Source organism: Nilaparvata lugens, chromosome 8 (assembly GCF_014356525.2).
Source record: "Nilaparvata lugens isolate BPH chromosome 8, ASM1435652v1, whole genome shotgun sequence".
Classification (NCBI taxonomy): domain Eukaryota; kingdom Metazoa; phylum Arthropoda; class Insecta; order Hemiptera; family Delphacidae; genus Nilaparvata; species Nilaparvata lugens.
The window spans coordinates 12,503,994-12,609,181 of NC_052511.1; the positions used below are offsets into that span (position 1 = coordinate 12,503,994).

Sequence of the window (105,188 nt, forward strand, 5' to 3'; positions counted from 1 at the left end):
TTCCATCATAACTTGAAAGTTTGAAGTAGGCTATACTCTTCCCTCTTGTAGTCTTAAGAGTTGAATCGGTTCTCTCTAGAATAGTTTTCAATTTTGGTCTTATTCAAAGCTCCGATTGAACTCATATCCACGTGTTCCAAAAACATAGGATTTCTAAAATAAGTGCTTCAGATGTTTCCAATTGATGAGCTACGGTATCTTATCACTACATAGAGAAAATGAGATATGTAAAATGTAAATAGATGAATAGTTCAGAATAGATGATTAGGCTTTTAACAAACACTTTAGATTGTTTACGGATATTCTTATTATTCTTCAACAAACATAATTTAGATGATAATTATCATTCAATTGGGGTTTATTATGAGAAAAAATAAAGCCTCAGAATTCATTTCTTAACTTTGTTCCAACTTCCTCTATTGACTTCTCAGGGGCCGGATAGGCATCTCTCAACAAATATTGTAACTCATCCTATACAGCCTTCTAAAATAAATACTATTCATTTAAAAAGTTATTTATGAACAAATTTTATGATTTCAGAGAAACTCGTATTCCTTATTAGAAAACTCCATAGTGTAAATATTTTCTAAATTCAACGTTTTGTGAGTGGGACTAGTGTAACTTTTGGACAATAAGAATTCAGCTCTATAAAGCAATGCCATCAATTGAGTGCCTCAAGTAGGATTTCTCTTCAATAGAATATTAAAAACTATTGATAAGGATCATCTCCAGCTCCATAATAAATTTTAAACTTCTTACAAGTCTTATCTCTCGTATTTAATTTGACATGCTGCTTTAAGGGCCGTAAACACCGTCCAAATTTAACGCTACCCAATCTAAAAAGCTATCTAACAACAGTAATTTAAAGCTAAAGCTATGTTAGAGTTTTTCATCATGATTATGATAATATCCTCTATTAACCACAAGCTCATCTAACTCAGTTTAAACTTAAACTTTTCAATTTAACCATATTCAATATCATTAAAGGCTACTGTTATTGCAATAAGCTCATCTCTCAGTTATACAATTCCATATAGTTTTCTTTGTGCCATGTCCTTTTTACCGATTGCAGTCTTAATCTCAACTTGAAGTCTGCTACAAGTGAGTTGGACTCTCACCCACACAACTCTTGATTTCACGTTTTTTTGGAAACTTTACTACGATATCAAAATTGACAAGCGCGCCTGATTAGTGCTGCCATCTGGCGGATTCAGCGCGAACTACGAGATCGATACCGGAGTAGACTTTCCGTGGAAAACGGCAAGACTTGCCCAGATAACAATTTCGTGTTGTTCGGATATTTTTTAGTAGAACCGTCGTTTCTACTGTTCTTATCGGCATCAGTAAATAGTGTACTTATCTGCTGCATACTTTTGGATAAGCGACTCCCCATGTAAGTACAGCTGACGCTGAAATAAGTTGCAAAAATGTTGTGATGTGAATCTTCCCCAGACAGCCTGGGAAAATCTCCAGTTTCGGAAGTGGTATTTGGGGATGATTTATCTCCTAGATTTCCAAAAAATTACTTGTACTCTCCTATCATTTTTCTCAAGTCACTGAATTCGATAGATTAAATATATATACTGCTATGATCCTCTCCATAGTGGACTGTAAATATTTTTATTATGAATGGAAATGGTTGTATGTTTTTATTAGTGGAGGGGGCATGTGTTATCATTCATTAAAACCATGACAACACCTGTACTACACGTCTGTCTTGTAGTAGTTTGATAGTAATTGATTGTATTTGGCTGATATTTGTTAAACTCTTTGAAAAACATGTTAAACAGTTTGGATTGTTGAGAATTATCTCACAAAATATGTGGCAGTTTGTTTCCTAGACTAACTTTTCATGTGTACTAACTTATGGTATCTGGACCTACAACTGCTTTTTCTATAATAAATATCATTCTAAAGGGTATTTTTTGAAAAATTGAGGTATCTTCGAAATGATGTAATTTATTGATGATCCCAGTTTTCATTTGGAAATTGTTTTTGGGAATCATATAGCTTTTAGTTGATCCAAAATCCAAGAATTTTTGGCTTCCAAAACAAAATATTTCAGCTTCACTAAATCTATTTGAATCAATAAATAAATGTATCAACTTTCAGTTTTACTGAGGAGATTAGAACAATACGCTCTCGTTCCAGATGCTATTAATTTTGACTTGAATGTTGTCAACGCTGATATTTGATTATCCTCCCGCCCTGAAATCGGAAAAAATATATTGAATTGGAAACCCAAAAAAGTCGTCGTTGGTCATTCGTTTTTTACACTGATAACCCTCCCAAGATTTGATTTTCAGTTCCCCCCCCCACCAGAATTTCAAGGACACAGTCTGCGTTCAAGCCCACCTTCTGTGTGGCATCCCTGGTAGAGTAGACATTGTCAAATGAATCAACTATCATAAATAAGTATTTTTTTTCTGGATTCAAAAAAAAAGATGGAAATTGTTGAGTTTGAAAAAAGATTAATTTCCTTCAATTACTCATTTGGATGATGATAATAAGATCATGATTCATTGAACGTGGAAAGAGTGATTTTGAATTAAAAAATAGAGGTCAAACTATCAAGACTTGAGAGAATATTCTTGGATTATTAAGCCAATAAATGATTTTTCCCTCAAATTTTTCATGTATTTCCCATATTATACATGATTTGTTATCAGATTTATTCCAACGTTCTCGTAACATTTCTCATTGGGAAAATCTGATAACTTTCTGATTCATTTGATAGAATTTGTGTTTTTTCTGAATGACTATTCAAATTTGTGAATTTAAGAATGATAAATGTGGGGAAGTCCATCTGTGATAGGAATATTTTCTCTTCTTGAGAAACCATTTCTGAATGCATTTTTATACACAGTTCTTATCTTCTAAAGCTGTTATATTTTCCATTGGAAACAACTTCATATCTGAGACTGCTGCAAATGAAGAGTTTAGGTGTTTGCAATAAACTATCACCAATCCAACATTTTCTCCAATAAAATTCACTTCATACTGTCAGCATTGGTTGAATGAGAAGCAGTGTGATGTTTTATATAATGTATGCTGACAGAGTGAATCTCACTACAGGATCTTATTCATCAACGTAACAAAATCCCTAACTTTTTAAATTACATGCGAATTTACTACAAGACTTGAAGCTAGGTACATCGATTTCTAAGGCATTCCCTGAGTTGTAGGAACAGACAGAGCACAGAAGCACATACTCTTCCATCCTTCTCCAGCTCTTTTTGCGATCATGAAGGCACCTCGCATCTAGGGGCTGGAAATTCTATTTTGTCACGTGAGATTGCGTGTATGAATTTTGGCAGAGGGTAATTTAAGAGCAGGGAGAAGGAAAAATTATGAAAGTTGATGGCATCAGAATACAGACCATCAAGAAGGTTGGGGTGAATATGAATTTAAAAATTTGATTACTTTCTTCGTTAACCCATAGGCCTATTCTTCAAATTAATATGATTAAGTATATTGTTTGTAGATGAAATGAATTTTGTGAAATAAGTGGAAAACAAAATCAATTCTTCTGAAGAAGAAAAATTCTTCTTTCTTCTTCTTCTTCTTCTCTATTCCTATTTCCTTCATCTTCATCTTCTCCCTCATCCTATTACGGAAGTAAGAAGGCCTACATGGGGTATTGAAAAAGAAACAAATCAAATGTTAATACTTCTCATTCAATTTTCATGAAATTACACATTTGCATTCGGAAGTTTAAATGGGTTTAAGACTAAGCAGTTCAGACTACTTACATAAACATATTATTCCTGAGTGATTTTCACTAAAGTCAGTCTACTCGTGAAATTTGACGTGAATTTTCTCCGCCCGGGAAACCTTTGCATCGTTTTGCTTCGTATATCAAGAATGCTTGACGTGACCTATCTCAGGTCAGGGGATTAGAAATGTCAAGCAGTGCCCTTCTGCCCTTCACTGCTGCACTGCTCTGAAACTCTACTACCGTAGGCTACTCAGAACAAAGCTCTAATTGAGTCCCACACTCATACCATACCATACCAAACGTAATCTGTGAATTCCATGCACATTGTTCTAGTCAAGTCAAAATACTTTAAATATTCAATTATCTTCTAATCTAGGATAATTGTGTTCAATGCCTTCTCATGAGTTTCGAATGTGAATTAGGATTAGCATTGAATTAGATTACATTTTTCAATTTATCTCGTGCATTACAATATCAATTTGGTTTTGAATCATCGATTGAGAGATTATTGAAGAAGTATGAGAGATATACTATCAGACATCTTTGAGAAATAAGTTAATCTATTTTGTTTCAGATAAGAGTCGCCATGGAAGCAAGAAACGAAACAGGATGCCAAGAATATGGATAAACCAACCAAGGTACGAGAACATCATTATTAATTAATATTATGATTCAGGTTTGAATAACTTTTGACAGAACCCATCTTCAATTTTTTTTCTTCAAGATAACAGAATGACTGATCTAATAACTACATTTTGAATTTAAGAAATCTCCTTACATAAATTCATAGAATACGTAGAGTTCAAAGCAAATGAGTATTAATAGTATTACATAGTTACATAGTATTAATCTTGTTATAATAATAATTATAAGCCTTCTTGGAATAATAATAATTTATAATTTCGGAAATAATATGAAGTTCATTCATTCATTTATCGTATAAAACACTATAAAGCAAAGAACAATCTTCTCAATTCTTTCAATAATTCTATCAAAAGTATTAATACCCTATTCGAATCCCTTTTCTCCATTCATTCTTTTACGATGATTCAGGTACATTCAAATATAGATGCATGATTTATTAATAGGGAAATCGTGATGAAGAAATGTGTTTATTCAAACAAATATTGTCCAGAAATTATATTATTTGAATAAGGGAATATAATATCATCAATATATCATTATCATCACACTTCTAAAACAAACTCTCGATTGGAAAATCCACAGATCTTAACTTTTAGTTGAAAGAGATGCGGCAAAAAAACTTTCTGAAAAGTAATTTGTTCTTCCATAACAGGTACAAAATCATTGAAATATTACTATAATGTATATTTTTCTATAATTTCAGATTGCCACCATGGCCGAGTTAGTCAACAGGAAACCAATGCTCCGAGGTAGGAACAATATTTCAATTTATTGTATTCATAATAATAAATTATATTCCCAATTTCATCTATTTTTCCAATCAATCAGAGACCTTTGAGATACAGTAGTTTGATAGACCTAGTTTGAATCAATTTTATCAAATATTCCAGTAAATAGAAGCACTCAATGATATGGAAGAATGAATCATAATAAATGGTGCAAATCTGAATAATATACGATATGCGGATGATACCATCACGTTTGCAGATAGTCTTGAAGGATTACAACAGTTGATGGACAGTGTAACAAGAATAAGCTCATAGTATGGTTTAGAAATAAACACAAAGAAAACAAAACTTCTGATAGTGAGTAAAGAGAACATTGCTGGAGCCAGCCTTTACATCGATCAAGTTAGGGTAGAAAGAATGAAGCAGTACAATTATTATCTAGGAACGATTATTGATGAGAAGTGGGATAACTCTCAAGAAATCTGGTGTCGCATCGAGAAAGCCCGTTCAGTTTTTATTAAAATGAGCTCACTCTTCAAATCTTACAATCTATCTTCAGAAATGAAGCTCCGACTCATGCGTTGCTACATTTTCTCTGTTTTGCTGTATGGTGTGGACACCTGGACTCTGAACAAAGAAATTACCAGGAGACTTGAAGCATTTGAACTATGGCTTTACAGAAGAATTATAAGGATATATTGGACACAAAAAGTCATAAACGCAGAAGTACTGCAGAGCATGAGGAAGGGAGCAGAAGTTGATGAACACCATAAAATGCCGGAAACTCCAATAATGAGGAACACAGAAAGGTACGGGCTACTCCAAGAGATCCTTCAGGGCAAGATAAACAGCAAGAGAAAACTGAGTCGAAGAAGACTAGTTGGAAGACTAGTTGAAGACTAGTAGAAGATTAGTTGGAAAATCTGAGGAAGTGGTTCGGTAAAACATCAGTAGAACTCTTCCGAATCGCAACCAACAAAATCAAGATAGCCAACATCCGGAACGGATAGGTACTTAGAGAAGAAGATTCCAGTGAATATTTTCTGGCATTTTCCAACCAATATTATCAATTTTGAATTTCACTATTATTTTTTCAATATTTCCCTGGATGTTTCATTCAATTATTCTACTCAAGACATTCTATTCGTCTCTTCCAGAAACGTGATGTTTCCGTTCAATCTAGAGGTCCCAGAATTTTTATTTTCCAGTACTAACTCACGGTGTACCTTCACCTTTCATTTGGATCATGCTTTTTCTCCTCCCACTCGAGAATCGTGTCTCGTTGTTTATGTATGGCGTTCACCAGTATCCGCAATAGGGTGGGCCGAAAAAAATAAGTTTTTTATTTTGAAGTTGTAATAGCTCGCAAAAGTGTCTATTTTGGAAGGGGAACACAATGAAATAAAAAAAATTGAAATTGGTTGACATCTTCCGGTCGCGCATGGGCACTAAAGTTTGTTAAAAATGTAAAAAAAACGAAATTTTTCAGAATTTTTTTTTCAACTTAAATTTTATTTTTTTGTGTTGTAATAGGTGAAAAATACTTAAAGTATAGCTTAAAATCATTGTGTTTTTTTTTTCATTTAGGTTAGGCAATATCTACCGGTGGCGCACGGAGCCTAAAATTCGCCAAAATATAGAAAAAATCACATTTTTCACAGAACATAACTTGAGCATTTTCAATCAATGTGGGCTACTTAAAGACAAGTTTGAAGAGCCTGATACAATATGATGGGTGAGTATAGAAAAACGAGCTTGGTACATTGTTTTTTATTTCACAAATTGTAGAATACAAGAAACTGTTGAATGTTATTGGACAATAAAAACTGAAATAGAAAATGCAGCAAAACTAAATTTCAAAACTGTCCAATTCTATGTCAAGAATCAAATTCATATGTTTATAAACTACATGTTTCCTTCAAATGGAACTCTGAAATCTGTTTTGCTTGTGTAATTGGCCATAGACGATCTTGACAGAAGATTTGCTCTTATGAAGCCATTTTGGTTGTGAAATTCACAAAGCGTTCTTGAAGCTTCGGTGACAAGTTTAATGCACCATTCTACTGCCTGTGTGTGAACTTGAAACTTTTTAAAAGTAGAGTTCCAGTCAGGGATGGATTCACTGTTGAAGTCAATGTGCGCTTTTAATGCTTTGTCTGTAAAGCCCCTTAACAACGGAGGTGATGGAAGTGTGAGATTGGAGTCCATCCAGTTGATTAATTCAAAGTAGTCTTGTGCACAAAAGTTGATTTTTGGAGGGGTAAATGTTCTTATGGCTTTCCTTCTTTCATCGACCTGCCTTGACTATGGAATTCTCCGGAATCCGAGCTCTCTTATATGTTTCCTGTTATCCTGAGTCATTGCCAATAATATGTGTTCAGGGTGTGCAAAAAAACCGTTTCTCTCGATTACAGGATCAACAATGTCAAGCAGGTCTTTTGGTAAATACCTTGTTGATTTTATGGTTTGGTACACACGTTTTGGACCGTCAGTGAATAGTCTACTTTTCCTATTGCAAACCACATTGGCATATATGAGCGGTAGCACAAATAGAACGAGTTTTTTTAGTTCAGGTGAGGGGCTTACTTCACTTACCTAGAGTCTGAGGGTCCTGTAGGCTTTTGTCAACCACCTAGAATGAGATAAGTGTCCTGGATCTCAAGCAGCCAAATCTTCTTCACAAATATCTGATTTAATTGCACTAGAAACATCGAGTAAATATTGCTGATCCTTACTGAGTACCTAATTGTCTGTCTTTTTCATGGATTTCACAGTCAATGTTCTGGAAGGCAACTACTGGGAACTTTTCACAGTTAGATAACTTTTCACCGATTGGCCCTTTAGAGGAAGTAGGCCCCATTGTTACGCCATCAAAGTGTTCAAATAAATGCTGAAACGGCAACTCATTCAACTGTATGAGACAAATTTCCCATTGTAGAGGTCTTCTCAAAAATAGCTCTATTTGGCGTATCAAACCAGATTTCAAACCTGTATTGACTGCAGTACCATCGCAGGCAATCACAATCAAGTTTTCAAGAGATATTTCATGTTAAGATAGATGAGAAATAACAGATTTAACGATTTCTTCTGAGCTTCCAGAGTTTGGAGTAACATGACCAATGTAGAGTGAGCTGAGTTCTTGAATAAGGGAGTAGTGCTCTTCTTTTATAACTCTACGATACTGTTTCAAGTGGGCCTGCTCTATCACCAAAGTATCGTCTTTTCTTCCATTTGAAGGAAATATGTAGTTTCTAAACATATGAATTTGATTCTTGACATAAAATTGGACAGTTTTGAAGATTTAGTTTTGCTTCATTTTCTATTTCAGTTTTTATTGTCCAATAACATTCAACAGTTTCTTGTATTCTACAATTTGTGAAATAAAAAACAATGTACCAAGCTCGTTTTTCTATACTCACCCATCATATTGTATCAGGCTCTTCAAACTTGTCTTTAAGTAGCCCACATTAATTGAAAATGCTCAAGTTATGTTCTGTGAAAAATGTGATTTTTTCTATATTTTGGCAAATTTTAGGCTCCGTGCGCCACCGGTAGATATTGCCTAACCTAAATGAAAAAAAAACACAATGATTTCAAGCTATACTTTAAGTATTTTTCACCTATTACAACACAAAAAAATAAAATTTAAGTTGAAAAAAAAATTCTGAAAAATTTCGTTTTTTTTAGATTTTTAACAAACTTTAGTGCCCATGCGCGACCGGAAGATGTCAACCAATTTCAATTTTTTTTATTTCATTGTGTTCCCCTTCCAAAAGAGACACTTTTGCGAGCTATTACAACTTCGAAAAAAAAAACTTATTTTTTTCGGCCCACCCTAATCCGCAATTCAGGAATAGCTGAGTGTACTGCCGGTGCACAACACACTGCTGGCGTTGAATTTCAATGCGGCAAACAACAAAAAGATGAGCGACTTTCGTGTTGACTAGTTTGCAATTCACTTCAAACTGTCAGCATTGGGTGAATAGGAGCATTGATATAACTCGAATGCTGACAGTGGATAGATAGCGTCTCTCAGTCTGGTATTTCGGTCACATACATGCCAAAATTGCACATGACGACAAATGTTGTTTCCGACTTTATTGTTATCTTGGTAGTATTGACAGATATCCTGCATTATTATTACAGTAAAATATTATTCTTGCAATATTCCATTTGATTTTTATATATTTGAAGACCTAAGACCCCATTTTTCATTATTTCATTGGATAACTAAAAATAATATGAAAAATAGTATGTTACTCTGACATGGTATGAATGTTCCATGTACAATTATTGTACCTTGCAGTAAAGTTTTCATTCGGTACTTTTATTCAGTTCAATTCATTTTATTCAAAAACTTTATGCATTACATAGTATGTAAAAACAAACAAAAGGCGATATATTAGTTTGTAATATTAATATGAAAAACAAGTAGAAAGTAAATGAATAACTCCATGCTTGGACGTCAAGTCCGTGTGCATGGAGGAAAGTGCAACTGAATAGTACAGTTCCATAATTATATCCAGGCTGTATGAAGTTTTTCCTCTCTTGAGTTAAAAAGAAATATTTTTTAATAATTTTCAAGAATTTTTATCAATAATTGAATATCATCTATTAGGGAAAAAAACATTTTTAAGAATACTCGTCAATCAACACAACACAATATTTCAAATTCTATTCTAAAGTATATCCCTTTTAGATCTGTAAACGATTGAGCTCTATACTATAATAGTTTTTTAGAAAAATTTATTGATAAATAAAGTGATGAAATAATAACGTCCTAGCTCCTGGGGTATGAGCGAGTGAACTTCAGTTAAAATATAAATATGAGTGAGAAGCTTTCTATAGAAATATATTTAAATTTTGCCATCCATAAAGCATCGACAATTAAATCCTGTTTATGTTGAGGTTTCATTGAGACACCTCATTTATTGAAACGTTAACATGAACACGTCTTAAAGATTCAATAAATCATCGATACTTTCATGGATGGTGAGATTGGAATATGTTTCTAAAGAAAACTTCTCACTCATATTCATTATTTTTACTGAAGTCTACTTCATACTCCACGACTTCCATTATCAAAATTACTTATGAATCTTCTTGACTATATTCCACTCATAATCATTCTATAGAATCTTTAAAATAGAATTTTAAAGATAGATCTTCTCTATAGAATTTTAAAATAGTTTCAATTTTCCACACGTGCGATTTCATGTTTAGAAATCAAATTACTGATTCCTCTCTTACATTCACATCATAAAAACGATATTCACGAAGGAATCTAAATTAAATACAACTTATTCCAGGTTCCTTGATATACACGATTTGTTGACTTCTTTGTAATTGTTGAGTATCGCATTTTAAGTGATAAGTGACCATTTCATGGGTAATGTAATAATTTTCGGCGAAAATTTCGGTTGAAAACCCCTCAATATTCTTCATAATGTATGGTATTACAACTTTTTTCCAAAACCACGTTTGCATAGGCCTAACTGAATTCCGCTTGTCACATGACGGTATCGTCATCAGAGACAGTTTTATTCCCCAAGGATTGATCCCCTCTTTCTGACTGTGAAATAGTATTCTACCTACCCACACAAAATGGAGTGGTTTCTCATGTTCATACAGCCGTATAAACTATTTGTAAGTGTTATTAATGAAAGGATTGGAATAATATTTAGCATAACATAAGAAATAATTCAAATTCAATCCAACCCTTAACATATTGGTTCATAATACTTGTTGGATAATTTATTTGAACGAAGCTAATCAGAAACAACTCTAACTACACTGAAGTCTCTAATCTGCATCGAAAATAAAGTGATATTAACCAGATAGTTTGTCACAGCTCAAGGGACTTCAAAGCTACTTGAAGTTGAAACGAGTATGTGAATAATACCATTTCATTTATTTTCCATATAGGCTACTACGACAGATTTGAAATTTGTCATTCCTGCAAGCTACTACACTCTACCGGCCATTGCTAGAACTAGATAAGCATCGACATGCATAGTAGCCGAAAATGTTCAAGACTATCAAGTTCAATGTACTTACAACTCACGCTTGCGCGTTGAAACTGTTCAATCGTGCTTAAATTCAGTAGCCAGTTGAAATAATTATTAGTTGCACGAAGTAATTATTAAAACTAAATAAATTCCCTATTGAATTATCGTTGCCCATTTACATTATTCAATCGACTCAAAATCCGACAGGCTTTCAAACGAACAACGTTGTTTTTATTACAACCTAGTTGAATCTTTCAATTTCTGTAATATTTCAATCGACCATTATTGATATTTGAGAAATCTGAAATCAATGTGGAGAACTTGAGAGGTTTATGTTCTTCTACTTTGATTTGCGTAGGTGATAACATGACAAAACTATACTCACTTCCTTTCATAAATTAAGGTTCCAAACGGGTTTTTGGTAGCTTTTTACTGGTGGCAATATTCATAGGTTTTTATGAGGATACTATCAGGCTATCAAAATGAAACCCTCTGAGTAATTTTTCCAATTATTACTGTTTAAGATAATATGACCACCTGAAGTTGAAATTTTTGCGACAGATCGTTTCGAATTCGGTTCGGTAAGAGATTTTATCTATGAAATTTTGAGGGTACATTTCTTCACCGTATTGTTTATTGTGAATCTAAATAAGTTTATTGTTTTCCAAATAATAAATAAAAAAGACTGAGAAGAACTCAAAATAAGTTTTCCTGACAAGTGTGTTGATAAAAATTCTAAATAATTTGAATTCTGTCAAATAATATTATTGTAGTATTCGAACAGTTTTTCACGATTTAAAATAGTTAAGGTACAGCAACAGTTTCCTATCCCAAGGTTTCCTTCCTCATATCATGCAAGTATCGTATTTTGTACCAATATGTAGAACTTTATCATGTCATCCCGTATCCGTGACAAGAATATGGAAAACTCACTGAACAGTGAACAGATCTCAACTTGTGAGTTCGGATGGAGGAAATATGAGCTGCTGTATGAACCAGCCAGCCACACCTCTCTCTGCTCCTGAGTCCTGAGCCAGGTAGGGTTTCATTACATGCTGTGAAAATCAATGCTCTCATAATGCACGTATGAGTGCACCCACATACCCAGACCCACTTACATACGTGCACATCCAGAGATGCTACAGAATTCTCAATTGTAGGTTGAAAAAACTTATTTTTCACTATAGAATTCTCACTTTTTTTGGTAGGTGAGTAAAATAATACATGTAGTAACTTATTGGTGGCATTATCAATGTGATTGATACGCTTCACATATAATCAGTGAATTTTTATATTTAAGAATGTTTTTCGGACTCAAAAATGTTGATTCTTTTATCCCGAGGTTTCTAAGGCTAAGGTCAATTCTGAGTTTCACAATTAGTATATTCTTATCCAATCATGACCAATCTACTAAACTTGTCTATGTATAACCAGTACTGTAGAGTAGCCTAATTTTATCAATACCGAACTTGACTATGATGTCAATTCAGTATTATAGTTCACAGAAGGATAGTTATTCGTATTTTATTATCTCCAAACTTGACCATTCATTTTTTTATTTATGTGGATATTCATCTGGGAAGCGAAACTGTAATATTAGCTTTTCCAAACTACTAGAATTGACACTACTTCAAACCAAATAGTTTTTGTGAATTGATTCAAGATTGGACGACTGTTTACCCCTGACTGTAGAGCAGTTTTCTCAGTAGAGAAGAAGTGACATTTCGGTAGCCTATCCATATTAGATGTAATGACTAGCAATTGCCAACTGCTCAAATTTTCAATATATCTGTGATTTTAGCAACTTCAAGTCCATTTATTCAGTAATCCCACTATAAAACGAACGTTCTATAAATTCTAAAAGTACAGTAACGTAGAATGTCAACAACTACTTCATTCCTTGAGACCTTCCAAAAGCAACGCATTTCCCTTCGCCAAACAACCACTAACAAAAAGAACTAATCAATAAGTTGACATTTGTAATTGGATTTGGGCCGAAAGGTCGTCCTAGGACAACACTTGAGATAAATGGGGCAACGATAATAAGGGTTGGAAGAACAACAAATTAAGCAGAAAGGCAATTGATTGCGAGAAATAATGGGGAAGGAGTTGTGCCTACAGTGAAATTCATATTATACTGTCAGTAATTCTCTTGAATAACACGAATGCTTCCCATAAAACAAATGCTGACAATGTGATTTGATACGTGAATTAATTGGGTTTTGTCAATTGAATATCAAAGAACTCTAATTATAAATATCAATCTTCTATTTGATTATTGATTCTCAATTGGATTTCAATTCTCTTAATTTGAATTCTCATTTCATGTCCTCAAATCTCTTATCATATTCACACATAATCCTCAACATAACGAGCATTTTTCTCGATTTTCGTAGATACTGGATATACTGCTAGTCTCATTCAAAGAAACGTATACTGGATATACTGCTAATCTCATTCAAATACTGAATACTCGAGATACTGGATATACTGCTAGTCTCATTCAAAGAAACGTATACTGGATATACTGCTAATCTCATTCAAATACTGAATACTCCAGATTCTGGATATACTGCTAGTCTCATTCAAATAAACGTATACTGGATTTTCGTACAATGGATATATTGCTAGTCTCATTCAAAGAAACGTTTGGTTAGGGTAGAGAGCAAAGTATGATATTTGTATTCTATTTAGTTAGATTTTCCGGAGCTCTGTAGGCTACTCCAGTCACAGAGACTGTGTTGAGCGAGTGACAATTTGGTTACCATGACAACCCCCCACGAGCTACATAAACAATAGGGGATTTCTTTCCCCCGAAATACTGTGAGTTTTATTCCAAGCTTTCCCCTCAGTTCATTATGGCTCGCTCACTCGAGACTGTGTCTACAAACTCTTAATAACATATTCTTGATCCCCCATTCTTCGAGTGCATGAGTTCAATTGAGTCACCGCAATTAGGCATCCATTACTATTGTTCACCTCAGTTCATAATGTTTCAAGAGATTTACCTCCTAATAAATGTAGTTTTCCCAGTTCAATTATTTTTACTCCCCAATGAAGCATCTCTCTTGTAAATCCTTTGACATTGAAGTACCTTCTCAAAGCTTACTCAACCAACATCGATTTCAAAAGTACCAGCTTGTTCAATCAATTCAAGGAGTACGCCTAACGTAGCTCACGAGATCAAGAAAGACTTTGTTGTGTCTAGGCTATCTTTGAAACTCGATATGACTTTTTACGTAAGTTGAGTTTTAACTGAAACTCTGGTAAGAAACTTATCATAACTTTTCAGAGAAGTTCCAATTCATAAATTGAGTTATATCAGTGGATTAAATTATTCCATATTCATTGTACAGCATTATTGGGAATGCTCTATTGCACTGGATCATGAAGCTAAATACAGAATACTTTGTGATATATTTCCATCAAAACTGTTTCGAATGAACACGTTCATTCGTCGTTCCCGGCTGCCTCAAAAACAGTCGTCAGGTTATGTCAGAGGTCCTGAAATCGATCTGATGCGACATGAAAACTCTGACACCAGACCTGAGCCAGCCAGGTCACTCGATATTATTATATAATAATTATTATCAAAATGTAAACCTAATAGACATTTTTTGCTTATACTTGTGTTTGCGGTGAAAATTTATGACATCTTATAAAGATTGATGTAACTTTGTAATGGATTCATAATTCTGCACTAAATCACCAATCTTCATAGTTATTATACATTCTTGAAAATCTCCAGTCACTGATTCAAAATATTAACTGTGTATGAAAATACGACAATATTCCATTTACTGCAACCCAGAGAGAGAGAATATGATTAATATTTTCACGCCAAATGATAGACTTATGAAAATTCACTTCAAGAACTATCAAGGGTTTGTAGTTCGAGGGATATTCTTGAAGTGCTAGCGTATTCTTGAAGTACTGGAAAGTTTGTTGGCTCCATGGGGCGATTTAAATATGCTCAGCCAGCCTCTCTATTGGTCTGAAACGAAATGATCTTGAAAACGATCGTCGCTACAAGAAGTGAACCCAAACAATGGCTCAGAGTGGGCGCCTTCATAAATTTCAAGCTTTTTCCCTTCTTCTCCATCTCACTTTTTTCGATACTTTTCTCCTCATTTTGGTCCTTCTCCCTTGCTCTCAGTCATTTTCCACATCCTCCTCCACCTTCACGTCCTCCACCACCCCAATCTCATCCTCCTCCTCCTTCTTCTTCATCTCTTCCTCCTCCTCATCATTCTTACTCTTCACTCTCACCACCACCGCCTCATCGATTTCCCATTCTTTGTTCACTCCTTCTAATCCTTTCCCTGATAATTCCCCTTTCTCCAACGTTTTTTCTTCTAACTCTTCTGACTTCCCTTTTGCCCGAGGTCACCATCGACAAAATACTCTGTCAGTCACCTGCAGAGGAGAGCTGGAAATAGACTTTTCGAACGATCTGAAGACATTCAGGTTCTCCACAATCAAATATTCTACTGAGACTGGCGCCTATCGGAATGCTTGACCGGTAAACGATACCATAAATTCTTATTTCCTTTTCCATTAAAACCTGAACGTGAATTGATGATTTGTCATATGGAATAATTGGATAGGATCGTTGATAAAGCTATTGGGAAGAATCACTCTCATCGATTATGATGCTCTTACCATATATTATTATCGTTGCGCTTCCTAGATGAACGTAAATGGAAAGTAAAAAAGTAAGAGGAACGTAAATTCACAAGTCTTATGTGAATGGAAATATGATTGAGGTGATATAAGAAGCATATCGTGCACATAGTATAAATCCAATTGAATTTATTTTTCCAGAGAGAATAATTATTTTTTGTTCATCAATATGAAGTAACTACTCCATGGAAAAAATATTATAATAGGCTATAACATTGTCTCTTGAATCCGGTCCTTTGTTGAACAACTTCTTTGAAAAAGTAAAGCGATATGAACTTTCGTACAAAGTATATCTCCTAACATGTTTTAATGTATCATTTTTTAATGAGCATAGATTCAACTACAACCGAGGTTTTCTACTTTTGTAACTGTACTAGAATTTCTGAACTAATTAATTTTGAAATTCATGAAATGTCTTCAGTATTTACCTCAGGTTGTTCCGATCATGACGATATTACTCTCTTCTCAAGTTATTTTAGTAACAAGCACCGAAGTACATGTACAAGTATTATGAAAAAAATAATGGAAGAGAAAGAGTTGTTTGTCTCCAATTTTAGTTAAGAAGAACGTAACCAATTGTGATCTACAGCCTGTAGAAAACTCACAAGACGCCACTAAAAACACCCCTGGTGTGATCTTGAAATAACAATGACTAATGCCATTAGAACGAGTGCCTCAATGAAAAAGTCTCAACAGAACTTGGTTTGTCTGTCGATAGGCTGCTTACTGAGATTTTCTTCAAACTGTCAGCATTCCTAATAGATAGCATCATTTATTCTCATATAATCAATGCTGACAGTTCAAAGTGATTGTCACTGTAGAACTAGACAAGTCATCCCAAATATATTTGGGGAAATAAATAGAAAACATCAAAGACTGAGAAGGTTCCCTTTTTAGTTATTTGGAGTGGTATAAATCAAGAGACTTTGTGTTTTGTTCAAATTAGACACTGTGAAATTGAGATGAACGTCTAGAGTATAGGAGAATAGAATTGATTGAGGAATTTACTGAAAAACTGGATCAATAACTTTTTATTCATATTGGGGTATTTATCGAGTATTAAATCATTGTACATCTTGAATCATGCAATTTTTTCGTAAATGATCCACTTATCATTTACTTCTGATCAGTACAGCTTTCACCCTATCACTTGTTGGGACTGTTCAAATATAATAATCGTATTCTTCAAAATTGTATAATTTCAAGTTGGTTTATCCACACTCATATCTAGCACTCACTTTTAATATTTTAGATGATCTTTGAGTCGGTATGATTAGCATAGAATGAAATTTTATTACTCGATAATCATGATATTATAAAATACAAAGTATGTAATATGTCAATTTATAGGATAGTAGTAGCTCAAACTTCATCAGAGCTTTTCAATAAAAAAACTCGTGATAACGTCTCCCGCATTATGCACTCTAAACTCAATTTTCTTCCCTCTCAATTATATGATCACATAAATTACAATACTATTCGACTTCTCTTCTTCATTCCCTTTTTTTCTCTCTCTCTCTCTCACTTCAAGATCACACACACACACACCACACACACACACACACACACACACACACACCACAACACACACACACACACACCACACACACCACACACACACACACCACACACCCACACACACACCACACACACACACACACACACACACACACCACACACCCACACACACAACACACACACACACACACACACACCACACCACACACACCACACACACACACACACACACCACACACACACCACAACACACACACACACACACACACACCACCACACACACACACACAACACACACACACACACACACAACACACACACACACACACACACACACAACACACACACACACCACACACCACACACACACACACAACACACCACACACACACCACACACACACCACACACACACACACCACACACACACACACACACACACACAACACACACACACACACACACACACACACACACACACACCACACACACACACCACACCACACACACACACACACACACACACCACACACACACACACACACACACACACAATCTCCCTCCCCCCCCCTGGTAGAGAGTTAGTGGGGAGGATATTTTTAATATTCTTTCCGAAGAATGGACATTGATATGTCCAAAGCTCCGCCAATTTATGTAGATGCATAACAATATAATTATTATCTATAGTTATTATATTGCAAATTGCTTTTTCATATCATATACAGTTCAATAATTATTTTCTTAGTCTATAATATGTAAAATCATCTATAATTTTGCTGTATTGTAAGCTATTGTATATAAGTGTATAAGCCAGTATATATTGTAATCTACATAAATAAAGTACTCAATCAATCAATCTCTTTTTCTTCTTCTTCTCTTTCTTTTTCTTCTTCTTTTTCTTCTTCTTCTTCATCATCTTCTTCTTCTTCTTCTTCTTCTCTCTCACTCTATCTCTCCCCTCCTCCTTCTTCTCTCTATTTTAATTTCTTCAACTTCAACCCAATCTTTCCAACTCTATCTTTCTATCTCACTTTATGATAACATGAGTATTTTTGTGAATTCATGTAGACTGATTTAATTAATACTACATTATCTTGAATGAACCCCTACTTCACAATATTAAACTTATTCAAGACTCTATTTCCCTTTCTCTTTCTCTTTTCTAACTATTGTTTCTTGTCATTTATCCCTTATTCCATTATTAATACTGCTTCTGTTCTTCTCGTTTTATTTTATTCCATAGATGCGTCTCTACCGTCACACATTTTCCAACCGTTTCTTCACTTCTCCCACCAAATACCTCAAATTACTCTTTTCATTCCTATCACTCCACTACCTCCAACCTCTCCACTACCGTTCCGCTCATTATTTTCTTTCCTTCTACACATCTCTCACATCTGCTTTTCTTTTTCCGTACTTCTCCCATCAAATATCCCAATTTCTCTTCTCATTCCTACCGCCTGAGAACCCTCTTTATCACCTCTCCGATTTTTCTCTCAACTTCCTTCACACAGCTCTCTCATCTCTTCCTCTTCAATTAATCTCCAATCACTCTTCTCTCTTCCTCTAAGCCACTATCGCATCTGATTTTTTCTCTTTTCCTCTCTCAATTATTTCATTCCCAACTTCTTCCACTCCTCATTAAATCATGAGCTTTATACTCCACACACTGTACCTCCTCGCATCTTTTCTCATAACATGTTTGTTTCCTCCACCCTTTTCGAATTATAGATGCACTTTCATTTCACAGTGGCATCACTTCATACTGTCAGCATCCCTTATGGATAATATCAACCCCTGCTGGCTATTTAACGTGAATCTCACTATAGAATGTATGTTCCCGCGCTGGCTTAACTCCAACCCCGGAACCAAAATAAAACCAGCAGCCTCCGGCACTCATCGAGAGAGAAAGAGACTTTCTCATATTCTTCGACTCTTTCCAATCGCTATTTATTTCCCACTTTATTACTGAACTTTGTCTCCAGCTTTGTTTTGCTTCCTGTTCCAGTTGAGTTGCCCCTACCATCAACCTCATGCCAAGAGCCAAGCCCTCAAAATAATTTCACTGGAGAGCAGGTGAATCAAAATCTCTCTCGAGCTCGATCTGGAATGTTCTCCAAGCTTGAATATCAAAATATTCTTCTTGCCCTGACTTAATCTCATATAAAACAAAAAAAATTATGAGGTTTAAAAACTTTAGAGCAATCTGATATTGTGGTCAGATAAATTGAATTTTCCAAGATGATCTGAATTTGGAGCTTAGATGAAAAATAGTGGTCAATTTCACATCATCGTTCAATAAAGTTACTGATTTTGATAATCAATATAATATTTTAATATATAATTATATAAAATAATAGAATAATTTTTATAATATTCCATTGTGAATAAATAGATATCATAAATATTTCCAATTCCATTATTACGATTGTACATTATTCTGATTAATGGTCCAGGTTTCAAGTCATATCATGCCATTAAGTAAACGCTCCGTAATAGTCCACTAATACTCGTAGTACTCGTGATGGTCCACTGGTTTATTAATCATCAATTTTTATAATAATTGTAAGCAAAGGTTAAGAATAAATTAGGACAGCACTCTTCCAGGATTAGAATGATATACGCAATAAATTTGAGTACTCCAACAGAATAGAACAAATACGTTTTTCTATTCCATACTCTTTCGAATTTCAGAGCTTTCATCGCGATTTTTCAGTCTTTGATGAGAATCAGGTGGCTTCCAAACCATAAGAAAATTATTTGAACTCAACTAAAGGATGTTTCTGATCAACATGCTGGGATATTTCAGAATCTGAAGTAGAAAGGTTTCTACTCACAACCCGAGATTCATCTTTAAAACTTTTTTAATAGTCTAGTAATAGAAATTTTGAACTCTTCAAAGCTTTTACTCTCTTTTAGAAGAAGAATTATATTTTTTACATCAAAATACACTTGAATATTTGTAATCCAGTGACACACTGTCAAATGTCATCAATCTAACTACTATTATTTAACTGTCAGCTGGCTATCTCAAATCTTACTTCCTTTTCGGCTTATCTCTCAGCGAGCAAACATGAATGATATCTTTCTCATTTTATATTCTTCACATTGTCGTCTCCTAGCGCGTTGCTGCCGAGATATCGCTCGCTTCAAGATACGAAGAATCGTCTCTGAGTGTGTTTTTCTGATGGGGTTTGGATCTATTTCTGTAGCGACCAATTGAGAGAGGGAGTTGGTGGTCATGCTCCGAGGGAAGCAGCGATGCTCTCTCTCCCCCACGACAGAGAGAAACAATAAATTAGATATCTAAAACCTCAAGTGCGAACGAGATAGTAAACCATGCTTCCATAGTGCACTTCATCCTCTCTGTCTGTTCCAATTTATTACACGTTTTCCTTCTCTGTCACTCACCTCAAGCCTGGTCCAAGTTTTAATCTAGAGCTAGACTGTAGGCTAATTCAGCTGCCAACTGCTAGTGTATCTTCTAACGTCATATATGTGACTTCTCAGATCGCGCTTAGCTGCTTCGTGAATTTTTATTTAAACAGAATCTAGGCGGCCATCTTGTTCTAATTGTAATAAATGTGACGCGCCCCTTTTTCATGTGCAAATTTTATGTATTCACGCGTGATTGATCTATAAATTCCAGTGCGAATAAATCTCGGTGATCTAGAAACTGTGGATTATACGTGTGAATGAACATTATTGGATTACTCTCGTGAAGGAGAATTGTTTTTGTGCGTCTAGCGCCATTTTTCTTTTCGGACAACGTTTGAGTCATGTGGGTGTAATTTGACAAGTATTTGATAAGTTTTATCAACTTATTAGGATGTTCAAACAATTTAGTGATATCTTAATTATATCCCAGGCCACAATGTTTTAGGCCTATTTGAAAACAATTTTGTGATGGAATTCACAAAGGAAGTTATCTATTATTATGATTGACTCACCGGTCCCAAGAATATTTGAGAGAGCAGCAATTAAATATTTGAATGAAGTTATCATTCCAACGAATTTATTCCATTACTTTTGACGCAACAGTCTTAACTTATTTAATGTCCAACAAATAAACATTTTAAAAATATTTCTTCTCAATTCCAATCATTAAGTACCGTAGTATGATTGGATGATAGTTGATAATTACGATAAGTAATTGTCTACTTCATTATACTCCTACAGGTACCTCTAAAATAGCTTCTAACTATCACCTGATACAAAAATCAACCCTATCGTGGTTAGAATTTGTTACTTTTACCAACATGACTTATATAGTTTGTTTAATGATTGTTGACACATATCTTATATTTTTATCAATTTATAAGGATGTTCAAACAATTTCGTATATTATCAACTTAGATGATTATATAACTTATGTACCCGTATGTAGAAAACTGGCGGATGATGGCCATGTCATGTAGGAGAAGTTAAGAATTACAGCCAGTCCAGGCACCTTTCAATAATCATTATGCTCCATGCTTTAAGCTATGGTGTTTACCAATGAGTAAATGGATTATTTACGAGTACATACGTAGTTCAACCTCTTGCTGAGTTGCAAATGTACATCTATTATATTTTTATCATGAACAACCCTCACTTTAGTCATTTTTGTTAGCTTATGCTTCGATTTTCCACTTTCACAAAATATAATAATTACAACTTAGTGAAATGATTGTTTGGTCATAATAATATGAAATAATTAAGTAATAATGTCATTGAGTTAATTAATCAATTGTTTTTCTACCCTCAGTTATTGACCTCCGATTTGGTTTTTTCATCAATTTCAATTCAATTTATTTCCATCAAAAAAAAAAATACATCAATAAAACATTTACATCTCAATTCAATAACAAATATTTTCTGGAAATAAATATTCCCCCACATAGACTATTGGTCCGTGTGTGGGGGAAAATATTTGAGTATTTTGTGTATCTCCACAAATACATTCAGGATGTAGTATTGCTATTGAACAATGCATTCTTAAAATTACATCCTCGAATACTCTTTAAAATATTTTTCTAATATTAAGTTATGAAAAATGAAATTGAAATTGACAGTAGTTCCACAAACATTGAGACTATTTCCATAAGAATAGCGCCATTAACATTCCACGAAATTTAAATTTCTAGAAAGTTTTTAACTCCAATCTCAAATAGGAGGTTTGGCCCACGAGAAAATAACAGAATCTCATTTACAGCTCATGTATAAAGAATGTCTTATTATTGCTCATATTTTCATTACCATCGTCATTGTTATTGTTTTCAGGCTTCAGCAATGCCAAATCCAAACTCCCACTCAGAGAGTTATTCTGGCATTATGCATACTTTCAGCAATACAGTAGTTTAATCGAGTAGAATGCTTCTTTCTTGACATAAAATGTATTTTTATTGTTGATTTTATTGACATTCGCTAATCAATCTTCATGTCTTGAAAGATTCAATTCGCCAAATACTATCATTAAATACATAGATTCTCATTGCGAATATGAGCTTATTCATAAAAGATCTGATTATTGATGTTTTATAGTCAATAAAATGAAATATCATGATTACTTTGTTCCAATATTGTCTTCATTGCATTTTTCTTTCAAATATTGATCGCTTATGAAAACTTGAAAGAGGCTAATGCTTGACTTGAACAGGCTCCCAACTAGGTTTGAAGAAAAATGTAAGCTTTAAATGGATATTTAAAACGACCCAGTAAGTAGACACACGTACCTTCCGTCTACTAGTACTACTTTCATCAAGCTACAGATTTCAGGGCCACTTTTGATCCACGAAAAGTACGCGATTGGAAATATCCCAAAATATTTTCTTTCGAGTCACAACTTCCTCCTTCAATTTAGGTTAAGATGAATTTACTTTTACTTTTACTTATTTCCGAAAAAATCACGCTCTAAATAAAAGATCATGTGGGTATTATGTGAGAAAATAACCGAACATTGATCTGAACAGAACCATTTAACCCAACGTTCTCCTTGTAGATCTATTGTTTTCCTCTTTAGAGATGTTCTAATCTACTATTTGACCCTAAAAACCATACTTCCAATATTATTTTACTCTTCATCCAAAGATGTTTGTTCAATGTAGCTCCTCACTTCCTTGCTTCTCCCTTGCTCGTTTTTTTACTCAAGTACAGTTTTATTCGTTATTTTCAGTTTTCCCCTTCAAAATTTTTAACTACCACGATATTGGATGGGATCCATAGTGGAGGAAAGGACTAATTCCGTAATAGGGAACAAACCTTACGGCGGAACGTCCAAAGGATTCAGAAAATCGCCAGCGTTTTTCCTGAACGCGGACAAGAACAAAGACAATTTCATTGATTTGTTCAACAACGTCAACAGTATTATAAACAAGACTGAGGCGGATAGAAAACGCGGCGGAAACATGTTGCTTGTAATATTGTGCGTTGTCATGAGATTGCTAGAGGTTTCCGGAAAATATGTCGGTGGTTTTCCCGCTAAAGAAAAGCCGGACAATCTGGTGCAAAAGCAACTGATGAGACAGAAGATACGGAAAAGGAAACGCTTGAAAACAGGTCAGTAAGTAAAATACTATTATTCAATATCGCTGCATTGCATTCTCCCTTTAAAATGATCCTCTCACTTGTTGAAATTGAAAACCATAAGTAGTGAATGATAATTCATAATTATTGATATAACAAAACTAACATTCTTCTGTTTTTAGTACAAGCAGAGTGGATATGTGCATAGATTCTATTTCACATCGATACAAGTATTCGAGTACCTTTCATATTTTTTGATATCTTTATGATAATTATGTGATATTTTATATCATAAATTTAAATTTCTCTCCCATCACCCTCATCTTGATTGACGTTTTCAATTTAATAATAATTTGAATCTTGAATCATGTTGAGGCTTTATAATATTATGATCACTGTTTCTTGGGGTGAATTTCTCTGGTTTACTCACAAGCAATAGGCTACTAAGTAGTCAACCACACAATGGCACAACCCAAGCAATCACAATTATAATTGTACGTTGAGTATCGCGTATAGATCAGAATCAAAAATCAACTTCTTCCTGTATGATTCACACATCAATTTTGTTTCATCACTCTCTATTCAACACGTGTTGATTGATATTCAAAGTTTACTAATAATAGATGTATTTGAATTATAAGAGTTTTACTAAAATTGGTAGTTCTTCATGAGTATGATCATGGATGAATGATTAATTCATAAATTTATAAAAGGTTCTGCATATTTTTGCATTCATTACAAACATATAAAATGTTATTGTATGGATATGATTAAATCAGTGTCTAGCTGGCAGTGCTGTGAAAAGTTGGTAAATCAACATAAAGTACTTAGGAGGTAGAATGTACCTAGGATACATTTTGTACATTGTATACATTCAGGAGTAAGCTCTCGAGCGAACCAATGAAGAAGCAGTGATTTAGTAGTCATGTCAACTCAACACCCAATGGAAGTTGAGTAAGAGAGAATTCAGCCTATCAAGAGCTAACCAATAATGAGACTAGCAAATTCGTCATAATCATAACAGCCATAAGGTGTGACAGGAAATTCTATCTATCTTCATGTGTTCGATGCTTTCTACATAAATATAATATGGAGAACATCATTATTACTTTCACTATTTTAACTTGTTTTTAATCAATTATCATCACCAAAACAGTGCTTCACTTGCTCCATCTGAATACACTCCAGTTGTTGGAATTAAATGTTCAGTTTCAGTGAGTTAATTCATACAGTTCGATAGTTACAATAACGAAACTAGTACACCATGTTTATAACATGTTTATAACTAGTTCATGTTTATAACAGATGAGATTGTGACAACATTTATTCCTTTTCCTGTAAAATCACTATAACCAACAGAGATGATTCATCAGTAACCCACTTTTAAAAGATTTGACAAGTTTATGAATGAATGGCCTGTCAACACGCGAATATAGCATGAACCTCAGTCGCTTCAGATTCATGCAATGATAAAATTGAAGGTATTGTCACATCATGAGTTGGGGGGAAACGTGAATTTTCTTGATGAGGAACGATTCAACTTTAGATCATGCGCTTTTATCATTGGAAATATTCCAAGGGAAAGGAAGTTGTTACTTATAAGGTCAGATTTCTTTCTATAAAGTCATTTTTAACTATAAAGGCAGATAGAGAAGACCTCTTCGAGACAGATAACACCGTTGATGATCTGATATTGATTGTCTATATTACAGTTAGCCCAGTCAATGAAGGCAAAAAATAGGCATTTGTCGGAACTAATTAGTGAAAAGCTGAAACTTTGCCCAATGTTACATTAGTATAAGAGAAGTTCCCCTACAAAAGTCCCCGACCCTACCCCTCTTGCTTCCCCCCCCCCACCCCCTTTTTAAGTTAAAATGTCGATGTTTACTAGAAGCTCGATATCTCAGTAACCAATCATCAAAATAGAGTTGAATTTTTTTTAGAAAGGTTGCTAATATAATGGTCTACAATAATGGGTCTATGCTTTTTCACGATAAAAATGATAGTTATCCTGATATAAACAAAAACATCTAAAAAAATGAACTTTTTTCAACTAGACTCATTTTTGTTTCCCAAATTTACTTATTTGTAAGCAATTTTATCGAAAAAAACTTTAAATGAAAGTTTAAGATCTATTCTTTCTCAATCCAACGATATAAATCTTGCTTACAAAAAATCGGAAATGTCGCTCTGGGAGGGGGAAATAGCAACGCGCTACACTTTTACGCTACGAGCTACGCGGTCCCCTCACATCAAGCTCGCACAAGCCATGCGTCTATTTGAAAAACGAGAGATTCTCAGTTATATTTTATTCTTCAATACTCATAGTTCAGATTGATAGAATAGTTTTTATGTTCAATAGAAAAGTAGCTTGTTTTTGTGGCTTTAAGTTCATAAAATTATATTGTTAGATTTTAAGAGAACCATTGTGACTAGATGTTGTATAGAATGCATAATATGGATATTTTTGAAGATACAAATGCAGAGTGAGGCTCATAGCATAACTATATAACATATAACCATATTATATACAAAAGACTAAGTATTTTGTATGCTACATTTTGACAATACAGTGGTGAGCTGGGCCCATAGAAATAGATGACATCTATTATTATGGCTGGGCCGGGCAGTAGGGGTGCGGCGCTAACGTTGCTCCTCTCAATATTGTTTTTGTTGCTAAATAAAGAAAAGAAACTCGTTCTTTGCATTCTCGTATGAGTGGCATTCTCATCCCTCATGTCAGTTTCAGAGGGAAGTTTGCCAAGTTCGGACGTGCGTGGTAGACTTTTCGTAGTGAAGCACGTGGTAGATTTTTCGTAATTTTTCGTTGTGAAGCACGTGGTAGATTTTTCGTAATTTTTCGTAGTGAAGCACGTGGTAGATTTTTCGTAATTTTTCGTAGTGAAACACGTGGTAGATTTTTCGTAATTTTTCGTAGTGAAGCACATGGTAGATTTTTCGTAATTTTTCATAGTGAAACACGTGGTAAATTTTTCATAGTGAAACACGTGGTAGATTTTTCGTAGTTAGTGCATTGATGGTGACAATTTTTTCACACAGTTCGATTATGAATTTATTTATTTGTGATCCCTTCTGAGTGATTACACACAAAAATATAGTTTTGTAGAAATATCAGTTCGGCGTGATGTGCTCCTGTTACTCCAAACAAGTTTGAAACAATTAGTGATGGATGAATCGGACTTAAATTGTTTAATTTGTGGTAACAAACTAGATGACAATATTGTAGTTGTAAAGAATGGAATCAATGCTATTTCTGAAGCCAGCAAAAAAGAAGAGACAGTTTACATGAAAAACTACGAGGAAAGAGTACTATTAAATTACACAAGTTATGTAGGCAACAATACACAAGACCTTCGAGTATTCAAGCAGCTATAAAGACACTAGATGAACAAAATGAACCCAGTACATCAACCACTGGAGTTACTCGTAGAACCCATCAGAACAATTTTGATTTTAAGTTGTGTTGTTTTATTTGTGGAAAATCAGCAAATTACAGCTCTAAAATTCCAACTCAATATAGAAAACCATTTCACGAAGTAACGACGATCGAGTTCAAAGAAAGTTTTTTACAAAAGTGCAACGTAAGGAGTGACATATGGGGTGAAAATGTAAAAGCCCGACTTCTAAGTGCAATAGACTTAGTAGCAGCAGAAGCGCGCTATCACAAACATTGCTACACAGAATTTACTAAATCTAAACCGATTGAAACACAAAAAGGTAGACCTCAAACCAAATTAGCTTCTACATTAACCAAAGTATGTAACTATATAGAAAACAATGATGAGTGCCAATATACTATAAAAGAAGTTCAGGATATTTTTAAATCTTTAGCTGATGATGATGCTGCTTATTCTGACAAACACTTAGGAAAGCTTCTCCAAGAGCATTTCAAAGATAGACTAGCATTAACAAATGTTTCTGGTAAAAAGAATGTTTTATGCCTTACTGACAATGTGCATAAAATGGAAGTGGTCTAGAAGATCTCTGGGGCACAGTGTATGGAAAAGCTACAGTAAGTCATATGATGAATGGGCATGCTTATGACAGATGTCTTCGAGCATTTACACTAGCAGTAGCAGCTCTAATGAACATTGCTAGAGAGCAGTTTCCTGATATCCAACACTGTTTTGATGAAGTTGATGAAGTATGTAGAAAAATTATTTCAGGAGAAATGTCAACAAAACATGCATTAGAGAACCCCTTGCTATTAGAAAAATTCAATCAATTGGATGAATGTATGAAAACCATTGAAAAGACAAGCAGGACAGCTAAGTTGTGGCTGCAGCTTTTTCACACTATAGATTTAGCTCTTAATTTTGTGTATGCTGAGAGGACAGGAGATTGGATTATGCATTTAAAATGCACAACAGATATGCTTCCATATTTCCATGCATCAGGCCACTTGCCTTATGCAAAGTCTGCACATATTTATGCCCAAGAAATGACCAAAATAACTGAAAAACTCTCTGAAAAAGAATTAGATCTTTTCATCAACAAGGGATATTTTACTGTGAAAAGAACAACAAGATACTGGTCAGGAACATGGACAGACATGTGCATAGAGCAATGTCTGATGAGGCCAATGAAATCTGTAGGAGGACTCACTCATGGAAGGGGAATGAATGAAAGTACTGTGAATAAATGGATTCTTGGGACACCATACTTCATAAATATTAATGAAGCATTAGAGGAGTTGTTAGACATTTCTATTACCTACAGTGAACAACATGTTGAGCTGAGAAAGTCAAGAAAACTCAGAGACCAAGCTGATATTGATAAGTTCACCACATGGTTCAGACAACACAATCCATTAAATAAGGAATCTGGAGAGCTAGTTTCATTATCATCTGGTTTCATCAGTGATGAGTCAGTCAACTGTGACCAAGCCTATGACATAGATTGTGCTGCTATGAAGACAATGATAGCTCTCAAAAATTGAAATTGTATCTTGAATATGAACTGTCTTCACATCCACCATCTCTCTTCGACAATGTTTCACTAAGAAAAGGAACTAAATCATCTATCCTGAAAGTGTTTCAAGATGCTGTAATAGAGGAAGAAGAAATTGATCAAACAAATTTATGTGTGATTATTGATGGAGGATTTCTCCTTCATTATGTTCCCTGGCCACAAGACTCCACTTATGGAAATATCATACACATTTATCGAAAATATGTTGTAGAAAACTTTGGAGAAAATGTAACGTTTGTATTTGATGGCTATCCAGAAGACTGTACAACTAAACAAGAAGAGCAGAATAGAAGAGCAGCAAAAAAATCCTCAAATGACATAGATTTTGATAGGAACACAAAATGCTTAACATCAAAGGAAGAATTTTTAGGCAACAGAAGAAACAAGAAGAAGCTTATATTTTCAGTTTCTGAAGAGCTTATAAGTTCAAATATCAATACAATTGTTGCAAAAGACGATGCTGATATTTCCATTGTGACGACTGGAATAGAGGAGCTGAAGAGACACAAAACTGTTATGTTGTATGGTAGACACTGATTTGTTGATACTGTTGATAGCTCTTGCCCCTGAGAATCAAGAAATCTACTTCTGCAAACAGATAACAGGAAGATTGCATGGAAAAGTGTTCTACAGCATTTCAAAGATAATAGATAAGGTGAAAAATACAAGGAAGCTTTTACTGTTTGCTTATGCAATAACAGGCTGTGATACAACTTCTTCTTTTTTCGGCCTTGGAAAAATAAAATCTTTAGAAATTGTTCAAAAATCAGAAGAAGCTCAAAGACAAGCATCAGTGTTCATTTGTGAAAATTCATCTAAAGAAGAACTGAAAAGAAATGGTGAAGATTTTATTCTGAATTTGTATGGCCAGAAAAAGCACACAAGCCTCAATGAAGCACGTTACTTCATGTTTACAAAACTAGCAAGAAAATCAAAACTCAGATCTAATTTTGATCTTGCTAAGCTTCCTCCAACGTCTGAAGCTGCACATCAACATATATTTAGAGTGTATTTGCAAGTGCAGACATGGCTTGGAAATAGAATGGATGCTACAGATTGGGGCTGGAAGATGGAAATGGTGAAGAAAAATGGTGATCACAAGAAAAGTTTAAAACCGGTACAAAGCACCAAACCCTTTGCACCTGATGACCTTCTGCACCTTGTGTCTTGTAGCTGTAAGACATCATGTCTTAAATATTGTGGGTGTCGGAAAGTGGGACTTGATTGCTCTGCCATGTGTGAGCACTGTGATGGTCTTTCTTGCGAAAATAGTCCTAATATTGATGAAATTATTGATCACGAGATTGAATTGGATTGTCAAGAACAGTAAAAGAAGGAAGAGAAGAAGAAGAAGAAGAAGAAGAAGAAGAAGAAGAAGAAGAAGAAGAAGAAGAAGAAGAAGAAGAAGAAAAGGAAATGAGGAGGAGGAGGAAGAAGAGAAGAGCAAGAAGAGGAGGAGGGGAGGAGAAGAGAAATAAGAGGAGGAGGGGAGGAGAAGGAAAAAGAGGGAGAGTGATTTTGAGAGAATGACTATTGTATATAGTGTGAATATTAATTTAAGTGGTGGGTGGGCGGTCCGTGATGGTGTTTGACACCTGCCGGTTTGAGCCAGTCCGGGACACGGCGGGTCCATAGGTGGTGGATGATGGAACAACCCTAAATGAGGGTTAGGAATAATCCCCCGAACCAAAACTGGCTCTCTTTATAAACTTTTGAAATGCTTCTACTGCCAAACACTGAGATCTAATTTTGGGGGTTGAGGGACCCCCTCTACCCCCTTCTTCATGGTTTAATGAGCTTGGTAGTATCAAATTTGAGCTAAGCGCCCAAAAATACATATAAAACAACTGAAGAAAGATTTTCCGTCCGAGTGAATGTGTTAATCATATAACATGCAATAATAATGATGATAATGAAGGGTCGCGTCAAAGCGTAGCGCGTTGCTATTCCCCCTCCTAACGCAATATTTCTTATCGTTGGTATGCTAAATTATACATCGTTGGATTGAGACAGAATAGATCTATAACCTTTGTTGGAGGCTTTTCTCGATAAAATGGCATACAAGAAAGTTAATTGAGAAATAATAAAAAATTTAGTTGTAAAAATGCAATTTTTTTAGATATATTTATTTTTATCAGGATAACTGTTGGGGTTTATCGTGAAAGTGAATAGAGTCATTATTTTAGACTATTATATTACAAACCATTTGAAAAAAAATCAACTCTATCCGATGATTGGTACCTGAGATATCGCGTTTGTAGTAACTACCTGTTTTTTCCAACTTCAAAGGGGGGTGGGGGGTGAAGCAAGAGGGGGAACTTCGGGGACTTTTGTGTACAAACTTCTCTTATACCAATATAACATTGGGTGAAGTTTCAGCTTTTCACTAATTAGTTCCGACACAAAACCTTTATTGACTGGGCTAAGTGACAACAGTAAGCTTCTCGTTAATTCAAGCATGTAGTTTTAGATAACATCCTTCTCATTCATTACTATTACCTGCATCAACATCGCCTCTACTACCAGAGAATCAAAGCTGAATATACTGGATTTGGAGTATTTCTAAAACCGTCAGAGGATTACATGCACCTTTCACGTTTACGCTTAACTACGATTACGTCTTACGTGAAGGTCTTACGATTACGTGAAGGTCGCGTTTATTATGTTTCATAAATGTTTCGTTAAAATTTATTTTTCGTTTATGTTTCATTCCTGGTTCAAACCAACATCTGATCAATCTCTGTTTAAACTGAGATGGTGCTTATGGCCCTGAGACTAAGAAGTTCAACTTTTTCAAGAATTGAATGCTGAACTCCACTTACTGTATTGAAGATTATTTCAATTGATGATATTGTGACGTTTTTCTAGGAGCTCTCAACATATCTCTATTTCTCAAAAATAATGCTGATGCTGCATGTTTTTTGTTTGTCCAAACCACCAAGTCTTTCATTCTTTACCAACAAATTGTAATTCCAATTTAGAACTGTGATATTGTTCCAGGAGCAAACAACCTCTCTCTGCTTGTTATAATGAATAAATGCTACTTCTATTACTGTTGTCTTGACCAAAATTGTACACTAGATGTCTGTTATACACTGCTACCTGAAGTATCAACCCACGATTTAAATCTTGCTACATAATCAAACGCCTACGAATGTTTTCATCTCCTGAATTAGCATTACACAAACTAACGAGTAGGCCTACCTGTGTACAATACGAGTTTCTCCCCATATGAAACCGTTACACAGGACTATTACTCCATTTGACCGTACGTAATTTTGTATGTTCATTCTCAATTCTCACTCATTCCATTGCAATTGGGAGAAACAGAATACCAAATCCAAGGACTATCGTGTGGTTAATTACCAACCACAGACCTAATCTCTTTTCCTCCGGCTTGTCACATGTGTCTGTAGCACATACCAGTGGTCAGGAATAATTATTATTATCATCTCTCCACATTGAATCAGCTGCGTGCTTGTATTACTAGTGAGGTACAGCTTCTATCCAATTCGAAAGTTTCCCATTTGATGAAAATACATCGCAACAATAATACTACGTATATACGGTACCATGCAGGTTTTATACGTTCATCATGATGTGAGCAAATAAATTGATTTACTGAGGATTGAATTCGTTTAATGAATAATTTATCGATTGGAATGAAGATTTTATGAGTTCATCGAGACATGTACGAATAATTTGATTAAATTTGTTGATTGTATAATTTATAGATTTGAAAGCCTCCATATTTCCCAGTATGTATCACCTATTATCTGAATCTATCTTTATATATAAAAGCGAAATGACACTCACTCACTGACTGGCTGACTGACTCACTCATTCACTCACTCACTCACTCACTCGCAGAACTAAAAATCTACCGGACCAAAAACGTTCAAATTTGGTAGGTATGTTCAGTTGGCCCTTTAGAGGCGCACTAAGAACGGATTTGAAAAAAATTCCAAAGATACGCCCAAAATCTGCGTTTTTGACGTTTTTTAACGTTTTCTCAGATTTATCGAGAACAAAATGAGCAGAAAAAGTTCAAATTTAGTACAGAAGCTCAGCTAGGGTGTAATAATGTTGTGTTAAAAGGAATTTGCAATAACGTCAAAGATACGCCCAAAATTAGCGTTTTTTTGTTTCTTCTAAGATTTATCGAGAACAAATGAACAGAAATTGTTCAAATTTAGTACAGAAGCTCAGCTAGGGTGTAATAATGTTGTATTCAAAGGAATTTGCAATAACGTCAAAGATACGCCAAAAATTAGCGGTTTTTTACGTTTTCTCAGTTCTTTCATCAAGTAATAAGACAGAAAATGTTCAAATTTGGTACAGAGGTTTAGCTAGGGTCTAAAAATTTTGGGATGTGGTGACTTATTTAATATTTCATCAATGATACGCCCAAAATCAGCGTTTTTCCAACGTTTTTCTCAGATTTTCTGCGTTTTCTCAATACTTTGACTTTCTGATGGAATTGAGCGTGCTCAAATGAAAAATGCAGGCGAGCGAAGCGAGCCCGCTGATCTGATTTTTGGATGATCCAGTCGGGGGTCCAGGGGGCGGAGCCTCCTGGCTAGACGGATATTAGAGCCTGACGGCTAGTAGAGGATAATTACGGAAAATAGGAATAATGTTCATTTGTAAAGTAATGCAGAACAAAGAACGAAAAACAAATACAGTATTTCTCTCTTGATTGTATATAAAATTTACTGTTTCCTGAGAAAAATATTCCCCCTTCTCTCGAAAAAGTTTTCACGTATGAATGGTTTTCGCTTACAAGACTCTCAAGACTCAACTGTTGTCTCTTCTCTAGTGACGTGTTTCAAGTCACGTCTTCTACACAATCTGTTACAAATTCTAGAGTCAATTATTTGAGAATGTTTAGTTTTTTGAAAGAATTCCTTCTATCAGTTGACCAAGATAGGGTTGTAAATGTTGGGCGCAGATGTAAATAACTGGAGACTTTGTCGATGAACAATAAATAAACTATGCGTAAACACCATTTCTAGAGTCGATTTATAAACAAACATCTCAGTGTAAACTAGAGCAGAACTGTGAAGTGGTGATAAGTTACATATTGGTAACCGTTCTTAAGTTTGAAACGATGGGAGTTCTTTTTAGAACAGACATTTTCGAAGAAGTATTGAGATTGAGTGTACTTGATCCCTCAGCTTATTTATGGTACACAAGATTGTGGGGTCTTTCTTCTTTTAAATCGACACTCACTCACATGTGTGTTGCATGTCCCATACATATTACAAAACATAAGAGAAAACTACATGCTCATTCAATGACGAAAAGTGGAGCATTTTGTTCCAGAACTCAAATAATCCTCAAATCATGGGTTTCAAGAATTTAATCTCTTTATAATTATTCATAAATAGTAAATAAATAAATGCCTTTATTGAATGTAATTGCATTACACTTATACAGAAGTCTGATCGTAGTTTCAAATATGTTGCCGCCAATCGTCATTATGTTATTCCCCTAAATCATCCTCGTTTAAGAATGAGGCTTATAGTTCAATGAGCAAGGAAGTTGTGTGAGTGTACCACACCAGATTTTTTGTGTATTGGAATATGGGCTTAAGTACACACAACAATAAATTTTTCATTTCTCGAATTTGACTTATGATGCATTATTTTGGACCGCCTTGACGAACCGAGGAGAATGAAGTGTAGTACGATGATATCTGAGCATTGTGTCGAAAGTTATGAGTGTTTGAAATTTTGATCCTTGAGGTGTCCTTAAGCGCGCCTCTCCACTAGGAAATACTGAAATTAAGTGCATCTAGCGGGTGATTCTCATAGAACTTGAACTCATATTATTGTGTGAAATATCAATGTAAGGACAATGTAGTTGGAGATGATGGTTGATGCTGAAAATTAGGTGATTTTCACAATACAAGGAGCATTGTTGTCAGGTGTACCTGGAAATCTATTCGAGATAGAGCCCTCTCCTGATATCAGATTGTAGAGCACAAGATACGCCCAGAGGAATTTTAATTATACATCTAAATGTTAACAATCGAAAGATACTGTTGATCAAAAACTAAAATTCATCAAAATTGATTTTTCCTTCAAATTTCACTCATTTTTGAAAATCATAGCTCAGTACTCATTGGAGATAGAGAGTTCCGAATGATCTCATTTTATTCAGAACTTTATGATCTAATAAAAGGGCAAGAGCACATTTTTCTGTCCGATTACGAGATTTGGCAGAAATAGCTGAAAACTGGAAAATGAGCCGAAAATACGAGGTTTTTGGGGCCATTCTGTATCTAACACAAGGAAATTTTGCATGAAGAAATTAGTTCTGGACTTCTCTTATGTACCCAAATAATGTATTAAAAATCAGAACTACAATATAAATTGCATGCACCAATGTATATAGTGACTGGACTATCAATCCATTCCATGAATGCTACCCCACAACTGTATTCAATAATTATGAATGGATAGAGAAACAGAAATATTCAGTTGGGAGTTTAATTCACTCAATCACATTCCATTGTTGATGATAGTATTCTGCTCCTATTGGGATTTTCACTTGAAACTGTCAGTATTCATTATAGATAACATCAGTACTCCCCACTGCACCAAAGCTGACAGTTTGAATAGTGCTATTGTTTTCAGAATCTGTTGTTCTAGTGTCAAAGTGCATTTCGCTCTCAAAAGACTTGTAAATTGGCTTTTTCCAACGAGCTTACTAGTTGATCAGCAGAGCACCAGAGCACGCTACGTCACTTAACTCGCCCTTGCTTGTGCTCTGCCTCTGATAGCCAGTATCCGGCAGGGCAGAGAGCAGTTGGCTGTTGGCTTGTTAAATGACATGGCCCAATTACTATTAGCACATCTTCCCCTTCCCCAATCCCCTTCACTGTCTGACTCATCTTCTCATATATTGCTTTTTTATCTCTTCTTTTTTCCCCTCTCATCTGTTCTGCCGCGTACACAGCTCATCTTGTCTCTATCTCTCTCACTTGCACTTTCTCTCGTAGTCTCTCTTTTTTGCTCTTATCACTATTAGTCTCATTTATCATTTGTTATTTCTATTATCTTCTCACTTTCTACATTCTCTTTATCCTCCGTATCACTCTCTAATTTTTCCTCCCATTCCTTCTTGAATTTGTGAGAATGATATAATTATTGTCCCCTTCTATCTACTCCTATGTCACTTTCTTATGTATCTTGTTTTTCACTCTATCACTAGCATTCATCCTATCTTACAGCATGGGGCTCTCTTTTGTTTACTGTCTCACTGTGATAGTATTTTTTCTTTGCAAAAAAACTCATTGAACCCAGTTGCGATTGCTTTGAATTTTTTCCAAGTATAAGCACTGACAAGAAAATATGAAATGTGGAATGATACAAGGTTTGTATCTGTGGTATAAGCTAATAGCAAAGGTAGACCAACATTTCATATTTCAAACAGTATGAAACAACAGAAAAATGTATTATTAAATATAAATATATTTGCTATTGGTATGAATATGATAGTACTTGTAATTTCAAGTTTTCATAGGTTGAGAGTGCAAAAATGTCTACTGATATTTTGTCCCTTAAAAGCATCTTTATTAGTATTTGTTCAATCCTCTCAGAGCTCTCCATAGTAATCTCATAAAAGATTCAAAAGTTCATATTTTTCATCTCAGAACATGGATACAAGAGTTTTTGATGTTATCAACCACATTTGGAAAAGTTTCAATCACTTTTGAAGAATGTCATAAGGGTCATGACATAAAATAGGCCTAGTCCTCAAATTTAAAAAAATCCAATTCACATGAAAATTGACAATGTAATGAGTTGGTTATTTGATTTTATTTGTTGCTCCCACTTGAGGAACAGAAAATAGTCTACTTTTGACTACTCGAATGAATATCTCAATGCAAAACAAAAATGCTCATCGAAAGATACTATCATCCTCTATTATTCTAGAATTCAATCCTTGTTGTCTCTGGTCTTGATATGATCCGGCTTAAATGAAGTTTTGGAAACGCAGTTACTGAAAAATTGGATCTCTGTTCTATGTTTAGATCAACTTTAAAATGTCAGCATTGGTTGGATGAAAAGCATTAAGAAACGCTGAAAGTTTGAAAAGCATCTTACTATAGAGTGTAGAGAGTTTCGAAATGGGTAAGTTATATTATGTGAGTAGAGAGATAAGATAATAGTGATATTTCCCGACTGTGAATTTCCAGCAGTGCTAGAAGATTTGGCTGAGACCACAACCATTGAACAATACGACCTAACCTTATTCCGACGGTTACGCTGTTCTATCGTTCACAAACTTATCTGAGAAAATTCTCTACATTCTGTGGTCAACGTCATTGTAGCTCGGAGCTTCTCAGGGGTAGGAAAAGACGTCATTCAATTCACCCCCTATCCCACACCCCCTTCACACACCCCCGTTCCCACAACTCCACTTTCTCCTAGCGCTCTGGTTATTCACACTATTCTTGGGGGAAGCGAGTGGATACCCGTATCGATTGGAGGGTGTGACCTACCCTACTGATATCGCCATCTCTCTCCCTTCTCCTATATAAAGAATATCATCATCCCTCTCCTACAAAGCCCCTTCATCGCGTTTTGTCTCTCTCCCACTTATTCCATTAGGCAACATCACTACAACTAGCACACACAGACTTGCGAATTCCTTTGTATCTTCTCTCTTCTTCCTCATTTCTTTTTTTTTCTTTACGATCTGGATGAAACGTGACTGCTGTTTACAGCCGGAAAATCTGTCTCTGTTCGTCGCAACAAAGCTAGAGGAAACTGTTTTTGTTCTTTCTCTTTCCTCGAAATAATCTTGGGATTTATTTTCCTGCTGCCTCTTCGGTTTCCGATTGTTCTGGGGCTGATGTTGGGGAATTTTGTAGAGTAGGCCTTGTGAATCATCAACTTATTCAAAGCTGAAAAATATTAGCTCTCACTTTAGTCCTTGGAGATGTACAGACCTACATTTTGCAACAAGTTATCTTATAATTTGACTTGTTAAATATATTTGATATTCTAAATTCTACTCTATTCTATACTGAATAAAAGAGAATGTAGTACTTCATGCTCTTAATGAGCTAGCTTCTTCATAAAATCAAGATTTCTGTAAAGACACCACTGTAGGCCTACTGAATTTGTATTTAAGTGCGAGTGTGAAATGAATTTAGATAATTGAACTGAATTTAGGTAAGTTTTCTTTTCGAGTTTTTTATAAGCGTTTTTAGTTGAATTCTGAATGTATCTCACTCGTGTTTGCAGACAAGAATTTTCTAAAGTAAACAGTATTGTAATCAATTGCCTGTGATATTAACTGAATAATGGAATTTTTTGTGTTAGTGATTTCATTGAATAAAACTTTTTAATTTGAATTGGTATGTACTTGTAATAATATAGTTTTGCTTCTCTTATAATTCAGATATGAGCCATTTCATGCAAGGATCTTATCTATATTTATTATTTTTGCAGGTATGTACCAGTTTTCACAATGAACACAACTGTCACGTAAGTTTTAGCTTGTTTTTGTATTTTTAATTTCATTGTTGAGTTTGGTCACGCTTCCTCGACTCTTCAAATATCAATGAATGTAACCAAATCGAACATTGTGCCACTATATAAAGGCCTGGAGGCTACTATATTAAGACCTATATTGGTACGTTATAGTAAAGTTGCGGATGTGACACGGATGCGGATTTGTACGTGACACTAGAGACATTCACTTTAGAGTGTCAGCATTGATCAGATGGGAAGCTTTGGGATACTATTGATAAGGAATGCTGACAATTTGAATTGAATCTTACCATAGAGACAGAACTAAAACTCAAGACTCAAACTTTAAGACTCAGTCAGCTTGATGCACGTCCCAAGGGCAATGACTGCCTTATTTCTGTCATCGAGAAGCTAATGCAAACTTCGGCTTACTGTTTTGGAGAGAAAGTCTTTATCTATTTATTTTTTCATTTATCTATCTATTTATTTATTTATCTATTTATTTATTTATTTATTATTTATTTATTTATTTATTTATTTATTTATTTATTTATTTATTTATTATTTATTTATTTATTTATTTATTTATTTATTTATTTATTTATTTATTTATTATTTATTTATTTATTTATTTATTATTTATTTATTATTTATTATTATTTATTTATTTATTTATTTATTTATTTATTTATTTATTTATTTATTTATTTATTATTTATTTATTTATTTATTTATTTATTTATTTATTTATTTATTTATTTATTTATTTATTTATTATTTATTTATTTATTATTTATTTATTTATTTATTTATTATTTATTTATTTATTTATTTATTTATTTATTTTTTATTTATTTATTTATTTATTTATTTATTTATTTATTTATTTATTTATTTATTTATTTATTTATTTATTTATTTATTTATTTATTCATTTATTAGGTTAGCACAAACAATACAACTATTATTATTTTTGTTTTTCTATATTATATTTATCTTAAAAAATATCAAGAAGTTTTAGTTGCAAGTTCAATTAGATAGTGGATACTATAATAGTACTTTATATCTCCACTAGCCGTGGAGATATACGCTTCGCTCGCCATATTCGTCTAGCCAGGGCCGCCCCCTGGACCCCCGACTGGATCGTACAAGAATGAGATCAGCAGGCTCGCTTCGCTCGCCTGCTTTTTTCATTTGACCATTTTTATCATATGTTAGGACGATCCAGTCGGAGGATCTTTGGCAGACCTTTAACCCTTAGAGTTAAAATATTGCCAAAAGATTTCTTAATGCGCCTCTAAAGGGCCAACTGAACATACCTACCAAATTTGAACGTTTTTGGTCAGGTAGATTTTTAGTTCTGCGAGTGAGTGAGTGAGTCAGTCAGTCAGTGAGTGGGTGCCATTTCGCTTTTATATATAGATTATCTTCAACTTATAACTCAGAAGTTTTTTATTTCTCGAACTTATATCTCCTTGAAAGACAAGAGTCCAATAATTGATATTTCTAGTGATGTATATGAAATGATAGATCTATTAGAAAATTGGTCGGTATTATTATTTTGATATCAGCATTTCTCGAAACTGATATCATCCTTCATAACATAACCTACTCTATTTTCATTCTCACTATTTTCAACCTTCCTCAATCAATTTTCAATAATTGACATTCTGAGGCTTCTCTGATTTTAATATCATTTAGTAAACCAAAATTTTGTTGGAGATTCAATTTCTATCATGAATTACTAAGAGGAAGAATAACAAGATCAACTGTAGACGTAAACTAGCATCAAAACTATTTCTACTCTGTGGTGGGCTAAAAATACTCATATCTGAACCATCAACAAACTCTACCACATTCTTGTCACTGCTAATGGCTGGAAAAATTACAAAACAGCTGTTTGTCTATCGTCTGTTTAGTGTGGAGTTGTAAAGGAATGAAAAGGAGCTGCCTCTTGGCAAAGCTTAATTTTCGCAAGGCTTACCGCGCATGCGCAGAACGCACTTTCAGCCTCCACAAAGGGTGGGGATCTAATGTTACCCAGTTTCATCTGCTGAGTCCGTCAAGCCGTATCAACGTTCAGAAAAACGCGGAAACCTTTGGTTTCATTCCACACGGTTCGGGTTTCTTTTGCAACAAAAGAGTACTTTGAATAGGGAGTGATGTGAGGAAAATGTGAAAGTGTTGTTGGGGCCATCCTGTGAAGGAGTACTGTGTCATCTATGGTTCCTGTATGTGAAAAGTGTTGAATCAAATGATGAAATCCGTTTGTGTTTCAAAGTTTTATTTTTCGAATGATCGTTAGCATCTTCAAATAGATAACTCACTTGGTTTTTGATTGTGGAAAGGATTCGAATATAATATTATTATTTTATTGTGATAGGTATTGTTTATAGAACTAATCTTTCATTTAACCTCCAAGTGCATTGACATTTCCTTTCTCTATATTTATCGGTGTCTTGAATGTAGTAGGTAGTGCACTCTCTTGAATGTGAAAGGGTCATAATATTGGTTGAAATCAAGATTAATGGAATGCAGTTTTGCGAATTGATCGTAATGGTTTCATATACATTTTGTGATAAGTCTATTTGATTGCATGTAAAGTTCATCGAATTAATTCATGCAAAGAAATTTAATAGTAACTTCGTACGTAGATTCTGAATTGCGGTTGAACGGTTTTCTACCATTGATTTATTACGCATGTTACTTCTGAGCTACATTACTGCAGAAACTGAAACATTTCATGAACTAATACAGGGTATTCATAATACAAAGTATCCAAAATACAGAGTATTGATAATACGCTTATATTGAAGTAATATTATATATAGAGTACTCAACACTCTTATCCATCTAGGCTCGAAACAGCTACAATATATGTCAACACTAGCACTGTATAACAATTCTCAATTGGAGTATCAAATCCAAAATGAAACTTTATAGCTGTCATTTGATTGATATCACTCCTGGAATTTATAGTTCAATATATATTCTAGAACAAGATTGAACGGCAGAGTTAGAAGACTGTGGTGATCTCCTCACTCTCTCGGTCTCCAGAGTTCAGCAGTTTGCCTAGTTTGTCCTTAAATAATTGATAGTTTCAGTAAGCCCCAACTAAGTTTGGATATCCATCGTGAAGAGTGGGTGTAGGCCTTAGCTTGGTCAGTAATGTGAGTAATAGACTGTCCCTTAAGTCTCCTCCTGTGACTCAGACTAAATAAACTAAACAACATTAATCTTGTTGCCAGCTATAAGTAAGACTTTAACTGACTAGTCGACTAGTCAGTCGTCCCCCCTTATTTAATAGTATCATATTAAACTTGGAATGGAATGTAGTTCATCATGAAATTTGAATGAAGCTCATGCAGAATTTATAGTATACAACAGAATAAATTCGTAGAATATTACAGAATATACGTATTATAAAGGGTATTATACAATGCGTTTTAAATAAGATTTTGACCCGGTTTCACAAAAGCCGGTTAAACTATAGCCGTGATTAATTTCACGAGAACCAATCAGAGAAGGCCTTTTAAAAAAGACTGCTTCTCTGATTGGTTCTCGTGAAATTAATAACGGTTAAAATTTAACAGGCTTTTATGCAAACTGCCTTCCATGTCATACCTTCGTAATGATTATAATTGTATGATTACAATCGAACAATTATCAGAAGATGTTGAGAATAATGATGAGGGTTATTGATGATAGTTAGTTCTAAATGTTTCGTGAAGTAGTTATGAATGATGACTATGACTGATCAAATTTCAATTACAACTTTTTTCGAATCGTGTTTCGAAAGGAGTAAAACGTCTCCATAGCATAAGAAATACCCGAGAATTATTATCAGTAGTTCAGCAATTACATTAAAATAATGAGAGCAAAAAATGTGCAGTCTTTGATTTTTGCTACGATCATTCAAGATACATTCAACCTTTCTTAAACTATACTACAAGGGTAGAAGTGATTATACAAAATTTATATTCCGTTTACTCTTTCTCACATCTTAAACTTTTCTCTGGAGCTTGAGAATCGTTTAGTATCTTGGAGAACTCTGAATATTTTCGAATTCATGGAAGATTCGACATCAGAGAAGAAATTCATGGAAGATTCATCAGTTAATCAATATATCTTCTTGTTATAAAATTGTTTCAATTCATTTTTGAAGATCATTTGTTAGTACACAAATCAGTTAACTTGTTAGTTGTTGAGAGTGTATTGTAGAATACATTTACATTTTCTTGTCCACTAATTATCTTTTTAATCCCACGATATCGATTGTTGCTGAACACAGATTTTCACTTCCTGTATCGTGAATACATTCAATTGAATGTAAATTCTCAATGAATGGGCGTACTACGGGTAGTGTCAGTCACTGTTCACGTCATTCTAGCTATTTACAGCTTGAAAATCATGAGTGGACTGAATCTAGTCTCGAAAATCTATTTTTGCAAGAATGTGAGAAGAGATTAATGGTTCACAACAATTCAACTATTTTCAAATTCGTCCTCTTCCCAATCTGGATAACAACTCTGTGGCCAGCACATTGGAAGATATTTATCTCCAAGATATCTTCATAAACTTAAATCAAATTTTCTTTTGATTTCACCAGATAAATGATTGAATAAGTCATCTTAATATTCTAGAAAGACAAGGAACTGACTTTGATGTAGATTATTAAATAGTATGATCAAATTCCACTACTAGGACTCCAAGAGAAGTGACCAAACCAAAATGAATACCGTACTGATGAATTCATCACTTTAGTATTGGGTATCAACAGTTGAGTACTTATCAGTAGACAAGATTTCAACTATTGGTTGAAGCTTTAGTAGATTTCAAAATCATGTTCAATTTTATGTTTAATTATTGTATATTTTCTATAGAATAATGTTTAATGTCTACATTGTTATTTCAATTACAAGCTGAAGAAAAGACGAGATGAGTTCATGATCTCATGTCAGTTAAGAATTGTGATGATTGAAAAAGAGGAAGTTATTTTGCGGGAAATCTATTCCAACAGAATGAGAAAAAAAAACAAAATTCCAGTTAATATATTATGCTATAACAGTATCAAAGAATAGATCTCATCACGTGAGATGTATTTAGACAAATTGTTTCATTATTCAAACGATAAAATTTGTCAAAATAACCCTCATTTTTTCTCCTTTGAAGTATCAGATTCAGTAACTCCAACAATTTAATAACAGAATTTGTAAACTTGCGAATGATAAACAGTCATAAATTTTCATACTTTTTTGTTGATTCATTTATTCTCATGGGAAGTAGATAGAATTCCATTTTAATTCTTCTATCATTAAAATGTGATTCATTACCTCGTATCTTTCAGTCTCAGCTACTATAAAATTGAAATTGAATTATGATTGCTCCATAAAAATCGTCGTTACCAACGAAGAATAGGATTTCCTGTGAATGAATTGATTTCACCTGGTAATGTTCTATGAGCCGTCACAATTTGTCTTTCTACAACGATTCTTTCCTCTGTATTTGCATCATAGAACGTCAACTCCCATGTAAATTTTCTGTAATCTTCTCTACAATCATTTTTGAATCCTTTCTGTGCGTTTGTCGACCAAAGCAATGTGTGGGAGTTGACAATACTTCCAGTGTTATTTCAACACCCACTCACTTTCGGGTGACAACACCCCTCGCCCGCAAATGACCGGAAGACTCCGACAAATTATACTCTCAAAATGTGATTTCAGCTGCAGGATTTCTTTGAATGTGTTGTTTGAGTCGGTAGAAACGGTACAATCTCTTGTTTGAAGTTTGGTTCTGTTGTTGAGAGATCGAAATCTTATTGTAGTTGACTGGATAGACCTACGCAATCGTGGCTTGAAGTCGTAGATGATTGACTTTTGATAATCTCTACTGTATTTTAGGATTATACGAGACGAGGAAGAGAAATCTCCAAGAAAAAGCTGATTTGTGTGAAACCTTTTCTCCTCTGTCATTCCAGTGTTAACCATTCCAATCCTCCTTATTCTTCGAATAAGTCACTTCCTTCCTGAAGGAACACAATATCCAGGAACGTAGTATTTTTTCGGTGAAAATTATTTATTGAATACAATGGTATGTAAAAAACTCAAAGTCATCACAACCACGATTCAATTAAAATTCATCCACAAATTCGATGAGATCTATTGCATTGAAAATCTTCTGAGTATTGAAAATTGATTCATGAATAAAAGAATAATGATTGTAAAGAACAGAAAGCATGAATCCTATTTCAAAATATTTATATCGTAATTTATTCTCCCAGTTATATTGGAATCATAAAAAAGCAATCTTGGACTAAATATAAGTTTCAAGTTCTATCGTTTTACTCGTATACGTTTTCTCGGATTGGAATTTAATCTCTACTTAGCATCGCAATTCGCAATGCATTCTGTGTGAAATTAATACTTCTGTCTTATTGAGCATTATGAAATTCTATTTTCTGAAATCCAAATTTCAATTTATTGTCTGGATTGTATTGGAAAAGTTTCTATTGATTCTCTGATAACGAGTTTATTTCTATTTTAGTTTTAACGAAAATAAGATTTCTAAAACCACAAAAATGTCAATCCATTTCAATATCTTACAGAACTGGAAAACCGACCCAAAAATCATTTTCAGTTGAATTATCAAGATACAATTTGTCATTGTAATTTGAGTCTCGAACGGCAAATCATTATTTATTATTGGATTATTATCGCATGTAAAATCGATCCGCGCTTTTCAGTAATCAATTCCATAGCAAATTTCTCCCAGATCATTGCCTCGGAAATTTGAAGTTTACAGTTATTCAGTGCTGGGTTGGCAAAAACTCAAAAAATGTCCAATATTCAGCGAAGAAAAATGTGATTATTCAGTTTTCATGGAGAGAAATGAAAACACAGCTTTTCCAGTTATATTCAGCCAAGATTCTGGTTTTTATTGAAGTCAGTCAACGAACTTTGAATGACTGATTCCTTTTTAAGTGAATATGATTATGGTGTGGTTATCAATAAATTGATATCTTGACCAGTTTCATAGTCATCTTTAGCCTCTTTTATTGAACTGCAAACCAGTTTACTTCATCCTGTTATGATTGTTGATCTGCGTTGGCGAATTAATAATATTGAATTTGTTGCTGGACCAAGAGATAATAATTATTATTGAGTGGGTGCAAGTTGATTGGAGTCGATTTCCTTCTTGAAGGTTTTTCTAATAATTGCCAGTTGAATTAAATCTTGAAACGCGCGCTCTCTCTCCCTTCCTCTTTCTTTTTCTCAAAGAATCTCTTTTATTATACTCTCCATCTTAAAATACTCTGCTTTCTCACTAAATCTCGGAAGCTTATTTCCCTTCTCTTTTCATCTACCACCCTAATGAATTCCACCATCATTATTCTACTTCTTCATTTTCTTGTGAATTTTTATTGCTTTCCTCCTCATACTGAAATATTGTTACAGTATTGAGTCATAAGGAAACTAAAGGTGAATTTTGTCAGAATCAAACTATCCTTGTTCTTCTTAGTCACTGTTATTTATTAAAATAGAACTTGACTATGATTAAAAATATAAAATAATACCAATTATTTTATTAAGTTTGATAAAAGTTTTAGAGTTTTCGTCAAAACTCAATAACTGAGTTGATAGGAGTGATTCACGGATTTTATCAAATTTCTGATTCATCTATCGAGTCAATATAGTGATTCATGTTTTCAAATGCAATATGTGTAGTATAGTTTTGACTGTCGTAGGCTATGCAATTGAAAATGATAGATAATACACATTACTATCGTGTAACGAGCAATCCAGCTTTTGATCCGGAGTTAAGAACTCTACTTTGAAATAAGAGTATGGTATCATTAATAAATCTGTATCCTGTATCCCAAACTGTTTAGAAAATCATTATTTTTCACGTTTCATGGCTTCGATCATGATTTTTCTCAACATCTCTCTCATCAAAAAGTTCGGTTCAAAATAACATGACAATAACAGCGATTAATCTAATTCATTTGATCACCTGCTGGATCTTATAGGTGAGTCCTTGGCATTGATTTAATTAATTACCGATTGAATATTCAGTTGCATCCGAAATCTCAGGAGAATACTTTGAATTATTCAGCAGTTGAATGGAGGTGTTTCCAGCATCTGTCTTCACAGATTTGCATTCCGGGAGGGATTTCACCTGAAGTCTATAAGCAACACATTAGTGATATAATCAGTAGACTTTTGCTCCATCTATCAACACTAATCCAGCATCCCATATCTCTCTTTCCCTCTCTCAAATCCAATCACTTTATCTCCCTCTGAATCTTCAATTCTTCTCGGAATTTAACCTACGACACCCGCCTCAATCCATTGTTCCAAAAATATATGGAGGCGGCAATACAATGGTAGATGAGTGGCTTATACAAAACTCGCCGAGATCTTCATCTCTCAAGTAACTAATGATGGCTCTCTCGATAATACTTCTTGTCGGGTTTGCTATTACCTAGTATGCTCAATAGGTGTCGGTTATTTGAATTATTCATCGGTGATTCCTCATTGAAAGTGGCTGGAAATGTAGATGGGAAATGGAGAAAATTCATCCATTTCTTATTTCAAGTTCTTCATGCCTTTTTTGACCGAGCGAAGTGAGGTCTAAGATTAAAGTCGACATTTCTTTTTATGTTTATATGTTTTTTTGTTTATATTTATGTTTTTATGTTCCGCATTTACAGCGAAACGCGGCAATAGGCTTTCATGAAATTTGACAGGTATGTTCCTTTTTGAATTTCGCGTCAACGTATACATACGGTTTTTTGAAATTTCGTATTTTAATGATAATACAAAAGAAAATGAGTCTCCTTTTAACGCCAATATTACCGTAAAAATCAGACTTTAGAATTATTCATCATAAATCAGCTGTCTAGTGGACTATAATACTACCCGTTCAAAAACATCGAACATCTTGAAAGTGTATCTTTCCATCAACGTTGTAGACAGTTGTAACCAGACCTGATAACAGCGCTCACACTTACATTTCGGGACAACACGTCACGGTACGGTAGGACAGAAAGCTCTATGTTCATTTAGGACTTTTCCTAGACATTTTTAATTGATAAATTATTTATTAATTTTTGAGAAAACATAACAACAGGTCAATGTAACTTACTGAGCGAGGTCTACTGTTCACAGAACTACTAGTGGTAGGAAGTTTGGAGAGTTGGTAATTCAAAGTTGGAAGAGCATATACAATTATTTGAATGTTTCAAGGTTATTCTCAGTTCATTATTATCATTGATAGTGTAACAACCAATACCGGTATCTTGAATCTTGCTATTTCAATAAATTATAGTGGTTATTATATAGGTCATCTTCAGTACTATATGTAGGCTACTATACTAAAATAAGAAGTATTTTCCCCTGAAGGGGGAAAAGGGGGATGTTCGATCAACATCATCAAGCTTTACAGATACTTCTGGTTCCAAACAATACGGTGATTCCATTGGTTATAGTGCTCACCCGAAATAATGATACTATTCCATTAATACAATTCTCCACACACTCTGACAACAACTTGAAAGTTGGTATTTCTTGATCGAGTTTCATCACATGCATGGTCCTTGCTGATTCGAGCTATAAAATCAGCAAAGCATCACAGAACATGAAAAGCAAAATGCGTTCAAGACCTGTTTCGTAGTTGAACCAAGCTTCTGTTCAGTGTATACACAATAGGACACAGGAAAGCAGACACGTTGGTTGGATAATCCTCCTAATCCAGCCTGTTGTAGTTTGGTTTGAATTCAATTTGCATTTCGCTGTTAAACCCAAACCGCTAAACACCAGGTTTACATGTCGGCATCAGTGCCCTGACGTGCATTTCTCTGTCGCTCTCTCTCTCTTTCCTTATATATCAAACCCTCTCTCTTACACAACGTGTGCAACTCACAATGCAGAACACGAAATGGGAAAATTATTGGACGCCTGCTTCTATATTGGCTACAAGGTTGCCCAGTCGTTGTCTAATTGAAGCAAAATTGGTATCGACAATTGAACTTCGTTGGTTCTATATACACTCTCCCAAGAGATATGGGCCAAACGGCTAAATAAATTGGCTACTCAATTGCTTAAGTAGTAAGCCACTATGCATTGTGCTATGATCTCCAATAGAAACTGAAGTCCACATCTTATGGTAGCCAAATTCTACCCTAAAACTACGCTAGCCTATGTTCTTCAGGTAGTGCTCACATTGAAAGCGTTATCGTACGTCGTACGTAAATTTATAAATCAATAGAAACTATTTAAAACAAAAAATCACATTGTGCTCATTCATTTTTCTTCTAGAGTCACTTCATTTTATATTAGCCTAGGCCTATATAGTTTTCATACTGAATTGTTTCTATTTTTGTTTATTCTTGTTTCTATAAACAGAAATACAAATCTCAGTACCCTTTTTTTCTTGTTCCTATTTTTTAATGGTTCCTATTCGGACTGATAAATTGATGTACAACAAATTTTCGTATAAAAACGCATGCATATAGTCACTCCCTTATTTTGTTGTTTGAAGTTGTTTCTATTTCAATCTTCATGTGAAAAAATCAAGTTTGAAGACTTTTGAATTGTTGGACAACGAGATAGCAAAGTGATGAAGATAGAGCATCCTGATTTGTATAAAAACCCTTTGTTTCCCCTACTTTTCATTTCGTTTTTCTAGTTCTCTAAAAATGTTGTCTCTAGATCCAGTTCCAGAAGTCTTTAGTACATTTACCATTCAGTCCGAACACCATTCTTCTGCGCTGGTTTTTTTTTGTGGATATTCATATTCAATGGAACACACTATTTTTTCAGATCTTCCAATACTATACGTACAATGCATTATTCAACTTACTGTGAATTGCAACAACTCATATGTAAATTCTGCAAACTGCATGTAGGTTTTTGCGTTATAATGTTTGATCCAAGGCTGAATAAATCAAAACAATTCGAGTGGGTGATGCATCGAATGTATGCAGTGATTATCCTATCAAGTGATCTATTATTACAAGTCGATTAAACATGATTGTAAATTGCTGTCAAGTACATCCCATACATTTTTATCTAAAAGGTACAATGTTGGCAGAGGTTTTATTATGATATGCAGCATTCTATAATTTGTAACTGCGATATTCACATTTTTGGATACTGAGTAGGATGAACAGTATCACCACATTCTTCTCCCATTGGCTCCTCAACTAAAGATGGCTATGGTCCCAAGACACTTCATTTGTGTGAACACATTTTTTGTTTTCGCTCTTCTATGTTGATTAATCCATCCACTTTTTGAAATGATCTTACTCAAGTTATAGCCAAGTTGTAGATAAATTCATCTTTACTCAGAAAAGAGGAAAAATATTTCAATCAATGAAGCATCATAACTTCACTGTGTTGATTAATTCAATTGAGAGGATTTTGTAAACAGCACTCGTACTCCTTATCTATGCGAGAAGCAAACCAATCACTGATGGATTCTGTGCTCTTCAAGTAACTGTCACATCGCATGTTATGAGTAATTAGTGAACAGGCTAGTTGTCTTTCAAGTTGTACCGAAAATACTTGAAGATTGTTGAGAAATCCTTGAGCTAAGCTGCATTATGGAAACCAGATGTACAAGCTACTCATCTTCATGCAATTATTTGTTAATCTGGTTTTTGACTCAACAGCTACGTCGAGTAATAGAAAACACTGCAATAATTTCCTTGTCGGAAGGAGGGCAAATCACTGAGAGTTCTAAAAAGCTGATTGTGTCTACTACCTACTCACATTTGCTACAGGGAATATTTAAAATAAATTGGTATTGATGAGATGTTTTGAGCTATGTTGGAGTTGCATGAATAATTTCTTATGAACATGAAGACTGAAGGTTTGATGTGTAGATACTGAGAGTTTTTTCAAATCGAGTCGAATTATTCTTCTATAGTAGATAGCTATAATTCAAGCCATCCCGGAATATCTGATATAATTAATGATAATGAGCAATATCTCAGATATTATATTATATTCACCAAAAACATATACTTTTTCATTTATTTTTTTTTTAATGATTGAATATTTTTTTAATTCATTATACTGTATTACAGAGACTACAAACAATTCGGTAAGATTCGAGTTAGAGAATGATAGAGCTATCTGCTTTCTCTAATGACAGACAAGGATAGCAATGCTTATCAGGTGCTGACTTTATAACAAGAGTCCCACTATAGGATAGGAATAATGTTTTGGATCGGGGGAGAAATAGTTCATTCAAGGACGTTCCGATACTTTCTACTGTGACGGGTCATGTAATTGAGAGAATTTTTTGAAACTTCTTTGAAATTATAAGTTTTTCAAGCTCTTACAGTAATGAAATAAATTGAATTGTAAGCTCAAACCATAGATAAATTTGATTATAAACTGAACTCATGGATATTGAACCATTTTTATTTGTTTTCTGGTCCAACGTAAATACCATTTCCGATATTCCAATGAATAAAGGCTTTCCTCTCCACATTGATGGAGCAATCCCCCAATGGAGCAATCTATCTCCTGATAAGAAAACGGAATCACTCCACATAAATCCTTGTTACTAGCCTCACCTGACCAACTAAATCGGATTGAATGTCGATCGTAAACTTATCTTTGCTGGCTCTCAGTTGTTTAGTGGAGTTCTTGTCAAGAAACCGCAGAAAACGCGCAAATCCCTTTATAGTCTTTCTCACAAGCAAGATAGCGCAGCTAACTGAAACAAACTCTTTCAATAGCTTTTCTGACCTAGAAACTTCTACGAGTCCAACTGAGTTGAACGAACGTGTTCACTTCAACTGCAATCCAACTTTTAAAAGTTGGAGATAAACTACTCGAGTAATGCAGATGTGAGAATATTTTAGAAAAATACCTATGAAACTTTGTTTCTTACGATTCTCCATAGTTTGAGTAGATAATTACAATTTTTGCATCGAGCAGAGAAATACTTCAACACAAGTTTCAAAATTATTATCATACTACATTTAGAATGAAAAGAATTTGAAATACATCCTAAAGTAGAGAAATTTTCAAATTTTCAATTCCATCATTTGAATTGGGCTACCCGTACTCAATATTTCCAATGATCCAATTATTCATCTATGATCTAGGCTAGCCTACATGAAATCATTGGCCAATGACTGTTAATTTTTATTTTATAATACAAGTTGGCTAATTGATATTTATTTATTTATTTATTTGTGGACAGAATCACAAATCATATAAATATGATTAGGAAGGAACAACAGACTTGGCCCAAATCTATTCCATTCCCAAATTTTGATAAATTAATAAAATATAATATAATATTATATTGAAGTTCATCTTACTATAAGATAATATATTATTGTTGAAATAATTTTGGAATGAGTTCATTTTTGTGTACAGAAAGCTATATAATTTTGAAAGTACCATACTCATTAAACTTCTACCAGTATAACATTCCTATTAGTTATATAGCATAAAAGTGGGAAGCCATTATTATTCTTCTCTATCATCATTGTTCTTTCCTCTCTCGCTATAAGTAGTACATGGGGATATTCAATCTGCTGTTTTCGGAGTTTCAGTGAACTTTCAATATGGAGTACTAATGTTTAGTCTCGTCAGATATTCATCTCTGTTGCCAGAAAAAACGCTTCCATTTTGTAAGTGGTATGTGGTTTGAACACTTAATTACTGCGTTTAAATAATATAACGTGAAGCGTAGCTATACAAAAAACGCTGGAGAAGTTTCAATGCGGGTGTGGTCAAGTACTTCAAATGGCTCCAGATCTCATCCACAAGTGTTTGCTCATTCCATTAACATTATTTCATCATGTACTTGTAAAAATATACTTCTTGGTACTAGTCAAAACAGATACCATATAGATTAATTCCAGTGCTCTTTAGACGGAATCCGTTGAAAAAACACTACATGGGAGAAATTGAGTATACAATATGTGTGGTAGTGATGATAAACAGATGACAGGAATCATGGAAGCCATTAGAAAAACGAAGTAGGCTACACCACTTTCATGCTAGCCTCAAGTTATTATTGGAAATTTATTATTGCATTATTACTGTGTCAAACACAATTATTTCAATAGTGATTCAAAAGATACTCAAGTTCAACTCTAACTTTACAACACAACACCGCTACCACACTTTTACTGTCACATAATCAATAACTTTAATAAGTTGTAGGAAATCGCCGTAGGAGTCCATGTCTGGGAAACAAGTTATACTACTGTTACATATTCTCAGAGTAGCGCCAGTCACACATGTCAGTTGTCACTTGTCAGTCAATAGAAAGAGAAGAATATGAGAATAATCAGCCACGAATAAAAACTGCAAGAGATACATACAAGAAAAATTGCTACTACAAATGAAGAATTTGTGGAGAAAATGATGATTGAGCAATAAAGGCAGAATCTTGTGTTTTCAAAATGAATGCGCAAGGTATCTCACACATTCAAGAGCTTATTAGTGAACACAGAGTGAACACCTGTGAACCCAATGGTGTTTGTGTGTGTGGATGATGGAAGGGTCCTTATGGAAGCTGTTTGTGAGGGACTTTGCATCTAAATATAGCTTGAAACTTTATGACACTTTTCCGTAGGGCTTCGGGGACTTCACTCTGCTGTAAACAATATTCTTGAAGACGTGACGTGGGTGAATCATAAATAGATACTCAACACAGTATATCTGTATAAGTGAGGTGAATGGAAAATGGTAGATATGGTTACCATGGATACCAAGCGAGAGAAAGAGAGAAATATCGATCTCACTTGGCCTTGTTTTCAGATCAACCCTATTGTTTACGTCTCTGGAGTATTCTAGTCATATTTAACCACCCCTATTGTTTCTATGCAAGCGGATTTTCCTTTTCAATGACTGTATTATGGGAGATAACTTCCATTCTACAGCTTTGCAAAAAAAGTTTGTAGCGGGTTCAAACATTAACCGTTGTACCTATTAAAAATATTTTCTCACAAAAATGCACTAATCAACCATGAAGATTCTTAAATATATCGAATTCTATCGGTATATAATATGGTATATAAAATAAGAAATTTATAGGTAGTATATATATATACTATATATATATATATATATAGTATGTATTCTGTATATAGTATAGAATTCGGTATATAATATGTGTAATAATATTATATATAGAATATCAATAGAAATATGTTTAAATATAATTTCTACATCATCATCTGTACTAGATATAGCTACGGTATGTGTTTTCAACATTTTTGAATAGATTCTGAATATACTTTCCACAATCAATTCAATTAGAGATTATTGTAATATAATAGAATACAATTCAGATGGTCATAATTTTTTGTGAATTATAATGTGATCAATAGAATCATAGCCTGATAATAAAAATTGATGAAAGGATGAGATACAAAAGAATAACCAGCACCTCAAAAGAGTAAAGCAACATGAGGTACCTCTCTGCTCCAGTGAGAATATTCCACAAAGTTGGTAAGAACCTGAGAAACTTATTAGTTTTCAATAATCATAGTTTTTTGTAGCTAGATTATAGCCTATAGAAAAGTATTATTTAGATTACCATTTTTCTGCGAAAATGTAACTTACCGAACCGTACGATACTCTATGCCTATATAGGCGCTAGGCTTTTTTTGTAAGAATTTTTCAAAGTGAAATAATAATGTTATTATTATGTCTTTGAATTACAAGATATAAATCGTTAGCTCCATTGCGGATAGAAAGTTGATAGAAGTAATATCAAAGAGTAATAAAAAGTAATATAAAATTTATTAAAGAGTAACCTGTGTTGAGCGCTTCATTTTGAACTTCGCGCTCGACAGCTAGATCAATAAAGCAAGGGAATTTTTTTTTTTCAATAATAAAAATACAACTTTTCAATCTTGTTTGTTATTGACAGCGCCACAATATCCAAAAAAAGATAATTGGGTAGGCCTATAATCGATTTATGGTTTCAAATTAGGCTACAATAATTTATTAACATAATATTAAAGTTGTAGGCCTAATTTTTATTATATTACTGCATCTAGGTACTATTTTTTCTGTTTTTTTTAATGTTTTTTTTTCAATAATAAAAATACAACTTTTCAATCTTGTTTGTTATTGACAGCGCCACAATATCCAAAAAAAGATAATTGGGTAGGCCTATAATCGATTTATTGTTTCAAATTAGGCTACAAGAATTTATTAACATAATATTAAAGTTGTAGGCCTAATTGTTATTATATTACTGCATCTAGATACTATTTTTTATAAAAACATGTATTAATTAATAAAGAATGAAAATTTCTAGTCTATTCCACATCATCACTACTGTAGGCCTATTTAGTATGCAAAAATGTGCATTGTTTACCAAAGCAACAGGTTTTTAGTACTTATCCTTTAAGCATGTTACTAAGAGGCTTGAATGAAGCCCTACTTGTTCCTTATTCCATTACAGACGCTCAAAAGTAATTCCTCGGAATCGAAATTTCATCACTTCAACGTTCATATCTTTCAGCAGTAAAAAAATTGAAATTTTAGGGGAAAATTTTCAGACGAGGTAACAAGATTATGACTCGAGCTCATTGAGTAAGTTACTCTTTAAATTATTGAAAAGTAGATTCAATCCATGATTGATCTCAAGAACAAAATTTTATTTGAATATGATATATCTAATTTTCAAAATAGATTAAAAAACTTATAAGTTACACAGTTGAACATTCAATTAACTACGGTATCCTCTAGTAATACATTTTTTCTCACATTATTTCACTGCACTTTGGAACCAGCTATGAATGCTGAATAATAGTTTGCAAACCAAGCACTGAACGAAACTAGGTTGCATTGCATCATGCACATCTTCATATTGAAAATACTCAATTGAACTGTTCTTGTGTGAGTGGCAATAGCCTACTGCTTGACCAGCTCAAGTTGAAAAATTGCTCATTTCATCGTATTCATTTGCTGGTTAAACTACACTGCAATATATTAATTAAAACTCCTATCTTCTTGGTAGCTCTGCTCTAATCTAATGTTTCTATAATGAAGTACTGAAGAGGAGCGGAGTGGGTTGTGGGGAAGAATAGGTTTTTATCACGAGAACTTAGTACATTACGTTTGTAATGTATGAAGTGTGAAAACACAAACATCTATCCATTTTATTTGTAAAATAACACCATAGTGCCCTTTTTGAGGTCTTTTTAATATAATAACAAAATGTGTTATTATATTTATTATAGATAATATTTTATATACTACATTTCTTTATAAATTCAATTTAAATTCAAATATCCAAGACATGGTAACTTCAACAACAATATTATAACATTATTGTTGAATATAAGAAATAATGCATAGGCTACCATGAGAAGATATGCCGTTTACCACAATGTTGACTACTTTGTCAAGACCAAACTCATTTTCCTCAAGCATTCCCTTTTCAATTAATTTTTGTTCTGCCGGACAGAAAAGAATATCATTCGTTGTTATGATAGTGTTCACACATTTACATTCTGCCAATGTGCAAACACTTCCATAAGAACCAGTGGTATTCTTTTTACAACCAACTATTGTATCCATGTCCACCATGATCTTGCCCTTGTCAGATTAGTCAAATATTGTTCTAAACACATTATTTCTTGATGGAGTGACTTGGCAAATGTCATTTTCTCTGAATTCTTTTTTGGCACTCCTTGCCAGAAGTTTATTTGGCAAAGGAGCTATTTTAGATGAATGGCTTTGCTAATCCTTTCAGCCACGTCTAGTAGAACATCTAATCTCTGAGTAGTGCAAATTAACACTGTGGAACGCTCCTGAATTTCTGAGAAATCTTCTATTTTAAGGGGTTAATTTATTATCTTAACTGTTTGTTTATGAAATAAAGAGGAAAATATTCAAATTAAAAAGACAAGAATAAATTAGTATATGGCAGGTTCATTTCCAGCTAGTCAGTCAAGAGTTATTGTTGAGAAATATTAATGTTTGTCTATATGTTTTTGCTGAGAATTATAAGAACGTAATCTCTAGACTTCTACTTAAGTAAGTCAATATGTATGAAAAATTTAAATTTTCCCCTCAAAGATCCCAAATACAGCAAACTTAACAAAACTCCAAATTAAGAAAAAACAAAACTAGAACTTAAACTAAGCAAAAATTAAAATTTTGAATTAATATGTGAATTTTAATGCTATATTTGTTTGTACTGAGTGTTATCAGTGTATTACCGCTAGGCTTGTATGTGGATAATAGGTGTCAAATTAAATTTTCCCCTCAAAGATCCCAAATACAGCAAACTTAACAAAACTCCAAATTAAAAAAAAAAACTAGAACTTAAACTAAGCAAAAATTAAAATTTTGAATTAATATGTGAATTTTAATGCTATATTTGTTTGTACTGAGTGTTATCAGTGTATTACCGCTAGGCTTGTATGTGGATAATAGGTGAATGATGAGAGATGACACAGTTTCAAGTGGTTCAGAATCACCGGAATGCGATTTTGAAGCACCTAAATTCAATTTATGAGAGACGACTCAAGTGGTCACCCATTCACTGGTCCTACTAGGCGACCATGGAGACATCCGCTAATGTCACTTAAACTCTAAATCTAGCTCGGAATAGATTACATTGGACGTCCTATTATTGTATTACAGTATTATCCACTTATTTTCATCTATATTAATTTACGTATACTTACTAAGTTTCGAAGGTAAGATATTCGAAGTTCATTCTGTTGAATTATTGTTCTTAATGTGCTCTCTGTTGGAATATATGCTACTTTATATTTGGAAAAATCTTTCTAAATATCCATTGAAATTTCACAGGAACTTGATATATGAAAATATGGAAAATTCGACATGAAATGATGAAGAAAATCAGTCGACAATCAATTCAATACAAGCAATTCAGTTGTGGTAGTACAAATATCCAATCTGAAATAACAACAAGTCAGCTAGGCGTACTCATTCTCTGGAGGTGTAATGAAAAAATTGAAGATTTTAAGAAGACATCCTGGATGTTTGTACAGCATGTAAAAGTTCTATTAATTTCTTACCTTTCAACTAACCTTTTTATCCTGAAATTCATTCAAATGAACAGTTAGATAAGCTAGGTAAGATAAGGGTTACTTAAGTTAGGTAACAATGAAGTATTGTAAAATTGTTAATTCCACAATTACCTGCGACTTTTATTGCATTCTTTATCAATAGAGAAGCACCCCTCTCTTTTAGGATTTTTATCAAAATTAATTATTTCGAATGAATTAGTTTAAACGGTTATTAGTCTCCCCAGAATAATAATTTTAACCTCGAATCAGCATCAAACTTCAAGACTTCTTTCAATTTGTTTTCCAAGTTCTCAGTCATTTTTCATGAAAAAACTGGTATTGCGTATACTGCTTTTTATTGTATATCAGGATATTATATTATTGTACATATTATTGAAGTTTTCAATACTACTGTAGTGTGTTCTCTTCATAATATTATGTAATAAGTCCCATATATCAATCAATGTAACTTTCATATCTTTACAAGCAAGCAATTAAAATGATAAGGAAGAGAGAAAAAAGTTGGAATTAAAATGACAAGAACGAGAAAAAAAGGTGAACTCTCAAGTATTTTTTTTCAAAATTCATATGAATGGAACAATCCAAAAACTTCTAAATAGTTTGCTATTTTGGTCCATATTGTCGCAATATTACAATCTCCAGACAATTCTTGTTATATGACGTGGATTTCTGTGTAATTTTGAATAAGAATTAATTTTGATTGTTCTTTTCAGGTCTGGGTCCAGGCCAGGGCAGGGGAATGACTGAAGACAAACACAGCCCCGAATCTGACTGCAACTCCAACAATGTGGACTCAACAGCTAGCAACACGTCTTCAGTCGACTTCATCCAGGACAATTCCGACTACCAGTGGTGTCTTGATTATGGGTAAGAACCACTTTACTCATTAACAGCTTAAAAATATAAAAAAGTGTGAGTAAATCTCCATTTTGTCAACTGTTGTTGAATAAGTTGAATGTGACTAAATTTCAATTAAGTTTCATAAAGCACGTTCATCGAGGCACTAGAACAAAAAAACTTAATTTTTTTCTTTAGTCAGTTGAATAAACTCAATAATTGTATAATATCTCCTCTGTAGTAATAAGAAGTATTGAAATATTTATATCTTGAAGTACAATTTTTCAAATACTTGAGTAAATATTTTAAGACTAAATGTCATTTATCTTCTATTTTCCATTTGAATTTCAGAGAATTCGATGTCATTTGGAAGTTGTTGAGCATCTGCATCCTTCGACCAAAGATACATTGTTAAAACGAAATCGAATTTCAAAGCTAATAATACACTGTGCTAAATTTATTATTATTTTTTAATGTTATGTTTCGTTGTGAATTAAATAAATTACCGAATTGAATAATTATTACTGCTTTCCAAAATCAATCAGTAAATCGTAATCTAATTAACATTCAAATATATCTTTGATACCAAACTGTGCTTATTATAGTTCACACCAGAATGTCAAATTGCGTTTTGTGATGAATAAGAATGTACATTTTTAAAATTCGCATCCATTATGAGCTGCGGAACCCTGATTGTAGTAGGAAAAAGTTGAATTTGTCAAAGTTTCCAGTGGTTTCAACAGTTGCTCTTGAGGATGTGTCATTTTTGGCAAAAAATGTCAAGTTCATTAAAAGTTTTCCTTCTATAATATGACAAATGTGCTTTTGTAGAAAATATTTTCATAATTGAGAATAGTTTCTTAACCTATTGTCAATATGAATAGTGAAAGTTTATCAGTATGAATAGATGCTTGGGCATGTCTGTGTCTTGTCTTTTTAGTGTTGATTTTGAATTTAGGCTATATCCAAGGATGTAATGTTTGTTGTTCAGGTACCGAGAGAGCCACCACCATGCGAGCATTCTGTCGTCGCTGTCGGCCTCCTACGAGGTGGGGCACTACGACGACCTCGCCAGGGACATCGACAGTCAGCTGGCTCAGGTCGACATGGAGGACTTTCGCGCCGAGGACATCCTCCCCGCCATGTGCTGTGGTGACCTTCAGGTAGGCCAACCCTCTTTTTCATCAGCTGTTGACCAACAAATATCGGTATAACTTCAATCTGAGTCCTGCCATAATAATCTAAATTCAACAAGAATCATCAAATTGCTACAAATTACTTATTATTAAAGTAACGAGAAAGTAGTTTCCGTTGTTACCGACATTAATAGATGAAGAAATGAATAGATATTCATCAGCTGATTGTAGTTATACGTTTGCGTGATGACGTCACGGCACCTGCTTTTATCATTACCATTATAGCAATACCTACTATTACTTAGAAGTAATAGTGGGTATTGATAATAGCCGCAAAGAAGCGATGTGACATCATTTCAACATGAAACTACGATCAGCTGATGAGTATTCAACCTTATATCTGTTACCTTGTATTGTTACACCATTTAGGGCTGTTTTCACAGTGAAATCTTCAACTCGATTGAATCAGCTGGTGGTTTGAACTCAAAATGAGCCACATTTTAACAAAAGAAACTCATTAAGGATTTAATCCAGTTTAAAGTGGGATTCCGTTTAAGCTAGCATTGTGCAAACGGCACTAAGCTGGATTCCGACATATTGCCACATCAATGAACGAGTCCAGTACAGTTGAAATATTATTACAATGAGTTTTAATGGGACTATTCCTACTCAGCCCGGCCGAGCAAGCATGGTTAGTGCCATTAGAACTTATGAGAGTCATATTATTCTCCCTGTATTGGACATGTTCTCTGATACTGATATGTGGGAATCCGACTTTATCAATTTCCAACGTAGAATTTAAAACTTTAGAAGGAAGCCTACAGTAATTGAGGCTTTTTGACTATTTCAGTAGTTAGTTTGCCTACCAAGGTGAAGGTGGAAGGTTTGTTATTCTTATTCTAGACAATAAATGTCGAAGGTGGACGAAAAATAATCGAACCACTTTCATTTAGTCATTAGATTCAAGGACAAGATAGAATCCATATTCATTATCACCCGCCAATTTGGATTCCCTGTTCCAGGAATAGTGAATTTTCGAGTGATCATTGATTTATTGTTGTGCAGCGGACTAACTTTATAAAGCAAACAACGGGTCGTAGGCGATGTTGTCTCTTTCTATAATCTATGAAAACAATGTCACAGCCTCTTTCGTGCTAAACGGCATATTTTTATTGCAAATAGAAAATTGTGTTTTGTTCTGTTTTGAAATAAAGTCTGTTGAAAATGATATTTCTATTAAAAAACAGCTCATTCTGAACTTGTATGCAGGAAACGTTAATGCAGTTTTCCAAATAGGTTGACTGGTTGCTGAATACAATAAAAACTTTATAAGTTAAAGTTTTTTGAATGTCGTTGGTGAAACAATTATTTGCTTTTTAAAAATGTTGAAACTTCCTAGAATTTCCTCCAGAACTAGCAAATCGTTTTTATTGATGTTTTAGCCGGAGATTAATGGAGAAATGTTTGCCAGTGTATCTGGCTCGATGATGGTCAAATTTGACTTTGATTCTTCGCTGAGTCCTCTCAGCAGTTCTCAGGTAATCATCCTCCCTTCGAGGAAATGAAATGTAGGCAACATTTTTGTGGCAGCACGCTTTTATATGATTGAGAGGTCTTGGAAAGTCTCACAAATCTGTATATCCCGAGATAATGTAGATTAATATCAGAAATGTTCGTCACTTCATCGGCCCTAAGAAACCAAGTGCCCTAGAATTCTAATTTGAAGATTCTATAGTTGAAAACTTAAAACAATGGTTTCCATATTCATTTCCATTGCAGTTCATTGAACGTTTCAGCCAAAGTTTGATTCACAATACAACATATATCAATTCCGTTATGATGTATTGAAGACTTCATAAATTGAATTCGGTTTATTACCGACTATTTCGATAAATTTCATTATCTGATTTTTGTGCCCTCCATCATTATATACAGAAACTGTACGTTTTCTTTTTTAGTCTCCTTTTATCCATATATAGTTTAATATTATTCAATTATAATAAATCTCTCCTTCACATTGAAAATCAAAAAAACTTCATATTCTTGAAACCAACACAAAATTGTTCATAGTTCTTATTTCAGAGACTTTCCAAACTCACCATTTTGAATGGGGGGGTTTTCTATTGCTTACGCTTGATTTTATGCAGATGTCCAATAAGTTCTTCAATATACTTTTAAATTCAACTTTCCATCGCACTTATTAATTGCTAATTCTAATATTTTCCTATCAATTACTAACTCTATTTTTAGGTAGCTGTTTTCTAATACTGTATAACACGGGTAATGTCATAGCCACCTCTAATACAAGGCCCCGGCCTACGATATTGCAACATTGCAGTATAGGCCTAGAATCTAATGCATTATTGGTGAAAAAGATTTTTTAAAATACCAGCTGATCTTTTTCACCAATCATGTATTAGATTCTAGGCCTACGCTGCGACGTTGCAATATCGTAGGCCGGGGCCTTGTATTAGAGGTGGCTATGTTAATGTGCATTCTCTTGTCCTAGTTTTCTGGCTGCATAATGCAAATAAGTGTGTTTTTTCTGGATTAATAATTATTCTCACATTATTCTTCTCAAATACGTAGATGTTTTTTAATTTTGTTGTTTGTGTCAATGGTTCACATTTTGAATAGTTTTTCGAATTAAGATTATCCTGGTTCTCTAATATGAAAAGTATACACACAGCTTAGGGTTGTATGATTTTTTTATATTGAGCCCTCTCTCATTACACTTTTTTCTAATTATTTCAAAAGTTTCTTGAAATCTATCTAGGTATATTTTTTACCATTCAATAGTAATTAGGGACATCATTGATTTTCCCCTTCAGTTTCCATTGTTGAATGTGATATTTTTAGTTCCTCGGTTCTGCTATGGGGTTTGCAATCTATTCATCTCTGATTAAGATTTACGCATTCTCCAAAACTCGCCCCACAGGTAGATTTTTCGCGATAGCTGGCAATCGAAAAACTATACTTATTCAGTCATTCTTGTTAAAAGCTTTTAATTCAACTTCTTCTGTGTTTGTTATCGTTTGAATAAAAATAAATAATCGTTTGAAACAGTAATCATGAACACAATCTAATGAAAATTCCAAAATTAATCAGAATTCATTGTTGTTCTTTTCAATCATTATAGTAATTTATCTTGTTACAGGAGGAGTCAATAGCATTATGCAAATCAGAGCCACTGTTCTCACCGGTGAGAGAGACACCAATGCCTGGCAATATCAGTGTGGACTCTTTGGATTGTGAGCAGGACATGCTTCTAACATGTCAGGCCAACAAGGACAATTACACCATTGCTTTCGAGGGCTCTACAATGATGGGCACTGACTCTGACTATCATGATACTGGTAAGTACAAAATCTCACTATCATTCCTCTTTTCTCTCAGGATAAATTCGTTAAAGTATCGTGTTTCTTATTTCAACTTGATTTTTTACACTATTTTTAAAATAGTCTAGGAAGTAGAATGCATTGGTCAGATGGTCACCTGCTAACTTGGCAGTGCTTTGTTGAGTAATGCTAGTTTATCCAGCTGGCACTATAATAATTTAAAGGAAAAATGTCACTTCCCGAGTTGTCCTTAACTTACAGGTTAAATTAATGATTACAGTTTATACTCAATATGTCACGTTTTAAGTGACTGCGGATGACAACCGAGAAACTTTGCCTTCGATTCTCATGGGAGTATTCAAACATTGTCAGATTGAACATCTGTGAACACCCCCATAAAAATAATTTTTATTCTCTCTCGGGCTTCGACAGCCTGGCAAAATTTATAAAAATAAGTTTTTTTATATAGTTGTTTGTTATCAACGTTTCTTCAACTTTTAGTCTGTTCTGGGAGTCGACAGACAATGTAAACAAGCTTACAAGTATGAGAGTATATTCTGGATCAGTAAGACCAACACTGTTAACAGTGTAATGCCGGATCTACATGTTGGCCCAATGCAGGCAAATGTCGACCAGCGCCAGTGTTTGGATGGGTGGTTTGCCAGAACTGTCCCTCATTGGGCACTGGTCACATTGCAGGCTGTGCCAGCGACTGGACCAACATGTAGATGCGGCATAACAATGTAACATCTCTGTAATATACTACTTAATAATCACAGTGTCAATGAAAGCATTGTGGACTGCTATTTTCCAGTCGAGCAATTAAAGGCGGACATGAGTAATCACTTTTACACGCACACAAACGCGAACCTTCTGTTATTGTTGACTCTCCTTTCTATAAATCGACTTAAGTGTAGTGGCATTCTGCTAATCAGTTGTTTTGTGTGCAGTGTGGTGAAAATATATATTTAGTAAGAATGTATTATTGTAAGAAAGAGGAATAACTTTTCAATAAGGTGAGTCAAATTTGTTCCTTTGTTTGACGTTTTTGAATTTTTTATGAGCGTTCAAACTGTTTGAAATTTGGCTTTGAACTCGACGAATGTACTTTATTCAACTTTGAGCGCTCTCAAAAAGTCTCAAAATGTCATACAAAGGAGCTAATTATAAGAATCTTATTTGAAATGTCTTCCTCTTTATCCTTAGAATTAGATTTCGACTGAGGTCGATAAAATAAATTTTTACTGGGCAATTTTGTTGCAATTTTTATGGGATTCGGCTGTTACACCTTTCTTATGACACTGTATATATTTAGTAAGAATGTGGTCTTATGATACATCGTATCTCTATCAATCATCGTTAATTAGTTTAAACTATAGATTTCCCTGTCAATCGACTGTGGTGAAGAACAAACTAATGGTTATTTTGAATGTTCTAGGCGAGAGCGGCACCAGCACCTACTCCAGCGAGGGCATCGGCTCCTCAGGCAGCGGCAGCGGCTGCACCCGCCTCTCCTCCTGCCTCCGAGTGGCCGCACAGCTCAAGAGCCAATCACTGAACGCCAACTCACTCACCATGACCAACTCAGATGTGGCGCCGTTCACCACCTGGAGTAAGTTGAAGACAAAGCCCCGTCATTGTCGGCCTCTCACACATCGTCACTCCAATAGTAACGTACTGGCCCTCAAACAGTCCACTATCAGTCTGCCTGACTTGGCCGGTGGACTCGAGCATAGGCTAGCTCTCGGTGAGACATTTTCCATTCATTCTTCACACACAACTCGCTTTGTCAGCTTCTGTACGCACCGTATTCAAAAGTCACTTCTATGCCGAATTTTGTAAGATTGAACAAGAGATGCAATACACGTATCAGATTCATCAGTATTATCTTTTTGGAGTGGGATACTCTTATTCCCTACTAGTATATCAATTTCATTGTGTATCATGTAATTTTTGTAATTATTTTGGGAAATATAAAGTTTTTGATTCGATTTTGATTTATCTGGAAATTAAAAATCAAAGTACCTACCCTTTTCTAAAACTTCTTCAAACATTTTTCAACATATTAATGCCATTTTCAAGTTAAAAAAGGATACTTTCATTTTTAATTTCCAGACACATTCACCAGATATGAAATCATTTCAGAATACATTGCAACCTTCTATATCAGATTCTATTGTCAGCATTTCAATAAAAAATCCTTGTCTTGTGAATTAGTGGAATCAGATAGCAGGATTTATCCTCATGAAGCCATATTCAAAAATCACTATTTTTTGTCAAATTTGTAGGATTGAACATGAAATGCAATACATATATTAAGTTCTTCAGATATGTAATTATTACATAGTACATTGTAACCTTCAATCTCAGCTTCTATTGTCAGCACTTCAATTTAAAAAATCACTTGTTTTGAGAATTAATAGAATCAGATAGCAGGATTATCTTTATCAAACACAATGGGCGATATGAATAAAGTTGAGCATTTGCTTATACTTTTAAAATATGGAGCATTTGCTTCATTTTCTATGAATAAACGTGAGCAAAACCTTTTGCTCATGCTCATCAAAAAAATAGTTTGAGCATTTGTTCAAAAGTAAAAGCTTATACTCAAAATTGTATGAATAAACTAGAGCATTTGCTCAACTTTTGAAGCAAATGCTTCAGAAAAGGTGAGTCTAGTCAAGAGCAGCTTTTCACCTTTTGCTCATAGTAAAATGGCTCAATCACCATTATTTCTACGAAAGAATAAATACAAAAGATAGCTACCTGATATAAAGATAGCCATCACAAAATAGGAAATAGGCATTTAAGATAATAGTGTAGACGATTATAAGAAGGCTATTGATATTATAAGAATATGCTAAAGATAATTATATAGATGACATTTTTTCACACTATTATTTCAAAATCCTAAACTCAACTGACCTAAAACTAATCATAAATATTAATAGCAAACAGAGCAGACGACACAAACACAAGCGGTGCCCCCTACTTGCATATTTAGCGCTTCCGTGAGCTATAAAAACAAAGTAAGGCTACAAAAGCGAATCAGCTGATGAAAAATCATTAAAATACGTGAGCATTTGCTCCAGAGTTCAGGAGCATAAGGTAGGGTATAAGGTAAAGCTTATTCATATAAAAATGAGCAAATGCTTTTGCTTCTTCCTTTTGCTCATGAGCAAAACCTTATGCTCCATGCTCTTGCTCATGAGCATTTGCTCTGGTTTTATTCATATGGGCCATTAAACGTCATCAAGTACCATTTTCATGTTATCTATACACAACTAGTTTCAACTCATTAGAACCATTTTTCAATTGAAAAAAAAAAACATTTAGAAGTGTAGGCCTATTGTGTTTCAATAATTTCAGTAGCCCTATAGAGATAATAATATATCTTTACCCAAGCACTAGAGCTCATGTGGGCATCATCCTAAGCAAAGACAGGGTGGTAGGATTAATCACACTTATATGACGAACTTGTAAGATAAAGCATGAGATTTAAAAATATATTGCAGTAATTTAATAAATAATACTGCAACCTTCTATCGGCTACATAGTTCAATTTTATGTGACATCACTTCTTTGGAAAATCTAGGCTTGACATAAAATGGAAGGAATAATGAGATAGCAATGATTATTGCAAAAAACACTATCGTCTCCAATCAAAACATCTATTCAACAAATCACCTGTTGAAATCAGTTTGAAGAACATTGAAGGAATAATCAGATTTGCCATTATTTCTCACATGAGAAAAATATTTTTGTAGTCTATATTTTATATTGATTAGCTATCACCTTTCTTGTCGTTTCACAAGGTAGTTTCACTTCAGAAGGTTTTGATAGCACTAAAAGTCTTTTCTTCTAGTCTGTTAATTTGGTAGGCAGCTGCTTCTGCATTCAGGCAGATTTCAAAAGCAAACAATTTTTAATTAACAATGGAAGCCTACTTACTATAGTACTTACTAAAAAATATTTTATTAGTCCAGCTGCTTTCAGTCTTTTTACTCCACAGTTACTTGTGTGAAACTGTACACAACATCATGCCAGTCAACTATTCATTCTTCAACAATTATCGCAAGTAGATAGCTTACTCACTCTAGTAATCCAATTTTAATTGTTGATAATTTTTTGTATATCTAATGTGCAAAGTGTCTTTTTCTGCACAGAGGAAAAGATTACACCCAAACTGTAGACGAGTAAGAAATTATTGTTTTTTGAGTGCAGTAGAGAAACTATCCACATGTATTACTAATTATATTGTGCAAAGTATCACTTTAATTAACAAAATGGTTTACGCACGAGCCGTAGGCGAGTGCGGAATAATTTTGAGTAGAGTAAAGAAACTTTTCTTATGTATCACATATTAAATTCTGTTAAATTTCACTTGAAAGAACAAAAATTATGCACGAGCCGTAGACGAGTGTGGAATAGTTTTTTAGTGAAGTACTTTGCACATGTATTACATTATTTATAATATGATTACACCTTGAATGTTCATTTCAGGTGGTTGCGTGAAACTGTACGACGTGCAGAACACAAGCTCCAGTCTGGCGTCCGACTCGGCTTCGAACACAAACAGCGGCAGCAGCAGTCTGAGCTGCGGCGGACACCAGCTGAAGCCGCAGACGCAGCCGCAGTCGCAGCCTCAACACTTCAGCCTGGTGCGGCTGTTCATCAAGCAGCGCAACAGTGGCATGGACCAGTCGGCCGCATCTGACTTCAACTATCCCACCACTGATGTCCAGTCCACCACCAATACTAGCAGGTCGGTCTCACTCCTCATATGTAGATACTTTCATTATATTAAAGTATCGCTTTATAACAATAATAAATAATATTTATATTGTTTGTCATTATATTCACAATTGAATAATCGTAATTTTCTTGATAGTATGGCACTTTTCTATTGCCATTTCATTGTAAGTGTAAGTATTATATTTCATAAGTGGAATAAACATCTATCCTATTCTTTTCATTGAAGTTTTTCCTATCGATCAGTTTACAGTAATAACAGTATTAATAAATATCAAGTGTCATTTGCAAGAAGCCGGTTAATTTTCAATCGTGATTAATTCCACGCGAACCAATCAGAGAAGCCTCCTTTTCGAAAAAGCCTTCTCTGATTGGTTCTTGTGAAATTAACCACGATTTAAATTTAACCGGCTTTTGTGCAACCGGGCCCAACAGTAGTAAAATATAAACAACAAATCGAATAACTTAGAAAAAACATCTTGAACTTACAACATCCATTCAAAAAAACATAGTAATAAAAATGTTGTCAACTTGATCATTGTTGTAGATCGCTGAACGAGTTCGAGTGCCGCGAAACGCTGTGCGACAACCGACAGCCGACAAGGCGGAAGAAGTTCAACTCGAATCAGCTGACCAACAACAACAATAGCTCGGCGGCCGATGACGTCACAGCCACCAAGCTGTGGATCACCGACTACGAAGACAGCCTCACAGTTGACGCCCTGCGCCAGCACCACCTCATCACTGAGGAGGCCGAGGACGAGGAGGAGGAGGATGAGGAGGAGTCGGTGGAGCGACTGACCGAGGGCGGACAGACTGACTCGGTGTCCGTTTGCAGTTGCGACGGCAGTCTCTCCATGTCGCGGGCCAAGTTCAGCATCAACAACAATAATAGTTTCGAGCGTGATGATGTCAGGTTGGTCCACATTTCTGCGTTTTATCTTAGAGAAACAATAGCAGACGAAGATATCCCATGGTATAGGGCGTCTATGTTCCAATAGAAGTGGCCGTAGTCGAGTGGATTAGATGCTGGCTTTATAATCCAGAGGCCCGGGCTCGAATCCCAGCCCGGCAAGATATTTTTCTCGGGCCACTCCCATGTTTCGGATGGACACGTTTGCGTCGGTCTCGGCTGCCTAAAAAAGCAGTCGTTAGGTCATGACAGAGGCCCTGAAATTTATCAGTTGCGATCTGAAAACACCAGACCTGAGCCAGCCAGGTCACTCGATATTATTATTATTATTAAATTATGTTCCAATTTAATTTTCATTGTTAACTGAAGCTGATAGTCCTAGTACTTTTTTCGTGAAGTTATGTGATGCTGGCACTCTCTCATACTGTACTGTTCTTACACTCTCACTCCAACGAAAAAGTAATAATAGACAGTAGTCGACAGTAATTGGCTTGAAATTTGGGACATAAACGACCTACACCATGGGAAATCTCCTTATGTGGTAGTAGTAGTAGCAGAAAAAAAAAACGTGATGCAGAATTCAACTCGACGCGTAAAGCTGGATTCCCACAAAGTGACAGTGAAAATATAATTCACATACGTTCTAATGGGATTATTCATACTTGCTCAGCGGGAATAGTCTGATTAGAACTAGTGTTTTCACTGTTCACTGTTTTGTGGGAGTCCAGCGCTATTTTTACCTTTTAGGTTACATAGTTGAAAAATGTCAAATACAGATAAATTAGGATTCAGTGATTAAAAATTTTTACTGAGTAACAATCCTAATCTATCTGTATTTGATATTTTTCTTCAACTATTGTAACCCAAACAACTTCAAATAAATAACATTTCAAACACAATTTCATCTCAAAATCAAACCGGGAATACCCTTCTTCAATTTTGACTAGATAGACAAATGACTAGATTACTAGAAGAGATTCGATATGTTCTATCAACTATCTAGAACTGCTAATTTTATTTTTATTTAAATTCATTAGAAGTAACTGATTGAAATAGTATTATTTCACTAGATAGCCTGATACAATTAGATTAATGAAGTAATCTATAGTAAAATCATAACGTATTAAATCCACTACAACTGTGCCTAGAATTTTTATTCGATCTATCATGTACAGTGTATGTATGTATATGAGACATGTACATAACATAACATTAACATAATTATCCATTAACATGACATTTCGCATGTACACACATGCGACTGTAAAGTCGAAAACCTGATCTTTAGTAGTAGTCATTTGTAGTCCGACTCAGGTGTGCAGTAGCTTGTGTATTCTTTCAGGTTACAAAACACTGTTCGCTTCTCAGTCGTAAGGCCCGCCGCAAAGTAGACCCATGCTAATTCACAAAAAAGCAACCCACGCCGTGGGATGTTTTGTAAACCATTGCTAGGCTTCTCTAGACATCTGTGTAATACATGCAATGAATAATCCACTTGTCAGCTGATTCATCATGAATAATTTCTATAGCAATGGTTTACAAAACATCCCACGGCGTGGGTTGCTTTTCAGGGATTAACGTGGGTCTACTTTGCGGCGGGCCTAAATGTCCGATAAAACGTTGCGTTAGAGGCTGGTCTTATAATGTTACGTTAGTGGTTGATCTTATATATGTTACATTTATGTTGATTGTCTACCAAACACTAAATAAATTAATTTCACTCAATAATAATAATAGAAAACGTTGAGCTATTTAGAGATAGGCTATGCATAATGTTTTGGTGGTGACTTTGCAGATCACCAGTCTCGCAGCTGAAGCGTGGCACACAGACGCAGACTGCACAGTCGTCGTCGTCTGAAGCAGGCGTCGGCACGACGTCGTCGTCCAGTTTGTCGGATCCGACGGTGGCACGCCTGCGCAGTTCTGCCACCCAGTGTCCGCTGCACTGCCACGACAAGGGCATGCAGACGTCGGCCTCCCTTCAGGCAGACGCCAAACCGACAACAAGGCAAACTACCAAAAATATTAACGATCCAGTAAGTGCGACTATAATTAAAAATTTTAATCAAGTTAACTTATCTGATGTAATTGTTTATAACTGCTCACAAAAAGCTTCCACTCGCTGCTGTTGGAACGTGCAATTGCGAATAACATTTTTATTCGAGTTTCTAGCTTCTCCAATTCAGCGTTCCCACAGCAGCTAGTGGAATCGATTATTGTCACTGTCTGCAGCATGGCATAGCTGGATTTTCATATAACTCTACACTCGCCGCTCTAATATGTATTCACTCTAATTTTAGGCTGCTTACAAACAGATAGCGACCGGTTGATAGTATAATAGTAATGCGACGGAAACTTTAGTTGCATTCTCAAACATACTAAGTTGAATGGTACACCAGTTTAAACGTATTTCTCTTGTCTCGCTGCTATCACTTCACTATTGGACAAAACTTATGAAGTGGAAAACAAAACCTATTTTTGGACAATTTCTATCCAAATTTGGGAAAGGAACAGTTTTGGGCTTTAAGCCTGTTGTTCATAGTTGAAAATGATATTGTATCTATCATTGTATAAATAAATGAATGAATGATACTATGAACAACATCATATCATTCAACTTTGTATGTTTGAAAAATAATCTAAAGGTTTTCTATCACCCGGTTATTCCCAGTGTGTTTAAGCAGCCTAAAAATTCCGTTTGTGTGAGTATGGTGGATTGAATCAGGATGTGCGTGGTTTCATGTCCAGAGGAATACTTTGAATAATGATAATTATAACTGTTAATGATAAGATGATCTAGATAATATAAGATATTATATCATATTCTATTGAACACAATATTTTTACAACGAATAGTTTAATATCGTATTTGAGTCGAGTCTGTATGTGAAGAATTATTGAAAATACAATCACAGAAATAAACTTAAAATAATTGACATTATAGAAATGAATGAGAAACCGCAAATATTAGTTTATAAATTTCAATAATTAAATGTCAACTTCAATTTAAGTGTATTCACTTTCTTTGACAATAATTAAGCTCTTCCAATATCTATTCATCAACATAATAAACAATGAAAATTCAAGTTTATTCTTTCGTTTTTCCAGAAGAAACCAGTATACGTGCTATATCCAAATTACACGCTCCCAGATCTCGAGTTTCTGAGAGACTATCCAAGTGACCTGGAGCACATATTCCTGGCGCCTCTCAGATTCACTCCCAACTGGACCCCTCCTTCCACTCCCCCTCCACCCCTCTCCATCCCCAAAGTGGACAGCACTAAATCGCCAAGACCATTCTCTTGTGCCGAGTTGGATGCTTTAAGGAAAAAAGGTGAGCTGCTATCTATTTGTAAATTTACTTTGATTCAGTTTATTTTAATGAATTGTATATCATTGGATCAATAAATGAATTATTATTGACATCAATAATAATATTCATAATTCTTCTGGATGATGGACAACACAGAGGAGTCTATTGATAAAATTCAAATGTATAACATGTGTAATTCAACTTTCTACATTCACAGTACAAAGTATGGAGTGTCTTAGCCGATGGCTAAGTTAAACCTGATCTCAGGTTCGGAGATCAATTCCTTGTGTAGAAAGGCCATATTTTTTATCCGACCACTTTTTTGATTCGGATGTCAAATCTCCGTAAAAACAGTAATTAATTCATATTTAACTTAGACTTTTAAGAATTTCTCCTCAGAAACTTGAGAAATAGTTGATGGCTTCAAAATACTGTTTAAGTTTGCTGGAACATTTCTAAATAAGATTTTGATGGACCATTTTTTTTTCTTATGTTTCAATCTATAAAATAATCAATTCGTTGATAATAGTTAATATTTGTCATAATCTAAAATACATTTATATAATGTTTTATGAAACTATTCAATGTTTACTATTTGTTTAAATATTTCAGGATTCGGTCACATACTGGACTGGGAGAGTTTGACGTTCCTACTACCTCATGACTACTACAAGCTTCTTCAGGACGTGCCCGAGATCAAGCAGTATGGAGCGGCAAGAATGGATCACACAAAGCCCCTATTCTGTCTCTCACCTACCTCCAGCAAGTCTAATCCTTATGATTTTGCTCCGTTCCCCAATGGTCAGTTCAATTGTCAATATTTAAGTAAATGTCAAGTACTTGATAGTTGTTCTAAATGATCACCAAAACTTTATTGTTCTTTTATTTATTGATGCATTTTTTACAGCTATCGTGGAAAAATTATTTAATTGCTTCATTGTAATTTAGTATTGCATTGTAAAATGTTCTATGATTGAGGTATATTATTATTTTTATGTAACTAATAACATCGTGTGTTGAGTGGAAGAGGGGGCTCTTATTGCATCAACTTCGCCCACATCACTTTCAACGCTTTAAAGTGCCAAAAAATTTAGATATTTATCTATCCATCCATCCATCTACTTATCTATCTATCTATCTGCATGCAAGCTCTAAGAGCAAGCATCGGCTCAATGGACACTCGGATACCAGAAGACTATTATTGAGTTCCTTACCCCCACAATAAAAATATAAGATGTCGTCTCATGTAGTGGGAGACCAGGAGGCAGAACTAAACACGAAGCCTCTATATACTTAATTCATATGCTATACAATTTTAGTAATGTATTATCTATCCATTCTAGTAAGCTAATTAAATTTCAATCAAGTTTCTTCGTTTGTTGAACAGCTCAAACGACAGTGAACGTCTCGACGTCGTCTAGCATCGCGACACAGCCGTCATCCGGCTACCGGGGCTCGTCGACGCTGCTGACCGACTCGACCACCACCAGTCCATGCCCCCAACCCAATCCCAACCCCAACCCACTGTTCGTCTACCGCTACGACAGCATCAGCTCGGAGGGGGGCCTGTCGGGGGGGCCACCCCTGCCCCGGCGCTCCATCTCGCTGTCAGACGCGCCCCCGCGGCCGCCTCTTCCCAAGGGCATCCTCAGGAACACCACCCTCGAGAACATCAAGAGTCGCAAGAATACCGTCAACAAGAAGAGGTTTGTTCGAACTCATCTCATTTTAATAATTAAACTTATTATAACTTGAACTAAATATGTGTTACAACTTGTTAAACCAAATTATTCTTCTCTGACACAATTATTTGGGTTAATAACATTCATTAATATCATATTCAATGCCCCGTCTTCCATCGCATCCAATGGCTCGGGTTATAAAAATGACCGATATTAGAGGATTTCATTAACAGAATAGAACTTGTGTTAATGAAACAGGATATCTCATAAATAACAAGTAATAATAATTATATTACTGATAATTATGATTAGCTGATATTTATCATATCTCCTCCAAAAGGGTGTAGTCAGGAATACGCTTGAGAACATGAAGAGCCAGAAGATTACGGTTGAACAGGAGAGGTTTGTTGGAGTTTTTAATTATATTATCCTGTTTGAAATAATCCATAATTGAAATTTACAAGCAATTGAATTGGTTTTTTCAACATTTACGACCTTACCTTATTGCCAACCTAACAAAGTTAGATAGTATCAAAAGATTACTTGGCTTAGGGTACCCAAATTCAACTTTTAAAAGGTTCAGTTTCACAGAAGCCTGTTTGATTTCAACGATGATCAAATGACCAAGAAGACATCTTCAATTAGCAATAAAATGATGCAAGAAGGATACAATATTTCAATTGAATTAAACTGACGTTTGTGCATCCAAGCCTGAGATTTGAAATAAAATTATGTAATAAGGATGCAATTTATCAATTTTGTGACTTGGTTTGTCCAGATACAGCATGTTCGAACTGGGTGTCGACATCGACTGTGACGAGCTGATGGAGCTGGACTCTAACAAACGCAAGTCGTTGCCGAACCCAGTCGCAGCCGCTGGTGGCAGCGGCCGAAAGACGACGACGGCTGACGACCTGTCTTCGGACGAGGGGGTGGGGGTGGAGTGGTGGGGGGACTCGCCACGCCCCCCGACCCCGCCCACCACGCATGCGCTCAGACTGCAGCATTTGCTCGAGATGAGCGGAAGCGATCACTGGGACAGGCACGATGTCGATAATCTGCGTGCACAGGTACAACAAAACATCAACACTATTATGAACCAGTAAATAAATTGTGAATATACATCTTGGAGATGGTATGGTTACGAGAAAATGTCCAATAAATATCAATAGAAGACAGGCAGGATGTCGATAATCTGCGTGCAGTGTTACAACAAATAAAATAGTATGGTTCAATAAATTGATTAGGTTATAAATATCCATCTTATAGATAGTTTGGTCACGAGAAAAAGGTTGCCTATGGATGTTTCCCCTGCCGATTAGTGTAAAACAGATAGCTTAAATATTCATCATAAAGATGGGTTCAGTTACAAGAAGGCTCAGTTACAAAATGACTCTGTTGAAGGTCGGCTGTTGAAAAGGACGTATGGTTGGCTGCCCTACCGACTAGTGCTAAACAGATCATGAGAGAAACAGAGCATGCGCTGAATTGTTGAATTGTATACATTATCGACATAATAATTCAAAACCAAACAGAGCACGGGCGCTAAATTGATGATAATATTCGTTATCAACACATTGGTTACATGTATCCAAACTGTTTAGTTAGTCGGCAAGTGTTGGTACTACTATACTAACTTATAGCAGTACATATCAATAAAATTATGTTAGTACTGTAAGTTTTGTCGTTGATCAACAAATCAAAAACATGAAGTTAGACACAAAATATCGTCAACGGAATAGTAGGCTCGAACCTCGAATAACAGTCTTTTCAACAGTCCTCTAAATTTTTTCAAATCAGTAGTGTTTCACAGATCCTGTGAGAGTGTATGCTAGAACTATAGAATAACCAATCTGTATTTCCTCCATGATAAAATTGAAATAATTTAAGTTACAGAAACTTGCTCCATCAAACAACAGTCCTTTTAACTGCTTCTCAAACATTTTCAAAACAGCAGTGTTTCTTAGATCCTGTGAGAGTGTAATGTAGATCATTCTTAGATCCTGTGAGAGTGTAATGTAAATCACACAATACTTCAAGCTACAGAACTGTTACTTTGTAGATTTTACACTGAAGTTACAGTATTTTTCCCATCAAACAACAGTCTCTTCAACAGCCTCTTAAACTTTTTTCAAAACAACAGTGTTTCTCACATCCTGTAGATCATACTACATTATATTATACACTGTATAATGTAAGTTGTCCCATCAAACAACAGTCTCTTGAACAGTCCAGTAAACCTTTTCAAATCAGCAGTGTCTCTTAGATCATGTGAGAGTGCATTGTAGATCGAGCAGTTCTGTGAGTTCTGTAAGATGTTACAGCAAGTGTTGGTTTGTAGGTGAGCAAGTTTCTAAGCAGCCAGGCGGGAAGGAAGAGCGTAAGTTTTGCCGACAAGTCAGAGTCGGAAGTTGGTCAGCAGGGGATGACTCCACCCAACTCTCCACAGAGCTCCCTGTCCCAGAGGGGCTACCAGGTAATCTACTTGCCTGGCTAGTATTGATTCAAGCCCTCATCCTGCTTTGTAGAATCTTTACAAAAACATTACTAAAGTAGTAGACTTGTCTTGCTAGTTTTTTTTAATTTCAACCCTCATCCTGCTTTAGTAGAATCATTGAAACTCTACTAGTGATCCTAGAATTGCCTGTTTAGGTTTGATGTTTTTATTTCAAGTCCTAATCCTGCTTTAGATTAATCCTGCTTTAAATGTCACAAATTTGTCAAAGGAGGAATAGGCCTGGCTTGTTTTGATTTTTTATTTCAAGTTCTTATCCTGCCTTAGTAGAATCATTGAATTGTCACAAATTCCTCAATAAAGTAATAAATATGCTGGCTAGTTTTGATATTTTATTGCAACTCCTAATCCTGCCTTAGTAGAATCATTGAATCGTCATAGATTGCTGTCGATGTAAACCTATTCATTGCAAGTTTTGTTTTAGAAAAAAATTACCCAATTTCCTTTTGGCTGGTTTTGCTTTGTAAACGTACATCATCATTTTAAAGAGTCATTGTATCGTTTTGCTGAATTGCGAATTTATAACCGTAAACAATCTACGTTTTTATACTGAAAAAAATCAACTAGACTTATTAGAAATTTTTGTCTTACGATTTTATTATTATTTTTTTTTCATTTGGAAATGAAAGAAGAGACGGAAAAAGAAGAAGAAAATGGAGAAGAAAATGGAGAAGAAGAAGAAGATGGAGAAGAAGAAGAAAATGGAGAAGAAGAAGAAGAAGAAGAAAGCGGAGGAGGAAAAAAGAGAAGAAGAAGAAGAGTAGGAGTAACGATGATTGATTGAACGTATAGATGACGCCGTACAGGTGAAAAATGATGGACATTTTTCAATTTCCTGTTCACACGAGTTTCTATTAATTTCCTCTTGTGGTGTCTTTTATTTTGAATTTGGTCTTCAGTTGATTCATTTTTTATTCCTCAGCTTGAGTATGGTCTATTTTTGATCGGTACCGGTACTGAGGTCTATTATAACGATGCTATTGATTAATGTAATTGGGCTTGAACCGGATATCCAAAACCCAATGGTTGATTGTCTGTTTGAATGGATTTCTTCTATTCAATCAACAAATATCTGGGCACCGAGCTTCGCTCGTTATTTTTATTTATTGATAAACAGAACACAATTCTCTAAAATGATCGTTTTTATATATTTCACAGCTGGCTAAACGTCATCTTATGAATTTCGGGGATTCGATATTTTGATTTTTCACATACTCACTTTTTTACTATCCACAGCTGTTTCAGCCAAGGATGAATTATCCTTTTAATGTCGTTCAGCGAGTTTTCCCAAGGATGCGACTTAGTGCAATCGAATCTTTATAAAATAAACCTACTATGTTCCAAATTTCGTGAAAATCGTTAGAGCCGTTTTCGAGATCCGTTAAACATAAATAACCAGATATAAAAATAGCAAGATATACAGAAATTGCTCGCTCAATATAATTAGATATCATGAATAATGTATCCTCAAAATTTCATGGATTTATCTCTGACCGAATTTGAAATGATCTGTTAGAAAAATTTAAACTAAAGTCTGTTCTATCTTAAAAAATAATAACAGGAAAAATAAATTCCTTTTTATTGTTATTTTGATAACTTGATTATTATTTCGTATACACAAAGTATTTCGATAATAAATCTAAAAACTTTGAAAAATATCATTAGTAAAATGATTTTTTCTCTTAATTACTCTGTCACTTTTAGTTTCTAATGAAGCTTTCTTTGTTTATTAGCTAGAATAATAATTATTGAAATGTGGCACGTCAGCTTCGCACTGCTTCTTACCGCACTACTTCTATTTTTCGATAATGATAAATTATCAGTTAATGCAGCATTACTATTATTTGGTTTTTTATTGAATAGCTCAATATTATTGATGAACTTTTTTCACGGATGAATTTTGTTTTCATTTTGTACCTATGTTGAGTATGTTACTTGAAGAGTATTGATCAGAGTATCTAGTTTCTTTCCCAAATAATGAATCCTCCAGAGTGTACTGAGATAGTTTCATTTCTGAATCTTAGAGTTGAATTCTAACATTTACTTTCTTTTTTTCAGTGCAAGCTGCAAGTTAACCTTGGAGACAATGTTATCAGAGAAGAAAATGAAAATAGTGTGTCGATTGACAATAGGTTTCGATTCTCAGATAAAACAGGTGAGTTATACAGTGTCGTTACTGTACTTATGACTCATATTTTTTCTCAACTTCATAAACTTTTCAAAACTTCTTTACTTTGCGAGTCATATTCAACCCCATCAACTTTGAAATTTATTAATTTTGGGTAAAGTAGAAAACCTCCAGTTCTTATATGGACAGTTTCTAGATGTGATTTGCTAACAAAAGTCATAACGTAAGCTGAGGTTGTAATATTGACCATCCTCTGTAAATTAATAATAATATTATCCAGAATATCCTCATATCAGTCGAATAATATTTTTCGCCCCACTTGGATGTAATGAGTTGGTTTTCGTGCGTCATATGGAGGCCGAAAATGATTGTTTTCTGACCAGGCCGGTAAAAGTTTTACGGCCCTGGGGCTGTAAAATAACCTTGAAGTCAGCTGATTCTGATTTGATGTGAACGTGTTTACAAAATGGTTTATGAATCAGTTTATGCTTCTAGAATTGAATAAGTATTCTACAATAAGATACTATCATTTTATTTGGATGAATAAAATACAGATATTATTATATATATTATAAACTATTCAAATTAGATTTTCAGAGTAGGATAGAACTTCTAACCTAAACTTCCGAAGTCAACGACAACAAGCATTGTTGACGTTGACATTCAGATTGGCTAAATTTCAAGTGTGCTAAAACAGCTGATCAAAAAACTTTTCATTATTTGTGTTTATAATTCAAGAATAGAAACATTTATAATAATATCATCTTATTGTCATTTGGAAGAATAAAAAGTATAAACTCAACCTCTTACATAATTGAACATAATCTTTTAGGTTATTTAGACAAATCAGAATAAAAAATAAAAATACTTGGTACTTGGACAATTTCCTGATATTCGGATTACCTCAGATTTGCTAGAGCTATGACCTTCCTGTTTTGCTCTCGGAAGTGCCTAATAAACAATTATTCTCATATATATATATATATATATATATATATTGTTTATTTTTGTGTGTGGCGAAAAATAATGTTCTCACCATGGGCAAAAATGTTTTTCCGGCTCTTAATCTTTTCTAGTCCTCGGCCTACGGCCTCGGACTTGAAAACCGATTTCGAGCCGGAAAAGTCTCATTTTCGGCCCTAGGTGCGAAATATACTATTACCTTTACAGAAATACAAAAATGATTATCATTACTCGTTTTAGTATATGCCAGGAGCTCTTTTAATAGGTGCTGCCAGTTTATTGTATTTGTTAGTTTCAGTAGAGTTGTAATATATATTTATATAGTATGTGTTCATATAAAATAAAATTCACGCCTCTCTAAAAGGAATAGAAACGCACTATAGTTTCGTGTGAAATATTATTATGTTGAATTTTGTATCAGGTTTTTATTTGACATAAGGTCATAATAAATATAAAAGATTAAAACTAGTCTATATATGCAGTGCAATCTAGTGCAGTATCTCGAAGATCTTGTTACTAGGTGGTACTACTTTACTCTCATTATTCGTCATATGAAACAGCAACAAGGAAGCAGCGCTCCAGCAGTATGTGACACGTCAAAGTGTAATCTATCTAATATTACTAATAAACTCCATCTACACTAAACACAACAGACAAGAAAACACAAAAAATTACATATAACATGCATAAAGCAAAAAGTCCGCTAGTTTGTGTGGACACAATACAATAAGAAATTCCCTAAGTGTTCTTTTAAACTCCTTCAAGCACTCAGTTTCTCTGAAGTGTCTTGTAGTTCACTATAGATGACTGTGAAATGAGGCCCAAACTTTCTAATCATCTCGTTGAAAATTCATTTAATTTCTCCAGATTTCCTTTAAGATTTTATGAATATTTTGTAATCTACTGTTTTCCATTTTTCTGAAAATGTGATTGTTGTTTGTTCAGAACTGGTGGAGGCAGTGTGCTCGGCTGCGCAGCGGCTGATGAGCTGTGACCGGCAGCTGATTGAGGATGTGTCGGAGCAGGCACTCAACACACTTTGTCCGGCACTCTACAGCCTGCTCAGCGACGGACTCAAGCCCAGTCTGGAGACGCCTTTCGGTGAAGTCGCCAACTCCGTCTGGCAGGTGAGATAGAAAATAATATAATTGAATAGAACAGAATAAAGTGAAATAGTACTGCATAGAATAAAGTTTATCAGAATAGATTATCTCCTAGTTTTGATGGTATATTTGGGCATTCCCATTCATTCTTCTAGCTCAATCATGTTTTGTCACATACTTGAGCAAAAGTATGTTTTATTTTTATAGTGAAATTTTATTATGCACTTGCATTTTATGTTCATTATTAATAATAATAATGCATTTGAATATATGATTTTCTACATCGCTAAACCTATTATAAGATTGATGAATAATAATTAGATTAGATTAGACCCCTTCTTTTATGGAGCAAAAATGCAAGCCTTTAGACTTCACATTCAAATTTTAAATATCCCCAAATAATCCAAAAGTCACAGATAGGCTAATTCGTCTGATTTCTTGTTCTGTACTTAAGATCGTTTCGTTCAAATATCAATATGTGACTAATATTCTTGGTCTTTGTTGTTGTTCTATAAATTAGGAAAAGAACAGTTTCGGTATTGAGCCTATTGTTTTACCCCGCAAGTATTGTGTACTCCATGTAATAAATGAATATTCACACAAAATAATCCCAAAGTATCAAGTAGTTGAAGTAATTCTACAATTCATAGCAAGCATACGAACATTATATGCCTCTGAGATTCATCCTATGTAGAAGATATAAATATTACAAATATATAATCAATATTTAAAATAATGAATAGGCCAAATAAAATATTAACATCTAATAAAATATCAATATATAATATTGTTTATCATCATTGTAGGTGATCGAGGCCTCGTCGCAACAAGGCACAATGACCCGCGCCCTCAATGAGCTGGTCGTCAAACTGAACAGTGAGGAAGTGCTCACCGAAGGAGTCATCAAGTTCAACGCCTTCATATTCGGACTTCTCAAGTGAGTAGCCCACAATCCTCTCCCATTGTTGCCGCCAACCTGTTATTTATAATCAAAACATTTTTATTGCAAGGGTAAAAATCAACATAATGAATAGAATGAATAGAATGATTTTAATGTTTTAATTCATCTCCAATTGACATTGTGCAAGGCTTGGTTGTGTGGTTCAGCCATTATATTCATGTATCCATGGTATAGTATAAGCTATTATATACATGGTATATTATAAGTTGGTTTCATTTCAATGTCATAATTCTCTCCACAGTGTGCAAGGATTGGACGTGTGGTTCAGCTACCTGCGGACAAGAGAGAGCGTGCTGCGTAAGCACTACTGCGAGGATGCTCTGCTGCTGACCGCCTGCCAGGGCAATGCCAAGAGCCGCTCACTCACTGATAGGTTGCTGGTGGCTCTCAAGTCACTCACTCAGGAGCCATTCAAGTTGGACCCACTGTTCGAGACACGGCAGCTGCATCACAGTCTCTTGCAGCTTGGGGTCAGTTATATCAATCATTCTTATTTGAATCACTATTAATTCTAATGATCACTGTTATTTTACATTTTATTGAACACTTTGCAACTAATTTAAGTTTCATATTTTGTTTTGAAAAATAAAATTATGTACCTATTAGAACGTTGTTGGAATATAACAGGTTTGTCTCTTTTCTGTAGAGGGCTACTTGTAATATAAATATGAATAAAAATCTCAGTACCCTTTTTTGAATTTTTTTAACAATTCAAAAAAGGGTACTGAGATTTTTATTTATATTTATAACAGGTTTGTATACAGTATAGTATGTATGCAAATTATATTTAATCAATAGTTGATCAACAATGAAAATGAAACAGTTACCGTAATACAAAACCTTTGTTGTCAGTTAAAATGCAAATGGTTTATGAATTATTTATTATTCCAGCCTCATTAAGATTTTGAGAATTCATATTTTTTCATTTTTGGTGGCGTAAATCATCACCCGTCATCATGATTGATCAAGTTTCACTTGGGATGTGCTCAATTTTCGGATTTTTTGGTCTCTTTATTTCCATCTCATATATTTGTGATTAATATTATAAAGAATTAGTCTCTAGTTGGAAGATTCTATAAGAAATTGCAGTTTAGCCAACTGCTGGAAAATTACTACTGTATAATAATTATTTAAAATATCCTATTAAAGCTATATAAATAGAACTAAGGATTTTTCCTTTGGTAAATAATTGCAGCAGCAGAAGTCCTTAGTTCTATTTATATAGCCTAGCTTTGGATATTTGAAATAATTATAAATTAATGGTCTCTAGTTTTTTTAAATTGATATATCTTATTCTCAATTACGATTTATTAATTCAAAAAATGTTTATATTTCGTTTTAATTAACTACCAATGCAGATGAATCTGAAACAGTATGGATATTTAGTTGTGTGTTGCATTTACTTTATTGATTATTGATTGATTCATATAACAAGTACATCATCAAAAATGATAGGGAGAGAAAAAAATAAGGTAACCTTGTGCTGTTCCTCTCCCAAATTTAGATAAGGTTACACATAGTCCGAAATAGGTCAAGTCTGCAGTTAATTTCTATATAATGAATATAATCATTGATAATAAATGAATAAACAATTGATGGACATTACAGAGAGTACCAGTGTCGCCAACCCATAGCAGTGGAAGCAGCAGTAGAGGCTCGTGGACGCTGAGGAAATTGGTGCACTCGATCCAGAGCAACCTTGGAAATGCTCCCTCTGAAGAAGAGGAACTCAACAATGTGGCTTTCCAACATCAAGGTATGATCATTTCGCTACTTGGACTATTTAAAGCAACTCATTCACGTTGTTTGGCCTATGTTAATTTATTGAATGTAGCTTTTTAATCTCTGTTCAAAGAAGTTCACTCTCAATTGGAAATAAGCAATCTTGGAATACTCTATATCAAATCCATAATAGGAAGTTATCAACAATGAACGTAGACGGTGAGAGAAATTACTTGAGATTGTATCAAAGAATAAAATCGCCAACTCTTGCAAAACACAATGTGATGATAATAACTTTTGTTGAAAATATAAAAATTTCCTGGCAGACTACCTGAAAAAATACACCATGACAATTTATTGAATATGGTATGATGGAACGCCATGCTAACATAGTCCTTTAGACTACTGATAGTGTCTTCTACAATATGACACAGTAATGTTGTGAAGTAAGTTATTTCCAGCAAATGAAGATATGCATGATCGATTTATGATTGTATTAAAAATCGATCATGCATATCTACATTTGCTGGGAATAACTTACTTCACAACAATGGAAATTGTTGTTTATTGGTCAATGCTCATCAACTCTCACAGTTCATATGAGTATTCATGATGTAATCTTGATATAGAATATTAGTCCCATTATTTATAAACAAATTTCGATCTTATCTTTTTTATAAGCAACTAGCAGTAACCCATGCCTTGCAAGGGTCTATTTTGAAACTTCACAAACTGAAAACTTGACGTAATGAATTCTAGAAGAATTGAAAATAGGCCTATGAGAATCCTTGGTTGATTAAGAATTTATAAACAACATTTCAAGTAAATCAGTCCAGTAGTTCAGACGTGATGATGCGTCAAACATAATTCTCCTATCTTTTACACGCCTATACATGTATACATGTTTAAGCCAGTTCTTTCCTTTATTATATAATATAATATAATAATAGATGGATATATCCATCTATCTATCATGTTCTATACTATAATAAAGGAAATAAATGAGAATAAATTTTGAAAGGTTGAGATATCGATGTGCGGTTTTCACCATACCTTTTCTCTGGAAATCCTGTATCGGAATCATGTATCATATGACCACCTTTCAATTAAAAAAAAGGAGTTGGATTGAAAATGGCGGTTCCAAAATGGCGGAAAAAATTTGGGTGGAATGGAAAACCTGATTTTATCATTCGAAAAGGATCCCCAATCATACCTATCTTCTAATTTCCTTTTTAAGAGAAATGTACTGCCGCGTCCATACAACAACTGGAAACATGACAAATAATTGAAAACTTGATGTAATCAAATCTTGAAGAATTCAAAATATGTCTATAACCATCCTCGGTTAAGCAAGAATCTATATGAAAAATTTCAAGTTAATCAGTCCAGTAGTTCAGACGTGATGATGCGTCAAGCATAATTTTCCTATACTTTACACCTGTATACGTGTATAATCCAGTTTTTTTCCTTTATTATAGTATAGAAGATGATAGATGGATGGATGATCATTGTTATTCTACTGGAAGATAGAATAAGTTTATTCCCTTTCAGAGTTTCCCTTTCAGAGGGAGTTTTGACAACCCACTAAACTCATTTTTCATTTGAAAATTTAACGAAAAGGTGCATATGACCTTATTTTTTTGCTCAGCTTGCCAAAATACCCCTCATTCCAATATTAGGTATAATTTTCGACTGACTGTACAGTGAGTCAGTCATTCTATCAGGGCTCGAATAATTTTGAAATTTTAATTAAATAAAAATGGAAGAGAATAATTTCTTTATGTAAATATCAACACCTCTATTCAAAGACATACATACTAACTGCATGCGTTTTCATATTGCCGATACAGCATTGATAAAATTGTAGTCGTTTATTTAGCACTTTGTCTCAAAAAAAAAAAAAAAAAAACTATTCTAGCTGAGAAATTAATAATCCATGCCACGTGTAGGCCTATACATTCCATCAGGAAAACGAAGTTCAAAACTATGGTTCTCCTAAACATATGTTTTTGAGATAATTTCTTTGATGCAGCTGTTTCACATTCACCATTACAAATTATACAGAGTTTGTGGAAATAAAAATATTTATTAATTAACAAAACAATACTATTATAATATCGATGATAATAATTAATTATTAAAACAATACTTTTATTATATCAATAATAATAATAATATTATTAAACATATTTATCAATTATCAGAACAAAATTATTAAGGTTGAGTGGAATCAGGTAGAAAGCAATAATAGAACAGATGTTCTTTTTTGAATTTCTATCATATTATTTTGTTATTTCCAATGATAACAACATATGTTAGAATATCACATGCCAATAAATAAATATTATCTCATTTCCATATGGCACTCACCTTACCATGTTCATAATCAAATCAAATCAAAATTGTTTATTGTCATTACAAAACAAATTGTATAACAAGGTCAGGTACATTTACAATTCATAACATTCTTCATTCATCAATACATGAATAAGTATGGTAACGTTTTCTAACACTAACAATAATAATAGTAATAACAAATCACAATATAAAAACAGGACAACAACAATAATATTCTATATGTCTATAGATGTGTTATCAAGTGTCAAACATTCTACAAACTCATTAACACTATAGACACAAAGCTCACACAACATATCTTTCACGCATTTTTTAAAACTGCTCATATTTAATTCTCTGACTTCCGTTGGCAACAAGTTATAAATTCTCTTACCAAATTCATAAAAACTGTTCAGAGTTAGTTGTAAGTTACATTGACTTCTATGCAACAATGTCTTCTGGCGTGTTCCATAATTGTGAATGTAATTATTTGTCTGCATTTCATGCATGTAACTTTTTACATACAACAGACACTCAAGAATAAAAAGAGATGGAACCGTTAGTATTCTTAGCTCTCTGATCAAAGGTTTACAATGAGTTCTACAGTGGACTTTAAAAATAGCTCTCACAGCTCTTTTTTGTAAAATCATAAGCTTTTTCATTTCAGACGAGTGTCCCCAAACCACTATGCCATATGACAAATGACTTTGAATGTGTGCATAGTAAATTGACAGCAATACATCAACATTGACAAAAGGTCTAAATTTCCTGATGAGAAATACACCCCTAGCAACTTTTTTACTTATATTTTCAATGTGTATGCCCCATTTCATGTTTGACTCTAATGTCACACCCAAAAACTTCACCTCCCCATTTTCTGAATAATTAGCTAAGGAAAAATTCATCGTTTGGGTTTTGTTGCTGTTCAGACTAAGTGAGTTGGCTGCTGTCCAGTCTTTTATAACAGTATTTGCATCATTTATAAAACGTTCAACTGAATTTAAACATTTATTATTTACCTGAATTGCCAAGTCATCAGCATACATGTATGCATTCACTCTATCGTCTCCTATCGCTAATGGTAAGTCATTAACATATATTATAAACAATGTGGGTCCTAATATGGATCCCTGAGGTACCCCTGATTTGAGAGGCAGATATGCTGAAAAGGACCCATTAAAATAACCGATTGGTACCTCCCTGACAAATATTCTTTAAAAAGTTGTAATGCAAACCGATCAAAGCCATAGTATTTCAATTTATATAACAATATATCATGGGATATTGTGTCGAATGCTCTACTCATATCATACCAGCTCCCCATGACCTTTTCTCTACGATCTAAAGCATCCACACAAGCTTTCACAAAATTACGAATTGCAGTATTGGTTCCTCTTTTGGATCTGAAACCATATTGTTTATCTGAAAAAAGCTGTTCACCCTCAAAATATTTAACTAATCGAGTATTCAGCAATATTTCAAAAACCTTAGCAATAATTGGTATGATTGACACTGGTCGATAGTTACTACAATCAGATTTAGTACCTCTCTTATACAGTGGAATAACTTTTGACAATTTCAAGCACACAGGAATTACACCCTCTTTCACACATTGATTGAATAAATATGACAATACCTCCACTATATAAGGTGCAGCAAGTTTTAAAAGAGCAGAATTCAAACAATACACATCCAAACTCATACTATTACTGAGAGAAAAAATGGCGTTATAGACCTCTTCAACACTGAAATGGCCAACTGAGAAAACAGAGTTGATATTATTCTGTCTAGCATGAACAAATTTATTCAAATAATACGGCATATCATGTCTTGATTGTTGGATATTTTGTTTTGTTGACTCTACATTATCAAGGAAGCATTTATTAAATTTATCACTTGTGAGATCAGTTACCTGTGGTACCGATGTTCTATCGTTAACATTCAAATTCTCTTTTATAACTGACCAAATAGCATGTGATTTATTTTTAGTCTGCAATACTTTATTACAATAATACTCACGCTTAGCATTAAATACCATGTATTTGTACCTGGATCTCAATATCTTATACAATTCACAATGGTAAGCCAGACCCGTGTACTTGTGAAGACTATACATATTCAAGCATTCCTCTTTGAGAGCTGATAAATTATCAGTGTACCATCTAGACTTTGGGGTTTTCTTCAATTTGGAGGACTTGACCGTTTTTAGAGGAAAAACTATATCAACTATACTTAGGAATTTGTTCAAAAAGTACTCAAATTTCTCACTAATATTGCCTGTTGCATATACATCCAACCAATTAACTTTGCTCAGTAGAAGAGTGAAATACTTTTTATTACAACTATTATTAATCGGACGAATGATTCGAGAAACATTATCACTCTGCTTCAAGTCATTTCCACCAGACAACGTGAATAAGCCAAGCAATGAGTGATGATCTGATACTAAGGTCGGTATAACAGACACAGACTTAATTCTATCTTTATGTATGGAAGTAGCCATATTGTCTATACATGTTCCTCTGTCAATACATATCCTGCTTGGTCTTGTCACATCAAACACAGTTAAATTAAGATTGAAGCTATTTAGTAAGTTGACAAAAATAGATCTATGTACATCATTCACCAGTAAATCAACATTAAAATCTCCATTGAGAATAATGGATGCATTCGACTTATTTTTCTGTGATACTACATTCAAAACAACGTGAAGCGTCTCAATGAAATAATCAAAATTACACCTATCTGGTACTCTATACACTTCAAGACAAATCACATTCCATTTCGAAACAAGAACCCCAGAAACTTCACATATACTGGCTATTGACATTTCCTTCAAGTAAGTAAGCTCACAGTATTCTAGATCATCTCTTACATAAATAGCCGTACCACCCCTCCGTTCTATAGGTCTACTGTATGCACTAGCTGATCTATAGCCAGTCAAACCAACCTCAATTATCTCACAAGCTTTCAACCAGTGTTCACAAATACCTAAAACGCTGACATTATGCTCTCTAATCAAATCACCCAACTCATCAGTTTTGTTCATGACACCCTGCACATTCCAATGAAACATTGCAAAATCATTGTAAATAACCTTACTTAATAGGATCCTTTTTCATCCTTTGAAACCCTTAGAGGCAAAATATCTCAAAATCCGTTCTTAGTGCGCGTCTAGCATGTTTGAAGAATATGTGTGCAAAGTTTCAAGTCTGTAGGACAATTAGTTTGAGCTGTAGTGTGATTTTACATCAAAATTTTCGAAAAATGCCCTCTCCTGGACCCCCCTGTGCTCCTGAACGAAAATTTTCTGCATAGATCTAATTTTTTTTCGTAGCTGAACAAAAAAGTTCCTCATGACTTTGCTGTGCAATGAGCGGTTAAAAAGTACAAAATTTTGGGGGGGGCCCCAGCTCCCTCAGGGGGGCAAATTTCTGAAAATCCTTTCTTAGTGGATGTTTTCAGGCTACCATAAACAATCGTGCAAAATCTCAAGTTTTTAGGCTCAGTAGTTTGGGCTGTGGTGTGATTTCAGTCTGTAGGGGCTTAGCCTTTTATATGTATAGAGATTACGTTCACTTTGGTTAACCTTTCTCTGATCTTCGTTATCTACTAGTGTACTCTTATAACTGAAATGAATCTACCTCATTCATTCTCATTTCCATTTACATGAAGTTCCAATTTGGTAATAGACTTTGATTACAATAAGATTCTCATTGTGTATATTGTGGCTGATACGCAAATAAACTAGACTAAACTTAATGACCATCAATTCTCATCTCCCTCGAGAATTCCTGTTTTCAAACTTATCTATTGTCGGCCGACATTTATCAACAGGACACCCTGAATGTCCTCCGGCTGAGATTCAGCCGGATTGTGAGAATGACATTACGAATTATGAGAATGTTTATGAGAATTAGCCAATCGGAAGACACTTTTGGTAACGATAAACGGTGAGTGTGAAAATGACCTAAGAAGAAAAAGGAGAAGCTAATGCGCAAGATGCGAATCAAATTATTTGTTTTTATTAAAATTATTTTATAAAAAAAATGTTGATATGATTTGCAATCGTATCCACAAATAAACGAATTGTATTTTTTTACTTCTATTATTTTTCAAAATATGTAACTGAAACGTTTTTGTGTAATTGCAGAGGTGACATCTGCCCGTCCGCGGTCGTGTGTCGACTCAGTTGGAGGCTTCTCAGTGAGTGACATTGCAAGCACAGTGCGCAAGCGCTGGAGTGGCATCCATATTGGATCTAAACTGGCCAACGCTTTCGAGAGATTGGCTCCCGATGACACCGAGGAGGAGTACACTGACAGGTAGCACTTCAAGGCTCGTTTGCACAGTGACAGTTTAATCTAAATTTCAATTTAAACTGGATTAAAACCGTATCAAGTCTAGTTTATTATAATGTGTTTCAGTTAAAGCCACCAGCTGATTAAATCGAGTTTAAGCTTTGACTGTGCAAAACTGCCCTAAAACATATCAAATCAAATCAAATCGTTTATTGCACAAAAATATATACAGAATACAACTGAAAGGAAATTGACAACTTTGTGCTACACGTCGGCAAAAGAAAACTTGTACGCCGACGTGGAGTCTTAATATAACTTATTCACTTATACATTAATATTAATATATAAAGTGATCCTACAATATTATAATATAGGCTAACAGTAATTAACATTCAACCAACTAAATATTCCATTCTAAGAAATAACAATAAATTAAAGATATACATAAAGCTGAATCTAAGATTCATACAACATCAATCAATATTAAACCAAATCATTAATTGAATAAAAATAATTTTCTTTCACCCAGGTATGGAAATCTTTTATTTTAGGCTTCTTTATCAACCATCCTCTTGGAACTTTATTATAGAGTTTATTTCTCAAATATGAAATACTTCTACGGGATAGGGTGCTATCAACTCTTTCAATTGTGATTAAGTTTTGAGCGACTTGTCTAGTTACTCTTTGAAAATTTTGAATATTTTTTAATTTGAGCACATGTTTCTTAATAGTCTTTAAAATGAACAATTGTCTTATAGTGAACAGATTGGAATTTTGAAACAATGTGACACTTGGGAAATCTCTCGGATACCTCATTATTGTTTTGATAACTAACTTTTGTAAAACAAATAGAGGTTTTAAAGTTGAATCAAAAGTTCCTCCCCATATAGAATTACCATACTGAACTAAGGATTGGAATAGAGCAAAATAAACAGATTTTAGTAATTTTAGACTCAAAATACTTCTAAGCATGTACATTTTTAAATTGACCACCCTTAATTTTCTACAAAGGTAGCTAATCTGAGGTGACCAGCGTAGATGCTTATCAACAAAAATACCAGATACTTGTAATTAAGATAAAGAAAGGAAAAAGAAAAAAGATGTTGTCGAATTCCACTATAACATTTATCTTTATCTATTTTTCTTTATCTTAATATGGAGAAGTTCCACAATATCTCTGATAAAAGTGTTAAATACTTGTAATTGTTTACACTCTCAATAACCTCATTGCAAGAATCACATGGATACCTGTTACAAGCATTATTCAAACAAAGCCTGTTCATATCTAGATCTCCTCTTGTTGTTGGACTGAAGGTCATACATTTTGTTTTACCAAGATTTAGTCTCAAATAATTACATTTTAGCCACTGAGAAACCTTATAGTAACCCACTTTTGTTTACTTGATAACATCTTCCCAGGAACCTTCTTGGAAGATAAGTGCTGTGTCATCAGCAAAACAAATTGTCTTAGACCCAACTGAGTCCAGTACACTAGGCAGGTCATTAACATAGATCAAAAATAAAACTGGTCCCAATACAGTCCCTTGAGGTAGACCCCATGTCACATCTCTAATCTCACTATTACTACCACCACAGCTAACGATTTGGCTTCTACCCCTTAGATAACTTTCAAAGAAATCTAACTCTATTCCTTGAATACCAATATTAGATAGTTTCTGGATCATTTTATCATGTGGTACTGTGTCAAAAGCCTTGGCCAGGTCCAGAAACATTACCAAGGTTTTTTTATTTGTTTTGAAACCATTGTATATTGTCTCAGTTAAGGACTCCAATGCATCCTCTGTGCTTCTACCCTGTTGGAAACCAAACTGCCTCTTATCAAGGATTTTATTAACATCTAGATATTCAACTAATCTTTTCTTTACCAATTTTTCGAAAATTTTAGAAATAGAACTTAGCAAGCTAATTGGTCTATAATTTTGAGGTATTTCTTTACTCCCCCCCCTTGTGTAAAGGAATAACTTTTGCATGCTTGAAATGCAAGGGAAAGTATCCAGATGAAAAACAACAATTGAAAATTTCTGAAAGAGGTTTAGAGATTGTGTCAGTTAATAGTTTTAGCACGCTGTTGGATATGTTATCCCATCCTTGAATACCAATATTAGATAGTTTCTGGATCATTTTATCATGTGGTACTGTGTCAAAAGCCTAATTATCAGCCTTATTATCATTCAAACTTTTGATTACTTCCTTGATTTCTGTTTCAGTAACAAAATTGAAATTAAATGCATTTCCAATATCTATTGTTTGTTCCAAATATTGATCTTCATTCTGTCCATGTATATCAATTTCCTGCGCTTGATTTATACCTACATTCACAAAATAGTCATTCAAAGCATTAAGATCTTGATTTACATGTAATTGTGAATTCTTATTTACCCCAATAATTGCTTGATTTATCACAGACCATATCTTCTTAGGGTCACCTTGAGCTTTATTTATTTCTGATTGATAATATAAATCTTTTGCTTTTCTAATTAGATCTACTATTCTATTTCTGTAAGACAGGAATTTCCTTCTCAGCTCTACATTAAATGGTTCATTTTTCAATCTTTTATATAATCTATCTCTTATAGTTATGGACTTTTAGAATTCCATTGGACATCCAAGGTTTCAAATGTTTTTTAGTTAAATTAACCTTTTTAATAACTGTTGCTCTACTGATGCACAGTGTTTTACTGTTTCTACTGAGTACCTTTAGTCAAGTCATTTTTGTTCTGAATATAAATCGTAGCTGAGTCTCATTGTTATGTTGAGGAAACACATTCAGGGTTTTTTACCTGTTGTTTTCATTGTCAAATTTTGAATAAATGAATAATTTGTCTCCTGAATTCTTCGACAATGTATGGAGCACGTAACGTAAATGGACGGCTGCTTCATTGTTCGCTGTTTCATTATTCTCCCTTCAGTAGAGGATTGGAACAAACGAGAAGCAATTGGCCTTAACACAACTTCGTCACCATACTCATTACACAATTTGTGGTGGATTTCAGTGCCACTTTTATTCTTTACTGTTAAAGACTGATTACACTACGCATTTTTATTAGGCGGTAGAAGTGAGTGGTAGCTCCATGTTGTATTGCTTGTAACTGAATAATGAATCATGGCAGCCGCATGAAAATTTTACAGAACTGCCACTAAACCTGAAAATTTCAGTCTTTTCTTGCCATGTACAGGATTATAAAAAATAGTATGACTTAATTCCGGAACGATCCTTGTATATAAGGTGAAATTCAAAATAAGATGGAATATAATATTGTTACAAACAAAACCGCGAAGTACATTCTTGATGATTTAAATATCTAGAGAAGCTTTACTGTAAACTGAGAGGTGAATTAAGAAATTAATTCATCAGTGATGGAACTACCAATGGGTGTTGTGATAATTGGTCCTGTCATGCTACAACTGAATTGAAAAGATACTTGGAGAGAAGTAGTACAGGCTTAGCCTAGTTTTTCCTCCAATGTCATAATTGTATTATAATTATAGTAGTTTATACAATAAATAAATATTCAGAAAGAAATTGAGATGAACCTCTTTCTTGTAAATAACGATATCTCTATAACTTTTTATTATATTCACTTTTTTAATGTTTTTATTATAAAATTGGTCTTGATACAATTCGTGTTAACTTTAAATATTTATTGTTTGCAGTTTGGAAACTGGGATGGGCCCGACTAACGACTCGGAACCTGACAGTGGAGAAACGGATGTGAGCGGAGGCAAATTTAGAAGACTGCAAATGAAGTGGGAAATGCTGAGTGGCAAAGAGACCCCGGACAATAGCACGCACACAACACCAATGGCATCTCCCGTCAAATCAAAGTCAGTGACAAACTCGAACAATATGATTCCTTCACTATTTTGTCTTCCATAGAAGAGCAAAAGATCTGAATTTAATCGAATCATTATTCACTTGAAATTTCACAATATTACAATTAAAAGTGCCTTTTGCTGCTGTTAATAGTGGACTTTGGTAAATGATGACTAAATTTAAATCAAATCTCGTGTTCTTAATGGGTCGCTCTTCAGTATGAATTCATTCCTCGTCTTGAAGTTTGAGCCCATAAGAGATATTTCTCCATACTTATGATGCTTTATGGTTTCTTCATACTATTGTTTCGTGTGTGATTTAGTTTTTATGAAGAGATGGATCAATTTTAACTAGAAACAGAAGCAAATCCACAACTTACCTTCTTCTAATTCTAATAGAAATAGTTTAATTAAAATACATAGTACGCATAAATGAAGGGTTATATGAAAGTCTGAAAAATACCGAGTTGATAAAAGATAATATTATTTTGAACATATTGAACTAGGCCCACACATGAAAATCATCCAAAAAAACTCGAATTCATATTCTTTCAGATTACATGTTTATACAATCATATGAATGAAACATGAATTGTTAGACCTCGTCTATACGGACCAAATAAACGCGACCGAATTTCGGTTGAAGTTTTTCGCTCGTTACAGAACGCACGGCCTTTTATGAGACAGATTATATGAGCGAAATTCTGTCACGTCTATTTGGACCGTATAGATGGAGCCTTACTGTAAATACGAACGTTACTGTATTTAGAATTCTGGTGAAATTTTATAGGGACTTAATGTCACTACTTCTGGTGAAATTCTAATCTGTAGTCTGTTTCTTAACAAATATTTACTATCACTATGAATAACCTTTCCGTTGAAAAATAGTAAAGTACTCACATTTTGTCGGCAATCATTTCAAATGTTCTCAATATTGATCAATGAGAGGGAGGTAGATCAACAATACCAAACATATATTTATTAGCATTTTGTGTTATCAATATGAATAATCTTTCATGTGAGGAATAGTACTCACACTTTCTCGGCAATCAATATGTGTCATAATGAAGATTATATTGTGGTAGTATAGAATATATCGGAAGTTAGGCAGTATGGAAGGTATTGTGGAAAGTATATTAGTTGAAGCTACTCTTAATTTCCACAGCATGACGGTGGATTGCACTTTTTCACAAATTGTCTTTTTAAAAACTTGAAATAAGTGGTTGTGACAGTATTATTCAAGGTCGTTCTATTCAAATACTTATCGTCAGCTATTTTTGTCCTGCTTACTGATAGATTTGATGACGTTTGTTCCCAGTATACCTCGGTCTCGCATCCCGCGACCCGTGACCTCGCCCATCCGACCGCAGGCGACGCAGCAGACGCCTTCGCCGGCCGGCAGTGCGACATCCTCCCGTCTGCCCGAGAGACCCGCCATGAAGAAGCCGCTCTCCATACCTAGTCAACTCAGGAAGCCAAATGTCAATGTCAACAGGTCAGTCCACCTACTATCATTCTTGGGCCCGATTAAATCTGATGAACCATTGAACCTATAAATGTGTAATGGTCTATTTGGTTTTAATAAGTGTCCCAGAAACCGAGCCTTGATGTCTCAATAGTAGATATTTGATTATTATTTCTCCAAAAGAACAAGTTATGTGAGTTGTTTCAACTGTTTTTATAGTTATTAGTTCTCTCAGGCCCGGTTTCTAGAACACTTACTAAATACTGATGGATCATTAAAACTTGTGATATAATTCAGATTTAATAGTGCATTAAATTTGATAAGTATCCGAGAAACCGTGCTTAAAATAACCTATAATAATTCAGTCTCGAAAATAGGTTTTACTATTTAAAACGAATAAATAAATTTATTAGCCTAGTAATAATTTTCAAAAAATGCATAACTTGGAAATTAACTGATCACTTTTTTCAGTAAGTGTGATCAGTGTACAAAAACAATACAGTATATATAAATTAAACTTATCAAAATATAAAGGTGTCACCTGTTGATTGCTCTGTTCTGCTTTGGTGCGATCCACATTAAACTGTCTGCATTACTCATAAATGACACAAATTCTTTCCATTCAAACAATGCTGGCAATTTGAAGTGGATGTCAGTTTATATTTACACTACACTTATTCCGGGTTTCATCAATTAATACTCGGTCAAGTCGAGTACGCGCTCTACAAGTATTCACTGGAATTATGGATGGTAACTATTGCCATAGAAATCGCATGTTCCAATGTACTCGTTGTGAATTGTAACTGACTTGACCGTGTTCAAATTTATTGACCTAACTTGGCGAAACCGGGCATAAATGTTGTTGTCTCAAATCACTTTGAATTCTGACTTATTTTTCAAGTTTAATAACTTATCAATGACGTGCCTAGTGTCGTAGGTGGTGATTTGAAGTGAAAAGAAATATTTTTGGGCCGACTGCAGGTCGCATTTTTTTGGTACACTAATTTATCTGTTTACAGGGAGCTATTACTGTTTATTATAGTCCAATTTATGATGGAAATTACTGAGATATTACATTTATTCAAATGCTAATAAATATCAATAATTTTCGGGGTGATTTCCAGCATTCAATTTGGATTTTCGTTTAATAATAATTTCTAATTTGAGACTTGAATGTTAGCAGATTTAGCCAAGCTTCTCGAGGTTTTGATTACTGTTATAAAAGACTGATTTGTGACTTGTATGTCAGCAGGTCGCGAGTGATGGACCCAGGTGTACCGTTGAAGGCCCGGTGCCGCCCCAGCAGAGCCGACCTCCCGGCTAACAAGGGCGGTCCGGCCGTGCGACCCAGTTCGCTGCCCTACCGCACTTCCACCCCATCCACCCCTCGGCCCAAGGACCGCAGAGCCGCCTCCTCTTCAACCGTCCGCAAACCGGCGCAGGACGCAGCTGCCAATCACAAGTAACACATCGTTTCACTCACAAAATAATGAAATTCAGATCATTTTTTATTTAACCTGACGTTCCACTAAACAGGTACAACTGTACAGTTGAAAATCTGAACGTTGGGATGGCCACTAACTTGATAATCGTTACAGGCCATACGGTTTAGACATCCGATTGTTTTAGACTGTCAGATTGATTGATTGATTTGATGTCTTTATTGAAAAACAGGAGGGTGAAGCTAGGACGCAACCCTCACACATAACCCTAATTACACTTGGTCAGATGTATCGGACAACTGCTTTCATATTCTATTCATTCTGTAGAAGTAGCTAATTTATCAATATTATATTGAATTTAGCACATCAATAATTACAAATCCATCAAATGGCGAATTCATAACTGATGTTTTGAAACATTAATTGAAAATCTATTTATTTCCATTATTAATGTTTTGATTTTGAACAGTTCAAACTATTAATGTTCAAAGTCATTACATCATCATTGGTTTGGTAGTTTTGATGGAATAAATGAGGAATATGAATTGATGTAAATGCCTTGGAGTCAACCCGTCACCTTCTCTCTTGCTTTCTACTCATTTCCACTTCTTTTATCTTTTCATTTTATACAGTTTATTCAATTATGTTACTCACAATTCTTATATTTTTGCCCCACTATGTGACGAACTTGTGATATTATTTTACTACTTTCTTCCTATTTTTTATTATTTCTACAGACAGAAGCAACATTTTTTTTCTCAAAACTTTTCACAAAACTGTTCAATAGTTACCGTACTTATTAATAAATTACAATACTTTACTAATCATTTACCGCAATTTCTCTTTTCATTGAATTTATTCTCTATGCTAATATCAAAAATTATTGTTTTTACTTTTTCATCCTGTTTTTCTTTTGAACATTCTCATGGTTTTCTATTTCTTGAATTTATTTGGTAATCATTTACCACATTTTCTCTTTTCATTGCTCGATGCTAATTCCAAAAACTATTGTTTTCACTTTTTCATCCTGTTTTTCTTTTGACGATTCTAACTAATGGTTTTCTATTTCTTGAATTTATTTGGTTAGGCTGCATATTTTTGAAAATCAATTTCAAATTATTAAGTTGATTTTGTGATGAAATTCAATTTGAATTTATTTTTTAACCCCTCCAATAAATTATTTCTGTCCTATTATTCATCGGCCATTATTTGAATTTTCCAATTCTTCAGATTGAATTTTGATAAAAAATGTTACTTTTCATTCAATCTATTTGTTGCTCTCAGTATCAGTTTCCTATTTACTTTTGTATTAAATTTCACTCTATCATTTTATTGGTTTGTTGTTCATTTTAGTTCCAAATTCACTTTTGGATGTGAATTTGTTTTATAATTTCATTGATTTGCTGCTGTTTATTCTCGTTTTATAATTTTGTTTTGCTCTTTAAATTTTGTTTCTAATTATTATTTTGTTGAATTCTTTCTTTCCTTCCCGGGGGCACGTTGCAGCCAATCGTCGACCCCAAGGCACAGTGTGAAAGGCAGTAGTTAGCTGTTATGTGCACTTGTAGTGCTGGCGCTGAACCTCTCCCCTCTGCCCTCTGCCCAGGTACGTGGTGACGCTGACACATCGGCTGCCGTCAGACAGCGGCCATCTTGCCTTCAACGAGGGAGAACGACTGCGTTTGGTGCTCGACGTGGACGAAACGTGGCTGCTCTGTTGTCGTGATCAGCAGAAGGGTTTAGTACCACGGTCAGCTGTCATACTTGTGCATAATTAGCGCCCTGGAAAGGGGCCAGTCTCTTAACGCAACCTAACCTAACCTGAGGTATGGTTAGTGAATTCTTTCACTTCAGATGAGGTTTCCAAAGAATACTGTTGTAGAAATCCACGAAAATATGTTACACAAAAACTGTATCATAATCCAAGGAACGGTTAGTAAGGTTACTTCAGATGAGAGTTTTAAAGAATACTGTTGTAGGAGACCACGAAAATACATGTTACACAAAATCTAACCTAATCTAAGGTATAGCTATTAAATAGCTTCTCTTACGTATTTGAGGGTATTATAAAAGGAATATATTAAGCGATAAAAGTAATACTATTACTGAATTTAACATAAAATCCAACCTTACTTAATCAAAACATGGCTAGTCAAATGTATCTATGATTAAAAGGAAAGTAAGCCTTTCAAAAAAATAATAAAAGTTATACTTTTTAATCTATAAACTAGGCCCATGAAGAAGTCTATGTGCGAAGGCTAAACTTATTTAATAATTATAGTTAGGAAAGGTTCCTTAATGGCCTTCCTGTAACATCCTTGAATCATTCTTGCCTAGCCGAATTAGGGAATTGTTTCACTTTTATAATCCTTACTTAATTGGATATAGGCTTCATTATAAAAAGTAATATTTTCTTATTAATCTTGAAACTAGCTTGATTATTCATTTAAAGTCCATGAATATAAATGTAATGTATTACACTTCAAATAAGTTAAAGTTGCTGTTGTATCTTCAATACTTGAATAATAATGTGAAGATTAACTTGACCTAATCTATTGTTATGGGATTGAATCTAAAGCTAACCAAATCCTGTTGAGTAAGATGACAGTATTAAAATTGAATATTGTATATGAAAGAAATTAATTTCTCCATAACTAGGATATAATAATAATGAGGAAAATGTAGGGTCAAAACTATTGCATTCACCTGACTTATTAGAATTAGAAAGTGACTTCACTTTCTAAAACTAATTCAACCTAAACTAAATTAGGTTAGATATGGAGATTCAAATCTTACCTTGTAAGAACAATATACAATAAATACGCTAAAAAACCTCACTCAATCGGGCTCTGGAATAATAATACTATATTCTGTAGCTTATAAGGAATCTATTCGAAGTTTAATGGAACTATTGTTCAATTTCAGAGATTTAAAAATATCTATCATTTTCTTTAACTAGCACCACGCCGCTTTTAAAGCATATCTAATTCATTATATTTTATATAGTTGAAATACCATTTTCAACAATAAAATTTGCACACAGTACTTCTATTCTTAGTAGTTGTCTTTATATTTTTTATAACATCAAATTCACGTACAATGAAATTGTATGATCATTCTATAATCAAAGGTTAATGCTTTATCACAGTAATATTTCTGTGTCAAACATGTATCAACATATTCAATGCAACCTACTTGACAAATTATTATATGATAACCCTCGAACATTTATGAAGCTTTAAACTTTTTCAATTAATTATATTCTATATTTGTTTGTCATTATACCAAGAGTATATTGCATTTCTAAAATTGAATCACATTCGCTTTCAAGAGCCTAATCTAATGTTAGTTACTTCTAACGTATATGATTTACAGGTACTTCCAAAGTACAGAATGATATTCAAATTATTTTTATTTGAAACATATAAGGCAATAAATTTACACAATTTTATCTACATGGTTATGGTATAACATAAGATCATACCGAATTAATCCTAAAAACTATTTCGAATTCTAAAAAAATTGAAAATTCTGAAATGTTTATTAATGTAATTGGAGCAGTTTGGCTAGAAGAGTGAAATCATGTTTCACACAAGCCTCTGGTGTGTAAATAAGAATCTGAATTTTGTAATGCAAATAAGAGACTGGCCTCTTTTCCCATTTACCATCTTAATAAGGTGAACTATTGTATTTGATGATAATTTCCTAATTCATTGACTACAACATATTGTCTAGTGACGTTGCTCTACCCAAATATTTTATTATGAACATGTAACAAATTTCTACAATGTTGTAATTCCTAGTCACCACGCAAAGGAATATTTCATAAGCCTTAAGGATATACAAGCTAATGTGGCATTTTAGAGAATAATCACTGACTAAGATAATACTAACATTGGCCCCTTATTAATATGCTGTGGTTTTTGTAAATAGTCTAACAATAATAATATTCAACAAGATATTGCATGACGATTGGATGGACAATCCTATTGTAATGGTCGATTTTTTAAAAGATACTTTAGCAATGAAATTGCAAAACATTACAAAGCTTTTATCTACTCATTCACCAGAAGAAATTCTGTATAAGAGCAGTTGAATTAGTGTTATCCATCTAGACTAGTGAATAACTTGCTTTTCCACTCAAACACGCAAATAATATGACATGAACGTGTAATAGATCAGTTTAGGTAGAAGTATTTAGTAGCAATATGTGCAACTTTTTCATCAAATAAATTATTTTTTTCCGTTGAAAAGGATTAAAATAATCGATTATATCAAGTCAGTACTTAATTGCAATTGCCAAAGAAAAGTATACTTCTGGTTATGTGAATAAGTGCATGTTCATAATGTTTTTGTGTAAAATATGTATTTAGACGTTTGTAAAGTGAACGTTTTGTATCTAGCATCCCAGTAATATGCTTGGGAATGTACTATAGTATTAATCATCAATAATGTTTTTAAAAATAGTCATAAAATAATATTCTTGATGTATTAGTTCGGTATTAATTTTATCTAATAGTATTTAGTGAAGAGGGAACTGAACTTACATCATTTTATTGATAAGCTATTGTTTATTCGCTATCCCTACTATAATAACATGTTGCTAGTCATTAATAATCTCTCTACTAGGACTACTTCCATGAATAGTTGGATTATTAATAGAAATTAAGATCCGTTTTCCTGTTTATTGCACAGAAAATGAACTAGGCCTATTATTTTTTATCCATTTTCAAACATCAAATTTGTGTCTAAATTCAACTCGAACCGGTAACTTACTTATGAGAAAGCGATCTCCGATTTTTTAAATATAGTTGCACCCATAATTCATTCAGTTCTCACTTCTAAAAGTATTGTTACCTATAATCTAGTCGGTTATTTTTCTAATTCCATTTGTATTTCATGTGACAAGCTGAACAAATCTTTTTGGATATCCATTATCTAACAATCTTTATCTGATATTTTCCCACTTTATACCTACCACTAAGTGGTAATCTCGGTTCTACTTCAGTATAGTGATACTCAAGATACTTCCATGATTGGCCGCGCAAAAAAGGTTTCATGAGAGTCTTTTTGCAAATTTTAATTCTATAAAACTTTTCGACACAAGTAATGCCATTTATCAATTCTAGCTCCTATCAAAATTATTTTTGGTATGTTCCAAGCATCTTGATTTACTATTAAATCTTTACTTTTTGCGTTTCCACTATCTGATCATGTCTATAATTCACTTTGAAGCTAGAGGTTTTTAATTTTAAAGTTGATTTATAGAACCCTTGCCTTTATGAGTAGATATACATGCTATATCTGGCTTGTAAGTCATCTTTTTTTCTCCATCTTATTTCATCTCAACTATCAACTTGAAGATTCAATGAGTTCGTGAATTATTACAATCAGTTTTGGTATAAATCGCGCATCACAAACTAATATTGATGATATTTTTATTTTCATCTATCAACCTAATTAACGGAATGATTAATATGCAGTATTTGTAATTCGAGATTTCAATCATACAAAATATGAATGAATAATCTGCTCTCTTAGTATTTTTAGTTTGTATTGTAGACAGTATTCTAATATTAACTTATCAATAAAGCACAGTAAATATTGACAGTACTACAATAATCAGTTTACACAGTCATATGTATCAGATATTGGGTATTAAATCTGTATTATATTGTATAATATACTATAGTTCTAGTATATTACCTTTTAACCTCAAGTAATAACTGTGAATTAAATATTAATTTCTTGAGTAAATATACCTAACTTTCATAATTGAAGCATCCTTACCAATAGAAGTTTTAGAATGTTGAACTTGATTGCTTAGCAAACTTATGTAACATATAAGTAAAACAACTTGTATAAGTTCAATATAAATATCATATACTTGATATTAATTTAGTAAACAATGATGAACATTTAAGACCAACTATGTAGGCTCTTTTGTTTCTTTCATTAGTCAGTAGTATTGGATTATTTTTCAAAATAATATCAGTCTAGGATTATTATGATTATGGTGATAATATAAGTAATAGAAAATATGTTATTACATATCCGCTTTTATAGAATAATGACTTAGGAATGATGAAAACCTCCACATGAAAAATATAAAATATTATTATGTCTATACTTCAGAATATAGCATTCAAATAATATAGTTAACATGTAGTGCTTCATGTTGAAGAATAATGTTGGGTTAAACGTTTTGAATAGTAATTTTGAAAGACTTGAGTTAATATTGGTGACTTATTTTTGAAGCGGTTGGTATATTTATAGATAATATTGTAATGTAATTGAATAGAATAGACAACAAACTTACTTCTTGTAAGATGGATGGTGACGATATCGGTGCCGGTGACTAGATGTAAAAAGTAATTTTCTGAAATTAGTCAACTAACTTATTTTCTTTTCTACTAAATATTGGACGTGTGAGACATAAATGATCTGATCTGAATAATTTATTCATAGTTTTTTTGTTTTACAATATTCACTAATTACTGGCTGAGTTTGGAATGCAATGTGAGTACTTTTTGGCTATGGTAATTAGGAGTCTAGTAGATATTATGTATCCAGCATATCCATTGTGTAAATGACTAACAATAACATTTCAAATTTATTTTTGATATGCCATCATTTAGTTTGTATAAACATAGCTTGTGTATCTCTTGACTAGCTTGAGACGAACTACGACTAAGCGAACGAAGCAGAATGCTACGATGCATTTTGTTGAGAACGAACTATCTCGAGGTGCGCAGCAAATGCACACTTGTCCCATGTATAGTAAGTCGTTTATTCTGATTTGGTACTGACCATTCCTGATAGAAGTGTCTTTCAAATTTTTTATCGTTGTTATTTGTGTATCAATATCATATTTGTAATTTAATTAATAAGTTTTTTCGGTGGAATTCTAGTTTATCTCTTCGTTTCAACAATAATATAGTTTATAACTCTATCTTGTTCCACGTACAAATAATGTTTAATGCAATAAGAGTGCTTTAGTGGAGATATTTTGTGGCCTTGTAATTGGAACTATGCTATATGTCTTTGTGGGTTTAGTTTGCGAATTACTCAACTATAGCTATTAATTATATTAGGGAATCCATAAAGCAATCAGTTTGTTGAAATATAATTGTCAGTATGGGAATAGCTTTATTAAAAATATAATTTTCAAAAAACTCAAACTTATTTATGACTTGAGTATTCTATAACGTATCTGCATTTCACCTTTTCAAGGGAATATAATGGAGAGTCAGGTGTTACCGTATATAACGTTTATCCAGATAGGAAAAGTAAAGTTATGAAAAGAAGATTGGTGTAGAATCATCACATGGTATTTCTAGGGATATTAATAGAGCTCTAGAATGCGGTGTAAATTGAAGGAGTTTTTCGAGGCGAAGAAAGAAAAACTCAAGCCAAGACTGAAAGAGGGTGATCGATAAAATAGCTCAGTGCTGGTACTTCTAGAAATTCTTTTAATTTTGATCATTTGAACTTGGAATCCAATATTAGCCCTGGATTATGATATCTTTAGAAAAGTACTTCTAGAAAGTTACTTTTGAAACGCTTATTTGAACAAAGAACAATTTTATATGTCTATCATTTCTAATTGAAGTAGATAAGGTTCGTGTAGTAAATACTGTAATTTAACTTGAATTGTATTTCAAATTTATAACCAGATTAACATAACTCATTTCCTGAATCAAATTAATTGGAATCAATATCTTTTTAAAAAGAAACTAGTGGTATGAACGGAGTTATTTCTCTGCTGAATTTAGTAAGGTGTATTTTCAAAAATGGAAACCATTGTAAATATCCCAGACCTCTACATTATAGTCTAATTGTTGCTTTTGTAAACTTGAAACGTGTAATAAGCTATATAGTATTTTCTAATTTGAATAAATTTCGTGTATTATTTGCTGTTGCCAAGTTATTTCGTTGTTTAATATTCAGCAATGATTTTAAATTCTAATAACCAGTATATATTTTTTGTGTTCTAAGTGCCATGTTTTTCAGTACGTATTTTCAAATATATTCGTTCTTGGCGTTAATAACTGTGACTTATTTAATTCTAGGTAAGTGTACTGAATAATGAGTACATTTACCTTGAGAATCCTAATCACTTAAAACAGCCTCTATGGGGTTGAGATGGATGAATAGAATAGAATAGAATATTTTATTTATTCAACACAGCAAAACAAAAACATAATGCAGTTGAACATCGTCACTAAAATCGAACATTAATACACATTATTAATCTACAAACTAATCATCACGAAAATCGACATTAATACATATTATAAAATTTATGTGAATTCAATGATTCAATGTGAATGCAAACTAAATACAATATGAATATAACATATTTGAGTCAACACAATGTATCATTCATCACATGATGAAACACACTACCTACAAAACTAATCAAGACATAAACTCTTCTACGCTGTACAGTGCCTTGGATATGAGAAGACTCTACAGTTCTCGCTTAAATTTATTTATGTCAGTCATGTTCCGCAATTGAAGGGGTAACTTATAGTGTAATTTCGCTCCCAAGTAGGTTGGCATCTTCTCATAAAGTCGTAACCTGTGTTGCTGTGTGGCTAGTCTGTTCATTCCTCTTGTGTTATATGTAGTTGTATGCATCGGCATGTGTCTTATGTTTGAAAATGTTCGTGTGTGTGAAAATAATGAGTTTGAACATGTAAACTGATGGCAGTGTTAGAATGTTCAAGTCCACAAAAGCCTCCCTACACGAATCATTGAACCCAAGTCCAGCCAGGTAGCGGATTGCTCTTTTTTTATGTTTGAATACCCTTTGGAAGTGAATATTTGGACACCCACCCCACAACTCAATACCATATGCTGCATGCGAAACAAATAAGGCAAAATAAACCATTCTTGAAACGGATAAAGGTACTAATTTCACCATATTTCACAAGTAAGCCTTTGCTTAATCTATTTATTAATTTTTCGACGTGGAAATCCCATGCAAGTTTTGAATCTATCTCTAGACTGAGTAGATTAACAGAATCTGTATTTTCAACAGGATCACAGCCAATGTATAACTTGGGCTCTATATTGCTATGTCTAAGGCTGAAATTCATGAGTC

The 105,188-nt window shown here is 34.0% G+C and overlaps 1 protein-coding gene across 13 annotated transcripts; it reads left to right on the forward strand.

Annotated features, from left to right (window-relative positions):
* The first annotated feature begins 1,245 nt into the window (after positions 1-1,245).
* Positions 1,246-104,130, forward strand: LOC111050470. Of its 13 annotated transcripts, XM_039433976.1 has the most exons (26): positions 1,246-1,393; positions 4,293-4,356; positions 5,067-5,112; positions 58,051-58,204; positions 59,166-59,337; positions 60,753-60,848; positions 62,468-62,666; positions 64,087-64,395; positions 67,152-67,413; positions 67,948-68,316; positions 70,109-70,349; positions 71,422-71,647; positions 72,239-72,427; positions 73,014-73,332; positions 74,087-74,378; positions 75,650-75,784; positions 77,882-77,978; positions 79,860-80,041; positions 80,824-80,954; positions 81,220-81,448; positions 82,587-82,734; positions 89,191-89,362; positions 93,014-93,184; positions 94,491-94,667; positions 95,887-96,099; positions 97,686-104,130. In XM_039433976.1, exons 2-26 carry the CDS (start codon positions 4,339-4,341, stop codon positions 97,855-97,857), a joined length of 4,719 nt encoding a protein of 1,572 aa, XP_039289910.1. In that variant the 5' UTR covers positions 1,246-1,393; positions 4,293-4,338; the 3' UTR covers positions 97,858-104,130. The 13 variants fall into 13 exon arrangements, with proteins under 13 accessions (XP_039289910.1, XP_039289915.1, XP_039289906.1 ...); XM_039433981.1 differs by lacking the exon at positions 60,753-60,848 and having other exon boundaries at positions 64,087-64,260; XM_039433972.1 differs by lacking the exons at positions 1,246-1,393; positions 4,293-4,356; positions 5,067-5,112 and adding exons at positions 20,774-21,080; positions 23,454-23,836 and having other exon boundaries at positions 97,586-104,130.
* The last annotated feature ends 1,058 nt before the right edge of the window (positions 104,131-105,188 follow it).

Coding starts and splice junctions, on each gene's coding strand:
- LOC111050470 (XM_039433969.1), top strand. CDS start 23,491: ATGGGATCCATAGTGGAGGAAAGGACTAATTCCGTAATAGGGAACAAA. Junction 72,428..73,013: donor TTTTGCTCCGTTCCCCAATG/GTCAGTTCAATT, acceptor TTTGTTGAACAG/CTCAAACGACAGTGAACGTC. Junction 77,979..79,859: donor TCGATTCTCAGATAAAACAG/GTGAGTTATACA, acceptor TTGTTTGTTCAG/AACTGGTGGAGGCAGTGTGC.